Below are 142,232 nucleotides of genomic sequence, written 5' to 3'. Positions count from 1 at the left end.
TCCATATTCCTGACTTTTGAAAAAAAAATCAGAACTGGCAGCAGCATCCCCACATTTCCACGCGGCAATATTTGGCTTTATGTTAGTGGCCAGTGTCTCCCATGGACGGGCTGTGAAAACTGCAGTTCTGCACAGACTCCCCCTCCTCCCCAGTGGATCCCCAACCCACCTGCTTTGGTCATTGACCATGCTCGCTTGGTCTCCGAAGCCATTCAGGTTTCAATGAATTTTAATTTGGATTTAAGGTGGATCTGGCACATCATAAGAGCTGAATGAAGAGTAACTATCATTAATAGTAATAACGGTAATAATACCCAGAGAGTACAGTCTCAAGGCTGGATAAAAAAGAGAGAGGCTGGAGGGGGGCCCTTTCTTGCTTAGCAGTTGGGGAGAAATATCTTTAACTCAACCAAATAATTCAAAACAACAGTCTCTCTTCTTCCTAATCAGCGCTCCTGCATGACAACATTTCTTTGCAAATTACACAAAATCCTCACTCGTAATAGAAACAGTGCCTGTTGTAGCTAGGTGATTATTATTATTTACCATCAGTACATAATTAGACATGATTTCAGTAATTGCCCAAACACAGACTACCTGAATAAATATTCCTTAGGTAAACATGAATTAATGAGAAGATCCAGGTGGGCATTGAGCTCTGGGCCCAGGTCAGGGTGGTGTGCCCAGAGGAGATCCTGGGTAGTGTGGACCAGCCAGGTCTTTGGATCTTCTTGGGGGTGGACCCAGGGCAGTGAGTTTTCTCTGGCTCCGTGTTTAACAGTGTGGTGCTGTCCATCAGCAGAGTGGAATAGGGACTTCACTATACTCTACTTTGCTGGAGAGTATCCGTCTGATCCGGCGATCAGCTTTGCCTTCCCTTCTGTAGTCTACAGTCTTTAGTAGCTGCTAGGCGCTGCGGGTGCTGTCCAAGGTGCTGACGATACAGTGGGACCTCCTGGCGGCTCATAGGGAATGAAGCTCAGTCCTGGATCTCACAGGTACTTACTAATTGATCACCTACTATCTGCCTGGCAGGGGCCCAGGGGCTGTGTCCTCTGCAGTCTTCAAGCCAGAGATGGCCTTCTGCTCTTGGCGTTCATGTTTTAGAGGGAGGAGGAGGCTGATAAGTAAATAATCAAAGCAAGAAAATTGCAGGTAGTGAGACTAAAGGGATGTGGCAGGTACTCGAGGAAACACACTTTCCACAGAGCCTGGCTTCAGGGTACGTAATAAAAGTTTGGTTCCATTTTTCCCCCTGTCCAGATGACCTCATGACCTCTCCCTGCCCCAGTGGGTTCTATTCTTCTCTTCCTTTTTGTCTCAGGTTCTGGAGTAAGAAAAACCTGACTCTGCTGCTGTTATGTGTTGGAGTAGTCTGCTTGACATTTCAGTTAAGAAAACATCTTTTTTATATCTATATTTGAGGAGTGAAGTGACGACCAAATGAAATATTGCCCACAAAGTGCTTAGACGATCGGTCCCTCAGCAAATACTTATTTTTTAAGTAGCGAATGATCTAGTGGCGAATGATCTGGATTCTCTGGTTCTTCCAAAGCCGACTCCAGCCTCCCCTCCTCCTCTGTAAAGTCTCCCCTGTTATCACCACCACACCCGGGACCTTTGTTCTTCTAGGATCAAGTCAGGCCCTAGAATTTATTGTCTGCTAATTGCACATTTTGCCAAACCTAACAGAGCTTTGTCTCTTCCTCAAGCTGCGTCCCTGTGCACCTCACACCCTACCGAGTCTCTGGCTGGCCCTTCATTCCCTCCTATTGATTGCCACCGTGTGCAGCGGTTGATGTGCTTTATCCGAATGCCGATTCATCCTCTGCAGACAAAGTGAAGGGGAGACTAAGAGTGTCACGGTGTGGGGACCCCACCCCCCCTTCTACAGTGATGCTAACACTCGCTCACGTGGGGTAGGATATCGGGACCATCATCCTCCCATTTACAGACTGAATGCGGCTGATCACCCCCTCTTTTCTTGCCTGAAGGAGGAATAAAGGATAATCGCAGGGCTTTCTGGAGCTCCGTCTGTGTGTGTGAGGAGCATTATGCTGGCGGTAATTACAGAAAAGAAAGGAAATGGAATAAGTACCCAAGGAAGAATTAGTTGTACTCGACCTAATTAAAATCCTGTAGGAAGAATTCTCCCCTGCCTTGGAAAGGGGGTCTAATCTGACCTTGAAGCCACTGTGTGAGCCACCGAGCTTTTCATTGTTTGGGTGGGGGGGGGTGAGAAATGGCAGAAGGATCATTTAGGGAAGGAAGCCCTTCACTTGCCTTTCAGAAATTGAATGACCTTGATTTCCAAACTAGTTCCTCCCAATGAAATTAAATTGCTTTGTAGCCTGTCACTTAACAAGGGGAAGCTCATCAGGCTGGAAGATTTGTTCCCTCCAGTGTCCTCTGTCAGGAGGACTTGGGGGAGATTTTGGGAGCTTTGGGGAAGGGGGAAAGAGCAGAGAAGGCACACACACACACACACACACACACACACACACTCACACACACATACACTGAAGAAATGTCTTTTTTTAAGTGTCTAATTTTTATTTGCTCTTTTTAGATATACATGATAATCGAGTACATTATATTATACACGCATGGAGTCTAATTTCTAGTTAGGATCCCCTTCTTGTGGTTGCACATGATGAGTTTTACTGGTTGTGCATTCCTATATGCACATAGGAAAAGTTCTGTCTGATTCATTCTGAAATGTATTTTTTCCCCCGAGGTATTTATGCTCCACCATGTGTCTTCGTGGTAAAGAGAGGTTTATCTAAACCCTAGCACAGTTTAGAAAATATGCAGGCAGATTATCTGCCCAGAAAAGGGCTGTTCTAGTCAGGATATAATAATCCCTACTATAATAAATATCGATCGTTCATTTCTAATCGTCAGCCTTACATACATATTATTTCCTTCAGTTTTTTTTTGAAAAAATAGTTTTAGTTGTAGTTGGACACAATAACTTTATTTTGTTTATTTATTTTTATGTGGTGCTGAGGATCGAACCCAGTGCCTCACACGTGCTAGGAAAGTGCTCTGCCACTGAGCCACAACCCCAGTCCCTATTTCCTTCAATTTCCACACCTATTTATATTAGCTGTTATTATTCTCCCCGTTTTGCATTTTGTTTGAGGTTCAGAAATGTAAAGTATCGGCTAAGGTTACACATTTTTAAAATATAACTTTATTAAAATCCACTCACTGGGGCTAGAAGCTAGGGGTGCCAGATTTAAAAACCCACCCTAGCCTGTTGTCAACCAAATTGAGTGACATGATTGCCCTAGACTTTGCTCATCAAAACTCCATGGATCTTTTGTCCCCAACTAGGCTAGGTGACTTTAGGAAGGTGTTCCCCAGGCAAGACACCAGTGGCCCTTTACCCCACCTGCCAGGAGTCCTTGGGACGCTGGTGACTGTGGTTTGGTAGCGGTGATACTTTCTGTAACTCGTACTCAGTGGGGTTCCTGAGTGTGGTTCAGCACACATTGGCAGGTGTAGGAGAGAGTCCTTAAGATCAGAGGGAATCATGTGAATCCACTTCTCATGGCTAATAACGTATCCGTCTGAAGACAGGGATTGGAGCTAACAGCTGAGGTAAGCTCGGGAGGGAAAACAGTAGAGTGGGGGCATTTTGAGTGCCGACCCTGGGGGCCGATTCCCTGAGTTTAATCCTGGATCCCCCACTTGGTGTTTCGTAAATTGGGACAAATAATATAAGCTTCCTGTGACTCTGCTATTCATCTTCCAAATGGAATCACAATACCTACCTTATAAGGCTGCTGTGAGGGTTAAATGAGAGCATTTCATAATTGGCATACAGTAAGTGCCTAATGAATGTTAGTTATGAAGAAGCAAAAGTGGTCACTGGCTATGGGAAGGGTGAACTTCTGGAAGAAGTCACACGTCACACATGGTCAGTTCCCTGGTCACCAAGAGAGACTCGCTGGGGGATGTATGGGTCTTGAGCTGAGAGGAGGGAGAGGAAATTGGAGGCAGGAAGTAGAACGATCCTCAAGATTTGCTGCCTTCTTAGTATTCATCTCAGGTAGCACCCAGGGCAGAGCTCTTAGGAAAGGAAAGGCCAGAGGGAAGGAGACGGTCAGCGAGGAGAGCCCCTCTGCCTTTCCAACTGCAGGCCACTCGACTTTCTCTTTCTCTTCGACCCTTCCTCCCCTCCATTCATCCGGCCGCCCGGTCCTTCACCCTGGACTCTCCCACCCACGCTTTTGCAATCCCATCTGCTCATTCACCCATTCCCTTCTGAACCCCGATCCTTTCATCCTCGGTACAGCTCAGTGGTTAAGAGGGGAGAACGTAGGGAGTTAAAGCCTTTGTTCAAACCTCGTTTCATTTACCCTTTGTGTGACTTTGAGCAAATTTCCTGACCTCTCCAAGCCCTAGTTTCCCTATTTATAAAACGGGACTCTCTCCTGAAGGCCAAGGGGAGTCAGAGTTTGGAGCAACGGAGGATACAATCACGTTTGGCTAAGACAGAGCGAAGGAAGGAAGATCAACAGGCGGGGGCCAGTTAGAAGGGGCTGCAAACAACCAGGGAAAGATGGTGTGAACTCGAGCCACGCCATGGGCACCATCACCGCGGGTCTGCTTGGCAGGCGCCAGGCAGAGCGCTACCCACTGTATTGGAGCCATTTCATACACTCCTCCTGATGGCACAGAGTTAGATACCGCTCTGGTATTTCCATTTTATGGATGTGCAGAACGAGGCTGAGAAAGTTGAGGGAACTTTCTAGAATCACACAACGGCGAAGTGACCACGCTTGCATTTGAACATAGATCACTTGACTCTGGGCAGCTCGGGGCCACTTGCCATGCAAGGCAATGAGAATGGCCTTGTCCAGATGGAGTCGAGGGCCAACTGGCTGGAGATGCAGCTGAGGGGGATCAACAGGACTCGACCAGCCCATGTTGGGGACACTGAGGCAGGGTGCTGCAGTCTGGCTGGGCATAATCAGGAGCCACTTGTCAAAAGAAACTAACTTTATTTTTAGAACCACACACGCCAAACAAAACAGCCTCTCAGGAAAAACCCTCAGAGCCTCAACTGCCACCACCCGCTTTCCACAAGCCTCTCTCTCCCACACAAGCTTCTCTCCACCTCCCACAATCCTCCTGCTCTTGAGGCCGATTGGCTGGGTCATGTGGGCGGAGCCAAAAAAGTCCCCCAATGAGCAGCTCCGTGGTCTGAAAGGGCAGGGAAACAGCCCAATGAGCATCACCGCAGAGGAGCCAATCAGCTAGATGTTGCTGGGGCCGCTGTGAGCCAATCATCAGCCGGCAGCTGGAAGTTTGCTGGCAGCTGGAAGTTTGCTGGGGCCCCTTGGGCTGTGGCTCTCAACATCTCCCCCTCTCTGTTTAAACAACAAGCATGTGGCTTAGGGACCGTGCCTGCCTTAGGTTGTCCAATAGTACATATGGTCCTTAGGTTGGTACCATTGCAATTGGATCTTACCCGTCACTGACTACCGGTCCAGTATACAGCCACACCTGTGGAGAGGTCTTTGTACCAGTGGGGGGGTGAGGTTCTTTGCCTCACCTCTGTTGAAAAGGGAAGGTGGAGTGCAGAATTGGGGTTGCCCCACTCATGAGGTATAAATGTTCCCCAAAGGGCCAGCTCCAAGTTACTAGTGTGGCACCACCGAATGGGAGTCAGGAGCAGGCAGGGGGGAGCCCGAGAAGAAAAGTCACAGAAACCTCGAGAGCTCTCACCACCTTGTGAGCACGGCTAGCTGCGTTAACTGCCACAGGCCTCCTGATTCTTGGATTAGATGTAGTTTAAAAAAATCCTCAAAGAACTGGAGAATCATTTCCCTAGAAAATCACTGACCATCACAAAATTCAAAAAACATTTCAAGGTTTTTACAGTTATTATCAAAGCCCCTTAAGCCACATGGAAAAATTAAACCAAACAAAAATCCCAGTGGCACCTACTCAGTCGGTGCACAGTAAGGACATGATTAATTCCTGTGTCTGTGGCCTGGCGGGGACCGGCTGATCTGGGCTGGGTCTGACTCCGTGTCTGTTGTTGTTGTCCTTTCTGCACCTGAGACTGGCAGGCTGGCCCAGCCACGGGCACACGGTGATGGTGGGAGCGCAGATGGCCCCTGGGAGCACTCTGGCTGTTAGACTCCAGGCTTAGCTGGAACCCTGCCACTTACACCTCATTCTTTGTTGGGGGCGGGGGGTACCAGGGATTGAACTCAAGGGCACATGACCCCTGAGCTATACCCCAAGCCCCATTCGTATTTTATTTAGAGACAGGGCCCCATTGAGTGCTTAGTACCTCACTTTTGCTGAGGCTGGCTTTGAACTCGAGATCCTCCTGCCTCAGCCTCCAGAGCCACTGGGATGACAGGCGTGTGCCACTGCCCAGCTCACCTCATTCTTTTATCCAAAGCAAGTTGCATGTTCAAACCCAACAGGGTTCAAACAACAGCAGGGTGGGGAAGTACTTGCTATCCTTTAAGTGGAAGGGATGGGAAGTCTGGCTGCAGAGAATGCAGATTTGGGGAGATGTCGGGTAATGGAAGCCAGAGATGCATCGGATCCCAGGAGAGGGGAGGGGACTGTGCCTGAGGGCAGTGGCCAGAGCTTCCCCACCCCCAGGCTGGGGTTTGCCTCCACCCTCAGCTTCCTCTCTGTTCTCCTTTCCCTCGTGTGGAGAGGAGGTGGAGGCCTAGGGCCTCGGGCCTCCTCCGTTCCACCTCTGTGCTCTTGTCACACAGCTTAGAGACCCGAGCATGGCGTCTTCCCTGCTGGGCCAAGGGATTTTGATGAGCCAAGTGACTGTCTCCCCTCTCAGGATTTGAAGTGAGTGAAGAAGCCCTTCAAAAGGTACCACAGATGCATCTCTCCCTAATACATCTTTAAAATTAGAGCCTTTTTCTCCCCCCAAAAGGTCTTATTTGTACCAAGTGCACACACACACACACACACACAGGACAATAATTAGGCCCACACACTGCGATCAAGCATATTGGGTTCCTTAGAATCATTAAACTTAATTACTTTCATTGTTATTCCTGGGGGCTGTGATATCAGTTAAATGCCAATGAAATCGGTGGAATGTTTGATTTAGCTGAAACAAGGATCGGATCATTTATCACCTCTCAGAGGTTTTTATCAAAGTGAGGAATACGCTGAGGGCCTCCCTTCCTGCTTTATGGGGGGGCTTCCAGAAAACACCTTCGCAGGAAGACTGGGGTGTCCCCTTCTGCGACCTGACCCCGAGCTCTGAGGGGCTCTCTCCTGTGAGGTCCCCAGCCATCTTCTGGTGGAAATGGCCACCTGTGTGCTGAGCCTGCCTGCCCCACCCTTTCTTCACAATGGCCCCATTTGTGTTCAGAGGAAGAAACTGAGGTTCGAGGGTAAGCAGTCTGCTGCAGAGAAGAGGCGGGTCCAGGATCTCCACTGACGGGGCAGGTCTCCGAGTCCAGGGTGGATGCTTTCATTTCTTCTGCAACTCCCCAGATCTTGGGGTTGGTTCCCCCTCCCCATTTTTCTTCTGTTTCTTCTTTATAAGTCTTCCAAACTCTCCCAACCTCAAGTTTTAACAAAAGACAGGATTCACGTATGCTGCCCTATGCCTGCCACGGAACTAAGAGTTTTAACACTTTATCTCAGGTAATCCTTCCAATAATCCTGAGTGCAATAGGGCAGATCTGGGATGATCTCCCAAAGGCCACGAGTTAAAAGACTAAATCCTCAGCTTGGTGCTTTGGGAGGTTGTGGATCCTTTAAGAGGTGGGGTTACTGTAGGGGGGTTAGGTCATTGGGGGTGTGTCCTTGAAGGGGAGTCTGGGTTGCCAATCTTATTTTCTGTCGTTTTCATTTATGGGTCATGAGGCATAGGGCTCATCCACTGCCACGCACTCCTCCCCTGAGGCACTGTATGGCCACAGGCAAAAAGAGTGGGGCCTTGTGGTCATGAGCCTTAACCTCCAAAACTGTGAATGAAAATAACCTTTTTATACTTATAAGCTGATTATCTTAGGCATTTTGTAATAGTAATGGAAAGCTGGCCAACATACTCTGCAGTAGACATGCTCATTATTGTTGTTGTTGTTTTCATTGTTACCATCACGCATTGATCCAGCTACTTATTCATCAGGCTAATGTCAGCATCTGTATCAGTTAGCAGTGTGTCTAGCTGCAGGTCAGAGTTGATCACTGTGATTCCACCGAATCTTTACTTATTTTATTTCTCATATAACAAAAAATTCAGAGAGAAGGCCTTGGCTGCTAGGGCTCTTCCTGACACCATTGGAAATCCAGACGCCTTCCATATTCACCGCAGTCCTCCTTAGAGATATATATTTTTTAATCCTTTAAGGTCACAAAATGGTTGCTTTACATCCAGCCATTGCATTTGTCTTCAAGAGAAGAAAAAGGAGAAGGGCCGAAATCGGAGGCAAAATCTGCCTCCTCTGTGAGCCCCACATTATTACTTGTCCTAGGTCACCTTCCCTGAGGTCTGCTTCCAATGTCTCAGTGGATGGAAGTGTTCCATGGCCACTTCCTGCTCAAGGGAGCCTGGGAAAGACCTTTTATTTTAGTGGCATGCGAGGATGACTTGCACAGAAACAGGGTTCCCCCTCACTCCCAGGATGAGGTAGGCGGGCTCTGCTGATGCAGGGCTGGCTGAGGGGTTTCCCCTGGAAAAACTTCATTCTACTTTCTATTATTTCCTTTAATCCCCTTCCTTTTGAGGAAGGTAGGCCATTTTTCTTCTCAGGTGCTCTCAAAGAACATTTTCTGGGCCTTTTTCTTTTCTCCCCTAGCTCAGAAGTGAGGAGTAGGCTCTTCCCAACCTCTAATTAAAAATAAAATAAACTTTAAAAAAAATGAGGAGCAGGAAGGGGGAGGGGCTGTCCGCCTTGGCCAGACCCTGCAAGGATCAGGTCTTCCCATCAGCAGACAGGATGGTGGGCTGGGGGAGACTTTCCGGTGGGGGACTGGGATGGAGGCTGAGGATGCTCTAATGAAGCGGTTGGTTAGCTGGGCTGGCAGTGAGAGTTCTCGCCGTGCTCCTAATTAACCGACCAGATGCTGACCTCCCCTCCTTCATGGGCTCCCAGAATGCACCGGGAGGAGGAGGGAGCAGGGAGCCTGCCTGGGCTTGGGGAATTGGGGAGTTCCCCATTAAGTGGGGGTACAGTCAATTAGCACGTGAGCCAGGGACCTCCTGAGCATGCCTCGTCCTGGTCAATTAGGGCCAGCAGATGAGGGCCGTGAGGAAGACGGAGCTTAGTTCATTGATTGGATGTGTGTGTGTGTGTGTGGCACAGGGACATTTGGGACACAGTGGCAATTTCCAGCATAGATAAATCCTGTGTTGCAAGGGGGAACAGGGCAGGAAAATGATGCTAGCAACAAAGTCCGGTCCTGAGTTCTCAATATAAATGGGCATGTAGCTTTGAGGTGTTTTTTAAGAAAGAATTTTTTGGGGTGGAGCGGGTACCAGGGATTGAAACCAGGGACACTCCACCACTGAGCCACACCCCCAGCCCTATTTTGTATTTTATTTAGAGTCAGGGTCTCCCTGAGCTGCTTAGCGCCTGGCTTTTGCTGAGGCTGGCTTTGAACTGAAGATCTTCCTGCCTCAGCCTCCCCAGCCACTGGGATGACAGGCATATGCCACCATGCCTGGCTAGCAATAATTTTTAATTATAAAAATTATGTACAATAATAGTGGACAGTGACATTTCTTGAGTGATTGTTACAAATGAGATTCTGTGCGGAATGCCTTACATTATCTCACTTAATACTTGAGAGAAAATGAACACCCCCTACCAGAGTTCTCCTGAGCACTGTGAAGCCCAGGGAGGTTCAATATATATATTCAGGTCACACAGCCAAGGAGTAGAAGGGTATGAATTTTAAGCCAGTTTCATCTGACTCCAGAGCCTGTACCTTTCAATGCTATCATCTTATGCCCAACTTCTTCTTTGCCTTCCCAGCCTCCCCACTTGTCACAAAGTGTCAGTACTATATATTTGTGCATTTATGTCACTCATTCTACTGTGAGTACTTTCAAGGCAAGAGACGTGACTCCTTCCTCTCTGTCTCACACTGAGAACGTAGTAGGTGTTCAATAAATATTCATTAGAGAAGTGAATGATCACTTGCGAGCTGGCTCAGAGTTAATGAAATGGGCAATTAGTGGTAAGGGTAACCCGGAGAGCACCTTTCTTGGAGAAATTCCCTCTTCACCCTGCATCTTCACCAGAGCATCATATTTCCACTTTATTCCAAATCTAAATCCTACCCCGTTACACCTAAATGTCGAGCCCCTCGTGGACATTAGCCTGTCCTTGAGGTTTATGCAGAGAAAAGGTCAGCTAATAGTCAAATTGGGGAGGGTTTCAATCTGAGCAACAGCAAAAGTGGCATTTTATGAGGTCACATACAGAGATGAATATGCTTCGTAAATTTAGCATGGCAAGATTCTAATAAATGAGGCCATTGGGATGTGTGGGGTTTTATATATCATGCCCTGTATTTATATTCCTGTCAACTCTCTTCACTTAAGCAATATATTTATCATAGTCCATTTCACCCTTTCTCACAAGATAGATACTGTATCGTGTTAGACAAAAATAAGTGAGGGAGAGGCAGGTCTGAAATAATGTTAAATCCCGTAGAAAATTTGTAGCAGAGGGCTCGGGGGTAGTTTATGCTTTGGAAAACTATTCTCTTCCCTCCAGTGATTGGGAACACTGTGGCCCTGGGAACTTTGCCATGTCATCCAAGGAAAGTGACCCCCACCCAAACTCACACCTTAGGACATTGAGGGGTGGGACCAACCTAATTTTATGTGTCCACTTGATTGGGTTAGGGGACACCCCATAACTGGTCGAGCATCATTTTGGGGGTTTGACTGTGAAGGTGTTTTCCAAAATGACCTGCATTTGAATCAGGAGACTGAGAAAAGAAGGTGCTTCCTCACCAACATGGATGGGCATCCCCAGAAGTCCCAGAAAGGCTAATTTGCTCTCTCTTCTGAAGCTGGAACATCCATGTTGTGCTTTTGGGCATCAGACCTTCCAGGTTTTCGGGACTTTGACCTCAGACTGCATTAAACCACCTCCTTCCCCAGTTCTCCAGCTCGCAGAGAGAGCATCATGGAACTTCCTGGCCTCCGAAATTCCCAGTTCTCATAATAAATGCCCTCACCTGTCTGCACAGCTCTTATTCTATTTCTCTAGAGAACTCCAGTACGCTCTTGCATGAACTGAGATAGTCAAGACCTCTCTGATTCCCTAGACTGCACACAGTATTTTACGCCCATCTTCAGAACCTTGCTGAAGCCTGACCGGTCCAGCTTGAATCAGATGATCTTTCTCTAAACCAATCAGATACAGACAACTGGCAAGGTCAAGTTGAAACCTAATTGCTCGGATACAGTCTCTTTAACATGGCAAAGATTGGCACGTGGGTGGAAAGGTTTATAGGGTAAGATGAAGGGGCTTTTTTTGGGAGGATAATCCTGTAGCAACAAATAGAAAATCTTTTTGACCAGTGACCTCTCTCTTTGCCCCCCCCCCCTTTTTTTGGTGGGGGAGGGCAGGGGTACTGGATATTAAATCCAGGGGCATTTAACCCCTGAGCCACATGCCCAGCCCTTTTTATTTTATATTTTGAGGCAACGTCTTGCTAAGTTGCTTAGCGCTACACTAAGTTGCTGAGGCTGGTCTCAAACCTGCAATCCTCCTGCCTCAGCCTCCCGAGCTGCTAGGATTCCAGGCATGTGCCACCCACCTGGCTCTTCTCTTAGCTTTTAAAAATGCTCTTGACCGTGATTTCCAAGCCATGCTGTGATCTGACTCCCACCTGCCAATATAGATATGCCTGCCTCTCCCCCCTGTTTTTCCCTCTTAAGTTCCAGACATTCAGGAGTATCCAGGGACTTGCTGCTGTCTCTCATGGTCCTGTTCTTTTGTATATGTAGTTCTCGAGTCAGAATTCTTCCCATCTTTACCCCCTGACCCAAAAAATTGTTAATATATTGCTTCATTCAGAAACGTTTCCCTGAGTCTCCTCCCCTATCTCTACCCTCCACCTAGCTGAGGAGCTATTAGGAGTTCCCAAAGCATCTTTCATTTTGCTCATATTTTTCCTCCTCCTCTTCCTCCTCCTCCTCCTCTTCCTCTTCTTCCTTCTCCTTCTTCCTCTCTCTCTCTCTCAACCAACCCCATCTGTCTTTCATTGCAATTATCTGTCAGCTCATCTGTCTCTCCTGTTAGACTGTGAGCTCCTTAAGGTCAAGGATTTCACCGTCTCTCTTTCTCTTCAACACCTAACCCAGTACCCAACACGCAGGGGCTCAGTAAATAACAATTCAATGAAACAAAGTCCTCCAGATCTGAGCCCCTCACAGATCACAGTGAGAGGCTTGAAATTAGAATTCAGAGCTGGCACCAAATGATGCAGGAATTATGTCCCTGTAATATTTAGTGGAAAATTTTGAACAAGAGCTTCTTTGGTGTCTAATTAGGGGAATTATGTTAATAAGCCACATTGCAAAATCCCTGATAATCATGTTCCAAACTTACCCCACTGGGTCTCATTTAGATATAAAGGATAGCAGAAACACTGTGGTAATGAAGACAATTTCTGGCCTCAATTAGCACGTGCTGCCCTTATTGCACCCTGAGGATCTCCTATCAGCTGGATACAAAGAGCCAGCTCAGCAGACCACAGCTCTGGGGCTTTTCCAAATCCTCAGTTACCTTTTCCATTGTATGTTTGCTAAGTTTCCTTACTCTCAAGTTCTCCATGTATTTAGTTCACTGTTCATTTTTATGGTACTAAGATTAATGTCAAATATTGATTCTTTGACTCTGTCTCAACAAAGTTTCATCGGTGTGTCTGGGACAACAGGAATAGAGTCACATGGAGATATCAGACATGGGCTTGCTTTGGCCTTCAAGGAGTTGACATGTGAAATATTAGCCAGAAATACATGATGATAGGTACTGATGTTCAAATTCATTTATTCATTCATTCAATCTGTCTTCCTGTCTCCTTGGTTTTAGGAGAGTATTCTTACAGGGCCCTGTCTCCCTGAGCACAGTTGCTTATTCTAAAGGAGGCTTTGGACTTTCCCAGGAATTGAGAGAGAGGGCGAGATGCTGTCCAAGTTCGGGCATTATGAGATGTATAATTCAGCAGCTGTCACACTGAGAAAATGCTGAGATGAAGATAGAGGGAACACCTTTCTCAGTTTTCCTTGTTCCTGAGGACTGCCTCTGCCCCTCATGAAGTTTGATTGTAAGCCATATTTTAGGGATGATGCAAAACTTGTTCCAGGTAGTACTGAGTTTTCTCCTAGCATACATTTTATACCTGTGGCTTTTAATTATCTATGTGGTTACCCAAAATGAAGACTGTATTTTCTTACCAAGTGCTTACAGTGGGACGATGATGTGACTAAATTTTGACCAACTCTATGTAAGCAGAGAGCTGAGTTGTATCCTTGAACCAAAAGGGGTGGATCTTCTCCTGCTCATTCCCACCTTGCCCCACCCTGCTGAGAGCAGTGTCAACATGGTGATGATCTTGCATCAAAAAGATGAGGGCAAAGCATGATAGAGTGACAAGCTCAGAAGAACCTGGGTCCCAACACCATGGGACGGCTGTGTCAGCCCAGTAATGCTTACACAGAGACCATTACATGCCAGAGGAAAATATCTCCTATTTTATGAAGACTCTGTTATTCTGAGTCTCTGGTATAGTTGCTGAAGCTATATCCTAAATAATATAACATATATAGTGAGTTATAGTCTAAATAACTTAATTCTAAATAATATATAGTGAATTGCATTCTAAATAATATAGTGAGTCATTTGCAATTCCAAAAGTCTTGTGTAATTGCATTATTCATTGAGTACCTGCTGCATGCCAAGTTCTGTGGGATGCAGTTTTAAAAAAAAAATCCTAGTCTCTGTTCTCTTGGTGATTGCAGTTTAGCAAGGGGGTCTGGAGGTCGAATATTTACTACACAACAAACTTTGTAATTACAATGGTAACAAATGTGGTGAAGGAGAGAGAACTGTGAGAACAAAATTTCAGAAGAAGTGGGCTACCTTTGGATATGAAAAGGTTAGGTGCAAGGAGAAGAGTTGGCGAAGCAGACAATGGGTGGGGAGAAGGAATATGTAAAGTCACCAAGAAGAGAAGGAACTTCTTCAAGGTTCAGGGCAGGTGAAGGAGCAAAGTTCAAGGCCTAAAGATGAGGCTGGGAAGGGAGGGAAGAAACTGACCCAAGGCAGTAGTGGGGTGGTTGGCAGGGCCAGGTCACGCAGGCAGATTTAAATTAGTGCCAATGCTGGACTTGTTCTTGAGAGCTACAGGAGCCCTGGAGAGCTGTTGGGAAGATCAGATGCACTTTTGAAAAATGTGACTCCTTATGCCATAAAAGAATGGATTGTGGAGCAGAAGAGAGGATGATGGGAAATTGAAGGCCATTGCAGTGGTCCTGTCAGTGGTGTCTTCCATCAGGGTGGCATCTCAAAGACGTCGGACCTGAAGCTGTGCCTTCCACTCTTCCATACTGAGGGCTCCGGCCTCGTCCTTACCCTTCCTGACCCCACCTTGGATCTGTTCCCCTCCTGACCCAGCCAAGAACCTCAGGAGACTGAACCCAGCCCCCAGCACAAGGAATGAATCTGATTGGCCGGTGAGTAATTGCACTCGCCAATCAGGGAATGGTTCAGAATGGGCACGTGACCCCAAGACAGCCAATAGGAGGTGATGAGAAATCTGCTTGGGATTTCCGGGAAACCTAAGCTCTTAAACGAGAATGACGGGCCCCCAGTGCTCTCTCTCCTTTGTCAGGGCACCATTCTGAGGATGAGGCCAGCCCCGAGGGTGACTGAGGGGAGACTGGAAAGAATCTGGGTCATCTGTAAGGGAAGAGTGGCCGAATCAGCCACACCTGAAACCCTGTTTCCCTGGGACAACGGGGAGGGGAGATGGCATGGTTCCCACTCACTGAAGCCAGTTCAGGTCCTGAATGCTGTTACTCACGGCTGAAATCGTGATAAGTGACATCTTCCCAAACACACGCATCAAACAAAACTACTGGGACCCCAGGACTTAACCCGCTCAGACACCTGGATTCTTTCACCCAGGACATCCATGTGGCCCATTTAGCTTCTCTGAAGTGGAGATATGAAATAGGAACAGAGGTGACAAGAGGCATGGTTTGCTAATGATGCAAGTCTCCTTCTTTTCCCCCATAGAGGTCTTGGGGAGGAAGAGATTCCCAGGGTCCCAGAAAGCTTGGAGCTGAGCTGTGCTCAAGACTGCTAGCTTTTTAAGAATCCTAGTACCTTAAGTATCAACAGGTTCTTTTTGCGGAAGCCTCATTTACTTGTTGATTTGACAACTTTTTACTGAGTATCCTTATGGGAAGTACCCATGGGTGATGTTTGTCTCATTTCCTAACCTGTGGCAGGCATCACTAGTCAAGGGTCCTCTCCTTCCCAGAGGAGAGCAGACTCAGGCCCTCCCCCATCCTCCCAGGCATTCCCTTGATCTGAGTGAGTGAGTGTGGTGGGGTCTTTCTGGCCTCCCTAGCTACCACCTGCTGAACTTTGTGCAAAAGCACTTGTTTAGTTCTTTGTTGCTTCAGCCACTTTCAACCTGGGTGACTTAAAACAATGGAAATGTATTTTCTCACAGGGTTGGAGACTAAAAGTCTATTATCCAGGTGTCAACAATGCTGCAGTCACTGTGAAGGACTCACTCTTTGCTTTTTTCTGCTTCTGGTATCTGTGGGCATTCCTCGATAGCGGGCATTCCATCACATGCCTCTCTTCTGGTTATAACCCTGTGTTCTTGTGTCTTCCTTCTAAGGATGCATGTGATTGTATTCATGGGCTGTCAGTCCAGCATAAACTTCTTCTCTCAATATTCTTAACTTAATCATGTTTGCTTATAAGGTAACGTTCACAGGCTCTGGGGATTGGGACCTGGAATATCCCTGGGGAGACTCCATTCAACCTGCTACAGCACTGGGGATAAAAACGTAAATAAGACATGGCCTGTCTGCAAGGAGTTTACAGTCTGAGGGGAGGTATGAACATGCAAACTGCAACTCAAAGATACCATAGTAAGAAAGAGGCAGATACGGTGGGGGCAGGAGGGAGACATCAGCATCAGCACTTTCCTGGCCTTGGTCGAAAGAAGTGGTCCTGGAAGCTTCTTGGAAGAGGTGGTACCTTTGTTTATTACTAAGTCACTGCTTAGTTTGTTTGCATTCTTGTAAATCTTAGTCTTCTCCAAGAACAAAAAGCGTTTGCTTCCCGTGGCTCTGATTCAAAGTCTTTTGGGTGTGTTGTCAAAGAATAACCTACACTGGATGGCTAATAAACAACAGAAATTTGTCTGGAGACTGGCGAGTCCAAGACTGAGTTGTCTGCAGATGTGGTGTCTGGTGGGGGTCAGCTGTCTTCTAACTGTAACCTCACATGGCAGAAGAGGCCAGGAGTCCTCCAAGGCCTCTCTTCTAAGGATGCTCATCTTATTCATGAAAGCTCCATTCTCATTGGCTAAACACCTCCTTCAGGCCCAACCTCCTAACACTGACTATTTGGAGTTAGGATTGCAACATATGAATTCTGGGGAGACACAAACATTCAAGCCGTAGTAGATATTAGAGCAGCACTCAACAAACACATATACTCTCCTCCCCTCCCAGAATGAGAGGAATGAACTAGAAAAGGAAAATGCACACTGTTTAAAAATGCTGACCTTCAGAGTAGGGAGCTAACCCTCTGCAGCAAACCCCCCTCACTATGTATTCCAGGTGCCTGGCTTTATTTCTGCAAAGCTGTGTGAGCATCGTTCCCTGCAGGGAGGCTGCCTGGTGCCCCCTTGGCCAAAGTACAATTGATTTTGATCTTGGCTCCTTGTTACCTGCAGAGCGTGTAGACCCAGCAGAAATAGAGGCCGAGTTTGCATACTCTCGAAGCTCATCTGAAAGTCATCTCAAAAGGATGACTCAGAAGAGCCAGAGAAAATGATTTGAAACACAAGAGGCAGGAAAAGGGGCTGAAATGATGAAAGGGAAGTGAGAAAATCGAATTGAGCTTTGATGGAAAGCTGCAAGGAGAAGTCTTGAGTGCTGGCCATCAAGTGTCACTTAGGGATGCTCACTCGAGGAGATGTATCAAGACACTCTGTTCAAATCAGCTTGAGCAAAAAGGGAGAATTTATTGGCTCTTGTAGCCGAGGCCCAAGTTCTCCCTTCGTATCTACCGGGATACAGGGCTGTGAGCAACGTGTTGTAGATACAAATCTACTCTCTTCCTCCCTCTTTGGGATGTGATTTCCTCTGTATTATTTCATTCTGGTGGGCCACAGCAGCTTCCGGTTTGACCTGCCAGTTTAGCAACCTCAGCTGAAGGAAAGCCCTTCTTGACCACTATCTCAACTGACACCTTCTGGTCTGAAACATATGGGCCCAGAACAAATTGTGTGCTGGCACCTGAAGCAATCGCCACAGCCATGGGATATAATATCACCCCCAGTCAGTCCGGTAAATGTGGATGGTGATTAGAAGTGGACCTCTTGTTTTTATAAGTACCTCCATCCACAAACCATCTGAGCATGGAGAACTATGGTTCCTCAAAGGAAAAAATAAAGTACAATGGATTACCAGGAAAGGGGAAGAGGTATTGGTCATGCCAAAACAACTAGTACGTACATAGAAAGCCATCAGAACAGTGGGTATTATTACTCTAATCTAATCCCTACCACTATATTGGACTTCACATATCGCACTGAATTCTCTCAGGAGCCCAGGAAAATAGACAGTAAGACATGCCCATTATATAGATGGGGAAATTAAGGCTAAGTGAAATAAAATTGTTTTCAAGGTCATATGGATTCAAGTCAGAATCCATCTGACTCCAGAGCCTGTGTTCCTTCTGCAGAAACACCTCCTCTTTCACCGTGACCTGCAACATGGAGATTGTCCTCACTAGGTGTTAGTGAGTGTTGAAGGGCATGTGCTCAGTCACTGTAAGCTATTACTATTAGTGGTGGCCGGGTTCCTGGCTGTGTCCTGGGAAGCTATCCAGGGAAGCCATCCTGATAAAACACCTCCAATTGTCCCTCACTCTCCCAGTTCTGTGGAGGAGCAGGGCCTGACTTTGGCAGACAAATTCCAGGTCTATGCAGAGCTTCCTTTATTAAAGAATTCTATGAAAGCAATCAGCTCTTGGGATTCTGGGAACTCTGCCCCCAGGTTGTCAACGGCCTTTTGATCAACTTGAGGTAGGGGCTATCTGGATATCAAGGAGGGACCGAGGGACTGTGAGGCCTCCAGTTGGGCTCTGCCTCCATTCCCATACTGGCACTCCTCCTCCTCGCCCACCAGGGAGGCAGCCGGCTATGCTAGAGACGGGTGTATTCTCTCTGCATCTGCCAAACTGAAGCAGCATATTGATGATCGCCTGCAAATGTGAAATAGATGGGAACTGTTTTGCACTTCAATGGAATGACAGGTGTTATTTCTCTATAGACGGGGGTGGAGGATGGAGCCGACACTTTGTCGGGATGCAGGAGAGGTGAAGGGAGTCTCCACCTCACCTGTACCCTTGGTGATTTCTGGGTACTGTGTTCCTAATGTTTGCCTACTTTTCCTATAGTATCTCATAGAATCCTCTCCACACACAAGCCCCCGAGAAAGATTTAGTTATCCCTAAATGTATTAGTCAGCTTTTCATTACCATAATGAAATACCTGAGACAGGTTCCTTCTAAAGAAAAAGAGGTTGATTTAACTCACAGTTCTGGAGGTTCAAGGGCACTGCACCTGCATCAGCTCAATTCCAATGAGGAGCTCATAAGTAATGGCGGATGTCAGACAGCACTGGTGTGGGCGTGTGTGGAATCAAGCAAGTGATTATGTCTGGAACCAACAGCAGAGAGGAAAAAAGGGGTAGGACCTGCTCATTTTGGAAGGAGGGGTCTCTTGAGAACTACCTTCCCAGGGCACGCCCCCAGTGACCTAAGGACCTCCCACTGGCCCTACCTCCCACAGGTTTTCCCACAGTAAGGCCACCCTGAGGACCAAGCTTCAAATCACAGTGGGCCCGTAGGGGACACCAGTGCACTAGGATAATAGATAAAATCTGACTATGTGACAGACAGACAATGTGTCAGAGCAGGGAACTCACTACAGATGCATCTCCCCAAGGACCTCGTGTTTTTGACCTCTTCACTTGGGCTTTGGGGAGAGATCCTGAAGGAGATGACATTTGGCTTCCCCAGACCATGGGCTTGGAGCTAAACTAGGGGTCAACAAACATTTTCATACAGAGTCAGATAGAGAAAAGTTTAGGTTCTGTGGGCCCACATCCTCCATTCCAACTATTCATCTTTGCTGTTGAAGCATGAAAGTACCATAAATAAATAAACAGGCATGGCAGGGTTCCAGCAAAAATTTATTTACAAAGTTGAGCAACTAGCTGGCATGCAGTAATTAGCTGATCCCTGAATAAATCATCTGAGTGTGACTCCTGCCTTCTCCAGTTGCCAGGCGTGACTTTATTTAGTGCCTCTGTGCTTCGGTTTCCTCATCTGTAAGATGGGAATCATAGTACCTCCTGATACTCATCGTTTAAAGGTGGAACCTTACGAGTTGATGGATGAAGAGCTCTTGGAACAGTGTTTGCCACAGAGTGAGGGCTTAGAGCCAAGGGACATTATTATTAGCATCTTCATTGTCCTCTTCCAGCATCAAAAGACCTGGAGCTGTTAAATGTGGGTGATGGTTAATTCCTACTTCACAGGGTTGTTGTGAGGATGAAGGGAGGAAAGAGATGCCAGCTGCCTATGTCAAGTTACCACAAGCAAGTGCTCAGGGACCTGGGTCCCCACAGGTGGCTTCTATCCACACTCCTGGGATACACAAGAGAGAAGAGACCAGAGCCTGGCCTCAGGCTGCCCAAGACAGTTGGGAAAAACAGAACTGTAGGAAAGGTTAAGGGAGACCGCAGTCACTAAGCAGAAATTTGGAACCTCATGGAAGAGAAGCCACAAGGCTTAAGCCCAGGGGAATCCTCCCAGAGGGACCTCTAGAAATTGGGCTTGGGGGGCTGGAAGGGGACTAACGTGACCCTTTCCAATGAAGACAGTCACCATTCACTGCCTCCACGATCACAGCAAAGGGGGAGCTCTGCCAGGCCACACCGCCAGCCCCAGGGACAGGGAGTGACCTTGCTCCTTCCTGCAAACCCTGCCCCAGTTTTCCTTAGGTGTCACGCACCCTGTGTACCGTGAGGAGCGTGAGGAATTAGTTAACGTCAGCACGGGGTAGGAATACTTCCCGCGCACCCAGTTTATGGCTTTCTATTGGCCAGTCTCCTCTGAATGCAATGGGACAAGGCAGGTCAGGGGTGAACTTGGGGTCCTCTGTGACCATGAGGGGCCAAGACGTCCATGTGGGAGTCCAAGCAGTGATGGAGGAGGAGGAGGCCGGCTGGAGCTGGGCTGGTGCTCCAGAGTCAGGGATTGGGGTTCAAGTCCTGGCCCAGCTGCTGGCCTTCAGGGTGACCTTGGGCAGCTTACCCTGGTGGGGTGAGCTGTGACATGCAGAGTCCAACATGACTCAGCGACAGAGCAGGAAGCCATTCTGCTGAGGAGAGTTTCTGGACCGAGCGCAGGGGCGAGGTGGACCTGGAGTTGAATTGCATTTGAGCTCAGCGTGCACTCAGCCCGTCGGGGCCTCCGTACGCAGTAAGATGGCTACAGCAAATGTCTAAAGTGCTTAGTTTGAAACCTGGCACACTGTAAGTGAAAATAAACAATAGTAGTATTGTTATTTTTATGGTTTTGGCCTCAAATATAACCAGAGTGGTTGGCAGGTTTGGGCAATAGGGGCAAACAAGTGAGCAGGGCTGGGTGTGGCAGTGCTGTGCTCCATGTCCTGACGTCCAGCTCAGACTTCAGGTCTGACCATGTAGTTTTAATTTGACCCTGGATTCCGGAAACTTCCTTCCCAGAAGAGCTTGGGAGTATATGGCAGCGGCTAGGCCAGCAGGCTCTTGCTGCGGTTTAGGACGCTAAGACTGGATCTCAAACATGAGAAACAGCCATGTCAGAGTTTAGCTTTCATACCACACAGACCTCACTGAGACTATTTCTTCCTGAATTTAAAAATGGCTGGGGATTGAAATTGACCAAATCATGTTATATGCCTGTGTGAATATGCCACCATTGAAGCCCAATATTCTGTATAATTATTATGCACACAAAAAAAGAGAGAATAGTGCCAATATTCATTTGGTTAAGACATCTCATAGAATGAACCATGTGCCAGAGATTGTATCAGTGCTTTAAACACAATGAGTCATAGAATTCTTAAAACAGCCCTACGAGGTAGGAAATATTATAACCCTTACATGTTCAATTCTTGTGGCTTTGTTGACCACAAACTTGGTGGCTTAAGGCAACAGAAATATATATTATCATATAGTTCTAGAAGCCAGAAGTCTGAAATCAAGGTGTTTTACAAGCCAGGTTCCAGGTGAGAATCCCTTCTCTGTCTCTGATGGCTGCTGGCATCTGTTGGCTTGTGGCCACATCCCTGGGTCTCTGCTTGCCTGGTTGTGTAACCTTCTGTTCTTCTGTGTGTCCAATCTCTCTTACAGTGGCCCTTAGGGCTGGTCCAGAAAATCTGGATGACCTCCCCATCTCAAGATTCTTAATTACATCTGCAAAATCTTTATCATATAGGATGATGTTCAGAGGTTCTGGCAATGAGGTCCTCCTACTGAGCCACCGCTAAGCCCACATTGTATTACAGATCGAATGGAAAGTAGGTGGCAGAGTGACCCGGCTCCTGTCTGGGCCCTTAACCTGGCACTATGCTGCTGTCTCTGGGCTGCCACTCACTCATGGGTGGTTTTAAGCATTTCCTGAGACAACAGATAGAAAGAACTTTGCCTGGAGAGAGGAAGGGTGGGGAGAGCCAGGGATGGGCGGGGGTGCAGGAGGAGGCTCAGAGATGCCTGTCACGCACAGTTATCTGGTAATGAAGAAACCAGTGCTTTGGAGGCTTTGCCAGAAAATCCCCGTGGTGACATCCAAACCACATCTAAGTGATTTGCACTGCCGATGTCCCTTTCTCTCTTGGAACTGTTGGAACAAATGGATTTGTGCTCAGCAGAAAGCCCCAAACAGGCCAAGTCACAAGATGTGACCCACACCTTCCCCTGACTCCTTGCCCTGCCCTGGTCTCCATGTTTGCTCCTGCGCCTTTGACGAAGAGGAAATGACTTCAGTCATAGGTGCTAATCCATGCAAATGAGGCTGGCATCTTGGCACAGGAAGTCCCTCTTGCTCTCTTAATCTGTTTCACCATATGCTCTGCAGGCTCTGGACCTGGTGTCCTTAGCAGAAAGCGATGTCCTTTTTGATGTGATTTTGTGGCAATGTCTATGATGACTAAGGGCTCCCTGAGGACATACATAAACCCAAGGGGTCCTTGGCTTCCGGACCAGATGTTTGCTTCACATTAATGCATAACATTTCAGCAGAGGGATTTTCTGTTCCTGCTCACTCCCGAGTGCTGTTGCTCTCGCCTCCCAGGCAGGATCGTGTTTTCCATAAAGTAGGGCCTTGGAATGGACTCTGGGCTGTGGAGCTCGTTGGGGCTGGTGCTTAGGAAGTTGCCATCATGACTCTTTGGAGCTCAGCAGCTCCTAGAGACAATAGGTCAGTGCACAACTGGGGTTCACTGGTGAACATAGCTGTTCTAGTAAAAGGGCTTGGCTCAACCCAGTGGACACCTGATGGCCTAAACAAGAACATGAAACACCCAGTTGTAGATTGTATGGCACAACGTTTCTGCACAAGGAAGTTTTCTCCCACTGGTGAATATGTATGCGTGTTTCTTCTCGGCTATTTCACTAGAGATGGACGGATAGAAGCATTTCATCTGCAGAATTCTTTGTGTTGGATGTTATCAGAAATTTCCTTAAATACAACATAAACTCTTGTTTATGGGACTGCTCTGAGGTCTAGGCATGCTTTTACATATTTAGTGCATCATTGGACATGACCACCGCCATCTTGAACAAGCAGGAGAGAAACCAACAGTACGGGGTGATTGAGAAAGGACATACGATGTGACATCTCTGCAAGACTGTTGACCATGCCACCTGCACTGTTATGAATATTCACTAATGGCTCACTGTTGGACTAAGGAGGCCACTGGCTAATAGCCAGTCCAAACTAGTTGATGCCAGGATGTGAATGGGCACCATCCATAGCCAATGGGGGGCAGGAGAGCCAAATGGTTACAGGTCAGGGCTTGGATCTGCAGGCTCTGGATCTTCAGATCCCAGCTCTGCCACTTCTTAGATGCCTGACCTTGAGTCAGACCGTATCTCACTTCCCTCATCTGTGGACTGGAGATAATGACTGTTCTTTTCTCACAGGCCTGTTGTTAGGTTTATATGAATTTGTGATGAAATTTCTTTTTTTCCCCTAATTTTATTTCTTTTAGTTTTCTTTAATAAAATACATTTCATTGTATATATTTAAGACATGGCAGAAAGTGAACGCTCAATTAATGGTAGATGTATGTACAGAGAACCTGCACGGACTCTTTTTTTTTTTTTAAGAGAGAGAGAGAGAGAATTTTTTAATATTTCTTTTTTTTTTTTAGTTTTTGGTGGACACAACATCTTTGTTGGTATGTGGTGCTGAGGATCGAACCCGGGCCGCACGCATGCCAGGTGAGCGTGCTACCGCTTGAGCCACATCCCCAGCCCATGGACTCTTCTTTTTATGAGTACCCCTCAAGAGCAGAAGAGAGGCTGTAGGTTCTTGGAATTGCTCAGGAACCTTTTTTTGGTAGTGGTGGGGGTACTGGGGATTGAACTCAGGGGCATTTGACCAGTGAGCCATATCCCCAGCCCTATTTTGTATTTTTTATTTAGATATAGGGTCTCACTGGGTTGCTTAGCACCTTGCTTTTGCTGAGGCTGGCTTTGAACTTGTGATCCTCCTGCCTCAGCCTCCTGAGCTGCTGGAATTACAGGCCTATGCCACCAAGGACCAGCCTGCTCAGGAATCTTAGACTGGGCATCCACCCCTGCGGGGCTGGGGATCAAACCCAGGGCCTCATGCATTTTATATAGGTGCTTCATAGAGCTGTACCCACAGTGCCAGAGCAGGTGTCTTCTCTTGCTGTTGTTCCCTACTGTGACAGCTGGTGTGTCCCAAGGTGCACTGTATGTAGAGCATGTCTTGGCCTCAGAGTAGCCCCATCTCAGATAATAAGAATCAACTTCCCAGGACCCTGGACCCATGGTAGGTGTCAGCTAGTTGGAGCTACTCTCTTTACATCTTAGACTGGGTTTAGACTTGGATGATGGTCTCAGGGACTCAGGTTGGTATCTGGGCTCCTGCAGGACTCTCACACATCACAATGAGACACAAGACAGTGTGTTCTTGGGCACAGACCTATGTTCAGACTCCTATGGGTTTGAATCCCAGTTCAGCCACCCACCACCTGGGTGATTCTGGTTTTCAGACTCTCCAGCTCACAGAGTTATCAGAGCTGGCAGGATTCTGTCTAGAGACACACATCTCACAAGCCATGTAGTTTAACTCCAGGACTGTCTGGCTCCAAAATCTAGGCTCTTCCTCCTATAACAGGCTCTTTCTGATGTTCCGTTAAAGCTCTTGATTTAAAGTGCAGCTGCATTATTAGTTGGGTGTAGTCCACACATCACGAGACGACAGCCATTGGGAAGACCGTGATCTTACCATAGTTCCCAAGAGTGTCGGGGCTCCTGGCCGTCTCTCCAGGGCCACATGAGGAAGCACCAGGTTTGGTCTGGAGACAGGAAGGGCAGGAGAGGCTGGGCAAGAGCTTTACTCTGCTTTCCACAGGAAGAGTGGAGAGGCCGGGCAGCTAATACGGGCTCAGGATTGGTTTGTTCAAAAACCCTCAGCAGATGTGGGTGCAGGCACTGTCCTGTGTGGCCTGTACCTGGCCCCAGGATGATTAGGACAGAGGAATGTCACCCTAGAACATAGGAGCCTGACAAAGGAGGCATCTGAGGCTCCAGGCTGGTTGGTTGGCATAGGAGAGGCCTGTGCGCTGGGGAGAAGTTTGGGATCTCTAGGAATCAACTCACTCTGGGAGGGCATCCTCTCTTGGGTCAGTAAGGCTCTAAGATGGCTAAGTGTCATAAAATACAGAATTTTTTTTAAAAAAGCATAATTATTGCCAGGCAGGGTGGTACATGCCTGTAATCCTAGCGGCTCAGGAGGGTAAGGCAAGAAGATCACAAGCTCAAGGCCAGCCTCAGCAAAAGCGAGGTGCTAAGCAACTCAGTGAGACCCTGTATCTAAATCAAATACAAAATAGGGCTGGGTATGGGGCTCCGTGGCTGAGTGCCCCTGGGTTCAATCCCCAATACCCCCCATAACATAATTAATAATTAATAGCATCCTTGATGGACTTTCTGAACCATATAATCATTCTTTATTTGTATTTGTTTATTTATTTTGGGGGGGGTATTGGAGATTTAACCCAGGGATGCTTTATCACTGAGCTACATCCCCAGCCCTTTTTGTCTTTTATTTTAAGACAGGTTCTCACTAAGTTACTTAGGGCCTTGCTAAGTTGCTGAGGCTGATCTTGAACTTGAAGTCCTCCTATCCCAGCCTCCCAGGCCGCTGGAATAACAGGCCTGAACCACCACACCCACTCAGCTGGCATTCTTATTTATACCGGTGGGATTTCCAGATGAGTTTGCATGATTTATGCCTATCTGTAATATAACCAAGGAACTATGCAGTACAGTAAGATGCCTTTACCAGACAAATAATCATCCTCAAAAATGATTGCAAGTGGGCTGGGGTTGTGGCTCAGTGGGACAGCACTTGTCTAGCATGTGTGAGGTGCTGGGTTCGATTCTTAGCACCACAAATAAATAAATGAATAAAATAAAGGTCCATCAACATCTAAAAAAAAAAACTTTGCAACAAGTAAAAAATAAACATCCCCCCCATTCCACAACTTCCTACAAGTTAGTAAAATTCAATAAGATAAAATCAGAATGAAACTCTGATCACCATAAGTTTATTTCTAGGTAATGTATGTTTCTAATCAGAAATGTGTAGATACTATGTGGTGTGAAATTACAAATCTTCCATCAAAGGATATAAGAGATTAGTAAGTGGAAACCGTGTTTTCAGTGTTGGGTATCTGCCAATTTACCACAAATTAAATAAATATTATACACTATTCATTAAAACAATAGTAGCTTTATTTATTAGAAGATGAGAAACTAAAATTCATCCAGAAGAATTTCTATCTGAAAATACTCCAAAGAGATTTTTCTAAAAAAGGAAAAACAATGAAAACCAGAACAAACCTATCTGAGAAAGTGTGTCTTTTGGCACAACATAAAAGGGATTTTTTTGTCATTTCAAATCAGTGAGAAGGGTGACTCAGACACTTAAAGGTCCTGTCTACCTTCACTCTCCTTATTTGAAAACACACATAGACCCCTACCTCATACTTTATACTCTAATAAATTTCCTGTTGTTTAAATGCTCAGATAATAGGGCTGAGGATTCAGCTCAGTGGTAGAGCCCTTGCCTGGCAAGGGACAGACCCTGGGTTTGATTCACTGTACCACAAAAAATAAACATGAATAAATAATACTTTATAACAAGAATACAAAATGTTGTAAAAAGATGGAGGTGTTGTTTCTGTTCTCTTGGGAGAAGGGAGAGCTTTTGGAAGTTTGACATCTGAGTCAGAAACCACCAAGCCAAAACATTGACGGGTTTTATTACACAAAATTTAAAATCTGCATAGCAGAGAAAATGGAATTAAAGGACAAAAGGGGCACCAAGAGAAGTATTTAGAGCCTTACTTCTTTAATATTTACAATGACAGCACAGCAAATTACTCCCAAGGCAAAAAATGAATAACGCTATCTAAATATGCACAATTTCAACTTAATATTAGTGAGATATACTGAAATGAGACAGCAAGGTAATAACCCTTTTTGTTTTCTGCCTGCTTTGTCAAAAATTTAAAGATTACTAATGCTCAGAACTGGTGAGGTGATAAACACCACCCGTCGCTTGTCAAATTTCTTTTTGGTAATATAAATCAAAAGTCTTTAAAAGACTCACACCTTTTTTTTTTTTTTTTTGATGTGGGGGGATAACAAGGACTGAACTCAGGGGCACTCGACCACTGAGCCACATCCCCAGCCCTATTTTGTATTTTATTTAGAGACAAGGCCTCACTGAGTTGCTTAGTTCCTCACTAAATTGCTGAGGCTGGCTTTGAACTCTAATCCTCCTGCCTCAGCCTCCTGAGCCACTGGGATTATAGGCATGCACCACTGCATCCGGTGAGACTCATGTCCTTTGACCCAGCAACTAGGCATCAAGAAATTTGTAGGAAAGAAATAGAGAAGAATATCTCTATGCAGAGGGAGTCCCCAAGTCTTTAAATCATTTAAAAAATAACAATAAATGAACAAGTAGAAATGACTTAAACATACAGAGATGGGGAATGGATTAATTATCCCTTGTACTTTTGTGAAACAGAATTTTATGCAGCCATTAGACATTATGATGTGAGTGACACCTATACATAAGTATGCTGACTGATGCTCAGGAAAGATCCCCACAGTGCAATTATTAGAAAAAGAAGCTTGCAAAAGGGTATGCATAATGCCATTCATTTTAGTAAGAAATAATGTAATCCCTTTTGGGGAGAAAAATCTAAACGATTATGCAAGAAATTGTTGATAATCGGTGTGTGGGGTGGCGCACACCTGTCATCCCAGTGGCTCAGGAGGCTGAGGCAGGAGGATTGCGAGTTCAAAGCCAGCCTCAGCAAAAGCAAGGTGCTAGCAACTCAGTGAGCCCCTGTCTCTAAATTTAAAAAATACAAAATAGAACTGGGGGTATGGCTAGTGCCACTGAGTTCAATCCCTGGTACCCATAAATTAAAAAAAAGGTTGATAATCATTATTTCTGGGTGGTGGATTAAATGTGACCTCTAGTTTCTTCTACATATATTCTGAAATTATTGCAGAGGATTTGTATTTTTTACAATCAGAAAAATACTATGAATCTATCAGGAAGTAATTTTTCAGTTGTTTTCTTCCTTAATGGGGCATTCAGGTAATTGGTAGTGGGGGAAGGGCATGGGGGATAAGGTTGGGTAAAAGGATTCTGTTTTCTGTCCTTGATTCTGCTAAAAAGGAGGGGTGAAATCTCTTTGCAAAAGCATTCATTGCTCTGACCTTCACTGTTAAATGAAATTAGAAAGCTGCTTGAAAAGAGAATGTTTTCCCTCCAAGTTTGCTATAAATATTTAAAGTGGAAAATATGGATTATGTCAAATGTGGTGGAGGAAAACCAACACAGCCTAGTTTCTGTGCAGACATAAGTGTGGGAAGGAGAGCCACTGAGCAGGGAGGTGGCCATTAGAAGGCCCAGTCGACTTGGGGTTACTTGGACAGATCGATGGTGCTGACATTGTTGGAGAAATGACAGATTGCTGGAAGCCGTCACCATCAGGATCCAAGACTGGGGCTAACGAGGGAACCGACTATTTATTCTGTTTGAAATGCAACTGGAAGGAGGACCTCCCCACCGCCCATAATTATGTTCTGGGGCCTATAAGAAGGTAATCCCTGCTCATTATGAGATACTGGCTCCCTCAGCAAGCCAGTCCTGGTGGCCATCTACCACCCAGATGTATTATCACATCCATGGGGGTTTTTGTTTCTCTTGGGTCGAGCAGGCGAAGAGATGGCAAGTAGCTCTCCATCCGTGCCAATGCACCCAGGGGTGTCTGTAGATTAAACATGGAGCCAAACATCCAGTTTAGCCAAGTCTCTGAGAGTCTGGAGGTGGCCATTTCCCCTAAAGAGAAAGAAGGTGCTGGGTGTTGGAAACAGAATCAGGAAAAGCAGCCAGATTGAAATTGCACCATTCATCCTCCAAATACTTACTAGGCAAGGACCAGGAGACAGGATTAAAACTTCAGAATTGACTGAAGAACAAACCCTGCCCTCAAGGAGTGTGCAGTCTAGTGAAGAAAATCAATCTGCAAACCATTATAAGACCATATGCCCAGCAGTGGAAAGAAATGCATACAAAATGCCATAAACATAGAGAAATAGGGGCTCAGTCTCTTTTGGAAAAGAAAGGGGGTGTCTGAAAAGCCAGTCGACAGGATCTTGATCTGGTTTTGAAATATGAATAAATTTCTGTGTGTTGAAAATACAGCTGGGTAGTGGAGGTGAGGGCCTGTAGACCAAGAAGTGCATGTGACAGTTCAATACTTTGACATCCAGCGTTCGTTCTGAACATACCAGGAACCCAGCAGATACTTGTGGAATGAATGAATGTGAGAATGAAGAAAGGACAGATGTGAGCAGGGGAAGAGGCTCATGAGGGTGAAGCACAGAGCCTCTGAGCGGGCAGGTGAAGATCTGAGGCTGGAAAGAAAGTTGGAAGCAGAGATGTGAAGGGATTTGAATGTTTTCCTGATGAATTGAACTTACCCTTGTTTCATGGCTTGGTCAACTCTTGTTCTAAACAAAACCATAAGTGGAAAATGTGTGATGTTAAAGCAACCACATTTTCAGGTTCTATCCTCGCCCAAGATCATCTGGCCAAAGTGATCTCCTCAAGGTTTCCAAATCATCTGACCAGGGAGGTTCCGGAATTGGAGGCTGTTTCAGTTAGGATGAGCTGAGTTATGCTGCAGTAACAAACAGTCCTGACTTTTAGTTCTTGAAATTACAGATTTATTTCCCATTCACATTACATGTCATACTTAGATCACTGCCCTCATTTACACTTGTAGGTAGATGGAGCCTCCACCCTCTGGGGGTGGGAAGGGCATGATGAATCAATTGTGTGCCAGTTCTTAAAAGCTGTTCACCTGGAAATGATGACACTTCACATCCACTGGCATTCCATTGGCCACAGCAATTCTGTGACCTTATGGGGGAAGAAAATGGCAATCCTACTTTGTGCCCAGGAAAAGGTGGAACAAACGTGTGGTGAATAGCCCTAGTGACCACTCCAGAAGCAGGAGAGTGTTTCCCATTTATTGGCTGTGTTATTTTAGAGAATTCACTAAATCTTTCTGAGCTTCTGTTTAACTTTTCTTTTCAGTAAGAAGTATAAAATATCCACAAGACACTAATTAAAAAAAAAACTATAAATAAATTGCAGAAAAAGCAGTAGAATGAAAGGGGGGAGGGGGGAAAGGAAGAGGGAGGGGGAACTGCCGGGAACTGAATTGGAGCAAATTATATTCCATAGTTTTTTGATTATGTCAAAATGTACCCTAATGTTCCACAGAACTAGAAAGAATCAATACAGAAAGAAGTAGGGGATATAGAGAGCTCTAGAATTCTGTTCCTCTCTCCTCCTCTCTCCCTTCTTCTCTAAATATAAGGGTGGAGAGGAACGTGAGCGGTAGGGGAAGGTCAGGCTCTTAGAGAGGCAGACATCCTGGTGAACCTGAGAGCAAGAGGACGAAACTCAACCTCTGTGTCCATAAAAAATTTACAGAATTGCAAAATGCCAAGCAAGAAAAATATATATAAAAGTCCTCTGCACTCCGGGAAATTATTGAAGCCATAAAGATCCCAGCTCTTGCAGATAAGGCAGTTGGTGAGCAGAGCAGAGCGAATCAATAATGTCATACTTCTCGCCCGGATCAAAATACTCCAGGAAATAGCTACAAAGTAAGAGAGGGACAAGGTCCATCTCAGTCGATCGTTGCTCCGGCTAATGCCACAGCAGAGTACAGCCTAATCGTCTGGCCTAGAATTTTAAAAGCCAGGAAAGCATTTAATCAAAATTTGGAGCCATTGTAGATTTCAAAAGGATAATTACTCAGCACTCTGGCCGAGGAGAGTCCTGGAGAAAGGATCTGATAGAGGGCTGTGCATATTTAAACGAGAGCTGGTTTCATAACTCTACAGAATTCTCAGGTAAGATGAGGCCAAGAATAATTCCCCCCTGGAGACTGAAGAGAAACGAGGCTTCACCAGGTGATGGTCATAAACGTTGCGCACACCTATAATCCCAGGGGTCTCAGGAGGCCGAGGCAGGAGGATCTTAAATTCAAAGCCAGCCTCAGCAAAAGTGAGGTGCTAAGCAATTCAGTGAGACCCTGTCTCTAAATAAAATGCAAAATAGGGCTGGGGATGGGGCTCAGTGGTCGAGTGCCCCTGGGTTCAATCCTGGTATCAAAAAAACAAACAAACCCAAAACATACAAGTGTCCAGGGGCCCCACTCTGTGCTTTATCCTCTGCTTTAGCATAGTGCCAAACACATGCGTCCATCCCTTCTTTCACTCATCGGCCTGACAGACGTTTATTAAACACCCACTCCATGACAGGCACGGTTTTGAGAGCTGAGGTTCAGCAATGAACTGGACAAACTAGGTCCCTGCTCTCGGGGAGCTAACCTTGTAGCAGAGAAGACAGATAACAGATAAGAAAAGGCATCTGCTTCTGTGAGATGGCGGTCATCTCTAAGACAGTCAGGTGGCATGATAAGCAGCAGGACCGGGAGGTCCTAGGGTGATGGGGCCTTTGGAGAGGAGATACTCAAATGGAGACCAGGGAGACAGAAGGCCCCAGTGGACCAGGCAGAGCACTAGAGGCAGAGGAAACAAGACCAGAGGCCCCAAGAGCGGGGCAAACTTGTTTGTAGGAGGAACTTGGAAAGGGTGTGCCCCAGGAGGCGGGGAGAGATGGCAAGAGCAGAGGGTGGGCATGTGGCAGAGACTAGATATGAAAAGCTTTTTAGGCTATGGTAAGACACGTAGTAGGTGCCAGCAGGGTTGGTTGAATGACTAGCTAACTGGATAAAGGGACTAGGTGATCTCCTTTACCTGGGCTTGTACAGACGGTTAATGGTTCTGTTGGAGCCAGAACTTGAGCTACAGCCTCAGGGGCTTGTATAAAAGCACGGCCCTCCCTGGTAGCCTGGGAGCAGTCAGGATTCGATTTTGGAGGGATAAACATGTATTTGCTGAGTCCTTGGGTTCTTACATCAGCAGCTGCACACACCTTTGACCTTCCCACGTCTCTGTGCCTGACTGTCATTATCTTTTTAAAAATATTTTAATTGACAAGTAAAAATGATTTATATTTATGGAATGCAACATGTCGTTTCAGTTTGTGTATACACGACAGAATGACTAGGTCGAGTTATTTAACATAGCCTTTACTGCACACGGTTATCATTTATGCAGTAAGAATACTTGAAATAGACTCTCTTGGCAATTTTCAAGAATATAATATAACTGCTGTTGCCGTGACAGATTCTTTTTTTATAGATGAGGAAACTGAGACTCAGAATTTGAGCCACTGACTTCAGGGATCACTAAGTGCCAACGTTTCGATAAGTGTCCCCCAGGGTCCACATGCTAAAGGCTTGGTCCCCAGACTGGCTGGGAGGTGGTGGAACTTTTAGAAGGTGGAAGCTAGTAGGGGGTCCTTAGGTCCCTGGGGGCATGCTCTCAGAGGAGATTGTAGGACCCTGTATCTTCTTCCTCTTTCTCATTTGTTTCTGGCCATGAGGTGAGTAGTTTGCTCTGACAAGCACTTCCTGCTGTTGCCATCTGGCACACCTACCAAAGGGCCAAAGCAATGGGTCTGCCCAACTGTGAACTGGATATTCCAAAACCCTTTAAAGTCCAAATAAACCTTTTATCTTTATAAGTTATTTATCTCAGGTAGTTCATTACAGTTGTGCAGAGCTTCCTATGCACCAACAGAGAATGGGCTATGGACTGGCGATCCCCTGATAAACAGTATTTATTTTGTCTATTATCATATCCTCAGCTCTTTGCATAGTACCTGATAAACAGCAACCACTCAATATATTTTGCTGAACAAACACATAAATCTGTGTTTTCACAGAAATAAAATTGCATTATACAATTTGCTTCTGAATCTGTTTTTTTTTTCCCTCACTGTGAACGTTTTTTGTCATCAGTGAGTCTACGTTGCCATTTTTAATGATGACACTGTACAGATATACCCCCATTTATTCTGTCAATCTCCTATTGGTGGATAATTGATTGTTTCAGTTTTTCAAGACTTAAAAAAAATTTCTACCAATAAAATCTTTGATCCGACATCTTTGCACAACTGGTTGATTATGCTCTTGAGATAAACCCTCTCCAGTGGAAACACTTGGTATAAGAGATGTTCATTTTTTTTTTTTTTACAAACCCAAACTGCCCTTTTCAGAGACGGGGCCCATTTCAGCATGTTTCATTTGTGATGCTTCCCTCGAGGGTCATGAATAAACTCCTGTGTGTTTGGAGCACAGGATCCACGAGCACACTTGTTCCTGAGTAACGGGAGGGAAGAAGGTCCACTTAGGCTGGGAGAGAGGCGGCTCAGGGGAGCCCCAAGAGCAGTCTTCAAAGATTTGGTAACTGGAGAGCGTAGCTGAAATCAAACTTCATGAAATGAAGCCAGTGTCAAGTTTAAATAGCCAGATAACGGGCGGGAGAAGCCAGCCAGGGAGGCACGCAGGCAGAGGGACAGTCCTCAGGGAGCCACGAGCAGCCAGATGGGAGCATGGCAGCCACCTGACTTCTGAGGGTTCTGTTTGTTTGTCTGAGAGGCAAACTGGGTGTATCAAGGAGGATAGTCTTTGGAGTGTACGGTCCTGAGTTTGAATAGAGGCCACTTACTCATTGGGTGACCTCGGGCAGTTTCCAAACACTTCTGACCTCAGTCCCCACCTCTTAACTGGGGATACACATGCCTGCCCAGGGTGGGTGCTTAGGGAATTCCACAAGAGCGCTCCCCTGTGTAGAATCCAGATGTTGAGACTATAAGAAGCCAGCAGGCCAGCCCCTTCCCTCCCTGACATGGCTCCTAGGTGGCCCTTTTTAACCATCTGTGCTTCTGTTTTTTTTTCTCATCATACCTCTCAGTGCAACCTTCTTGCCCATATCTCTGGTGGCCAGGGATGTCCTCTGCTGATGACCCTTGTGTTGTGACTCCAGCCTCGGGCGCGGATCTCATTCATTCACTCACCACATATTGATTGAGCACCTGCTAGGTGCCAGGTACTGTCCTAGGTGCTGGACATTCAGGAATGAGAAAAATTGGACACAGTTCCTGTTTTTAGGGTACTTATAGCCTAGCAGGAGAGCAAGATACTGATCAAATATTTCCATAAATATATATGTGATTACAAAACATAAAACAGTAAGTAGAGAGTTTCCATGGTTTGAATGTGGTTTGTCTCCCCAAATTCCAAGTATTGGCAGCTTGGTCCTCAGTATGTTGGTGGGACTCTTAAGAGGCAGAGCCTAGAGGGAGGCCCTTAGGTCACTGTGGGATCCCAGCCTCTGAGGCTTCTTGTTTCAAGATGTGGTCTCTCCTCCCACACTTGCCACCTACCGTGAGATGATGCAACCACAGGGAGCCCTCTCCAGAGCCAGCCCCATGCTGTGTGGACCTTCAGCATCCAAAACTGTAAGCTAAACAGACTTCTTTTCTTTATAAAGTGAGCCTTACATTGGGTATTTTGCTATAGTAACAATAATAGACTAATAGAGGGTTTAGGAAAGAGTATCAGAAAGAACCTACTTGAGTGAGGATTTGAGGAGTCTAGGAATGTTTTCCTGAGAAAATGACGTTCTAGGCCATATGTGGGGTGGGAAGGAGTATATAGTAAAAAGTGGGGCCAAGAAGCATTTCAGGTAGAGAGGAGGCGTGTGCAAGCCTCAGAGGCAGCAGGGAACGTGGCACGTTTAAGGAATTAAAAGAAGGCCGTACTGTCGTGTCGACTTCATTCCAAGTGTGGGGCAGACACTCTGCCTTGACTCGCCACATGAGAATAGAGAACGAGTTTATACTGGTGATGTGGTACTAGTTTAGAAGATGCAAAGCAGAATAACTTACAATGGCTGAACAGGCACGACCTTGAGTCCTCTTAACTGCTTAGCTTTATAGATCTCTCTCTCTCTCTCTCTCTCTCTCTCTCTCTCTCTGCCTGCTTCCCCGTGGCTGGGCCTGAATTTCCCTCTTCTCTCACGGAAACGGCCCAGGACGCTCTACACTGTGAAGCTCAGGCCAAACTGACGACTAGTTACGAGACGAGGGGATTTCCCATAATTCCCACTGGAGGTCCATCTTCAGCGTCCTCACCTCCTGTCCAGCACTGCCCACCCTCCAGGAGGAAACCCACCTCTACCCACAAGGCCATCGTGTGTCCCTGCCATGCAGGGAGAAGAAACTGGGGTGATTTCGTTTTAAGTGAGGTCCCCAAATCTCCAGGGTCTGGTCTCTCTCAGGACCATTTGTGGGGCACATATTGCTCATGCTACCTCCGATCTCCATTATCCTCTTTTCTTAGTGGTGGAGCCTCTGGTTCCCACCTGGGTCCAGGCCACCTGGATTAGAGTCTGCACCTCCCAGCCTCCCCTGGCGCTTGTGCATTGGTGAGGCTCAACTCCAGCTAGGGGGAAACGGGCAGCTGCACCGTCCATGGCTTCGTAGCTCTAAGGGAGACGAGCATTCATTTTCTTCACTTCTTTCACAACTGGCTGGAATGTAGAAGTGCACCTTTTTGGACATTTAAAGATGGCAGTGCAGCATCACAGAAGGGCCTCTGGGGCCTCACTCCAGCCTTGGGCTGCTCACTCATAGCCTGTTGAACGAGAGAAAGAAAATTCCTTCCACCACTGTTATTTGGGGGTCTGTGTTTCAGCAACCAACTTGCACCCTAAATCTTAGAGTCTATCATCGTGTATCGTAGATGGCACATGGTAGGTGCTCGCTACATTGTAGCTCTTTAGTTTTACAGTTTCCCAGCTAAGAGTGGAAATGGAATTTCAGGCACTTAAGGAGGGTTCTTGATGGGACAAAATTCAAAGGAGGTGCCTTAATGGAGACGGAGCAATATTACATTAAGATAGATTTTTTTTACAGAAAAAAAAATAAGTGCAAAAGTCATTAATACATTTGGTAAGTCAGTGTGCATGCATGAGGCGTATTTTATGATGTAATGGGTATTTAATTGTGAATTTCAGCTCCAGCAAAAAGAAAACATTGATTCTCTTGAAAGGAATGGGGACTGGGAGACAGGAAATTGTGAGCTCTCTGGAGGCTTTTTAACTTGAAGGTGACCGGAACCCTTTGTGCTCTGTCTGATGTCATAGCCGGAGCCTTGCCCTATTTTTCCCAACAGTCAGAAGCTATGAAGTGACATTTTTGTTGACATTGACTTCTGTTGGTCAATATAGATGGGAGTTTAGGTTTTCCTTAGAGGCCCCTTGGGATTCTCACTTTTTTTCTCCAAGGCGTCTCCAAAATGGCTGCTGCATGACCCCAGACCAAAGTCTTCCACCCTGCAGGTCTAGTGTGGGGACAGAATCCAAAACCTCCACTCAAGCCTTTGTCCCCTAGGCAAAGCTTCTTAACTAACACTCAGGATCCCCTCTCAGAAGATCAGAGCCTAAGTTTTGGATTCAAGAAGACCCAAGTTCCAATCTGGACTATACAACTTTCCCGCCAGGTCGGAAACACAGACAAGTCAATTCAGTTGTTTTGAGACTAACGTTCTTCATTTGTGATGTAGGATTATTGTCTTCTTCTTATTACCGTGGTAAGTGCTGGTTATGGATCCCCCTCTGGGTTGGGAGTAATGGAGTCTCGAGGTGGATTGACCAGCACATTGAAAATAAATATGCAAACTGAAGAGAGGATGTGGAGTTCCAGCACCCAGCAGAATCCGGCATTGATCTGCCCTGTAAGTGGGAAAGGAGCCCTTGATGGAGCGGAGAAAATGGTTCCCCGCCCTGGTGCTCCTGCTGCCTGGAGAGTGCATGTTAACTGTGCCCTCTCATCCTCAGCGAGTCCAGAAAACGTCAGGCGTGACTTGGCCATGCCCGCTGTGAATCATCAAGGGCAAAGCACACCTGAATCCTGATAGGGAGCTTCCTCGGGGCTTTAAAAACACCCTACAAACACCAACTTAGTACCCCTTCCATTTGGGGTACAACAAAAGTGCTGTGGGTACAGAGACGGAGAAACAGGGTTCTTGCCCTGGAAGACCTTACATGTTAGTTTAATAAGACAGCTACAAATAAGGGCACTGGGAAAATGACCCATAAACTTCCCCTGGTCATCATTCCACAGCGAAGAGAAGCCCTGAGAGCCCCCATTCAGGTCTGTGGTCCCCAGTGTTGCAATCTTGACTCCCTCCTCCCTCCTGTAGCTCTGCTCTCTATCCACCCCTGGGCCTTTGCACATGCTGCCTCCATCCATAGGACCCTTGTCATCCTAATCTGCTACATTGGCTCATCCTAGTTATCTTTTAGGACTGAGTTCTGATATCCCTACCTCCAGGAAACTTTTCTTGATTCCCCAAAGCTGGTTGGGGACTGAGCCCAGAGCCTTAGCACACTATTCATGTAACCCTTACTGAAAAGAGCTGTGGTTTCCTGGTTCCTTATCTGTCCCCGTCTCTTTACTGAAACTTCTTGGAGAGCAGGGGTATCCACTCCTGGGACATTCTTAGAGCTCATTCAAGTTGTGTGTGTGTGCTGAATGAGGAGTTGGGTCTTGAAGAACGGCAGGAGATAAAACAGGAAGGTGATAAAGGGAGAGGTACCCCTGGGCTTGGGATGTACGCCTTGGGACCATGGGTGACAGGGAATGAGCAGGGTGGGGGACAAAGCTGTCAGTCATGGAGCAAACCCTCTAGCCCTCTCCCCTCTTTGATCTTAAGAGATTTCTGATTCTCCATGAGGAAGCTCAGCTGCACCAGGCAGAAGCCCCCGCCAAGATCCCTCCGGTACCCACCTTTAGTGGCCGCTGTTTGTGTCCAATCTTGGGAGTTTCATCCTTGAGGATGGGGGATGGCCAGGTCATTAAACTTTTCTGCAGAGGGTAACTATTTTCAGTTTCGCGGGCCATGCAGTTTCGGAAGTGACTTCACATCCTGTTGTTGCAATGGGAGCTCAGCTATAAACAATACAGACATAAATGGGTGTGGTTGTGTTCCAATAAAACTTTATTTAAAAAAGCAGGCAGCAGGCCCTTTCCCACCAAACCTGAGTCTATAGTAACGAGGTGACTTGGGTCTGCAGAGTGGAAATTTGAATGATGAGGAGTTATCCAGGGCAAGGGCAGGAGGAAAAGGGTTTTTGGAAGATCTGCAAAGTCACCAAAGTTGGAAAAAAAACAGGCAGGTTCTAGGAACTGATGGGAGACTTCTGTGGGTAGCGTGAGCTTGTGGAGATGTTTGTGTTTGGCTGAACAAGAGGGTCATTCACTCTGTTGGCAGGATCCTGTGCCCTTTAATTAAAAAGCATTATTAGTGTAGCTGGTCGTTTTTCCTTTGGTTTGCATGAGAATATAATGATTGCTCATGTTTTATGGACATTACGCCATGTCAAGTGCTTTAGGCTATTGATCTGTTTAAAGCTCACCAAAACGTTATGAGATAGGAATTGCTGTCTTTATGCTCATTTTGCTGTTAAAGAAACTGAGACACAAAGAAACTTAACTTGCCCCAAACTCAGGAAGTGGCCGAGCTGGGATTTGAACCCAAGGAGTGTGGATATTATGCTCTCCGCTGCTAAGCTATCTCGGCAGCTTTGACTATGTTGACAGCAGCCTCTTCTTGCAGTAGCTCATATGTCCCCAGCCCCGGAAGCTGAGAGTATAATGAGGTCATTGCCAATAGTGGCAGTTCCTATGTCACTGGCTGGTCATGGCTAGCAGAGGCACATCGTCTCTTAGTGGACGCCACCCTATCTGGGCAATAAAAGCCTGCAGGCTCTCCCTGCTCAGGGCCAAGTCTCTCCTAAAGGGTTGTTCACACAAGCTCTCCAAGGGCCTCTCCAGCCTCCAGGTCTCAGAGGCCATTTCTCATCAGCTCTTGCTGGGGCCCCCCCTTGACATCATTGATGTATGACCCAGGGATGGTGTCAGTGGGTGGTCCCCAAAGCTGGTAACCCTCAACCATAACAGCAACAGCATCAGATAACATCTAACATGTAGCAAATGCCGTCTCCATACCCACGTGAGCACTGTCCTTGTCCTAACTCATTTAATGGTAAACTTAGGAAGTGTCACTGTTAACATATCCACGTTACAGATGAGGAAACCAAAGTGTAGACAGATTCCATCACTTGTCTGAAGTCAGGCGAGCCAGGTCCTGCAGCTGGACCTACACAGCAGGGCTGCTCCCCACCATCATTCAGAGTAGAGGCTACACCCTGCGCCACATTAGAGTGAGTCCCATGTTGCCTTCTCCCTGCATGTACCCCAATTTGTCTTTGGTTTGGTTTAGGTGTGGTGTGAGTGTCCCCCAGAGGTTCTTGTGCCGGAGTCTTGGGAGTGTAATGGTGTTAAAAAGTAGAGGTTCTTTAAGGGGCGGAGACTAGTAGCAGTCGCTCAGATCAAGGCACTGCCCTGGGAAGGAATTAATGTCGTTCTTGAGAGTGAGTTGTTATAAACGGAGGCCACCCCAAGCCTTGGCACTCTGTTTCCATGGCTGATGCCGTTTCTGCTTCTCTTCGCTCTTGTGATGCAGTCAGAAGGACTCACCAGATGCCGAACAGATGGGGCTGTTTGATGTTGGACTCGCAGCCTCCAATGCTGTGAGCTAAACCACCTCCCCGTCACACATTACCCAGCGTCAGGGATTCTGTGGACGCAATGCAAAATGGACCAAGACGGCCCCTGAGCCCTGAGTTAGAACGCCAGGGCCCTTTCTTCTCACAGACACCGCTCCTCCCTCTCCTTGAGGATCAGACCCCAGCCAGAGGCCCCTCTTTCTTCCATTCCCAGTCCTCGCCAGTCCACCCACACTGGATCACCCAGGCCCTGCGGACCCCCAGCCCTTCAGAGCTTCACGACAGCTTCGATTCCCCTTTTCTCAGCTAGAACTTTGGCTCCAGCCAACAAAAACTCCTTAAATAACTGCCCACTGACTGACGATTTTCTCAGTGTCTTTTTTGCTTTGCACGGAGGCTGGAACCCATCAGAGAGAATATTTATTTACCCAAAATCTCTAAGAAGCTCTTGTACTCGGTCTCCTTTATTTATTTATTTTTTCCAATGGGCATTGTTCAGTTGGGAACATCAGGGATTGACTTCTGAAGCCAAATTATATCCCAGGACCAATACCGATATTTTATGCTACCAAAGGTCTCTAAGGACAGCTGCAGGAAGCATTCCATTTTCTCATGAGGGAGACTGAGGGTGGGTGGGGCTGAGAGGTCCACCCGAGGCTTCACCTGGAGGTCAGCTCCTCATGGGGTGAAGTCTTTGAAACCAAAGTGGACCAGCTCCTGCCGGCAGGAGTTAAATGCTGGAAGCTTTCTGTAACTGCTCCCTCCGGCCCAATCCGCTCAGTCCCCTGATGGTTCTCATCATAACAAAGTTGAAAACCTGAAGCAAGGACCTTCCTATGGTGGAATCTGAGATCGTGGGTGCCAGGGCCCAGGTGTTAAGGCCTCTCCTATTGGGGATGGTGGGAGGGGTGGAAGACCCTTGGTGGGCCTGGTCCAGCCGAGGCCTCACAGGGAGCCAGGAAGTCTCCCCATGGCTGAGTTCATCTGCTGTGGGTTCCTGACCTCCTCTGTGTGCCTCTGAGCTGGTATAGAATGAGTCCCTCCTTCTCACATCATTTTGCCACAATCGATTTCATCAACCGTTCCTCTCTCGACCCTTTGCCAAGAAGAAACTTCTTTAGAATCACTGGGTGAAAAATTAGGTTCAGTTGTTAGTCTGAAGGCTGGCAAATGTCACCGTCTCCCTGCAGACAATATATCAAACAGCTACAAATGGACTTCAGCCACAGGCCTGAAGAATTGCCCACACGCTTCAGACTTGGAGTGGAGCTTGCAGCTCCTGCTGAGTTTGATGTGCATTTTCCTCTGCCATATTTAAAGGGCTGCCTAGAGACTCCAGATGTAATCAGTGTCTTAGGAGGACAAAGTCCTCGGACACTTATGGTAGGACCCAGCAATTCCGCCCGTAGGTCTACCCCAGAGATCTGAGCACATAGGCTCACACCAAAACTTGTGCATGAAGATCATGACAACATTCTTCCTAATAACCCCAAAGTGGAGACAAAATAAACACCCGTCAACTTGCAGATGGATAAGCAAAATGTGACACGTTCATACAAAAGGAACGCTACCCAATAGCACTGAGGAAAGAGGCCCATGCATGTGAGATCAGGCAAGGCGACCGACCAAAAGGAGGCAGATTTAAGAAGGCTGCCGAAGGAGGCTTTATGGAGATTTCACTCCCAGCGGAACGGAACCCTCAGACCCACAGAGCGGGTAAGAAGAGGGTCTGACGAGAAGCATGCGCAGCTCCATCTCCATCGGACTGGAATTTTTATTGCGGTTAGGGCATGCAGGGAGGGCTTGGGACAGGAAAAGGGGTTGTTAGAGTCCCTTGTCCTACTGGGGTTGGTCGGGGGGTGGTAGCTGGCTAAGATCCAGGATTGGCCAGGAGACCCCGCTGATGGACAGGTGGTTCCATGGTGCCTGATTGGTGGTTCTTGGGCTTGCCTGCATGCCGGTGGGTAGCTTGGTGCTTTGTTCCTAAGTCACCTTCATCGACCTGACAGTGCAGGGCTGATGTGATTTGAACCCAGGTCCCTGAGTGAGTGAGCCTGGAAACCAGGATGACACACGGTGGGGAAAAGCAGAAAAGAGGAGGACGTGGGGCAGATCATGAGGGCATCGAAGGCTACTGCAAGGACTTTGTGTCTTAGGATGTTGGGAAAGAACTTGGGAGGTTAGGGGGCAGAGAGCTGGGAAGATGTTGGCCAAGGACGTGTGATTACAGTTAGATAGGAGGGGAGAATGGTCCAAAATAGAAAATATAGAGACAGAAAGTAAATAAGTGACTTCCTGGGACAGACAGCAGGTGGAGGGAGGGAGGAAATCGGGAGTGACACCTAACGGTTATGGAGTCTCTTTCTTGGTGAGGACAGTTCTGAAATTGATGAAGATGGAGGTTGTACGGGGTGAGCATACTAAAAATCACTGGGCCGCGCACTTTAAATGCAAATTGGGTGACATGTGGATTCTATCTCAATAAAGCTGTTTAAAAAGAAAGAATGATGGGAAACGCTTGGAGGTGCAGAATGAACCGAGGCCAGGCTGACTCCTCCTTCGAAGAATCCCTGTGCTGAGGGCACAGACGGAATGGAATTGGGAAGGGGACGTGGTGCTCTTAGGGTACTGATGTCCAGGTGGGAGAAGACGATGGTTTGTGCGAGGCTGGCGTTAGTGGATGAGGCGAGATGTGCTCAGAAAGAAGCTGTGTTTTGGAATTCACCTGGAAGGATTTTCAAATAAAGAGTTAAGAAGCTTAAAAGCACTAATACCACATGGAAAAAGTGGATCTGAAAAGTCAAGGCTGTAAGGAGTTTTTATTGAGCATGTGCCCTATGCCGGGCACTGTGCTAGACACGTTTTAATTCTTAGTAACTACAAGGTAGATGTCAGGGTTCTTGATCATTTCACAGATGGGAAAATTGAGTTCCCAAGAGATTAAGCAACTTGCCCAAGATGAAGCAGCTAGGAAGTAGTGGACTGGGACTTGAACCCAGGTCCCTGGGTTCCAGATACTGCCCTTAGCCACTTGGCCACACTAGCTTTATGTGCTGATTGCCAGGGCAGAAGCCTGCATGGGGTGTTCAAGGTGCCCTCTGGATGGTAAAGGCGGACGGGCTTCCTGGAGGGCAGAGCTGTAGATGTGACTTAAGGGGGAAGGGAGCTGTCCAAGGTCGAAAGCGCACATGCTCTTGCAGGAGAGTAGCCCGCAAAGTCACTGGGGCAGGATCAAACTTGGCGTAAACCTGAGACAGCATATAACAGGGCTACATATAGGGCCTCTGCAAAATGAGCTTGGAGAGGGGGGTAGAGGGAAGACCCCGAAGTACACCTGTCTAGGGAGTTTAGAACCTATCCAGGAGGACAGTGTTTCCTTAAAAAGTGGCTGCATGGTACAGGAGCTAAGCAAAATGATGATACGTGGTATGTAGGGGTAGGCACCATCATTTAGGTAGTTATGGAGTATTTATTTATTTATTTATTTATTGGTGTCAGGGATTGAACCCAGGGGCACGTAACCCCTGAGCTGCATCCCTAGCCGTTTTTAATTTTTATTTAGAGACAGGGTCTCATGAAGTTGCACAGAGCCTCACTAAATTGCTGAGGCTGATTTTGAACTTTCAATCCTCCTGCCTCAGCCTCCCGAGCCACTGGGATTATAGGAATGTGCTACAGCAACCAGCTTTGTCTATCTTCATATGAATTAGAAAAGCACGTAATTAGCCCATTGAACCTGTGATTTCCAGGTGAGAGAATTTTTTTTTTCAACGTAGTTGACAGACATATGACAATTGGAAGTTTATTTGTGTGGCATTATTTGTAATATCAAACTATTGGGAACCATCTCAATGTCCATCAATTGGGAACTAGATGAAGAACTGGCAGGTGAGTACGGAGCAGCCTTTAAAAATAAGAAGGCTTTGAGCATTCTGCCCCAGAGCAAGTTCCAAGGTGTGTTGTTAACTTGTAAAAGCAATTAGCCAAATATCACATCTAATAAACTCCCGAGTGTGTGTGTGTGTGTGTGTGTGTGTGTGAGTGTGCGCACGCGCATAGCCTTTCTCTGGAAGGACACACAAAACATCCATAGTAGGTGTGGAAGGTGAGCTGATTGACAGGGTGGATGGAGAGTTCTTGCTTTACTCACGCTGGGGTTGGGTCATGACAAATCCACTGTAATTTGAAAATATTGTAAGTTGAATTGCACTTAATGCACCTAACAGACCAGACACCCCAGCTTAACAGCACAGCATGCCACCGTGTCTCAGTTGTTTGCTCCGTGACTGTGTGATTGACCGGGAGCTGTGACTCGCTGCTGCTGCTGCCCCCTGTCAGCAGACAGCAAGATAATGCATGTCACCAGCCTGGGGACAAGAACGAAATCCAAGATTTGAAGAATAATTTCTAGGGAACGTGAACTGTTCTGATGCCATTGTAAAGGCAAAATGTCATAAGTTGAGCCACCCTAAGTGCAGAGAGTGTCTGTATACCCTTTTGTAGCTTTTGCATTTTTCAACAATGTAAATGCATTAAAAATAAAGTCCAGGGCTGGGGCTGGGGCTCAGTGGTAGAGCCCTTGCCTAGCATGAGGGAGGCACTGGGTTAGATCCTCAGCACCACGTATAAGTAAGTAAATAAATTAAAGGTTCATTGACAACTAAAAAGTATCTTTTTTTAAAAAAAAATAATAAAATCCGATTCTTTATTACTAACAGGAATACAGTCAATATATATGGTGGACTGCGTCACGGCAATCCACGTAAACTGGGTGTCTGAGAGCCACGTGGAGCCAGCAGAGCTGCGTAATAGACTCGCTGGGCTGGTGGGTGGTCCACGGGGCTTGGCATCCTCTCTTTCTTCCTTTTTTTACATCTGTGTCTTCAGTTTCTTTTCAGAAGAATCCTCTGGGGTGCGCGTCCTCTGCAAAAGTGAGCACCATTCATCAGAATAAACCATTCAGCTCTGAATGTCCCCTGGTGTCCCAACGGCCTGTTAGCTGGTCACGGTGACCATGAGCTCTTGGCCATGAGCACTTCAGTGCCAGACCTGGGCTCTAGGCTCCACCAGCCTCTTCCTTCCTGGACTGGCCTCACCACCTCTTTCTTTCCTGTCGGACCCTCCGTTTCTTCTTCTGTAGAACTGAAATGCTACCTCTGTCCCCGGGGTTGTGGTGGGAAAGATTCAAAGAACTAACACAGGTGAAGCCCGGTTCACAGAAGAGGTTACGGACTCAACAGATTGCAGCCCTCAGGGGCCATGGCAGGTCAAAAATCCTTCCTCTTGAAAAAGAAATGTTTGAACACCTGCTGCAGGTGCTGTGGAGTAGGGGAGATGCTGTGTGCCACTGTGGGACTTCAAGTCTCTCCCTTTTTTTGTTGATGTTGTTCCTTGTTTGGTCCAGGGCATTGAACCCAGGGGTGCTCTACCGCTGAGCCACCTCCCCAGACCTTTTTCTTTTTTATTTTGAGACATGGTCTTGCTAAGTTATTGAGGCTGCCCTCAAACTTGATCCTTGAGCCTCAGCCTCCTGAGTCACTGGAATTACAGGCGTCCGCCACCAGACCTGGCATTTAAAGTCATTTCCAAGCTAGGTGGACAAGTAGCCAATCACAAAGTAGGAACATTTTCCCCTTTTGTATTTCCTTCCACCTTTCTGAGCTGTCATGATGATAATGTCCCTTGGGGCTTAGGCCCTTTGTCCCCTCTGATTCTGGCTGGTCTCCTTTATAGCAAAGGCAGAGGCACTCATTTTAATATTTACCTTTTATTTATGACATGTTTATGGCATTATTTATTTTTGGCTTTACCTACAAAGATGCTGAATAAAACTTTCCTTTAAAATATATATTTTTTTCTAATTAAAATGGAAGGACCTAATTAAGGCCACTCTGGTGTAGGTGCTACCTGGTAATGAAAAGCATCACACAGGAGGAACCCAAATGCCAGAAACCAGGCGCTGGCTATACCAGTAGGTGCTGGGAGATGAGCCTTGGAAATTCAAAGGATGGAGAAGCCCAGGGTCCCGGATTCCTGGAGGGGACTGGATTGATGTGGACCCTTGGGAAGGGCCAGGGTTACACTGATTCTGGAGAAGGGGACATCCACTCTGGCTGAGAAGCGCAGGTACAGCAGGCACAGGTCGGGTGCTTCTCACCTGTGTATCCAGGTCAGAGTTCAAAGGGCACGTTCTCGGGTAGCCTTGCCTGCCCTCAGTGCAGGTCTGGTCCCTGCCCCCCGCTCCCAGATCTCTCTTCACCTTATTTTATTTTATTTCTTGTTGATCAGAACACTGTCACAGCTTGCCATGATCCATCCATTTGTGTGAAGACTGGATTGATGTCTGATCTGCCTTCCCCGCCCCCCACCTCGTTCCCATCCCCCTCACCCCCACATTACACCATAAGTTTTTTTCAGGGCAGAAACTCTGCCTGTTTCTGTTCCTGGCAAATCCTTGATGTCTGGCCTAGTGTTTGGCACAAGGACTCGACTCCACCATTTGTTCATGCAATCAGCCAATTGATGACTCCATCCATTAATTTATCCTTTGTGGTTCCCATATCCCACCAAGGTCAGCCACAGGGTAGGAAGGGGAACTGGCCACCCTGGGCTCTGTAGCTCCAGCCTCAACCTCCCAGCTGTAGGTATGAGAGGACTCTGAGGCTTTTCTTTATCCAGAAGCCCGTGAGCAGGTGCTATTCCTGTCACAGTAGATCCCTGCGCTTTAATCTGTCATGTTTTCTATTACTCATTGGTGAAATAATTCAACTTTTTTTCTCCCTAAAACATCTTCTGGTAAATCGACTTTCCAGGAAGATGCACCACCCTCGTTCTGTGCTCCCACCCCTCCCGCCACACGCCCCATTTTGAGAAGCATGTCCTTGGAGATCTTTTTGTTTTTTTTAGACCTTATACATTTTTGAGATTTCATGAACTGCAGTGTCAACATGCCCAGGGAGAGTCTGAGGCCGGCTCTTCATTCTTGGAGCCTCTCCCCCCAGCCCCCACTCCGTTTTCCCAATGTCCCCAGTGGTCCCTCTTGCCCTTATATAATCTCCTCATCTTCCTCCTCTGATGCACATGACTAGGACCTTAGGACTGAATCCAGTAGCCCAGGGTCCCTCGAACTTGAGTGCACATCAGATTTAGGGGGGCTTATTAAAAACAGATTTCTTGGTCCAACCCCACAATTTCTGATTCTGGAGGTTGACAGGGGCGAGGCTGCTGCTGCTGCTGCAGGGGCCACACTTGGAGAAACACTGCTGTCCATCTCAAATCTGGTTATATATTTCGTGCCCCTGAGGGGCTGGAGAGAGCTCAGGTGGGCGGGCCTCCTGCCAGACCAACTGATCCAGTCTCCAGGAGGGAAGCTGAGTCACACAGATGGTTAAAGATCCCCTGGGAATTCTAATGCTCTAAAGCTCAGAGAGGCTGTGACTTGCCCAGGGTCACACAGCCAGGTGAGGCAGGGGCAAGACCAGGACTTCCGGGACCTCAGCTCTCAGGAGATCATGTTCCCAACACATCCTCCTGAACCTGACATTGCTAACATGACAGATTATCTAGATGGCAGCTTATCTAATCCTTACTTTACAGAGAAGGAAACTGAGTCTCAGAGAGGTGAAGTCCTTGCCTAAGTTAGTAATGGTGGAACCAGCACCCAGGGCTGCCTGCCCTCAGTGGCTTCCCTCTGGGGGCTGAATCTGGAAGGCAGGGTTTGGAAAGCAGACACATCTGCACTTGCGTCCTGCTCCCGCCACTTGGTGGCACCTGGTGATCAGATGAACTTAGGTCACAACTTTTCTCCGAGCCTCAGTACCTTCATCTGTAGAATGGGACTGATGTCACCTTGACCTGTGGGAAGGACATCCTCTGCCCTCACAGGACACCGTGTCCACCTCCCTCACCTTGCCCAGCCTCTCCCAACCTCAGTGACGGTGGCCTCCTTGGGGGCCTCAGGCCCCCCCCCCCCCCCCCCGCTCTGAGGTCACTAAGGTTCCAGGAGAGCCCACGAAAGCCCTTTCACATGTCACAGTTGTAGGACAGAAGTCATTTTATGTTACCATTCACATGTCATCTTGTTTAATCCCTGCCACCACGCTCCAGGGAAGATGTCCCCTCTGCCTGTTTTTCAGAGGGAGACACTGATCCGGGAGGTTGAACAGCTCTCAAGGGGGCGGGACCAGCAGCAGATCCAAGGAGCGCCCTAAAGTGCAAGATCCCCCGTGCGCAGGCGCATTGATCCACTTTCAGAGTTTGAGCAAAACTCCCTGCTTTGGAAGACGGCAGGGCGGGCGGCAGAAGGAGGCACCCTGCCTTCTCCTCGATGCCAGCCTCTTCCCCAGGCCGGTCTCCTTCCCTGTAGGGCCAGCTCCCACCCACAGCCTCCTACACGCTGCGTTGCTCCGGGGTGGAGGCTCCTGAGGTGAGGCCAGGCCTTTGGCAGCTTTGAGTCTCTGGAAGCCTCCTGGGTGCTCTGGGGGCACCTGTGCGTCCTTCTGCACAGCTCTTCCCTTTCAAACGGAGGAGTGCTCCCTCCTCCCTGCTGCAGAAGTCCTGGTCTCTATGTCAACCTCTTGCTTTGCTCTGAGATGCTGCCCTCCTGCCTCCCCTCTGCGCCCCGGTGCAAACTTTGGAAAAGTCCTGGGGCCCGGGATGTCTGGCTCACCATTCCTCCCTTCCCTTCCTTCCTTAGCCAAAATCCATGCCAAACTGCTGCCATCTATCCACACCCCAGCCCCACGCACCCGTCCCCTTGAACTTGGGCTCACTCAGAAATTCTTCTGGTACTTCCCTGGGGAGATGGGGAAAAGGATCTTCAGTCTCTCACCCACCCACCTGCTGCCCGCTTCCTCCAGGGCAGATGCTCTGGTCTTCATGCCAGGGTGCCCAGCCCCACACCCAGCCCTCCTGACTTCGGGAAGCTGCTTACTTCAGTGAGGACTTCAGAGGCAAGAGACCTGAGTTCAAATTCCAACCAGGTTCCTGGTGTTCAGGACGCCCTAACGAGAAGAGTACTTCACCTGGCCAAGATTTAGTTTCTCCATCTGAAAAATGGGGGTGATATGAGGAGCCCACAATAGATGATGCTGGTAGAGAGTCCACAAACTCCAGAGCTCACAAACTCCTTCCCTGCCAGGGCTAATGTCAGCTCCCTCGGGTGTGACCCATCGCTTTCCATAATGACTTCTGCTTTTAAATAGATTTTTTATTTTTTATAACCTCATTTAATGGCCTCACTACTCCAGTGTATTAAAATTCTTCCAGACCCTGCTTTTCAGAGGAGGAAACAAAGGCTCAGAGAAGTCCCACAACTTGCCAGGATTAACGATATACTCAATGGAGGACCCACATTGGACCTCAGGTCTGTGGCCTCCAGAAGCTTGGGCCTGCCACTTGGTAAGGTGTCAACACATGGCCTGCCATCGGGGAGTTGAGTTTTTACAGGAAGTTCAACGAAAGGACCCCTGAGTGGAATTTTGGACCCTCTGACTGGCTTGTGGGGAGACATATTGAGGCAGGCGGGTACTCTCTGGCCCCTGGGGTCAGGCCCAAGAGTGGCCTGGCCCTCTAAGGATCAGAAGTGGGAATGACCGCCTTCTGGCTGGGAGGGCCTCAGAGGAAATCTCTTACCTCAGCGGGTTCCACAGAGAGGAGGCCTTGACCGGAATCTGACCTGGGCCTCGCGATCCCCTTTGGGGCTGTCTTTGCCTGACGGAGGGAGGGAGGTGACACTGGGTTCCTGCACCCTTGAACCTTAGGGACAACAGCCAGGGGGTCCCCAGCTTTCAGGGGATCCTGCCCTCCCTCATCTCATCTCTCCTAAGCTGAAGGCCCTGGAGGAGCAAGAGGAGCCGATTTTCTCCCCACCAGGGCCCACTCTTGGGCAGGATGGGGGACACTGCAGCCTGGGACACTCCAGGGGATAGTCCAGGGCCTCTGGGGAGCCAGGGGTGATCTCCACCCTCCCCCACAATCACTCTCACCCTCCCCCTTCAAGGGAGGGGAGGGGCCCGGTTGGCAGTGACTGAGCCTCTGTCCACGCCAAGCATCGATCTGGCTCTGCGTTGTCATGGCAACCGCTCTTCCACTTGGGGAGAGATCAGGCCATCTTTAGCCCCTGGTCCCCTGCCCCCCACGGTCCTAGACACCTTTCCTCCGTTCCTGGCCTTCATCCTTGGTTGTCACCACCCCCTCTCCTGCCTCCTGTCTCCCACCTGGGCCCCTCCTCTTCGTGTCCCCTCTCCTTCCCTGTGCGTGACCAGTTCTTCCTGCACTCTGTGGTCGTCATCCCTCCGAGCCCTGGAGTCTCAAGCCTGTGTGGCAGCAGCCAGCCCCATCTCTCCCGGGGACCAGGGAGCCACAGGGGACTGGAGAGGGTGGACTCAGCCCGGACGCCTGAGGCGGCCTCTTCCTTCCAGCAAGTGCGTCTATTCCCTGCTCCTCAGGCCAGAGCCGCCCCTGGTGGAGGGGAAGGGTCCCTGAACCCCTCTGTCTGATCGAGAGACCTGGAGAGGCAGGAGCTCTGACCCTGGGGCCAGACGGACCCGACTTGGGTCTCCTCTCTGGAGCTGAGGAGCCGTGTGTCTTCTGACAAGTGGCCACCTCTGAGACTCGGTTCCTCTGCGGAGACAGGGAGCGACAGCACAGCACAGTCTCCACGACCCCTGGGCTACTGTGAGGTCGGCACGAGGTGCTGCCAGCAGCCCACATGAAGTAAGCCCTTGCTGTGTACCAGGCACAGAGTGGGTGTCTTATGTGTGTAACTCAGTCCTGTAACATGGCCACGTCTTGTCCCCATTGACAGTGAAGAGAAGTTCCGTGACTTGCCAGAGGTCGCCAGTGTGGGGGTCCTGGGGGCGATCTGTGACCCCACGGCAGGGTTCTCAGGTCAGTGGTCTACTTTCTTGCCCCAGTATCCAGAGAGTGGTGAGCAGATGGCCTGGCACAAGCTCGGTGGTGTCTGCGTATCACACTCCATCTTCATAGCGGATTAATTAAGTCATTATCCTGTATCTAATATGTCCCAGGTGTTAGAAATACAATGATAAATTATGTGCAGTCTTTGCTCTTGAAAATCATAATGTGCTACAGAAGGAGACGAGACAGGCAGGCAGAGGGTGAGGACAGTGTGGGACAGTGGGAAGGATGCGGGCTCTGGAGGAATTAAATCTGGGTGCAAATATCACTTCCCAATATTCCACCTGGGTGATCTTAGGCATGTCACTGATTTTTTTTTTTTTGGTACCAGAAATTGACCCCATGGGCATTTAACCACTGAGCCATATCTCCAGCTCTTTATACTTTTTATTTCAAAACCAAATCTTGCTAAGTTGCTTAGGGCCTTGCTAATTTGCTGAGGGTGTCCTACCAGCTTGCAATCCTCCTGCCTCAGCCTCCCTGGGATTACAGGCGTGCGCCACAACAGACTGGCTGCCATTGCACCTTTATGAACCCTATGTCCTCAATGCATCCAACCTTGTGGTACAATAAATAAATAAATAAATAAATAACTGAAAATATCTACACAACCCAGCATGCTGCTCGGGATAGGTTAGATAATCCGTCAGAGGGTAAAGTCATTATTTTCATTATCAGCTTAATTATACTGGAGCCCAGCGGAGGAAGCAGTCCATTCTGTTTGGAGGGATCAGGAAGGATTTCGTGAAGGTGGCAGCCCTTTGCGGAATCCTGGAGGAGGAGCTGTTTGTCAGGCCATCAGGGAGGGCAGGTCATTTAAGGCGAAGGATAGAACTGGGCAGAGGCCGGCTGGTGCATGCGCGGAAGGGCACACAGCGTGCATAGCAATACCCAGCCCTGGCCGAGCGTTCGCTGGGCGCCCGCCACGGCTCCAGGTCTGCAGCTCCGTCGTGGCTGCTAGGTAGGAAGAGCCACAGAGGTTCTTGTTTTGCTCTGCATCCCTGGGGATTGTCGTTTCATTGGCCTGGGGGTGGCCCAGTCATTGGTACTTTTGATAAACTCCTCGGGTGCTGCCTATAAGGATCCCCCACTGGGAAGCCCGGGGCTGGGTGTTTGAGGGGCGTTAACGCCTTTCGTCTCCATGACAACACCATGAAGCCAGTGCCAAGGCTCAGACTCAAAGATCACACACACAGCAGGAAGTGGTAAGGTTGGACCCAAGCAGAGCTACCCCAGGACCCTCTCTGGTAACCACTAAGATGGAGACGAGGAGATCAGATGGAGCAAGACAGATGGTGGGAGGATTGACAGCCAACAGGTGCCACGTGGCAGCTCCTCCGTCAGCTTCGTATCCTCGTTTCCTTCCGGTGCATTTTCTCCCCGAGCACCTCAGACGGGTGCTCTCAGGGAATGGCACCTATACCACCCTGTCCCTGTGCACAGTCTCCATTGGGGTTTCGAAGTTTAATACAGGTGTGAACCACCTGGGGATCGTATCGAATGCCAATTCCGAGTAGGTCTGAGGGGGAGACCTGAAATTCTGCATTTTCTACAAACTCCAGGGTGAAGCCAATGCTGCTGATCTGTAGCCCATACTCTGATCGCTTGCAAATAAAAATGCAACCACAACGTGTCTGTTTTGCTGGTGGGGATGCATGTATTCTTGAACTAAAGGAAGCCCCCTTCTTCCTTCCTGCCCCGGAGGAGACTTCTGTCCCCTCTGCAGACCACAGAAGCCTCAGCCAGCTGCAGAAATCATCTGCTTTGTTTGTGCATCCCTTAACCTGACGGTATCACCATAGTAGTTCTCATACTTTAGTGTGCAATAGAATCATCTGGAAAGCTTGTGAGAATACAGATGGCTGGGTCCCAATCTGCAGTTTCTGGTCCAGTGGGTCTTCAAGGAACTGGGGGATGTGCAAATCTAACTGATTCCCAGGTGCTGCTGTTCTTCTGGAGAGAATAGCTGTATGCCAGGACCGTCTCCAGGGTGGCCCTTCTTAACCAAGCCCACTGTGACTTATGCATTAGCTTACTCCTGGCACAATGAAAAGGGCATTCAGTTTGAGTCCCTGGCTTTAAGTCCTGGATATGCCACTAATTTGTTTGTGGCCATATCTGTTATGGATAGAGTTGACTGTGTCAAAGGGAAAATCCAAACAAAAATGGCTTGTTGAAAATAAGGGTTTATTTTTGTTTTGTGTGATATAAAAGGCAGAAGTAGGTGATCCAGGGCTAGTGTGTAGGTCAGCAATGTTCCAAACCCCTAACTTGATGTTCTGCTCTCTTTAACATGTGGCTTCTATCACTAAGACTCCCTCATGGGCACAGAATGGCCACCTCCGCTCTAGCCTTCATGCTTGTATTCCAGATAAAGAAAGTGTGTTTGGGGGTGAATGGGGAATGTTAAGGACATGCCTGTCAAAACAGACCCTCCTTGAAGAAGAGTTTCTGGAAGCTGCACTAAACCACTCCCACCTACAGCTCATTGGCCAGAACTTAACCACAGGACATTCCCTTCTCTGAAAGGGAGGCTGGCAAAGATAGATTTTTTGTTTTTCCTTTTTCTTGAAAACCTCGGCACATCACCACCAGTAACAAAATCCGGGTTCTGCTCAAAAGGACAAAGAAGAAAATGTCCTTTGTTCAGTCTCTACTACAATGAGCCTGTACAAGGGTCATCTACTCTCAGGCTCCCTCTCTCCAAAAGTGAAATAAAGCTGGACTTAATGATCAAGAGGTCCCGTCAGCTCCTGGTAGTCAGGTTCCATGATTCTGAACCTAAACTTAATTGTCAGTCAAGCTTGGTGAAAGGGTGAGCCTGCTGATTGACCTCGTACAAGCTCCGCCTGATGAAATGTCAGAACACACCCAGGGCCTGTTTATCCCGTCACCCAACCTCCTGTTAAGACTATTTTTGAGTATTGACTGTTTGCTCAGTCCTGAGGATTTAGCAAGGAGTAAAGCAGCCGGCCCCTGCTCTCCCTGCCCTGGTAGAGCTCGCAGATGAGACGGGGAGACAGACTTGAACTCACGGTGCTGCTGGTGTTCACCAGAGGGTGCGTGAAGATGCGTAGAGCACATAAGCTCCATAAAGCACGTGTGGAGGCTGTGGGCCCAGGTGGGGTGGTAGAGATTTCCCTAAGAATTTTTTCTGAAGTTTAAGACCCTGAAGGAGGGAGGAGGTAGCTCAGCTTGGCAAAGAGTTGGAGGAATTGGGCTTCAGGCAGAGAGAACAGCAAGTGCAGACACAGGCCCCCGAGGCAGGAAGGAGCTGGGCTCATTCTAGAACATGAAAGATGGCCCGAGTGCCCAGACATCATTAGCGAGCAGGAGGCTGACATCAGTGAGCCTGGAGCACTGGGCAGGTACCACAGCTTGGGGGCCATGGAAGCCCTGGGGAGGCGTTAGTCTGTATTCTGACGCCAGTAGGAAGCCATTGGCATGTTTTATGTAGAGGGGACAAGGCTGCCACGATGAGATGTGCTTTACAGAGATCTTCCTAGGAGTTGCATGAATAACAGATTTTAGCAGGAGCCACAGTGGAGATGAGGAGCCCTTTGGAAGAATTCTACATCTTTCTGAAGAGGAGGTGAAGAGGAGATTGGGATTGGGATGGTGGTAAGAAATAGTGGTACTGAGAGTCATCTGGGCTATCCACTCACCGTCCATTCATCTACCTGTCTATCCTTCTCTTATCCATTTACTTATCCATGAATCCATCCATGCACCCATCCATCCATCCACCTACCCATCTATCCACCCATTGACCTATCCATCCATCCATCTACTTACCCATCCATCCACCCATTGATCTATCCATCCATCCATCCACCCATCCACCCATTGACCTATCCATTCATCCATCCATCCATCTCATTAACCTATCCATCCACTCACCCATCCACTCATCAACCTATCCATCCATCTATCCACCCATTGACCCATCCATCCATCCATCCACTTACCCATTTATCTACCCATTGATCTATCCATCCATCCATCCTCCTACCCATCCATCCACCCATTGACCTATCTATCCATCCATCCATCCACCCATCAACCTATCCATTCATCCATCCATCCATCTCATCCATCTCATCGACCTACCCATCCACCCATCTCATCCACCCACCCATCCACCCATCCACCCATACATCAACCTATCCATTCATCCATCCACTCACCCATCCACTCATCAACCTATCCATCCATCCATCCACCCATTGACCTATCCATCCATACATCCACTTACCCATCCATCCACCCATTGATCTATCCATCCATACATCCATCCACCCATTAACAAACATTTATATAGTACCCAAAGTGCCCCTTTTACACTAGCCGTGTTAGGTGAATAAGATAGTTCATTCTCTCTAGGACTTTACAACTTAGAGGAGTAGAGAGAGACACATAACCACAACAGCAGCGAGTTCCAAGAGGTGTGGGAAGAAACTCTTAGCACTGGTCATCTGTTGGCCCAGTGCTGATGGGAGGTGAAAAGCCGCCATGCCATTCATCACTCCAGCTGCCAAGGGTGAGGACTTTTCTGTGCCAAAGGGACATAAACATATTTGAAGGCAACAGGAAGAAGAGGGGAAGTGACAGCCTTGAATTTAGCTTGGGGACAGAAAGAAATCCCAGGAGGTGTTAGGAAGTAGACACATAGACACATCCAAATGGATGGAGTCATCCAGTGAATGTATCCTACGGGGTCCTGCAGCATGAATTTGAAGGCTCCTTGGCAGCACCTTGGTAATTTCCTGGCTGGAGTCCAGTGGCTGTCGGTGAGACTGCTCCTGGCACAAACCAGAGTGAAACAAACTTGGACTTTGGGAGTCAGACTTGTTTCGGACTCTGCTCAGCTGTGCTCAAATCATGTGACCTCTCTGAGCCTCCGCTGCTTTGATGCGAAAGTGGTAAATTGAAAAATCCTTGAAGAATGTAGTTGAAGCCCAAGTACAATGTCCTTTGTTAGTGGACCAGAGAACCTCAGGGGACAGAGGTAACCAGAGTCAAAAAGACATATGACATAATGACTAACGGGGTGGACTCCGGAACTGACCTCCTGCCTTCAGATCTTCCCACTCGCTCTTCTTTTCCATTCCATTTGCATCTGATAATGGCTGGGGCCATTATCAATGTCTTCACCTTTGGCCACCGGCTCAAGGCCTTTGCAGCATTTTATTCTGTGCAGCGCTGGGGCTGGAACCCCAGACCTTGAGCAGGCTAAGCACACACTCTACCACTGAACCACATTCCCAGCCCTCTCCAGAGCTTCGCGCCAGGTTATTCTCTCCAACCGATGAAGGGTTATCTCCTGCCTTCAGTCTGGCAGCCAGAGTCCAAAGGAACCAGGAGCTTTGGCCAAGCATTTTACAAAGGGAAGGATGGCCCTAGGGAATTTCAGTGACTAATGCCAGGCCACAGTGTTAACAAACTGGCAAACTGGCAAACCTGGCATTTGCACCTAGGCCCATCTGACTCTGGAATCTTTTTTTTTTCATGGAGTGTGGAGTTTACTGTGGGGGAAAGAAGGAGTTGAAGCAGGCAACGAATAAGTAGAGGAGGAAATAAGCAAAATGATTATTAAAATAATTCTAAGAGCTGGGTGACGTCACAGACAAGAAGTGGGAGAAGAGAGATCTCCTTCAATGGGGAGAATAGGAAAAATAAGTCCCCCAGAAGAAAGGTCATAACTGAACCCCCCAACCATATACTACTGCGCACAGCACAATATTTGGCACTTAGTTCAATAACTGGTAGCTGTCATTATGACCATGGTAGAAACGGCATGTGCATGGTCCTACTCCCAATGTCTGGAGCCTTTCTCATGGAATAGGAAGCAGGAAGGGAAACCCCCAGGACCATGGGGCTCGCGAACAGGGGCCTCGCAGGCTCAAGGCTGCAGCCCAGGGCCACTGGCTCATCCAGCGCTGGCGCCTCCTCCGCACCCGACGCCCAGGGCCCAAGAGTCACCTCCGCTCGCCACGCAGTAGCTGGTGACCGTGGGCAAGTCACGTCTCCTGCCTGGGTATCTGTTTGCTCATCTGTAAAATGCAGGTTTGGGTCTAGATGGGTTTTAAAGTCCCTTCTGGCGCTGACTCAGTCACAGGAGCGCGGACCAGTCCTTCCACGCGTTCCCACAGTGCCCCCTATTGGCCAATCGGTAGACGACAGGGACAACATAGACCTCTAGCGGCAGCCTCTCTCGCTTGAGGGTGCAGAACCCTTAGGGCATATCCGCATCAGCACAGAGGGGACAAGAGTCGGGAAATATGACTTCCCAAGATCACAGAATTTCACAAAGTGAGACTCGAGATGACTGCAATGTCCGGGAGCGGTGGCGCACACCTGTAATTCCACGACTCCAGAGGCTCAAGTGCAAGGTCACCCTCCGCAATTTAGGGAGGCCCTGTCTCAAAAAAACAAAAAAGGACTGGAGATGTAGCTCCGCGGTAAAGTACATCTCGGTTCAATTCCCAGTAAAAAAAAAAGTGATTGCAAGAACAACAATATTATTTAGCTGACATTATTTTGGGGCAAACCGTTTACAGAGAATGAACTAAATGTCTAGGTGAATCCTAAAGGATGAAGACTCGGCCGTGGGAAGATCCTTTGGAAAGAATACCACAGCAAAGACAGCAGCCTGAGCTGTCCCTCTCTGGGGGAGAGAGAGACCTTGATGTGTCAGGGAATGGGAAGCTCATGAATCTCAGAATGTTGCATCCATTACATCCAAGGGTACAACCATCTTGGAAAATTGCTTGGCAGTTTCCCTAAAGCTGAATATGCACACCCCGACAGAAATGGGTACACATGCTCCCCAAAAGACAGACAAGAAGGCAACACGTGGCCATCTAACTGAAAACTGGAAGCAGCCCTCATGCCTCTCAGTAGTAGAACAGATCCATAAATATCCATAAACTAGGTTCTGTTCTTTCAGTAGAAAAACGTCAGCCATTAGAACGACCATAGTTTAATGAAGCACAAAGGTGTGAAACAAGCTTCTGAGGGTAACACTAAGCATAAGAAAAGATACCTATTGTATGAGTCCTTTTATATAAAGTTCAAAAATAGACAAAAACTAATGTACAGGGCTAGACGCTGAGAAGTGGTCATCCTGGAGACGTGTAGGGACTGGCAGGGCAAGAGGGGCTCTTGGGAGTGGCCATCATTCTATTTCTTGAGGTGGGTGCTGGTTCCATGCAGGTGTTCATTATACGAGAATTTACCAAGCGGCACACATGAGGTGTGCCCAGGAATTCTGTGTTATATGCTAATAAAATACTGCAAAAGCATTTTGTAGCTACACAATCAATAACATCACAAAAACACTTGCTGTCACCACCAGCCAAGCAATACAGACATAGCTATCTTGAGGACAAGACCCTAAGTGATACTTGTCTCCCTGGGGAGCCCCAATTGGAAGAGAATCACCTTGACAAGACAGAGTTCTCTGAGCCCCTGCAGAGTGAGGGATGCCCCGCCAGGGCGCTGGTTCACCACCTCTTCAGTAAGAGCCCATTGGAACGTAGCAAGGGAGAGCTTTCTTTCCAGGGTTCTGATTTGCAATGCAGTCCGCCTCCCTGTCTGCCCGGAGGGGTACTCTTCCAGGTTCTGGCCCAATCTGAGGGCTCTGGGGCCAAGTTTACCAGTAGGAATTTGTCTTGCAACAGCCCCAGGCTCAATAAAAGAGGGCTGCGCTGAGGCTGGAGGGTTTGACAGGGATGGCTTGTCAATAGCAGAGTCACAGATCATCAAGTGTGGCAGAGGGGGTGTCCTTATCTTAATTTACAGATGACTCAAGTGAAGTTAAGTAGCATTCTTGAACTCTCACATCGGCAGAAGTCAGACTGCAATATGAATTTCTTGACTGCTGGCCCATTGCACCCTGGGTGCCGGTTTCCTTAGGGACAGAAAGAGGGGGATGGATGAGATCATCTGTACTGCTCCTCCGGAACTCCTGGGTCCAATGATTCCTCTGAGTTCCTGCTGAGGGTGAAGAGATCTTAATGATGTCTCAGGAAGAGTGGTTTTAATATCCTTCAGTCTTGCCAGAACTGACTTGTGGTTGCTGCCCCCACAAACACAACATGCACATACACTCACACACATATAAGCACACGGGAACACACACACACACACACATGCAATGTGTACACTTGCACAACTTGACACAGCTCCAAGGAGGGTTTTATGGGTTACTGCAGAGCATCATGGGTCATGCAGGGGGGCAGTGTGGCAGACACAAAGTTTGCATATATTGCATTTAAAGTAAATCTGATTTCCATCCTTGGATCCTATCACTTCCTAACCATGCAGCCAGTGACCTGAGGTCCCTGAATCTCCCTTAGTCACCTAGAAGATGTGAAATGAGAAGTGCTGACTCATCCACAGGCAATAGATAGATGGCAGGTATTAACTATAGGCAGTAAATAAAGGCAACAGCACTGGGGATGTCCCTGCCCCTCTCTCTACCTCAGTGTCTTCCTCTGTGAAATGGAATCACAGCCTCCATCTCAAAGGAGCTGTGTAGATTAAATTGGAGACTACAGAGAAAACGTCCGGCAGGCTGGCTTGGACATACAGGTGTTCATAAAAGATTCCATGTGCTGACGGAGAGGGAACCTACTTCGCGTGTTTCTGGCAAACACAACGATTTTTTAAGGGTGGCCTCCTTTTGGTCACAGGGCAAAGTGAAGAGATGTGAAAAGCAGCTTAAGCCATAAAAACTGGGAACAACAAGCAACAGCGATCCTGGTGATGGTGACAATGACAACCCAGTGGTCATCTGCAGGGTACTTTCCACTTGCAAAGTGACTTCATAGCGTTTCCCTACTTTATTTCTCTGGTGGCCCTTGGAGTTATTAGAGTGGTTACTCCGTTTCTACCTCTCAGGAGGGGGGAACACGTGCATGCGCGGCCTGGGGACCAAGAGTCCAAGGTTTCTACCCTTTAAAACTGTAGTTCTTCTCCATGAATTTGGAACTGGATCTAGACATTGAAAGAAAATATGTGCAACCAGTCCCCGACCCTCCCTGCCAACCCAGTAAACCTGCGAGATAGTCTATGAAACAAAGTTAATGCTACCCGTGACAGGGGTTCCCAGAATCTGGTGTTTTGGGTGGCCTCCAAACATATGCTTTTGTGTGTGTGTGTGTGTGTGTGTGTGTGTGTGCATGGTGCTGGGGTGCACCCAGGGCCTTGCACACTCTAGGCAAGTGCTCTGCCACTGAGCAACAGCCCCAGCCCTTAAATGCTTTTTCTGATACGTATAGGTTCAAAAGCTCCTCTCTGTGACTTTCTAAGATTTGGCTGCTAATTGGCTACAGAATGCACTAAGTTCTAGACTTAGCTTAGTTTCTCAGCTCTTTATAGGGTGGGCTTTATTTTTTCCCCTCCCCTCTTGCCATTAATCAAAGCTTCTCTCAATTTACCATCTGCCACTATGCACTACATGGATCCCACCACAGTCATCCTCCGTGAAAGAACAACACTCAAAATCCAAACCCACCTCCCCTGAAGCCCCAGAGGAAGGGAATGAGGTGAAAAGAAATGGATCATCCCCTAAAGTAGGCTGAAAACCATGTGGCAGTGGATGTCTGGGGCAGAGCTCAGAATTCCTATTTCCAATGCTGATTTGGCCTTTTTACCATAATTGTCCAAGTGAGAAAGTTTCCTTTATTTCTGATGTGAAAAGTCATTTCTTCCCCTTCCAGAAGATTACAGCATGATTACTCAGGAGGTCAAGGAACAAGGGAGAAAGCAAGCAGCCTGCCTTTTCATTTATTCATTCAATAATGTTTGAACATGGCAAAGTCTCTGCCCTCAAAGAACTAACAGTCTGGGGTGGAGGGGGGGGGCGCGGAGGACAGATGTCAAAATAGATCATCCGAGATGCAGAGGATTCAGGCTGCACTATGGTCTGTGGAGAAGTGCTCACAAAGCAGGGTGGACCAACTCGGGGCTGGACAGGGGAGTCAGGAAGGCTTGACCCCTAAGGGGAGACCTCAGGTTGGTACCCGCAGTGAGGGGAGGGCCTTCTGGGTGGCAAGAACAGCACATGCTAATGGAGATTGGGGTGCAAGAGAACAGCTCGGGGACCTGGGAGCAATTCCATGAAGCCGAGAAGGAAATAGAGCTGCAGAGTCAGGCAAGGGCTCCGAGGTGGAGGCTTGGTCGCCCACTGAGCAGGCAGAACTCACCCCAGGGAAGGTAAGGAGCAGACGGAGGCAGTGAGCGAATTTTGCTTTAAATGCTCAGGAGCTACACAGTAGACGGTGCACTGGGCGGGGGGGGGGGGGGTGAGTCTGGAGAAGACCAGTTAGGATTTACCTAGTGGCCTGGGTAATAGCTTTAGAGATCAGAGTCCAGAGGGCTGCAGAAAGTGGATGGATTTAATAGAGCTTTAGAAAGCCCAATCGAATATGAGGAGGAAGGAGAATAAGAGGGTGACCTGCAGCACTTCCCAGGAGAAAGAGGTTGGAGGAGCCCCAGGGGTGAGGGGAGATTATGGAATGGTTGGATTGGGCTCCCATTCCCAATATCCTCCAGGTGATCAGCTCCACCTTTCTCCCTGCCTCTCTCTCGTGCTCACCTGACCACAACTCCTCTTTTAAGGGGTTAAGAGCGGAGGGGCCACTTCTCTTTGCTGGACCTCAGTTTCAATCTGTAAAACGGGAAGAACTAAATCCAATGGGATCCAGGCCTTCCCTCCTCTCCCAGGCGGAATCTCGCAACAGCGTCTGGCTCAGCCTCTGGCACTACTTAGCTTTTGCTGCCCGGAGTCTGCATGCCCTGCAGCTCCTGGAGGGCAGCACTGTCCCAAGCCTCCCTGCGTTCTCCAACAGTTCCTGGTAGAGGCTCCCTCAGGACTGAGAGGCCAGTCTCCCTGAATGGGCGTCGGGTTTCTCTGTCATTCTTCTGCTCCAGAACTTTCAGAGGCTGGGTTTAGAGCCCATTTTTACTGTGCCCTGGGGTGAACCTCTTCTTTCCCAGGGGCCATCTGGGTCACACTGGAGATGGAGGGAGAAGAAACCTAACAGGAGAGGGCGCCTGGTCACAGTCCTGCCTGGCTCATTGGAGGGTGGGTCCAGGCCGTCTGTGTGTGGGGACGTAGATGCAGGTTTGTGTATATATGTATGTATCCATGTGCAAGCATCAGATGTGAGTGTTCCTGTGTTTATTTCTATATTAAGTTGCAGTAAGGACCTATGCGTTTAAACAACCATGCATGAGTCCACGTACACATTAGCATCATCACGTCCATGAATGCCAATACCTGTGTATGTGTGAGGGCCTCTGTTGGCAAATCTGTATGCCTGCACGTGTTCTCATGTATCTGCAGATGGGTACACAGAAGAATGATCATGCATCTGCGTATATAGTGGTGCTGCTGCATGGTGTAGTAGTTTTAAATGGAGGCAGAATGCAGTGTTTACTTGAGAGCATATGCCCTCAAATCAGGATACTTAGGTTCGAGCCCTAAATTCCTGAATTCAGCCTTTGAAAGCCGTAGACCCTTGAGAGAGTCATTATTTGTAAGTCTTGGTGCACTCGTCTCTAAATTGAAAATAATAACAGTGCTTAGGTTCAACGTCTAATGTCATGGCTGAACGATGCAACGTCCACAACACACTTAAAATAAAACCCGATAAGTAAGGTTTGTTTAAAAATGTTGGATGTTGCCGTTATTCATGCCATAAGTACAGAGGTGACTGGACTTGAGGGTCCGAGTGTGGCTCTCTGCATGGGTAACTGTGACTTGGAGCACACGAGCTTGGTACATGTGTCTCTCAGAATCTGTGTCTTGGTGTGGAGGGAACACGGACGGAGGTACACAGGGCCCGAGCCTGAGGATCAGTGGGGGTGTGCGTTTGAGTGTGGTCTTCCTGTGAGCTCCTCTTGAGTGGGTTCTGCCAGGACCGTATCCCTTCTCAGAGGAGGGATTGGCTCATTTATTATCGTGGAGTTGCTCAGCAAATCTGTGTTGACCAAATGAATGTAGACAGTCTGTTTCAGAGACTGATAGATAAGAGGCCCCATGTAGGAATCAAAAAGAAAGTGCAACTAGCTAGTTAGTCAGGTGACTGACAGATGATAGACAGACAATAGTCAGAGATGGACAGATGATAGATTAGATATATAATAGGAAGGAAGGAAGGAAAGAGAGAGAGAGAGAGATGATAGATAGAGTTGGCTCTGGATAGGTGGATTCCACTTTATTCTGGAAGAGATAGTCAAGTGTTCTGTCCTGGGGGGGTTCCAAAACCTTGCTGACAATAGCCCTGGGGGTCATCATGGAGCTGTGTTGAGGGCCTGAGCATGAGGAGTCACAGAATGGAGGAGCTAAGCCCCTGTCTGCCAGCAGCGAGAGTTCACGCCTTCGTTCTCCTTGTACAGGACACCTATGTAGAATTATATTTAAGGAAAGGGTTACCCTATTATAAATGTTTGAGGGCCTGGTTCTAGCTCAATCCCTTTTATTCTACAGAAGGGGCAAGTTGACGACCTCCTGACGGCTCTCAGACCTCCTCCTACCCTCCATCTCCCGTGGAATGTAGAAGGTATGAATCCTCCAACTCACTGGGAAATAGGAACCGTTCCTCCCAGTAACTTTTAGAAGCCACCATCCTCAGGGCCTTGGTGGATGTCTGTCCAAGAAACAGCCCCACTCGTCTGAGGCCTGCCCTAGCAGGCTGGCTCCAGTGGCTGGATTTGGGCTGGCTGGTGCTCCTCACCCCACCTCCAGGGAGCAGACCTGGGAAGCACTCTGAGCCAAGCAGATCCCCGGATGCAGTGTGGATGTGGGAGAGCAAGGTGCTAGCCAGTCTCTGTTGGCCCGTGGATTAGGAAGTGATGTGCAGCTGGAATGTGCATGTTTAATCAAGTGATGAATGATCAGGTGAAGCCGGGAGGGGAAATGCAGGAGACTCGCGCAGGTGAGCAGCTGCAGCAGGCTACGGGGTTCCAGGAGGAGTGACAGGCAGAAAGACAGACAAACCCTGGTTGCTCATATTTGCTCAAACCTGACTCCCGGAGCGTGTGTGGCCAGGCTGCAGCCCTTGCCCTTGGTCTTTGTGCTTCTTTGTCCTTATAATTAACTGCCCTGTGTCTGAGTGAGTGGAAATGGTTTCTGTTCCTCACAGGCACATCCTCTGTGAAGGAGGCAGAGCACTGCAAACTTTCATGCCAGCAAATAGACAGGCTCAACTTCCAGGGGCCTGACCCTGGCTCCTGACCCAGTCCCCACGGCCGGCTTGGAGGCACTAAGGTGTAGCTGGGGCAAGAGGAAGAATTCTCAGTGGGTGGCATCCTTGTGGAGTGCTTTGTGAGGGCCCATTAAAGCTCTCCAGGAAGGGATGCCCCCCATCTCTCTGGCTTCGCTGCCACCTTCCCGGGGCAGGATGGGTCTCTCATTTTTTTCCAGGACTTCCTGTTTACCCTTCAGAGAAGGTGCGCCATCATTGGAAGAGTGAGGCGTGTTCTCTGGGATGATGGCATCTCTGCACCAAAATCAAGCAATTTCTTCAGCATCCAGGTCCCTGGGGTAGGAGTTTCTTAGTGGCTCTAAGAAAGTCAATGAGGTGGAGTTGGGGGGACAAGGGAACAATGGGACCTCTCCTCCCTTGGAGAATCTCCAAAAGTGGCCTTGCTACATGTTCCCATGGCGTCCGTTGAGAGCAGGATGAAACACATGAGAGGAGGCGGGGAGAACCCAAGAGTCAGACTGTCCAGTTCATCAGCCGTCAGGTCAGGAAATGCCCCCCACCCCGCCCCCCACAGCAACCAACATGTGCTACACTCCCAGAAAAGCCTGGAGCCACAGTCTTTACTCCAGGAAGTTTGCTTTCAGGGTTCCAAGAGTAAAGGAGAAAACGAGAAAGCCAGCCCAGGACAGGCCGACAGGGTCCCCACTAGGAGACAAAGGGGACACACAGGTATGACAGTGTCAGAGTCCAGGAAAGCTCTTCTACTTCCCAAGCCAGGCCTGGCCTTGAGTCTGTTAACGCCAAAACTTCTGCGTGAAGTGCAAGGGACCCACTCAGGAAGGGTGAATGGGAGCCACTGCCGGAGGGAACAGCATGGACTCTATGGCCAGATGTCCAGCCGGGCTATCAGAACAGCCAGGCCAGGAGGACAGGCAGGAGGAGCGTGGGCCAGGCCACCAGGAACCCTGGAACACAGAGACATGAAAGTCAAGTACTGGGCTTGGGAATTCAGCAGCCGATGTGCCCTGGCCTCCTTGCCATGTGCCACATGGGATGGGGAAGGCAGAATGTCCTCCATGTCTGGTGTGGGTCACGGCCCCTGGGACCCCTGTGGTGGAGGCACAGCTATCTAACCACCAACCACTCTCCCCATTTTCTTCTGGGAACACAAGAAGGCAAATTTTTCCCAGGTTCTTTTGCAGGTAGGTAGCACGAAGTGACTAAATCTGGCCGATGACATGTGTCTGGAAGTCATTTATGCCATCTATATAGGCCAGGTTCTGAAAATCTCCAACATGATCCTGCATGCTCTCTCATCCACCATGCTAGGGATCAGTTGTGGAAGATGAAGGATAGAATCATAGGAAATGATGGAGCTGCCAGAAGTTACCAGAAGGAACCAGAGTTCCTAATGACCACACAGAATAGGACTGCACCCCACTTCAGCAATTTAGTGGGAAATTGTACTGTTGTGTAAAGGCACAGAGGATTTGGGATTGTTTGTTATAGCAGCCATCATGACTTATACTGACTAATACTGAAGAGTCAGAAAGGCACAAAGCAATGCCTCTGAGACCTGACTACTTAGTTTAGAATCTTTAGCTGGGCAGTCCTAGGCAAGGTAGGCAACCTCTCTGTGCCTGAGTTTTCCTGTATGCAAAGCAGATATATTGGTAGCACCTACCACCTTGCCAGAGTTTTGTAAGACTTAAATGAGTAAATTCATATCTGGCACTTAGAATACTGTATGGCACACGGTAAATACCACATAAGTGCTGGTTTTAAAAATTAGAGTCTTAAGACCTGAAGAGCTGGGATCAAATCTTTTTTGCACATTGATTACACTCAGTGTTAAGGAAGGTCATGGATCCTGGATGATAGCTGCCTTTTTCTGAAAGCCTAAGGGCGCATGTGCACCCTCTTCCACAACACTATCAAATTACAACATTTCCCCACCCCCCAAAATTCAAAGTAACCTGCTGATGACGTCCTAGAAGAAGGGAGAGGGCTACCATGATCTCCAGCCAGTTTATAACGATGACACATGAAATGGATGGACTGTTAATTCTAAAATATCAGGAAATGACTGTGGGAGAGAGAAAACTATGAAAACCACAGTGCCCTCTTGTGGTGGTCTGCTGCCTTGACATCAGATTGATCTCTTTCTGAAGGCTCCCAACAGTCCACCCTAGAAATCAGACAATTCAGCCGACTCTCCTGGGAAGCCACACTGTTCCAGGCCCTGTGCTGACCTGAAGGACAGGCAGAGCGGAAGGAGACTCAAGGTCCCTGAGAGAGCTCTATCCACTCTCTCCCATGGACAGTTCTTTTCTTAGTATTGTCTGAATGTTGGCATTAAGCATGAAGAGGCCATCTTGGACTTCCCGAGAAAATTTTTAGACAGCGGCCTAGTTGAGGACTTGAGGATGAAGGGAACTTTTTCAGGACTGTGTTTGACAAGGTAGGTCATTTTGAGGAGTAGCAAAATCCTAATACACGTGCTTCCCATTTTGTCCAAAATAAACCTCTTTGATTTGTCTGCTTGTTGAACTCCAAGTCATTCATCAAAACCCCATAAAATTCTTCCATGACCTTTCCCAGTACAGTGAATTAGTCTCCCTGTGCTCCTTCTGCACTCTCTACGAGCTTGCCATTAACTTCCTTATGTGCCAGCCTCATTGATGCAATGAACTGATGTCCCTTCTGCTTGTGGATTCCATTCTCCCCAGATCTGCCCACTCTCCATTTCTCATTCCACTGAATATCACTTTCTCCGATTGTGCTTCTGACCATTTATCCATTCCGACATTCACTCTTCCTTCCTACTTTGGTAATAAAACCATTGATCATTGGTTGGGTACATGGTCACCAGGCCCCCTGGGGCCATGTGGCTAAGCCCTGGTCAGTGAATACAAATAAAGTTATATGGGGCCAGCTTCCAGGAATGTGCCTCAACACTCATTAACTTCTTCTATGTTCTCTCCATCTGGATTTCTAGACGGGAGGGTGGGAGTTCCGGCTGCCATCTTGGACCATGGAGCTGATAGTCACATCTTCAAGATGCTGGAGCAGTGAGCTAGAAAGAGCCGATCTCCTTGCCTTGAACTGCTTGCCTCCCGATTTCACTTATGTATGACAGCAATACGCTTCGATCTGATTTAAACATCATTCGGCATCTAGTGACTTTCTGTCCCATCATCTTTTTTTTATTTCTAAATAAACGTTTGCTTACTTTTCATTGTCTGTTTCTCACGTAATGAGTTCTACGAGGGCACGCACCAGTCTGTCTCACTTACCACCATAATTTCAGTGTCTAGAACAATGCCTGGCACACAGTAGGCACTTGAATATTTGTCATCCAATGACTGTCTCCTCTGCTAGACTGAGGAGCCAGTCTCAGCTCTGGCCCATTGTGGCAGGCAGAGTCCCTAGCACAGGAAATGGCATGTAGAAGGGACTAGATTGAAGAGGGGAAGGAGAGGGAGTTGGGAAGGCCACCGGAGAGACACGAGGACATGATGTACCTGTAGTGCCAGGGGTTCCATTCATGACACCAAGAGACTGGGCACCTGTGAACGGGAACAGAGGGCAAGAACCTCTCAGTCATGCTCTGGGTGACTGCAGTACTGTGACCACAGCTGTTCCAAATCCTGACCTGGTCCCCACAACCGCAGACATCCAGTGGGCACCTTTCTAAATGCATCTCATGCACGATAAACTTAACCCTCCTGACAGATTCTGTGAGGAAAATGTCCTCGTCTCCTCTTGACAGATGAGAAGACTGAGACTCAGCAATGTGAAGGGACTTGCAGAGTTGACCTTGCCCATCAGTAGCAGATCTGGGATTGGAACCCCAGGATGTCTGACTCCAGTGTGGAAGTTCCTCTCTCAGTTATCCTGGGCACCACAGAAGGCACCAGACAGAGGGCTCAGGAAAGGGGCAGAGTGTCCTTCATGAGACAGATTCTGCTTACCCATGTGGAAAGTGGATGTGGCAACAGTGCTTACTTGAGCATTCAGAGTGTCGTTTTATAAAGGTATTTGGCATGGTGCCAGGAACAAATATGTATCATTATCATTATTAAAATTATTAATGTTACTACATCTTAATTTCTTTAGGGCAAAAAAAAAATGATTCCATTACTTTTGCATTTCTTGACACCTCCATTATGGTGGTTAAAAAGAAAACCATGACAGTACTGTGAGCCCATGTGTAGGATGGATAAAATTTGGGGAGCAGTTGAAAAGGTTCCCCTAATATCCTTCTCAAGAGTACTGTAACCAAATGTTGGAAAACAGCCAGAATACAGAGTTTCATCTAAGCAGGAACCTTAGACTTCACCCCAAAGGGACCGAGTTATGGGGATCTGGAGCAGGTGGAGTAAGACCAAGGCCACATGCTCTGAGATCAGACTGAGCTGGGCTCAGGTCTCATTTCCACCATCTAGGAGCAGGTTGCTCTTAGGTGAGTTCCTGATTCTCTCTGAACCTTGGCCTCTCACCTGTAAAATGCACACAGTTACGGGAGGATTAAGTAAATCGTTGAAAGCCAAGAGCTTAGCCAGGACTCTCGCACACAGGAGAACCATCACAATTGACAACGTCATTCTGTATCACGGAAAGACAGATCCACCAGTGGGGGCCCGACCAAGAAGGCAGAAAAGCCCTGGGTAGTTGGGTGGGTGACCCTAGGCACTATCAGCACCTGGCCTGCTGGCCTCGTTATCAGGACTAGGCCGCTTACCTCTCCGAGAGATGGGTCCCAAATCTAGAACCCGGGCTAGGTCAATGGCCGGTACTTCACTGCGGAGTTGATTTCTTGAACAAGACTGTGAGGATAGAGAGCTCTCATTAGATCCAAATTTAATTTGATGCCTGGTTCCTGTCCAGACTCCCTGCCATGGGTGGCTCTGGCCCAGAAGCTGGCCCCCACCCACCCTTTGACCCTAATTCTAAAGCTCTGCTTTTTTCAAACCAGAGAATTCTCACTGTCCTACCAAATAAATCCAGGTTTGAATCTCACCTCTGCTCTCTTTTAGTTGTATAATTTGGGGACAAATGACTTCTCTTTGGGATGATTAAATAGGACATATCTGGTTTGAAAGATTGAAATGAAAAAAAAAACTTATCTCTGCCAACAGGTAGACACAGTCAGTGCTACTCACAGACAGTGGCCAATGTGGGTAAGGGCAGGGGCCCTAGAGCCACAGCTCAGCTGGGGTCCATTCCAGCTCCGATACCCTCTAGCCATGTGTGGCTCTTGGTAAAGGATTCCTCTGAGCCTTTTTATCTATACAATGAGGTCAATTTAAAGCTCTCCTTACCAAAGAGCCGTTGTGCTAAATTTGATAAGGTGTGCAATAGCTGTAGCATGAAGCTCAACACAGAGGAAGCACTGAAAAATCCAAAATGCTTGGGTCCAGAGGGGTTTTTTTTTGTTGTTTTTTTTTCCAATTTTGGCATTCTTTAGACTTGGGAATATTTGCACACACTTTACCGGTCCATCATCCATCATCTGAAAATATGAAACCCTGCATGTTCCAAAATCCCAAAATTCTGATCATCATGTCGACCCTCAAAAAGTCTTGCATTTCAGAGCATTTTGGACTTCAGATTTTCAGAGCAGGGATGCTTCACCTGCATTATCACCATCATTCAAATTAGGTCTTATGCCAAAGAAAACAGCTCCACCTCCGGGGAACACAGTAAGTGCTTATGAATGAGCTTTCAGAAGTGCCCAGAGTCCATCTGTACATCCTCCTCTCTGCCTCCCTCCCTCACATGCACCCAGCCACCCATCTGTCCTTCCGTCTCTTCAGGCATCCATCCAGCCCACCTTCATTCCCTCATCCATCTGCCCATTCATCCACCCTTCCATTCATCCCTCCCTCCATAGATCTAAAAAGTAGGTATGGAGAGCCTGTCGGGTGCCAGCCCCATCCAAAGAGAACACTCACAGGCTGGCACTGCTCATTAAGGGAATCACAGAGGTGGACCTCACAATGCAGGAAAACGAGGTCATAGTTCCCGGCAAACATGAACATCTGCACCGAGAACCGACTTTCCGCGGATGCCCCGTTCTCAGCCACGTGGATGGTGGCGTCACGTTCATTTGGGCAGCTGGAGGGGCAGAAGGAAAAAGGTGTGATTTCATTGGAGAAAACTAAAGCGCACCCTCACACAGACACACACACACACACACACACACACACACAGTGACTGCCATCATGGTAGCCTGGACTCTTTCAATTCCTCTGTGGTTTAGATTATTTGGGGCCCAATCTCTGGAGTGAAAGAGAATAGTTTTAAATTCCAGCCTTCCCCAGTTTCCTGCTAAATGGTCCCGGGCAGATTTCTTAACCTGACTGCAAAATGGAGACAGTCATATTCATAGAGGGGATGGGAGTGCTTAATGAGACTACCAGGTACACTGCTGCGCACGGGGCCTGGCACGTAGCTAAGCTCGATGAAAAACATTATCTAGTGATGATACTATGACTCATGACCTGCAGATATTTATATTTATATTTCTTTGTTTTTGTCAGTTCGAATGAGACTTTCTCTCAGTACTTCTCAGATCATTTTTCATGTTGATCAGTGCTAACATCTGTATGAGACTGTTTTTGAACAAGGAGCCTATTGTCAAAATCTTCAAACATACTGAAATGGAAAACCATTGGCATTTCTTTACCCTGCCCTCCTATTACGTATTAATACTTTAGGCTAAACTATCAGGAGTGAGATTCTTGGCTCAGCGGGTATTGTACAATATGTAATGCCAAATTTTTCCCAAGGAGTTAGACCAACTTACACAACTGCCAAGCAGGAATGAGATTAATATTTCCCCCTAAACTTTGTTAAAGCCAAAAGATAATCCCAGACTGAGTTGCCCAGTACCTGTTTCTGATGATGAAGTACTTCACGGGGTCTTCCTTGTCACTTGAGGGTGTGGCATAGCAGTTCCTCAACAACAGGTTGAACCGGGAAGTGTCTCCTCTCTCCAAGATGGCGCCCACATAGAGTATGGACTCCACCGACAGCACAGCCATATCCCCTTCGTAAGGATTCATGTAGTTCTGGTCTTGGAAGAGGGCCATCCTGACGGTGAACTCTCCCTCCCCATCCACACTGATGTTCAGGGAACTGAGAGAAGGAAAACCACAGGAGTGGAAACATCAGGTTTTGACCAGAGAGAACAACATAGACCAACCCCCATACTTGTGTAAGATTATGGAGGCAAAGGTTTATCTTGTATCTCTAAAGGAACTATTCAATCTTTCATTTAAACTGAGCATTTACTAGCTTCTAGGCACTAAAAATGATGAAGACAGAACTCCGACTCTGGGATTTCCACTGATTGCCCTGGTAGGTTGCGTGACTCTTGCTCACAGAAGAAGGGTCAGCACACAGTGCCATCTTACCACCTGGAGAATGGGGCTGAGGACCAGTTCTGTTCACTCACGATTTCTAGCCTCAGACCTCTTCCCTCCACCCACAACCTTCCGTTGAACATCATTGTAACATGATAAGTGTCTTTCATTTTGATTCTCTGTGACCCATGTGCCCCCACATAATATAAATGAAAACCACTGAACTCAGAATTTTTCCACTCCTTCAGATCCTGCCCCTCTGTGAGCCCAGGAGTTTAATAAGGGAATGGGACAGGCACTCTGGATTTCTAGACAGCTCCGAAAATCCCCTGGTAAGCTTAGGAATGCTAAGGACCTGATGGGACAGGCCCTATTCCAGGCACACGGGTGCAGACAGTGGCTTGGCCTGTATTGAATCTCAGGCAGCTTGCTCTTTGGTTCTACTTCTGGTGGGACAAGGATGCTGTTTATCCAGTCAAAGGTAGTCTCAGTTTAAATCCCAAGTCTACAGTAAAGCCTTCCCTGCCCCCCATCCCTATCCCGCCAAGATGAGGTTCAGGACCCCCGTTTCCTGCTCCGGGAGCATCCTGTGCTCTTCCTACATTTCATTTATCTCACTTGTAAATAACTGTTGACATAGTTGTTTAATGACCTTCTTCAAGGTGAAGGGACCTGTCCTCTCATTTTGTTCCTAAGCGTGTTTAAAAGCAGTTTCGTAGCCGGACATTGCTTCATAATAAATAATCTCTAATATCCAGGAAATACCTATCCAATGTGTGCCCTGTTCATGATGAGGATTCCCCAATGTCCAATCAACACATTTTGTGAAATGAATGAGTAGGAGCTCCCCAAAGGGGTTAGTGGCATTGTGTGGACATCATGAACTGTGCTAGAAGGGAGAGGGACCAAAGTCAGGGTTATGGGTCAAAGGGCAAGGGTCATGCCATACCTCACAATGGGCCGAAGTGCAGTCTGGAGGCTGACCTTCATGTCCAGTGGGTAAGCACACTGGAAGTTGATGTTGACGAGGACGTCCCTGATGATGAAGTCGGTGGCCAAGGAGAGAGTGTTTTTGTAGAGGGCATGGGTTCCATTACGCTTTGGTATAAAAACAAAAACCACATATATGTTTCCACGGATGTGTGTAAGAGAAGGTCAAATTCAGATCTGAGACCAGAGGGAGGGTTCTCAGCCAGGAAGCCACCCTGTCTTCTGGCCTCCAGGAGGTAAAGGGGCCTCCTCCTCCAGAGGCTCAAAAACTTTATGGGAAGAGGAATGAGGAGGCCAGATTAAGAACAGAACCGTCAATAAATAACTGGCCCTAGGGAAGAGTCGGGGCCTGGTGGGCTTGGTGCCTTGTACCTCCCTCCCTCAGGAACCCTAATGAAAATCATCCTGACCATAGCTCACATCTATGAACCTCAGGCTCTAGTGGACCAGCGTGTTTAATCTCACGCATGACTCTGGGGGCCCAGGATCTCTCAGCACTACGACGGGTCCCCTCGGCCTGCATCCCACCATCTGGCAGCCAGGGCATGAACACCACTTACCTCCAGAATGTTCCCACAGGCACTGGCCTGAGCGGGACTGGTCACAGACACCCAGTTCCCATCCTCCGTTTGTAGGATGCTGCTGCAGCTCCGGTCCTTGAGGTAGGCGATGATCTTCTCCCCGAAACCCAGGCCTCCCAACAAGCACTTGTCTACCTTCACCTTGATCTCGCTGGCCCCACAGTCCAGCTGAGGCTGCAAACTCTGAATATCTGCAAAGCCACGAGGAGGTAGGTAAGGTGGACCGAGGTCTAGAAGCAGTGGGCAGGGAGCGTGTGCAAAGCCACCCTGCCCACCAAATGCTTCTTGAGCATCTACTATCTGCTTCCTGTCCCAGGAGTCTACCCACCACGTTCCCAGCATGAAGACTGTTGATATCTGAAGGCAGCATGTAGCTCCCGTCTTTGCAGATTTTTTATTTTTTGGTAATTCTTGGAGATTGAACTAAGGGCCTCACACATGCTGGGCAAACCCTCTACCACTGAGCCATATCCCCAGAATGTAGAGCTCTTGTGCAGTAACTTTGTCCCTCGAGGGTCAAGCCTGGCCATGGTCCAGCAGCTGACATGGAATATGTCCCAGCCCTCCCCCTCCCATCTTTGCAAATGGACAGAATCTCCCCAATCTCAGTCCATGCCCCCCGACTTTGGTCCACACCTCGTCATGACCTCCAAAGTCCCCTGCTCCTGCCCCATCCACTCAGGACAGCAGTCACCGTTTCCAGTGAGCGCCTCACCAGAGCCATTGAGGTCCTGTCTGCAGACGCAGACCCAGGTGCCATTTTGAGGGAGGCACTCCTCCTCCGGGCGGCAGGCCTGCTCACACCTGTCTTCCACAGTGGAGGGGTCTAGGAGATGGGGCCAGGAAGGAAGAGGATCAGGAGGCCATGCAGGGTGGGTCTGAGGTCCCCCAAGTCCAGCCCTCTCATCCCACCGGGGCCCAGGAGTTTGGCCAAGGGCGTGAGGTATTAGTGGAAGGGTCAACCTCAGGCTCAGATCTCCTGATTCCTCATCCAGCAGAGTAGGCGCCAGCCCTACAGCTCTATCAGAAGGCTCACTCCAGGCCACCGCACTCTTCTAAATACTTTCTCAGGTAACCATGGGAGTCAGAGCACCCTGAAGGTCAAGTCCTGGATGCCAGGGCTACAGTGCCTGGTTCAAATCCCAGCTCTTCTACATTCCAGATTTGTGATGTCAAGAGAGTTGCTTGACCTCTCTGTGCCCTCATCCAGGTAACTACATAGCACCTATTTGGTGGGACGATTTAACAAGTTAATACTGAGGATGGTGGGAAGCGCATTGTGAGCACCATAGGTTTGCTGATATTTTTGCTATTATCCATTTTTTTTTCTAATCAGACCAGGAAACTGAGGTTCTAAGAGGTAACTTAAACCACCCAAATGGAACCCAGATAGGGAAGAGCCTGAGTTCTTGACATTTTGCTCATATGCATTTCTAAATCAGGAGATCCCACCCTCCACATGGAAGTTCTAGTTTATGGAAATGTTGAACTGTCTGGCAACCTGAAGGCGCTCTCCTACGGGTGCAAGGGTGACATGGGGACTCGCATCCTGCAAGGGCTGGTGGGAGCTCTGCACAGCCTCCTCCCGACCAGCTCCCCTCATTCTGCTGGGGCCTGAGCATCTCACGGGCCACCCCACCCACAGCTGCCACTCACCTGTGCAGAATCTCAGATTGCAGTTGGGGCTGCCTTCCAAATGGTACACGTGGTACCCGCCCGGGCAGGCCTTCACCTGCACTTCAGTCGACCAGAGGCAACAGTTGTCACTCCAGTGGGCACAGGAAGTGTGGGTGACGATGCCCTCCCCAAGGTCAGGGTGGGTCCCGTTCAGCCACATGGGAGCGGCTGTCTGGCATCGGAACATTGGGACACAGGTCTCGGGCATCCTCACTCCTCCCTCGCCCACAAAGCGATACCAGCCTCTCAAATTGAGGTCGCATTTCTGGAGTTCATCTGTGTTCAGTGTGCTCCGGGAGGGGTCATTCAGGACCGTGTGATTCTCACAGGGGTCAAAACAGACCTCGGCCTCTGGGGTGCCAGGGGCCCCACAGGCCAAATCCAGCCCATAGGAACTGGCTTCTCGGGGGTCTCTGTAACCTGAGAAAGGGACAAAGTGCTTGGGTGGACCGAGCAACTCCACAGTCCACGGGGTCTCTGTCCCCAGCCCTACACTCTAAGAACTCCAAGGAGTCCGACAGGCACAGGAGCCATCAATTAAACATCAAAGTCCATCACCTGGAAATCAGAACACTCAGTGAGGCCTTGGGTGACGTTTAACAGTCATTCAGGACATTATGGGCCACTGCCCTGAGTCAGCCGCCACGCCCCACCCAGAGTTCCCAAGAGCTTCCCAGCGGGGCCCAAGGTGGCAGTCCTGCCTGAGCTCTCTTTATGTGGGAAAAATAACCCCAAACATCATTAAAATGAATAAAGGAGAAGTGAATGTTGTCACCATGCTGGCTTCCGAGGCACGTGGACTAAAAGGGAAGCCGTCCTAAGCCCACCCTGTTCCCAGAGGTAATCATACATGCATTTGTCTATACCCTTCACTCTCTTCCCATGCACAGGTGTGTGTGTGTGTGTGTGTGTGTGTGTAATATTATTTTCTAAAACAAAAATGAGCTCGGTGCCATTCACCTCTTTTTAACATGTACTTTTCTCTTCCCACAGTGCAGACTTTCCTCCCCATCAGTCGACACAGTCTAATGAGATTTCCCACATTGGCACCCTGGGCGTGTTGCTTGGGTCTTCGCCCTGAAGGCTGCCCTCACAGTAAAATCGTAGACTGTTTAAGAGAGCCCCCGGTCTCCCCCCACTGGGTGTTTCCCCTTCCCCTCCAGGGGACATTCTACTGTGGCTCTTGGGCACACTGGGACTCGATTCCCTTTTCTCTCGGCGCCGTCTCCCTGACTTGGAGCTCGGAGTCTTTGCTCCGGACCTGCCTGTTCCTCTTGCTGACCTCAACTACCTTTCCTGCACATCTCTAATCACACCCCAGGTCATTCTGGGCGCCAGATAAGCGGAGCACTCACCTTGCTGCGCTGTAGAGGCCAGAGTCAGGATGCAGGAGGCCAAGGCCAGCCACAGGGGGTCAGAGCCAGCCATCCTTCAGCAGGGCGAGGCGCGTGACTCACTCCACAGAGTGCAGGCTCCCCATGCAGCTCTGGGGAAGGAAAGGTCCGCAGGATCAGAGCCACAGAGGGGCTCCCTTTGAGGTGCCGGGGTAAGATGGGGACTCGCATCAGTTTAGCTCCGACCGTGGGACAGCACCTGGACTAAGCCCCTCACGTTCTTGATCTCATTTCCAGCTGAGGGCATTAAATCCACGCCCGGGCTGCAAGTTCAGTAGCTCGCTTATGCGATGCTCTCAGAAGCAGAACTGCAGGTGGAACTCGCAGAAGCGGGTGAGACAACGGGAGTAGGGGACTCCCCGAGGGGGTGAAGTGGACAGCAAGCAAAGCAAGGGCAAGTTTCGGGTCTGTGGGTGCTGCAGCACTTCCTAGAAGGGTGTCAGGTGGTCCCCGTCCAGGTGGAGGGGAATTCTCTCTGAGAGCGGAGGGAGGGAGCGGATTCTAGTGTTGCAATGTCTGCAGGAAAAGTCAGGGTGGCCTGCCTCAGAGTCAGGCATGGGGTCCTGCTGAGAGTCCCCTGAAGCGTCCTCAGCACAATTTCCATGATGGTGGGACCTTGTCAGACTGAGCCCCATGTTCCCTGCTCCTAGCACAGAATCTGGCCCTCAAGGATGCCCAGGAAAGATTTAACGGAAGAATGAATAAATACACAGGAGGGGCGAGGTAGTATGGGAGCCTACAGCACCCAAGGACGTTCACTCCTCTGGAAACTCTTTCCCTGGAAGGTCAATCTCTGGACAACGTCTCACGACCCCTGGAGGACTTCAGAAGAAGACAGAAATCTGTTTCTGGGAGCCCTGTTATGAATACACCATGAGACAGCAGGGACAGGGAACTACCCAGGACCGTGACTCTCAGAGAGGCAATCCCGGTGGAAACCCATCTTCCTGGTGGAGGTGTCTGGGGCAGCGGTGGCTTCTGCAGGCTCGGAGCAGCCAGTAGATGACTGAACCACGGTTGAGCTGGACACAGAGTGAGCCTGGAGCTCTGGACAGTGGCTAAGTTGGTCCAAACTCCTTGCTGGATTCTAGAAGCTTCCAGAAACAAAGGACCCTGACAAGTCTAAGAGGTTGAAAGTGGGAGAGCCCCTGGATTAGGAGAAAAACTTGCCGGGACTCACCTTGGGCTGAGAACCGGGAGCCTTGGCCCTTGTCTGGCCCACCGTGAGAACGCAGCCCGCTGGGGCGGTCTTTAATAGGGTTTCCCACCCATGTGGCTGTCCACGATTGGTGCTCAGGTAGGGCAGCAGTTAATTCCCAGGTGTGCCCTGGGCTCATGAGCATGGGAAAGATAAGCAACTCAGCACAAAGGTTGGCAAGAAAAAGTTCCTTGGCCCTCTCTGCCCTGTAATCCCTCCCAGCGATTGTTTTTTTCCTTCACACAAATTGCTTCTCTGCAAACAATCGCGATGTGTACTGAGTGCAAAACACACGGGGCGCTGTCAAGGTTTTCAGCACCATGACATCTCCCGTTAATCCTCACAATGGACACCCAAAACTGGGGCGGTATTTATTTCCAGAAAACAAACACCAAAGAAAAGGAAGTTGGATACCCAAAGGAAAGAGAAAAAGAAATGAGACAGACACTTGTTCTCACAGTAGAGTGCCAACGTACCCTGCGCCCCCAGCTAATCACCTTGGGGCACTTGGACGGCAGTCAGCTTGGAGGTGGTGTGGGCTACCCTTGAGACTGGAGGGTACAAAACTGAGTAGGGAATCTGGGATTTTTTTTTTATTTTTGGTACCAGGGATTGAACTCAGGGGCGCTCAACCTCTGAGCCCCATCCCCAGCCCTATTTTGTATTTTATTTAGAGACAGGGTCTCCCTGAGTTGCTTAGGGCCTCGCTTTGTCTGAGGCTGGCTTTGAACTCGCGATCCTCCTGCCTCAGCCTCCCGAGCCGCTGGGACGACAGGTGTGCACCACTGTGCCCAGTCGAGGATCTGGGACTTTTCAAACCCCCACTTGGACCTGGCTGCCAGGCCATGGTGGACATCATGGGGCAGATAAAAAAAGAGTCCAGGCTTTTGGAGAGCAAATGGCCAGTACCTCTTCTCCATGTCTTTGGGACTCTGGAAGGAATCAAAGCTGTCGGGAGGGAGAAGTTCAGGGATCTTGACCCCAGCAACAACCCTCCAGCAAAGTCTCAATCTGGATACAAGCCAGCTTCTCTACTCCTGGTACAAATGGGGAACTGTCTCCCAAATGGGGAACTTCAGAGAGCCGGGCCACGGCATATCCCTCGACCCCACTGGGACTGGCCAGGTGCCCCCTCCGCCTCCCCAGTGGTCCGTGTGAACCTTCTCCAGCCTCTAAAGTGGCATCTGGGACAATCACCACCCCACACCCCACTATTCTTAACAGGTGTTCTGCGTCCTGCGTCAAGAAAACCAGGGCCACAACTTGTGACCTTGGCCCTTCCCCATTAACATAAAAATATTTGCCTTCTACTCCTCCCTGCCCAAGGCCACCAGCCACCCTCGGCTTCTCTTTTATTTATTTATTTTTTTTAAGATTTGTTGTTTTTGTTGGTTCAAGTTGATGATAACTGTGCACGTTTCTGTCAGGCTCCACATGAGGTTGTGAAGCAGATACCTCCCTGCGGTGGTTAAATTTAGCTCCGTAACAAATGCATTACCTCACGCGGTTCTCATTTTCTGTAGTGAGATCCCATAAACGTCTGCTGTCACTTTTCAAGAACACGATATATTGTCATTGACTGCAGTCACCATGCTGGGCAACAGATCTCGGGAAATTTATGTCTCCCATCTAACCAGCATTATCTACCCTTTGGCCAACCACCAGAATTTACCTCCTCCACCTTATAATGACTATTATCAGAGAGACAAGAGAAAATGGATGTTGGTGGGAATACGAATTGGTACAATCACTATGGAAAATAGTATGGAGGCTCCTCAAAAATATTAAACCACCAAAGTGACCCAGAGATCGCACTACTGGGTGCCCATCCAAAGGGAATAAAATCAATATGTTGAGGAGAGCTGTGCTCTCCAGCTCACACCAGCACTAGTCACTGTAGCCAAGATATGGGATCAATCTAAGTGTCCATCAATGGATGATGGATAAAGAAAAACGTGGTATGTACATACAACGGAATAGTATTTGGCTGTAAAAAATAATGAAGTCTGGGTGCAGTGGCGCACACCTGTCATCCCAGCAGCTCGGGAGGCTGAGGCAGGAGGATCACGAGTTCAAAGCCAGCCTCAGCAAAAGAGGGGCGCTAAGCAGCTCAGTGAGACCCTGTCTCTAAATAAAATACAAAATAGGGCTGGGGGTGGGGCTCAGTGGTCCAGTGCCCCTGAGTTCCGTGCCCGGTACCCGCTCCTCCTCATCGTTTGCAACAGCAGGTATGAACCTGCAGGGACTCATGCGTGAACCCCCGTGAGATCAGCCAGGCACAGAAGGATAATCACACCTTCTGCCAGGGATCTGAACACGCTGATCTCACAGAAGTGAGCGCAGGAGGGTGGCTCCCCGAGGCTGGGTGGCCCGGGGGAGGAGGACGGGGGATGTTGGTTAGGACAGCCTCCTGAGCGACACCAGCCTCTCCATCCCCTTCAGACCTCTCCCATGTGAAGGGTGTGGCTAAAACTTCCCTCTCGAGGTTGCTCATGGGAGAGTCCAGGGGTCATTTTCTTCGCTGCTGGACCCGCATCCTCTGGTTACCCTGATTTCCTTGACCCCCCCAGGAGCAGAGTCTTTTTATCGTCCTATTTGGATACCCCACTGTTAATCTAGGACCCTCTTCCCCCAGCTGTCCCTGAAAACCCCGGGGAGGTCCCACCTTTCCCGTCACTCCAGATGCTCTCCCTGGGAGGTGCCCAGTGACCTCGCGGTTGCCAGTGCCATCCGCTGGCTGGTGAGATGCAAATCTGTGCCCAGCTCAGGCTGAAGCTCAGGTGCACCCACCCAGTTGGCGTGGCGCCTCTCCACTCGGCTGAGATGTTAAGGGACCTCAGACTCCACAGCTCCAATCAGCTCCCGCCGATTCCCCTCCCCCTCCTCCTGCTCCTTGGTCAAGGGCACCAGCGCCCTCCGAGCTGGCCTCCGTCCTGGCCTCCGTCCTGGCCTCCGTCCTCTCCCACCTCCTCCTCCTCCCCCCTCAGCCTCCATTCCCCACAGTCACCAGGCCCCGCCTTTCCATGTCCCAGATGTTTCTGGACTCTCTCCCTCCTGCTCCATCTCCACCTCAGCTATCCCAGTGCAGGCCGCCATCTGTTCAGAGGGTGACTTTTGTGGCTGTTTAATGGGTCCCTCTGCCTTTGTTCTCACCCCCTTTTGCTTCTGCACCCTCTCAGTACCCCGGCCTCAGGACCGTCTCTGGCTGTTATCCTCCACTCCCTACACTATATGCTCCCTGGGATCTGACCCCGGCCCAGGGTTTCTGCCTCACCTACTATGTCTCCACTGCACACTCTCTGCTCTAGTCTATCTGGGTTTCTCTGGGCTCTGGGTCACCTCCAAACCTTTCCATATGCTCTTCCTTCTGCCTGGGTCACTCTGGCCCCGGCTGCTTCTTACCGACCACCCCCTCTAGGAAGGCTTCCCTGGCCCCACAGGCTGGCCTGTGCTCCCTTCCTGTGCTCCCAGTCCGGCTCCATGACCTGATGACTTATCTGGCTCCCTTTGAAGGCTGTGGGATCTTTGCGGACAGGGATTCTGGCTAACCAGCGCCTAGTCAAACGGACAACATCTCAGTGGCCTGCTGCAGACTCTCTCTGGGAAGTAACACCTCGGCCCTGGGGCTGCCCAAGTGCCCGGCCAGGACACCAGACCCTGCCTCTTGGAAAGAAGAGGGAAGAAGAACTCATTCTGTGGTCCTCTCTCTCCCCTCTGGTTTGGGGCCTTGTTTTGATTTTTCTTGGCCCAGACCTTTCCTGTATTTTCTCTCGCAGCGAGTCACACTGTGGACGAACCTGCCTGTGGTCAGCGGGGCCGGGGCTGGATCCGCGGCCGCCTTCCTGTGTAAGTTCTGAGATAAGAGGGACTTCGGCGTCAGCCGTGGCTCACAGACACACACGTGTGGCCTTCCCGGGACCAGCCAGGCCTTGGCCTCTCTGGAAAGCCCCAGCTGGGGTCAGGGAAGCAGCTGGGCCAGGACACACGGTTCCCAGTGGCCTCAGGGTTCTCTGGTCCCCTTGGCACAGAAGTCCAGAGGCCCTGGGGACAGCTGCCTCTCCGGGTCCCAGCAATCTCTTGGCTTCTGCCTGGGCCTCCTGAAGGGTCCCCTGCCAATCGGGGAATGGGGCTGCGTGCGCATCCACGGCTCATGTGGCCCTGGAAATTGGTCTGTGACTTCTGGGTTGGGAGGGACCTGAGTCCAGGGAACGGAGGGGGCCCCATGGCTGTGACGGGCAGCTCCTGTGGTCCCTCGTCACCCTGAGGAGGGGGGGGGCTCCTGGAGGCGGGGCCTGTGTCTGTCTATCCACAGGGGCTTTCCAGCTCCTGGCCCAGAGGACAGGCTTCAAAGTCTGCCCCTTGCAAACCAAACAAACCCCTCCACGCCTGGTCACCCCCAGCCACGCAGGGGCAGCCGCTGCCCGTTCAAGCCTCCAAGTCTGGAAGGCCTGACCTCCTCGGAATTCCCTGTTCACGCTCTCTCTCTCCCACCAGAGGCTGCAGGAGGCAGGGCTGTGTCTGACTTGCTCACCGCCTGGTGTCTCCCCTGGAGCCCCAGCATCTGAGCATGGTGCCTGGCACATAGTAGCAGCTCAGAAAACGCTTCTTGAATCAATGAACGGATGGATGAAATGCAGGGCATCGTGAGCCTCCTCTAAGGTCACACAGCAGAACCCCGTTGAACCCAGTTTCTCTGAGCGAGCTGTGAACTCCATAAGGACAGGGACTGATCTGCTTCTCCTCCTCACAGGATCCTCCGTACCCCCAGACAGCACCTACGTGTAGTAGGTGCTCAGCAAATACTTGTTGAGTGAATGAATGACTTCAAAGGCGGATCTTTCAGAAGGATTATTTGCCACTCTCTTGAAGGAAACAGGGGCCTCGTGTACAAACACGTCACAAGCCCCATTTAGACCGCAAGCAGCATTCAAAGACCCAGGCGAGGATTAAAGGGCAGAAAATGCGAGCAGGCTCACACCAGCGTGGGCTCCCTTTTCCAGGGCTGGAGCAGGAAGTGAGCTGGGAGCCACAGAGCTCCTCAGTCCATCAGTGAAATGTCAGGGTCAAGGCCACCGAGACCAGCGGAGGCAGCCAGACCTTCAGGAGCTCTGAAACAAAAGCAATTACAAATTCACACCAGAGGCCTCTGATAGACTGACCCATGAGAAGAGGACACCGAGGATCGGTTAGAAACAGGGAGTTTTTTTCCTATCTGCTCAGAAGACTCGTGAGAAAAAAAAGGCACCCATTTGGGGTAGGAAAATAGGAAGATGTGTCTTCCCAGGTGGGCTGACTTGAAAAAGGCAGGCCATCCTCCGGCTGCAGGCTTGGTACCCCCTCCACAGGGCACTCTTATGCAGTGCCCAACCTGCTCAACCATCCTTAGAGACCCTGGAGGCTATTTACAGAGGGCAGATCTCTCTAGAACACCCTGCCCCCCCAACTCCAAGTTCACTAATACTGGGTTGGACTAGAGCTCAGGTTAAACAGGCTGGTGTGGCAACCCCGTGCATTCTAGTGCCAGGAGCCAAGAAAGGCAGTGGGTGCATAGAGTCTCTCTCCATGTAGATTTGCAGACAATTCAGGAACCTTGAAAATGAAGGGCCTCAAGACCTTTTCTTTGTGGTCAGAAAGCTGAAAAACGAGTTTTTGTGTGTGTGTGCGGGGGGTGGGGTGTGCTCACTGCAGCACTAATCATGGTTCTTGGCACATAATGGATCTCAACAAATATTTGTCACCTGTCAGGTGAATCCCGTAAAAGGTGTTAGAGGTGAACCCAAGAGGAAGTGCCCAGGGGCAGGTCTGGAGTGTGCATACGGGTGCAGGTGTGTGTGTGTGGAGTGGGTAACAGGCGTGTGTGTGAACGTGCAAACGTATGTGCATGCAACTGAAGGTGCCTATGCTTCTGAGTGTGAAAATGTGGGTGTGTGCGTAACCTCAGGGGTGTGTGCAGCCACATTGCGACCGGTGGCTGAGCGCGCCTGGGTCCCCGGGCACTGTCGTGAGGCAGCAGGAGTGAGACGGCCCTCCTTCTCTTCCAGGCTCAGCCGGGTAGGCCAGGCTCTGTGGCTCTCCTGGGGCTCAGGCAGAAGCCCCAGAGGACGTTCTGGAGCAGGTCTCTGTGCAGGAAGGACCCGACTTACCCAAGCTCCTGGAAGCAGCCCTGGAGACTGTGGCCTGGACACCTTTGTGGGGGAAACAGAAGGCAGAGCCGTGAACAGAGAAGGCACGAGGCCGCAGGTCTGGCGGGAAACCAGCCCCTTCAATCTGCTCTGCTCCTGGCAGCCAGAGCCATCTTTCTGAAACCCAGGCCTAGTCACATCCCCGCCCTGCTCTGGGCTCTCCAGTGCTTTCAGAAGAAAGGCCTGACATCTCAGCGTGAGCTAAGAGGCCTTGCGTGGCCTGGCTCCCCCACATCAGCTCCTTCCACAGGGTTCCCAGCATGCCCGGGCCTCTCTCAGAGGCTGCAGGAGGCTGGGCTCCCTCCTGCCACAGGCCCTTTGCTCATGCTGTACCCACTTCCTGGACTTCCCTCCCTCCTTCCCTGCCCCTCTTAGTGGATGCCACTTCCCTTTCCTAATCTTAGCCTTATTTCTCCCCAGTCCACTAGACGGGTTCCCTTGTCCCTAGAGCTTGGGCTCCTTTTGCATTTTCTTGGCTGCAGAGAGGACGGTTGCAGGCGGACATGTCTACGTGGGGTTACGGGAACAAGGCTCCCTGTCCGCAGGATTGGAGCTTCTGCCCCTCACAGACCCCAAGCACCAGCCCAGGGCCTGGCGCACGGCGGGTACCAAGACATAGTTGTGCAATGAACGAATGGGAACTGCTCCTGGTCCCTCTGTTCCCAGGGACATCCTCAGGAGCCGGACTCTGTCACCTGTCCTCTCCCAGAGAAAGTCCCAGCCAGGAGCCCCGAGGAGGGAGCGGCCGTCTCACCTTTCCGAGTGATGGGACCCAGGTTCAGGACACGGGATGAGTCTATGAAGCCCCCACTTCGGAATCGGGCCCTGGAACAGCTCTACAGGGACAGAGTGACAGAGGGAGCCTTCCGTGAGGGAGGCTGTTGGGACCCCAGCATCGGAGGGGGCTGTAGGATCCCGGGGCACCCTCCTGCCTGGGCGGGGGCTGAGGAGGCAGAGGCAGGTGTGAGATCGGGTCTAACGTCTGTCAGGGTCTCGGGCAAGTCACCTAAGTTCTCTGGTCCCCCTGTCCCCCTTAGCAAACGGGGCTGGTGACACGTCCCTTACACCGTCTGTGCCCATTGGAACCTTACAACAGGTAAGGTGCCCAGTGCTTTGGGCCGGCAGGTGGATTAGCCGTCCCCCGGCCGGGTGCAGGTCACTGAAAGCAGCGATTTCCCAGCATCTTGGGTTTCCTGCTTGGCCTTGGCCACCCCGTCACCCTGTCCCTGCTGACCTGGTGCTAAAACAGGGAAGCAGCCAGTATGTTTGCTTTCTCTGGGACCTCTGGCCAGATGCCTCGGGTCATGGGACAGGGGCGCTGGCAGGCTGGCTGGCTGGCTGGGGGCCGGGGGTGACTCACGGGCTTGCACTTCTCGTTGGCGGTGTCACACAGATACACTTCGCAGTGCAGGTAGACCAGGTCGTAGTTACCAGCGAAACGGAACATCTGGACGGCGAACCGGCCCTGCGGGGACTCTCCATTCTCCACCACCTGGATGGTGGGGTCCGCAGTGTGTGGACACCTGATGGTGGGCGAACGGGAGGGTCATGTCATACGAGGGGTTTGGTTAAGCAATGACTCTGGAGCCCAGACTTCCTGGGTTCAAAGATGGCACCACCACCGGTCACCACCTGTTAGCTGTGCAGCCTTGGGAAACGGACTTCATGTCTCTGAGCTTCAAAGTCCCCATCTGTATACAGCAGGGGATAATAACTGCAGCCCAGGTGGAAAGATCATTGTGGGGATTAAATTAGTTTATTTTTCCAAGTGCTTCAAACAGGATGTGGCCCTCTGTGGATGTCATCTATGTTTGATCTGAATGCCTTCTAAAAGCCAGCACTTTCTGATTTGGAAAATGCCATTCGAGGCTCATCAGCTGCTCTGTGCGGTCTACAGTGCATCTGTCGCAACAATGCAAACGTCAGAGGTGCTGAGTGTCACTGACCAAGCTGAAGTGTGTGCACCTGTCTGTAGGCGTACACAAGGACACCGAATCACACTTACAACCCCCAAATGGCACACGCAGAGACTCTCACCCGTCGGGAGGTGTGGACAAACTGGGGCAGGCAAACTGGGTGACCCTCTGCTATTTCCCCACGTTTTTCTCAAAGTTTGATTTAGAAGACAGGGAGAACGTGACATTGAGAACTGAGAAAGGGACTTGTGGGGGTGGCAGTCTCTGCCCTGTGTGCCCCAGAAGTCAGATCTGATCCTAAAACCACAAACTGCTCTTGATAAAATGAAAGCAGCCTCACCTCCCAAAAAGCAGAGAGAGGTGTCCCCCATGGCCAGTGACCGCCCAAGGACACCCCCTCCCAAGCAAGGCACCCAAGTGTCCTCTCCAGCAACCCTGGGTGTGTCCGACTTGTAATCCACTTACATATTTTGATGAAATATATTCACTCCCTAGAATCTTTAGATCAGGACCACAACTGTCAATCACCTTCCGCCACTAATAGAACAGGATCAAACAAATGAAAAGGTCAACAAGAGAGCGCTAGACACTTTAATCAGACACTGTTCATCGCACAAAGAGCTAAAACAGAGTTAGGCGCTCTTTTTTATTGCAAAGGGATATTCCTAGTAACAGAGAACATCTAATTAGCACCTGACTGAGAATCTCCCCTTTGAAACCGAATAGGTCAGACATGACCTCTTAGGATGCTTTCCCTGACTGTGCTATTAAAATGGCAAACGCGGCGCGGTGGCGCACACCTGTAATCCCAGTGGCTCGGGAGGCTGAGGCAGGAGGATCATGAGTTCAAAGCCAGCCTCAGAAAAGTGAGGTGCTGAGCAACTCAGTGAGACCCTGTCTCTAAATCAAATACAAAGTGGGGCTTGGGATGTGGCTCAGTGGCCAAGTGCCCCTGAGTTTAATCCCCAGTACCCCCCACCCCCAAATGGCAGACACCCTTCATTTTCCACGGCCTTTCTCCACTAACATACTATAGATTTCACTTTCATTTACTTATTGATCTCCCCTTCAGAATATAAGCCACGCAAGAGCAGAGCTTTTAGTCTCTTTTACTCACTGCAGAATGAGAGCCTGGCACACAGGGAGCCTCCATGGTATCTGTTCTACTTGTGGATGAAATGCTCTTACTCATGGACAGGGTCACAGTTTTCTAAAGCCTCTTGAATAAAGGCAGCACACTTGTGTCTTCCCGTTTCAACTGGTCCTTGGCTAACAGTGCCTGCTCCTCCTGGCTCCGGGCCAGGTGCCAGGCTGCCCGTGGCTCTGGTCCTACCTTTCCATCAGGAAAGGAGCCCTTTGGTGCTCTGGGGAAACTCCTGCAACCTGCCTCAAATGTAATGTTTTAAAAAGCATGCAATAAAATATTTTAAAGATTATATGGGAAACTAAATGGTAGCACATTTCTTTTTTTTCCTTCACATTTCTTAAAATATTACAAATTTTGATATATACTTTACATATTTGCATAGATATTATATATAAATGTATTTGCACATATATATTTGATAGTGCATTAAATGGTAAAGTGCAGTGGAAATTCTAGTACTATAGTCACTAAAAAGTATTGATGAGTAGGACTGCAAATTGGTGCAACCACTCTGGAAAGCAGAATGGAGATTCCTCAGAAACTCTGGAATGCAACCACCATTTGACCCAGTTATCATCCTCCTACTCCCCAAAGGACTAAAAATCAGCATACTACAGCGACGCAGCCACACCAATGTCTGTAGCAGCTCAATGCACAATCGATAAACTATGGAACTAACCTTGGTGTCCTTCAACAGATGAATGGATAAAGAAATTGTGATATAAATACACAATGGGCTATTACTCAGCCTTGAGGAAGAATGAAATTATGGCATTTGCCTGTAAATGGATAGAGATGGAGACTATCATACTAAGCAAAATAAACCAATCCCCCCAAACCAAAAAACTGTTTTCTCTGATATGTGGATGCTAATTCACAACAAGGTGTGTGTGTAGGGGGGAGCTAGGGAAGAATAGAGGTACTTTAGGTAGAGGGGAGTGAAGGGAGGAGAGGGGTTGTGGGGTAGGAAGGATACCCCAAAAGGAATTGTACATTATCACCCTATGGACATGTATGAGTCTACATTATACAACCAGAAGGAGGAGAAATCATACTCCATCTATTATGCTGTATCTGAGTGCATGGTACGGTCGTGTGGAATTAGATCACATAAAATGCATCGAGGAACACTGCAGTCTCTTCTAGGTGACTCTTCTTTGCTTTTTTTCTTTTCCTGGTCTATATTCCCAATGGAATGCCACATTTTAGCTCGAGGATAATGAATATAAAGATGCACTTTTCACCCACCCAGGCCCACAGACCTCCCCAAGCCCCACCCATGGGCGGCCCCGCCTGGGAGCCCTTGCCTACCTGTCCTGGATGATGAAGTATTTCAGGGGGTCTGTGGCATTGCCACTGGGAGTGGCATAGCAGTTGGTCATCAGCAGGGCAAACCGGGACACGTCCCCTCCATCCAGCATGGTGCCCACGTACAGAAAAGCCTCGGTGGACAGAGCCACGGAGGGGCCCTGGTAGGGCTGCGTGTAGGTCGAGCTCTGGAAGAGCGCCATGCGCACGGTGAACTCGCCCGTGCCACCCACGCTGATGTTCAGGGCGCTGCGGGCAAGAGCGGCTGGTCAGGGGACCCAGCAGGGTGGCCACAGAGGGCGGCCCTGCCTGCTCAGCACTCCTGGAAAGTCCCTGACAGTTCTCTGCATCTTTGTCCAGCAGCTGGACCGGAAGCCACTCACCATGACTTTGCAAACTGCGACAAGCAAGCAGGGGTCACCTTGGGGTCTGGTTACAATGCAGGTTCTGATTGGGTGGGTTCAGGGTGGAGCTCAAGGTTCTGCGTGTCTACCAAGTTCCCAAGTGGTGTGACTCGGCAGATCTGTAGACGGTATCTCAAGGGACATACCCGGTCCCTCTCTCGGTGGCCTGTGCTACAACCCCTGGGACCTTTCAAGATGGATCAAGCAACTTCTGGAGGAAACCGCCTGGCTTCCTTCTTTAGTCTGGAACAGCAGGTGAGCCGTGAGGAGCTCACAGGAGCTCGCAGACCCGGGTCTCAGCTCCTGGTGAAGTTCTAACCTATGTCAGATGACGGGGGTTTTACAAATGGTTTATTTTGTGACCTCATTGAAAACAGTCACACTAATGTGAACTTCACTGGGTGATCCTTCAAAGGACACTGTCACATGAAATAAAGTACATGAGAATACCCAGGGAAGTTGGAGCTCAATCACAGGTGAGATTTCTAGCTCAAACCCAAACAAGGTCTGATCACAAGAGGTGTCGCCCTGGCACCTCCCAGGCCTAGGACGGGACCAGGTTGCTGCAGGACACTCCTTGTCCACGTGGTGCTCCTGTCAACAACCTGCTGTGAGCGATCTTCTTCCTCCAAGTCAGCCACACACCCTCAACTGAGCCCAGAACCCTTCCCTGAGTCTGGCTGGCCCAGAGAACACGTAACCCCAGGCAAGCTTCAAAGTACAGGTCACCATCTGGCAGGGGTGCTCGACCTGATGTTTGAATCCCAGCTCTGCCACCTACTAGATTTTACAACTTTGGGTAAATGACTCAAACTTGTCTGAGCCACAATGTCCACATCAGTAGAAAAGAGGAGGAGGAAGGGGAGGAGGGGGAGGAGGAGGGGGAGGAGGAGGGGGAGGGGGAGGAATATCTACATTCTTAGGGCTACTATAAGATTTTAATGAGATGGTCTGTGTATAGCACTTTGCCTGACATATAGTAAGCACTCAATAAATGCTAATTATGAATACGGCTGTCCTTTTTCCCAATGTTGGCATCCTTGGGGCCTGTGATTCATTCTATTTGAAGGCTTTCCATTTTATTTAGCGACAGGATGGTCTCTTTAAAAATAGTAAAACCTAGCCAGGAGTGGTGGGTCAAGCCTGTAATCCCAGCAGCTCGGGAGGCTGAGGCAGGAGGATCACGAGTTTGAAAGAAGCCTCAGCAAAAGCGAGGCGCTAAGCCACTCAGTGAGACCCTGTCTCTAAATAAAATTCAAAATAGGGCTGGGGATGGGGCTCAGTGGTCAAGTGCCCCTGAGTTCAATCTCTGGTACCAATTAAAAATAAAAAGGCAGTTAAACCTCATGCGGTGCCCATCCTGGGGGGGATTCTCTGGCTCACCTCTATAAGCAACCCCCACCCCACCAAGGCACCTCCAAAGAGCATAATTCGTAAATGCTCTGTAGTCAGACATCTTCAATTTACAGAGAAGGGAAACTGAGGTCAAAATTTGGGCTATGATTTGCCCAAAGTCCCATCGCAGGGCTGGACTGAGACCCCCTCTTCTTCCCTCCTTTACAAAAAGCCAGAGATTCTAATATTTGATTCACATCTGCAGGACACTGCTGTCCTCCTAAGAAAAGTAGTACAAGTACTGTCCAATCCCTGGCTGACATCCAGAGGGGCTGGATGACACACCGGGTCCTTCTTCTTCTTCCTCAGGGGGCTGACACCCAGACCTGCCCCAGGGGGACCCGGGCTGTGGACTCCCCAGAGCAAACTGGTCAAAATACACCAGAGGCCGGATTTGGATTTGGGCTCCAGGGTTCCTCACTGGGGCCCTTCCACTAAGCAAACCTGACTCCCAGTCCCCAAACCCAGCTCCTTGGGGGTGGCAGCTGCCAGGGCAGAAGAGTTGGGTGAGGAAGGGGTTGTGGGTGGGGCTGCCCAGGCGTAACTGGAGGCCCTGCCGGCCGCACCTGACCATGGGCTGCAGGGAGGTCTTCAGGCTGACAAGCATGTCCAGCGGGTAGGAGCACGCGAAGTTGATTTTGATGTTGACGTCGCGGATGATGATCTCATTTGCCAGGTAGAGGGTGTTGCTGTAGGTGGCATGGGTTTCATTCCTCTGTGTGGGAGGGCGAGGAGCGGGAGAGAACCAAGAGAATCTTAGACTTTGATGCTGAAACAGGTTGTCTCCAGCCACCTGCCAGCTGCTGCCTTCCCAGTCTCTGTGATTAAGAGTTACGACAGCAGTGAGCCTTCGTGAGCACATGTCACGTGCCAGACCCTGAGCTACATGCTCTTCCACGTTACTGAATTAGTCCCCTGATGAGCCTAGGAGGCAAGCCCTGCTTGGTGAAAGAGGAGACAGAGGTTCCGAGTGACTGAGGCACGCAGCACGGGGGAGCTAGGAAGCCGGCCTCTTTCCAGTAGCCCATGCTTCATAGCAAGTCGTCACAGTGGAATTTCACCTCGCGACCTTGGCAAATGACAATTATTTACTTTCTTCTTTTCTTTTGCTTTCAGGGGATTAGAGAAGCAGAAAGAAGCAAATGCTCCTCACTCAAACCTTTTTACCTCTGCATCCCATCGGAGGAGGCCTCTGTGGGCAAGGTCCTGGGTCTCCAAGTACCCTGCCTCCCAGGGCCACTGGAAACCAGCAGACCTGGCTTCTGATCCCAACGCTGACCCCTACTGGCCGGGAGTAATCACTGCCACCGACCCTACTTTTCCCATCTGTAAAATGGGCAACGATCACCTGGATCTCCTCTGTATTTGAAGGTAAGTAACATTTATTCAGCGCTTACTAAGTGCCAGCCACTTCAGACGCATTGACGGGTGACTCACTGAGTCCTCTCAACAATCTGGTGAGCTCCGATTTAGTCCCTCAGCCAGGCCACAAAACTCGCCCATGCTCACACACCTGCTAAGTGGTAGACCTGGGGCGTGACCAGGCAGTGTCCGACCCTGCCCCAGGGGGACCCGGGCCTACCGTTAACACCGTCCCGCAGGGGCCCTCCTGGGCGGGGGTCACCACGGACATCCAGTCCCGCTCGCCCTTCTCCCTGAAGCCGGAGCAGTGGCTGTCCCGCAGGTACATGAAGACCTTGTCGAAGCCCAGGCTCTTCAGCTGGCACTTGCCCAGGGACACCTTGATGTCATTGGCCCCACATTCCAGCCTGCGCTCCAGGTTGGAGATGTCTGCAAAGTCAGGAAGGACAAGATTTGGGGCCTGTGTCTGTAGTTCAGGTGCCCAGCAGTCCCCAAGGGTCAGGCCAGGGTGGCTGGATTGGGCACCAGCTGGGATGCTCCACCTTGGAGCATCTCTTGGAGAGATGGGGACACAAGACTGCATCTGAGTACCCCTGCATGGGTCCAAGGGTCAACCATGCAGCCCACATTCCCCGAAGGGGGGGTTGTACACAAAATAAGGGATGGTTTGGGGGAGATCTTTGGTGGTCCAGCATTAAATAGTATTGAATCCAATTTTTAAAAAGAAAAGTAAAAGTTAAGTGTAGTTTCTTTCCAGTCTCTCTACCTGGAGGGGACAGTTCTCACTTACTGCTAATGTCTTTATTACTATGTACTTGTGACTTTTCCCCTTAAGCAGGGAGCAGGCCTTGGGCTCAGCAGTGACAGCCAGCTAGAATTTTCATTGGCTAAAGTACATCTTAATTTTTCAGTGTTTTTAGAAAATTGCTTTACTGCAATCATTGCAATAACTTTCTTTTCTGTTGATTTGTTTTGACAGTTAACTTTCTCAAGTCAGTGTTATTAAGCAGCCAACACGGAGGTGACCACCAACATCCCAAATGAATTTGGAGATGAGATGCAGTCCATTTGAAGAAAAATGGGTTTAATAATGAAATCCATCGGCTGAAGGGCACCTAGGTTGGTTCCAAAGTTTATAATATGTCAAAATACATTCTACTGCCATGGATCACTACCATGTCTAATAGGAACAAATAAAAAATATAAAAAATAATAATAAAATTCACAGCATAGGTGGTACTTGGAGAAAGCAGAATTGGGAAATTGGCACTGGGTTGTGACAGAAATCATGACAAGCCTGGAGACACTAGCCATCTCCAATAATTGTCATATGAAGAAACTGAGGCTCGGAGATGGCCAGTGCCCTGCCCAGGATCCCAAGCTGGTCAATAGATACTGGAGCCTGAACTGCAATGCCACAGGTGGCTTGGGTGGCCTCTGGCTACATGGTGGCAGCAACTTGTATGTCCACTGCAGGGTGGGGGACCTCAGAAAGGAGGATGAGTGTGAGGTCCCTTAATCCCTGGGAGCTTTGGGACCAACTAAAATGGCACAGGGAGCCAGTTTTAATGAGTGTCAGGGGAATTTTCCTTTTCAGATTGGGTTATATCCAATCTGAATATGTCCCCTGGGTTATATCCACAGCCCCCCCACCCCACCCCGGAATGTGCCCCTCCCCCAGTCTCTGACACTTTCTCAACAAACCACCTCCGCTCCGCTGTCCTTACCGGTGACGTTGAAGTCCTGTCTGCACTGGCAGCGCCACCTGCCGTTATCCGATATGCAGTCCTCGTCCCCACTGCACTCCTCGCACGTGCCCTCCACGGAGCTGGGATCTGCAGGACCACAGGGGACAGACAGAGCGTCAACAAAGGCACACTCCATTCCCCTGTCTAGGAGCCGGCGAGGAGGGGCGCGGCTCACCTGTGCAGTAGGCCAGGTGGCACTCGGGGGCCGCTGTCAGGTTGTAGACGTAGTAGCCACCGGCACAGGCCTTCACCTGGACCGGCGTGTCCCACAGGCAGCAATGACCGCTCCAGTGCGCACAGGCTGTGCGGTTCACGATGCCCTCGTCGCTGGACGGGTGCGTGCCGTTGAGCCACATGGGCGCAGCCGTGTTGCAGTGCAGGATCGGCACGCAGGTCTCGGCCAGGCGCATGCCACCCGGGCCCACAAAGCGGTACCAGCCGCTCAGGTCCGTGTCGCAGGTGTACCCAGCCCCGTACTCGGTGCTGCGCCAATATTCGTCCAGGATGCGGTGCGCCTGGCACGGATCGGCGCACACCATTTGGTCCCCCTCGGGCACGCAGTCCAGCCCTGGGCCGCAGGAGCCCGGGGAGCACTCGCAGTGCCATCCGTCGCCCCCGTAGCCCTCGGGGCACATGCACAGGTAGCTGCCCTCCACGTTGACACAGGTGGCCAGAGCGTGGCAGCGGCTGAGCTCCGGCTCGGCGCACTCGTCCACGTCCACGCAGCCCTGCCCTGGCGACAGGCGGAAGCCATCTGCGCAGACGCACGCGTAGGAGCCCAACGTGTTCACGCAGCTGCTGTTGGCGGAGCAGTTGTGCGACCCTGGGATGGTGCATTCGTCGAGGTCCGCGCACACGAGGCCGTCACCGGTGAAGCCCTCCTGGCAGGAGCACGTCGTGACGACCCCGTTCTCCGTGCAGGTGGCATTGCTGTGACACTCAGAGCACCTCCCTGCATCCAGAAAAGACCAGCCTCAGAGCGCGAGCAGCTGGGCTAATGGTCAACCAAAGATCCCCACCCTGCGCCCAAGGGAACCGATGTTCGCTCCAAAACAGACCTGTCACCTCCCCTGGCGATGTTAAGCTCATTGTCTACCTTAAGCATCACCTTCAAGTTGTGTCTTCCTGACACACCGCCCCACATCCAAAGGAAAAAGCACAGGATCCCCCATACTTTTCTAGAACCTGCTGCCCCTTGGTGGATTTTGCCCATTTTATGCCTTCTGTCCAAGGCCCCTTTCCTGCTGGATGAGCTTTTATCAAGAAACTGCTCAGTGTTGCCTGCTTTCTGAAGACCTCCCCAAGTCCACCTGGCAGGGCTGTTGTACTTTGCTCCTCCACCACAAAAATAATAGTTTAAAAAAAAAAGCTGTTGTTTAGTGAGCATTTACTACATGCTAAGTAACAGGATATACACTTTTCACTCATTGTCTTCATGAATCCTTCCCAGCGGCTCCTTGGAATCTGTTTTTATTTATCTTTATCTTAAAGACGAGGGAACTGAGGTTCAGAAAGATTAAGTCATTTGCTCAGATGGGAACAGCAGAGCCATGACATGTGTGCAGATGGCAGGGCCAGAGCGTGGGCTCTTTACTACGGCCCAACAATCGTATTTGCTGTGCTCCAAAGAGAGGCTGAAAGTGGGGTGAGGGCGGTGAGCAACCCAGGGAACCACCTCTGAAGGTTGAAAGGGGAGGTGTTTGGGGGTCGCCCTGGTGTCTGCAAATCCCCCGTTTGGTGGAGTGTGCTCCTGACTCTAGTCAAGTGTTGGAAAGTCCTCGTGATGCTCTAGCCCCGTGCTTCTCGGTGTGAGGTCCAAGGACCACAGTGTCAGCATCACCTGGGAGTTTGGTAGACATTCAGAGTGCCAGGCCCGGCTGCAGACCTATGGAAGCCAATTGCATTTTAGCAGATTTTCCAGGGGAGTCCCGTGCACTTTACAGCCTAAGAAATGGACTTAGAATAAAGACTATGGAAATCCCAGGCAAGAGAGGGGAGGGAGAAGGAGTGCTTCCTCAAAGGGCGCATTGCAGCACAACTCACGCATGCGCACATGCGCGCACACGCCCCACTTACTTGCTTCCGAGTCTGTGGCTACACCTCTGATGAACCAAGCGGTTGCCACTGTGACCATCAGCCACCAGGTCAGAGAGAACAGATGGCCCATCCTTTCTGCTCTTCCCGGCTGCTTCTGGTCCTGGGAACAACTGCCCGAGGGCAAGGACGGGTTGGCCCCTTGGGATTTCTGCCCTGATGCTGAAAGTCCTGTGATCATAGATCAAAAATGGGACAAATGCAGGACCTGACTCCCTTGTCTGTACTTGGGAGGAAAGCCTTGGTTGTACGCTGTGCGACTCCCTGATGAGCCATTTATGTGGACTACAAATATGTGCCATGTGACAGCCCCTAGCTTTGGTGGGGTTTCCTCTCTGCTGTGGCACCCTCATTCCCACCCACAACCCACCCTTGATTCCCAAGTCTCAGCGCATTGCACATTTTGAACACTAAATCTCTCACTAGGAGCACCAAGTGGCAAGAAGGGGTAGTGCTCTAGACTCACCACCCACCTTACCAGAGGCAGCTCTGGATCTTAACAGCCAGCGCCGATGCCCTGCCTGGAAACTTTGAACTGACTCAGAGCCATTCAGCAAACACTAACTGAGTAGCTACTATGTACCAAACAGGGAGCTAGGTGCCAAGGAGAACAATGAATAATGATAAGTCCATGTCTCCATTGCTACTCAAGTATGGTAGAGAAATGTCCTGAGATAAGCCAAGGTTGATGAGAGATGATCAACCTTCACAACACAGCACCATGTTTCTAGAGTGGTCACTTATTATGTCACCCAGTGGGTGAAGTAATCCTTGGTGGATGGGAGTTTCCAATTCTTACTGAGCCTACAAACGTGTTTCAAGTCCCTGTACTGGCAGTCACTACCAGTGTGACCTTGGGCAAGGTACGTCAGTCTGCTAAGACTGGATTTTCTCATTTTTGAAGAAGGGAACACTGCTTCCAGAAATTGTGCCAAGTTCAGTTATGAGAAGTCCCTGCCCTCAAAGAACTCACATTCTAGAGCCATGTTTTCTAGACCTTTGTGACTAACGTATGCCATAAGGAAAAGATGTTATGTCCTGATTCAGGGCAGTTGCTCCTATGTGTGCATGCAGACACACACACACACACACACACACACACACACAAAATCAATCCAAGTTTTGTCAAACTATTCTTATCCTTACTGTGCACTGCTTGCTGACATCTTGCTTAATTAAAAGGAATTTCATGTTTGCTCATTACCATATTCCCAGTGCCTGGTACATAGTAGGTGCTTAGCTAATACTCATCAAATGAATGAAAAAATAATAACTCTGCCCCCCCCCTCCCAGGGTCCAAACACTTGACTTTCTCACCTACCTCCCTCAAATAGAATGGAAGCCAGCAGAAATGGGGAGATGCTGGGCCAGGAGAAGAGAGCCACAGGGTGCCTTACCTGAAGCAGAAGGGAAAGGCTGGTCCAGGCACAAGTGTGTGCCTCCTATTTATACACACATTGGCCCCTGGTGGGCACTCTCTCCTCCAATTAGTCTCTGGTTCTGTTCCTTGAGATCTTTTCCTTGGGGGTGGGGGGAAGTCTGCTTTTTACCTTTGGCAACATGTTGGCCTGTTCCAAACTGTGAGGTGGTTGTTTGTCCCCTAATAACTGGAGACACCAAGTGACTGACCTTGGGGTCCCCCTGTGCCTGGAAATACAAGGTCTCTGTTCTGCACCTTTTGACATCCAGAGATTCCTGGGTTAGACATTAACTGGGCAGGCAGGGCCTGGACTTTTTCTTGGTCACTGACAAGGACGAGGTGGACCCAGAGAGTCAGGCAGATGCCAGTCCCTGAAGCCAGCCTGCATTAGGGTAAAAGGGCTGCTGGCTTCCCCTGCTGGATGGGTCCCCATCCTGGGAGGGCTCCTTCCTGCTCTCCATCCTCACCAGATCAGCCTCCTCCTCCAGGGTCCACACATGGGCAAGAGAGGGGCCGAGAAGGGTAGGAAGTCAGACCAGGATATCCTGGACCCGGCCCACTCTGAAACATGGAGATCTGAATTCCCATGTGCAGAGGGGGCCCCTGGGCCGTGGAATGACTTTATGATTTAAATAGACTGACTTTGGAGTCAGCCAGTCTGAATCCTAGGTCTGCCCTTATCATGTTTGCTCATTACCAGATCCCCAGTGCCTGGTCCATAGTAGGTGCTTAACTAATATTCATCAAATGCATGAAAAAATAATGACTCTGACCCCCGTGGACCCATTTCTTTCTTTTTTGTGGGGTGGGGAGTACCAGGGATTGAACTCAGGGGCACTCGACCACTGAGCCACATCCCCAGCCCTATTTTGTATTTTATTTAGAGACAGGGTCTCACTGAGCTGCTTAGTGCCTCGATGTTGCTGAGGCTGGCTTTGAACTTGCGATCCTCCTGCCTCAGCCTCCCGAGCTGCTGGGATTCCAGGCATGCACCACCCAGCCCGGCTCATTTCTTAATCTTCCTGAACTTGTTCTCCTTGTCCACAACAGGTGACCGCCCATCTCCCTGAGAGACAGTGGTAGTTAATGGAGATGGCGCAAGTGAAGGCGCATAGGGACGATTTCATTCATGGAAATTCTACAAATGCTGCTTTGCCCATGGACAGTCACAGAGGCAAAAAATGGCCTGAGTAGTTGGGAGCCATGTCTCCTGACCCTGTCCCCTGTGGGTGGCAACCCAAAAATCAGTGTCACAGAGGATGTCATCATGATGAGAAAAAATGCCTATGAACTTGGGCTGAACAGGAAATAGAACCATGGCCTCCTCACTGACTTTTGGGGGATTTCCTTCATCTGTCCCATGTACTAGTCCTTGGCACTGGGACAAACACCTTAGGACAATTTCACAGGAGTGAATTTTCTGAGTCAAAAAAGTTGGCACAGCATGAAGATTACGGGTACCTCTTCCCAAATAGCAGCCCGCAGAGGTGTTCAAAAAGTAATTGCCAGTCCCCACCACAGGACTCACCAGCTCTGAGCCTGGCTTCCATTTATTTTGGCCAAAAAGATAAGAGGTATCTCATCATGGCTCACTTTCGAAGCTCTTGGGCGAAGAGGGATGTTATCATCTCTTTGTTTGTTGAATTCCCATTTACTCTTCTTTCTAGAACCAGCCATTGGTAGCCCGTGCCTTTCTGAGGAGGTCCATGGGCACCTAGGCTGGGTATCTTGAGGGGTTCAAAGCTGGCGACTCTAGGGGTTTCTGGAGATGCTGAGGTGTGACAAAGGGGCGCTGGGGCTGGAATCTGTTCCCAAGTGTCACAGTGCTTTCTAGTTTCTGTGTTTGATCTGTCACCCCTTGGTGCCTTCCTGACTGTGATAATCCCCGCTGGGGACAGCTAATTTCCAGAGACAGCCAACAACTTGCTTGCCAGGGGACCTTCCCAGGCTAGCCCACCGCTCCAGAGCCCGCGTCTGCCTGCCTCATGATAGGGCCTTCGCCTTAGGGGCACGTTTCCCACTCTGTTCACCCCAGGAGACACCCAGGAACCAGAAAGCTGGGCATGACCCCTGTGCCTCAGGCCCCCCTGGAACCATGAATACTGGCCAGTCCCTAACCTCTTACTGGCCTCTCCCATTTTTTGCTGTAGACACCCCAATAAAGGCTCTTGCTGCCTGACCCCCAGGTGCTTCGCCGTATGCCTCCCCCGTCCCCAGTCCCCTCCCCTCCGAGGCCTGGCATGTCCCCACCTCTTGGGATCTGTGAGCATAAGAAGCCATCTTTATATATAATAATATAACCTACCTTTTGAAACGGTAGACATTGTCCTCGATTGACCCAGCTGGGTCACCCTAGTGTCTCCAGATGGTCACTCGCCCACCCTCCTCAGGTCTCTCTCCTCAGCCACACACTTGAGGACAACATGGTGGACTTCACTGGAGCCCCTGCGCTGTGGCCTCTCATCCAACCCATTTACCTACGTCTCTCTTGTGATGAAGGCCCCCTCCTCCTTCCTCTGAAAGATCCTCTCATGACCTTTCCTTCCCTGGATCCCTTGCTCCTGTATCTCTGCTCTCACCCCCTGGTGTGTTCACCTCTGCCACCCACTTCTGCAAAAACAGTCCTTGGATCCCACATGCATCCCACCAATTTCTGCCCTTTCTGTGGTTTTCATCACCAAATGTCTTGAATGATTTATGTGCACATCTCTAGGTCACAGCTGTATAGCCCTTGAGCAGCCAGCTCCTTTGACATTGCTCACCGAGACCATCCAAGACCTCCCTGTTCAAATACAACCAATATGTTTAATCTTATTTTCAGGTCAAGGTTCACTAAATGCTTTTGAATGAACCTCGCTTGATCTCTTGAAATACTCTTAACTTTCAAACAGGGACAAGAGACTTAATTTTAATAATCGCCACAGCTCTGGCATACAGAGTACTCCTCAGATGTCACGTGTTGTGTTTTTACATCAGTCACGGGAAACAGTGAATCGCAGCAATCCATGTTACAACCCATGGCAGGTGGGAGGTGGAGGGGGCCACAGGCCCAAAGTTCAGAGAGGCTGGGGACCTTTGCCAAGGTGACTCAGTTGATCAATGCTAACTCCAGACTCAAACCTAAACCTCACTCAGATTTAGCTCTCTGATGGACTGTGTCCCTAGAGGGTAAAGAACATTCCATGTTCAGCCATAGAAGGTCCTTAGGAGAATTTTAGGTCTTTTCCGGAAGAGTGCAGCTAAGAAATGGAGTGTTGGAAAACTGGTCAGACAGAATACAAGAGATTAGTAGCAGAGGTTAGCAGGTATTGGGAAGGGGCAGAATATGAGCTAAGGGAGAAGACCTTCCTCATTGAGGGATGTCACCTGCCCCATGCACCTATACCGCGTCCCCCATCTGAGTCCCACTCTGAGGCCACAGTCACACCTGCGGGACTTGCAAGTGGCACACCTGTTCTCTGGCTGGTGGCTGGTCAGGAGCCCTGTTCCACGTGATTATCAGCAGCCCCTGTGAACCCACTCTCAGCCGACAGCCACCTGGCCTTAAGGTGGAAGCAGGTGAGCCTTGTCCCGTGTCCTGAATACTAACACCTGCCCGTGTCAGGGTGCCTGGCACAGGTGAGTTCCAGAGCCCCAGGCTGTCCCCTGCTTCGTCTGGATGCAGACAGGCCAGGCTGGGGGCGCAGTGGTATGGAAATGGGCTCTGGAGGCCTGAACAAAAGCACAAACAGATCCTGCCTAGGTGACAGGTGGGAAGTGGAGGGGGCTGGATGATTTACAGATACCACAGTCCCTAAAATAATACCCTTCTCCTCAACAGAAGTCTTATTAATGGGCTGAAATAAATGACACAGATCAGCAATATACGTAGTAGGCTGAATAATAACCCCCCTCCATATGTCTACACCCTAAACCCTGGAACCTGTGACTATTGTCTTATGGGACAAAAGGGACTGGGCAGGAGTGATTAAAGGTCTTGAGATGCAGACGTTACCCAGGCAGGCTGGATTCAACCCCATGGTGCTTACAGAAGAGATTCTGGGGCAGAATCATAGGAAGCAGGAGATGGGAGGATGAAACAAACAGAGTGACTCCAGGCTAGAACCACAAGCCAAGGAATGCAGGTGGCACCCATGAGTTAGAAAAGGCAAGGAGAGGGATTTTTCCAGAAGGAAGCAACCGTGATGACGTAGCCCAGGGAAATGTGTTTCTGGCCTCCAGAACTCTCTGACAATCAATTTGTGGTTTGTTGAGCCATGAAGTCTGTGTTAATTTGTCAAAGAATACAGGCTCTAATTTGGATCTGAAGACCCTGGCCTCATCTCTTCCTTTTGGGGTGACCATGAAATCATGTGTCTCAGAGAGAGGGTACTGCCTGATATAGTTACTTGGTCCGTAGACGTTTATGAAGCATCTACTGAGCACCAAGCAGAATCCTAGGCACTGGGAACACAGTAAGAAAGAAAACAGATGTGTCCTCCTTCATGGTGCTGACGTGCTGGGGCGGGAAGACGGGAACAGGTGGCACACAATTGCACCGTGAGGTAATTCAAATATTAGTGTAAATATTTAAATATCTGTATCCAGGGGGGCTTCTTTGAAGTGGTGACACTGGAACTGAGATTTGAATAATGAGCACAGTTACATGAAGAGCCAGGTGGGGGCAGGGAGTGTTTCCTGAGGGGAGAGCATGTTAGGCAAAGGGGATAGCTGCAAGGACAGAGAGAATGTGGTTTGTTCGAAGAATGGACAAGAAGTGGAACTGGAGCCTAGAAAGTGAGAGGGAGGGAGGGAGGGAGAAGAGATCGGCTGGGCAGACCTTCAGGACCTTGCACATAGGTGAGACGACTGGATTTTATCCTAAAAGCAATACAGATGTCGCTCTGGGGTTGAAGTAGGGCAGAGTTGTAAGAACTCACAGCTGTGACTTTTAAAACATCAGCCCAGCATTTGTATGAAATTTGGGTGCTGGGAGAAGAGAGGTATAGAGTGGCAGGAACGATGAATTACCAGGCTTCTGCAGCTGAGAAACACAGTGACTGGTAGAGGAGACGGAGTGAAGTGCATAGAGCCACGAGGAAGGAAGTGGGAAGGGCTATGTGGAAGGCAGTGGGAGGGGCTATATGGAAGGAAGGAAGTGAAGTCACATGGAAGGAAGTGGGCGTGGCTACATGGAAGGAAGTAAAATCACATGGAAGGCAGTGGGAGGGGCTACATGGAAGGAAGGAAGTGAAGTCACATGGAAGGAAGTGGGCGTGGCTACACGGAAGGAAGTAAAATCACATGGAAGGAAGTGGGAGGGGCTACATGGAAGGAAGTGGGTGGGGCCACATGGAAGGAAGTGGGTGGAATCATGTGGGTTGGTAAATAACTTTTATGGTAGTGAAAGGAAAGGACCCCATGGAGGATGCTCCCAGCACAATTGCTTGAGTGAGCAGGTCACGTGTGAAAATCTAGGGATAGTCTTTTAGAGTTGAATCTATTCCTTGCTGTGCCAAAATGCAAATCAGTTGACCACATATGGAAGGTTCAGTCAAACTCCTGGAGCTCCACCCTGGCAGGAGGTGGTAGGCACAAGGTTCAGTGCAGTGTCTGCGGTGAGATTCTGGGGGCTCTAACCCAGCAGCTTTCTGCGTGATCCTGATTGCCTAACCTCTCTGTGCCTCAGTTTTCTTATAAGACTCTCAGCCTCCAGTGATGCTCTAGAATTAGATGAATGAGTGTGTAAACACTTATTATATGTTGCTCTGTGGCTTCTCTCACATCTGTGTGTAGCTCTCCAAAGGCAGTATCAACCAGGAAAAAAAAAGAGGTAATGAGTAAAACAGGGCCAACGTCATTAGGGGTTTTATTCTCCAGCACCCACCCACCCTGCCATAATGATATATTCTTGGAGTATTCTGATCCACTCAGAAATGACACCAGACCCGAAACATGGGCCCCTTCCTCCTGGCTTTGGAGAACCTAAAGTTCCTCCTTGAGTGTTAGTTTCTTCTCTGGTGTCAGAGATCCTTTTGGCTTCGTGACCACCTCCTCTTTCTTAGCTGTCATCTTCTGCCCCACTGGCTCTTCCAGTGTGGTCGCATTCTCCTGCTCCGGCACCGGCTGATCGGGGACCGGCTGCTCGGGCACCGGCTTCTCGGGCACCTGCGGCTCAGGTGACTCTTTCTCCATAAAAGGTACTTCTTTTTCCTCGGCTACTCCCTCCTCCTCTATCACTTCATTTGGTTCAATAGACAATAGCTATCAAAGAAAAGGTGGAGAGAAGAGAGGGAAGGGGAAATACATGTGATGACTGACACTGTAATTGTCAAGGTTCTCTTTTTGGACGTGCCTGGAGAGTCCATCTTGGAAGCTGCAGTTGCCTTTGGTGGTAAAGTGCCCAACTGTGGTTTTGTCCTGGGAAGAGGAGCTTTGGGGAGCTACCTTGTCCTACTCTAAGCCCACCGTTGTGACTGCCTAACCTCTACCTCAGGTGTGGCCCAGGACCTAGGCTTAGCTAGTGAGATCCCAGTCTGGAACATTTACTGGGGCTTCTAAGAAGTAGTTAGTTTGGAGCTCTAGGATCATCTCTGATCTTCTGTGGGGAGGTAACTACTTGAGAAGGAAGCCATCACAGAAGAAACCAGAGATGGCAAGACCAAAAGCAAATTTGAGTTTTTGGATGCACCAGATGGATGTTCTACCAGTTATAAGGGTTAGTTCTGTTGACGTTTGCAACAAATCGAGTCCTAACTAATCCACATGACACCTTCTAGAAGATGGCCTCACTGAGGTATGGTTAGGGGAAAAGACAGTAGTGCCAGAGGGAAAAAAATCTCATGGAGACATCCAGTGGCCGTCTCAGGAGAGTGGACAAAGGAGGCTACCTTAGTTTCTATGTGTGACTTCAGAACCTTGGCCTTTTCTGGTGTTTCTGAAGTCTGTCCTTTCTACTTCCTCATAACAAATACCCTTGGGATACCCTTGAAAGCGTAACTAAGAAAGTCACCCCAAATGGGTGATTGTGCATCCATCCTCAGCCATCTCCAGGCCACAGAAGTTTGGGGAATGCTTGGTACACTTTTTCTTTTCTAGTCCACCAAGTTCCTGATCCTTGTGTGCAGGAGAGAATCATCCAGCATGTGGCTCAGGCCCCTTACCTCATTCTCATCCTCAATCCTAATCTTGATTTGGCTTTCCAGAAAGTCGGAGAAGCCCTTCACGGTATGCTCTCCCTTATACAGCACAGCCTAGGAAGAAGACAGAACAGGGTTAGGTGGGAGCCTCTTCCTGTGAGCTATTCATGGATTGTTATAAATTTCTAATAACCTGGGTTCCTCAACTTCTCTGAGTCTCCATTACTATGGCTACAAAATAAGGATAATAAATAATTTTTTCATAGGATCATAATATAGCAGATCCAGCGTGGAATATAAAGCCACCTCTCTAGGGCTTAGCCGCTGGCTGCAGGACTTAGTGCTGGGATCCACTTGCTAAACCTCTCTGCCTCAGTTCCCCATCTTTAATATGGATTCAATACTAGTAACTCCTTCACAATGTTGTTGTAAGTATTAAATGAGTTAATATATGAAAAATGCTTAGAACAGTGATTGGCTCATAGTATTTGCCATTGTTGTTATTACTACTACATGCTCAGTCCCACAATAGTTGTTATTTTACAAGGTTGCTGGCACGTGGACAGTGATGTCATCATTAGCTAGTTCCCTGTCCCCTTCAGTCTTTAGGAAAGTTAAGAAGAGGCTTGCTGACCCCTGATTGCTTAAATTCCTTTTCAGATAACTCAAGATGTGGGACTTAGGCTCATTCCCTCAGCCCATCCTTTCTTTAAAAAAAATATTTATTTTTAGTTGTCCTGTCTGTAGTTCCCCACCCCTCCTCTAGTCCGATTGAAATCCCCACCATTCTCCAGAGTTCCACGGCTTCATGCAGACTTCTGCCATATCTGCCCTCCAGAATCTGTCCCTCTCCTGCATTCCAGTCACATGTACAGATGGAACCACGCCGTGACGACTTCTCTCTCCTGCACAGCCACACTCTCTCAGGAGCAGGGACCTTGGCTCACATTTCTTTAATTGACATTGTCCCCCCACATTGCCAACTGTCATGGAGGTGTGCTCCGTCAACACGGGGGATGATTGGTGGATAGCTAGTCCCACGGTGTAAAAGGCACTGATCAATTGTCTCTACCACACATTCTCCCTTCATCTGCCCCTGCTCTATCCCCATGTTCCCACGGAGATCCCCCCACTTTTTTCCCCCACCTTTTCCCATACAGTCTCAGGAGAGATCAGTCTCTAGAGGAAGCCATAGATTCCTGACCCATCCAAACATCCACAGCAGCTTGGCCCCTGTGGTCAGGCATGAACAAATGACCTAAGCTGCATGCAAGTATAGTGAGTCTTAGGACTTCAGTGGAAGCTACTGGACGATATCCTTTGAACTCGAACATGAGAGAAGAATAGGGCAGGAACAGAGAGGGAAGCTGGTTTGGCAGAATGCAGAGCTGGAGAGAGGGAGAAACTTGATAATATTACAAAAATTTCAGTTATGTAGATCCAAAGAGCCGCCCGACCTGTTGAGAGTCGGTGGGGAAGAGTCTGAAGAATGGGTACCGCTCCAGGTGGGTCAGCTGGATGTCATTTGCCATGATGTTGATCTTGGCGATGGTGACCGTGGAGTGGTTTTGATACTTTCTTCCCAGCTCCTCCAGCACGGGGAAGAGGGCTTGGCACTTCTCAGACCATGGTGCATCTGCAAGAGAGGGTCCAGGTCAGGCTCTGGGAGATGACGCCGCCCAGGCCTGCCGCACTCATGGTGTGGCTGCTTTTTGAACTGCTTTTGAATCTTATTTATGTTGTAGGCTGTTTTCACATTTCTCTCACAGTACCTGATCCTTAATTTAATGATGATTAAATTAAATGAGAAAAAAGTCACCCCCGTCCCCTTTAACCCAAACACTAACCCTTTGGGCACATTAGCATTTTTTCCTATAATTTATTTTTCTTTTTTATTCCTTCCCTTTCCAAGAAAAATATTTATGCTAGGTGATTCCTCATGGTCTACTAAAAATCACATGAGAGAGGTGTGTGTGGTGGGGGTGGATTTTTAGCCCAGGGGTTTTCAATTAGAGGTTAAGCTGCTGGCCCAAGGTCATTCAGTAATTAAGCAGAGGAAACAGGATTTGAAGACAGGCCGCTTGGATTTGAAGCCTTGGTACTACAAACAGAACATGACAAAACACCGTGTAATATAAATATGCCCTTCAGTCCCTTGGAGGAGAACATGCCCAAGAAGTGAATGGGTGTGCCCCAAAAGTATGACAGTGTGACTTCCCCTGGAAGGGGACAGCAGACTTTGTCCCAGATGGTTCTTTGAGCTTTGAGTGTGGCCCAGGTGCGCTCTGGAGGGACTGAGACAAGCAGCATCAGGAAGGCCCAACCTCACCTGCTGTCTTTCCTCAAAGCTCAGAGCTCTGTTTCTGTCCTGGGAGAGGAGTGGCCTTGAAGGCCCCTGACATGTCACCTTTGCATGATCATCTTCCATTTACGAATATGCACCTCTGTGGCCGCCCACCCACTGCCTGCCATCAGCACCCCAGTGTGCCCCTGGAAACCAGCAGGCCCTGGGTCAGAACAGGAGGGTGCCTAATGGCTGCAGCCCCAGGGGGCCAATCCGACAGTCCTGCTTCCAAGAAAATGAGGTTACTTTTGCCTTTTATCAGAACTAAATGAGTGTTCTTAGAACTCTGGGCATCTGGTGAATGCAGAGAAGCCACCCCCACCTCTCCTGTGCAGGCAGAAGATTGCAGTGATTCAGCCGCAGACCTGAAATACCTCACTCTGTGAACAAGAGATGAATTCAGAGAGACTGTCAAAGTCCTGTATGATGCAATTAACCCAGGAATGGCACAAAGCTAGCTCGGAACTTTTGGACTTACTGTGTGACCTGGGGTAAGGTAATGACCCTCTCTGAGGCTGGGCTCCTGACCTGTATCATAGAGAAAACCACCATCCCTTCACCACAGGCTCATTGTTACACACCTTAACACGAAATTCATGCTGGTTCATTGTAAGTGCTCATTAAGTGGTAACTCTGCCTGTAAAGGAGATGCCTAAAGTAACTTCAGAGTCAAGATCCCCAGTGTCTCATGGTGGAAGAGAAGGCCTCTAGCTTTGGATCTCCCATGCAAACCAGAAACCATGGGAAATGACAATAATCCTAACTCAGAAGAGTGTTGGAAACAATAATAGGAATAATAACAACAACAACAAAAATAGCTGTTGTTTACTGTGCTTCTACCAGACACTCTGCCAAGTCCTTTACATGAAGAATTTGGGTTTCCACCTCAAATGGATCATCGGATAAGTCCCATAAAGCCAAAAGCAGAGGAACTCTGTATAGCACTGGAGGTTCTGTCAAAAACCTACCTAAGAGTGAGAGAGGGGTATGTGTGGGTGGATGAAGGCGTTGGGGTCATTATCCATAAAAATGTGGATAATGGTAGCTACTTTCAGAAGGATGTTGTAAGGATTAAGTGGGTAAGGTATGCGATGATTCAGCAAATGAGGCATTCAATCAAACCCTGTGAGACATCTGCATTATTATTATTACAAATAGCCACAGGCCTGGATTATGTGGAAGGCATGTCATACATTCCAAGAATTAGATTTGGGGGGCCAGGGTTGCATTGTAGCCAAAAGCATCTTGATCCAGTCTCTTTGGGTGTCTGCAGACCATCATTGGTAGGGTGCATCCTTAGGCTTTGGAGATTGCGGAGCTCAAAGATTCAGAAACAACACTTGAAAAACAATGTTGCACCCCTGACTCAGCCTCTGTTGGAGATACTTACAGAACATCACAAATACATCCCTTTCCTTGTCAAAGACGACCACATTGAAGTTCTTCCCCACGAGCTGCTTAACTGGACCCTGGTCCCAATAATTTGGAATCTCTTCACTGGACTGATGTTCCTAAAAAGCAAATTTGAGAGGTCTCACTGTGTCCAGAAGGGATGGAACGTTCTAAAAGATTCTTCTTCTCAGGGCTGGGGTTGTGGCTCGGTGGTAGAGTGCTTGCCTAGCACATGTGAGGCTTCAGTTTGATCCTCAGCACCACATTAAATAAATAAATAGATAAATAAATAAATGTGTTGTGTTCATCTACAATTAAAAAATATATATTAAAAAAAGAGATTCTTGTCATTGAGTAACCACTGCCTGGCACATAGTAGGACCTCAATAAATGTTTTGCAAATGAATGAAAGAATGAACTCAGCCTTGCATCTGTTCCAAGGAAGTGTTCAAAATCCTAGACCATGTTTTTCTCTACAAATTTTGACTCATGAATGTCCCTTGTATCTACATCCTTGTCTTCATCTGTTCCATTACCACCCTAGCCCAAGTAGCCTACGTCTGTCACCTGCATTACTGTAATAGACATCTGATGTTCTGCCTGGGTTTCCTCCAATTCTTTCTCGCTGCCTGTATTTTCTATAAGTCGGTCTCTTTCTGGCTTCTCATTGCTCTTAAGATCACGAATCTTTAGAGTGCTATGAGGCTTTGCTCTCTGGCCTCTGCTCAATTCACTGGCTCTTTCTCCCACCATGTCCTGCCTACCCCCCACCCCAGCCCTGGAAGGAATTTAAAGATTCCTTCAGTGGGAGTGTAAAGCAGGTGTGGCCTGGGCATGGGAGATGGGCAGTGGTGAAAATGATGGCATACTAGGAATGGGCTACATTAGGCACATCATGTGAAGGGGCACAGGAGGACATGTTGGCCTTTGAGGGGGAAAGCGGTATCTCCCCAGATGTAACTGGGAGAGAGAGAGAGGATGGACCAAGGTGTGTAGATAGGGTGACAGGAAATGGGAGGCCTAAGTATGAAGACTTCTCTTTTTCTTAGTGAGGTATGGGAGGAGCTCTCAGCTAACAGTGAAAGTAGAAATGGGGTAGAAGGTGAAATAGACTCAAAGATCAAAAGAATAGACACACTAAGAGAAAACTGTACGGGGTGCTAGGATGTTTTGGAGCCTAGGAAAGGCTCGATTGGTGGTTCCTTGTCGCCATCCAGCTCCATGGTGATCTTTTTCTCTAGTATCAGCCTGGAAGCACTTAGGGAAGCTAAGTGGGATCAACTAGAGTTGGAATTTTCCCTGGTGAGGACTACAGGATATAAAGGTGGTAGAAGATGGAGGAGAAGAAGGAGTTGACTGAGCAACAAACAATGGAATCCAAGTTCATGGAAGATGGTACTCAAGAAACTGTGAAGTGGGATCAGAAGACTGGAGGCCACGGGAAGTGTGAGGAATTGTAGCAAAACAGGTCCTGGAGGAGGAAACTAAGAAGATGGAAACTTTGAAATCAGGCATTTGGAGGGGCTGCTGCTCTTTCTGACTGTGGCCATGAGGATGAGGGCTGGGACGGCATGGACACACCCATTATTGGAAAAGTGAGAGCAGGGTATCAGATATTGAGATCCCTGGAAATGATAGCAGAACAGGTGTTGGGGGGCAAGATGGCTGTCAGGATCTTATCTCCTCAGAGAGGGAAGGGGACATGGTCACAGGACAGCAACCAGAAGAGGGAATAAATGGTCTAAAGTTCAAAAGCATGGGATCCAAAAAATATAGGGGTTTTGAAGGTGAAAGGAGTGGAAATACATTGGAGGTAACAGTAAGCACACCAGCCTTTCCACTTGGCCCCATGATGATGTTATGCGTGAAAGAAGAACAACTTCTCCTTGAGGAGGCTACAGGGATGCAGCAGTCCTAGGGGAATGGATAGAAAGTATGGAAGCACGTGAAGTAGGTGACTATAGATGTTGGGTTGTCTGGAGTATCTCCATTTATGAAATGATTAGCTGATGAGAGGTATAACCTAATCAGTAGACTAATCCACTGATGGATTAACTGGTGGTAACTGTAGGCAGGTGGGGTGTGGCTAAAGGAGGTGGGTCACTAGGGGTGTTCCTTTGGGGTTTAAATTTTGTCCCTGGTGAGCAGAGCTCTCTGTGCTTCCTGGTTGCCACGTCTTAAACTGCTTCCCTCCCACCACGCCCTTCCGCCATGATGTTCTACCTCACCTCAGGCCCAGAGCTATGGAGTCGACTGACTGTGGACTGAACCTCTGAAAGTGTGAGCTAAGAAAGTTTTTTTTTTTTATCTTCTAAGTTGTTCTTGTTAGGTCTTTTGGTCCCAGCGAGGCAAAGATGACTAAAACAGCTACCTTTCTGAGTCACTCCTTAACACAGATCCCCTCCCACCCCCACCCAGCCAGAAGGTCCCTAAAATCTTTTGAGGCTAAAATCCTGATTGCTATAACTGTTCTAGTTCTTTCTCTCTCCCGAAGGAAGCATCTACCCTTGGGCCAAGTAGATCTCTCAGATTAGAGGCTAAAATCCTCCTTTCTAGTTAGCCCTCCATGGGACCTGCCATTTGTATTGGAAACTTACTTTACAACTCAAGAATGAATGGTGGGATTGTAGGTTCAGGAGAGCCAAAAGTTGGATAGATTTCAGGTGGGGAAATGGTGATATTTCCCCACGCTGAGCCAAAAGGTTGCCCTTTATTCTGTCTCTTCCTTCAGACAACCAAAGCCAGCAATATTACAAAAAAGGAATGATTTCCTTTAGTGAGCTATGGGTAGTTCTGCATAAGACTTACCTCAGAGCAACCTTACCTTGGCACTTTTACTGAGGAAGCTGCGGCCGAATCTCCTGAGGTTTTCATAGTTTATCTCATCTGAAGGCATTTTGTACCTGGCATCGGAGCTTAAGTTTAGGATTTGGACAGATGGTAAAGTGACCTCCGTGATCCGGAAGTAATCCAAGACACGTTTGTTTTTGGGTTGGTCTGCGTCCACAAGGATGAAAAGGATCTGCCAAATTGAACAAAACCCTTGTCTCTCTGGACCTTTTTACTAAGGGAGAGAAACTGCTGTAAAGCTGTGGACTAATGGAAGGGGAATAGTGGGGTCCTGGAGCACCTCCAAAAGACAGTAAAGTCAGCCCTGCACCCAAATGCAAGACTGGTAGCCGTTGACAGCCTGGTTTCAGCATCCCATGCTGTGACCCTCCACACAACTTTAGGAATAGTCAAGAAGTCCTGAGGTCTTGTCTTCATCTGTGCCTCAGTTTTCCTTATCTGTAAAATGGTGAGGCAAAGAGTACCTGCCCCAGGGGGTCACTGTGAGAATCAAACAGGAAAACTATGAAAGGGCTGAGTTCAGTGATTGGCAGGTAGAAAGTGCTCAGAGCATGCCAACTCTTATTAGTATCCAAAATTATAAAAGAAACCCACAGCTCGACTCACTTGTTCATGCAACAGAGATGTGTCGAGTACCTACTATGTGCTGGGAATTTTACTGGGCACTGGGGATACAGTGCTGTCGGAAGCAGACAAAATGCCTGTCTGCCACGGAGCTTGTGTTCCCATGGAGATGACAGATGACAGCTGAGTAAACAAACTGATAACCTCAGAGAGCAATGAGTGACAGACAACAGATCAGGGGCATGGGACAGAGTGACTGCACAGAGGAGGCAGTGAGGTCAGTAAGAGTCAAGGTGGTCAGGAGAAGCATCTGAGGAGGTGACGCTTTGTCTGGGACCTGGGTGGTGAGTACCCAGCCCAGGAACCATGCATGATCCACGTGGTGGAAACTGTCAACCCCAAGGCCTGGTGGCAAGGCAAACGCAGAGCTCAGAGTTGTTTAGGAACAAGGGAGCCACTGTGGCTTCAACACCATGGGGGACAGTGTCATGGGAGACCGTGTCAAGGGAGACCAGGTTAGAGGCTGTCAAAGTCGAGGTTGGGGGTCCAGGAGAGAGCTTGGGATTGGTTGGATGTAATGGAGATTCATGGAAGAGTCTGAGAATGACATGATGGTAATGTTTAAATGGTCACTCTAGTGGCAGAGCAAAGTAAGAGAGTAGGCAAGGGGACAAGGAGAGGCCCTTGCAGACACCTGGTGTTTCAGGTCATTATTCATCCATGGGAAGATGAAGGCCTCCAAAGTGTGCCCCTCTTCTAGGTCCCAGGGAGACTGAAAGAACAGTCCTGTTGAGGTCACCTCGTATACTTTCAACAAGTACCAGCCACCTTGGACACGCTGGGGCTGGGGTACAGAGGCGATGAGGTGGACCTGGGGGTATGACCTTTGGAGCAATATTAGTCTGTTTATCTTTGGCTCAATAAATGGCATTTGGGAAGATCAGTAATTAGGGAAAAGAGAATCATCTCTCCATCTGTGCCTAAAATAAATTCCAGCTGGTTCAAAGAGTTAAAAAAAAATAACCTGGAAGATGGTGGTTTGGCTAAGAATGAACTGCTATCCAATCCCATGGTGATAAAAGAGTAAAATTGAAAAAAAAATCTTAGTGTAAAATTGAAAAAACCAGGCAATATATTTGTAAGAAGGATTTCTGGGGTAGGAAGCATCCTTCCGGTAACTAACGTGGCAGGATGTGGTATGAACATGAACTCTGCCCAGGCCTGCGGTTATGGTGTGGCCAGGAGGTGTCTCCCCAAAGCTCCTGGGTGGATGTTAAGAATATTCAGAAGGTGAAACGCGTGGACTATGAGAGCTGTCCATCAGTCCATCCCAGTTTGAAGGGACTGATAAATGGTAACTGTAGCCAGGTGGGGCGTGGCCGGAGGAGGTAGTCACTGGGGCTGTGACCCCTGCAGCCCCTTCCCTCTGTCTGCCTCCTGGCCACCATGAACAGAGCAGAGCTTCTCCACAACACACTTCTGCCATGATTCTCTGCCTCATCTTGGGGCTCAAAGGACTCAGCCCACCATGGACTGAACCTCTAAAACCATGAGCCCAAGTAAACTTGTCCTCCTCTAAGTTGCTTGTACTAGGTATTTTGATCACATTGACAAGAAGGTGACTAACTCACGTGGCTTTATTCTGTGTTTAACTTAGGTTTAAAAGTTTTTAACTAAAAAAAATTTCAGAATAATTTTCATTACATGAAAAAAAAAACTTGCCATTATCATACTTCTTCTAAAAATTAAGAAAATAGTTGGGTAGAGAGCCCCCAGAGTCTAGGTGGTGGTAAGAACATGATGTGTAGGTTTAGGGTTCAGGCTGGTTTGTCTCTCATGATGATATGGTGACAATAATCACAAGCAACACAGGTGCTTCTATTTTTTTGGGGGCGGGTACTGGGGATTGAACTCAGGGGCACTTGACCTCTGAGCCATATCCTCAGCCCTATTTTGTATTTTATTTAGAGACAGAGTCTCACTGAGTTGCTTAGCACTTCGCTTTTGCTGAGGCTGGCTTTGAACTCACAATCCTCCTGCCTCAGCCTCCCTAGCCACTGGGATTACAGGTGTGCGCCACTGTACCCAGCCAGGTGCTTCTAATTCAATTCTTATTACAAGTCTTCATTTCCCATAGGAGGGTCCTGAGGTTGAGAGTTAAGAAACTCGCTTAAGACAACAAAGCTTAGAAGAAGGAGAGAATTTGAATTGGGGTCTGTTAAAGTCCAGAATCTCAGCAATGATTTACCAGCCATGCTGCTTCATGCCTGCAGGTTTTTCATATACCTCGACTTCAGGCAGGAGTGGTCTTCCTTCCCCCCCTCAACTCCAAGTTAAATGCTACCATATTGCATTCACCCATGATTAGTCCAGGTGCTCCATCAAAACAGAACCAACCATCATGTTCCCAGAGGAGCCTTATTAAAAAGATGCGTGAAGGAGCAGAAGCTTAGCCAAAATGGCAGAGAGGCTGGGCAAGAGTAATAAAGGAGGCTGATTTAAAAATTAAATAGTAAATAATGCATAGTATTGATACAGGCAAATAAGGAAATCAATACACAAACTATTCCCGGCTTCATTTATAAGAAGCAGGACAGGCCAATGGCCTCACAGTCTGCATGACGGGTGATCCCACCCAAGAGCCCCAAGGAGCAACGGCCCATTCTACAAACCTTGTTCTGGAACTCCTTCGATGCCATTTTATAATGCTGGATGATGACACCGTACGGCTCCGAGGTTTTGGAGATGAAGAGCAGCATGTGACTAAAGACGCGCATTTCATAAATCAGATCCTTGTTCTGAAATTCCAAGGAAAACCTGTCATCGCAAGCACACACCGTCACTCACCCCCAGCTGTCCGTCTCCCGGGGACCCTCTGCTTACTGACCTCCGTGTTGAATTCAATCACAAAATCTGTAAGGTGCTGTTTTATGACTTGATGGAGGTCCTGTTTGTTGGTATTCTCATTAATGAGCTCTTGACGATTGACAATTTTTCCCTTGAGCAAAAGAAGAAAATCATTGGAGGGCAGTAGCTTCCTTGCTATGGGCACTTAATACATTCAAACGGTGCCATCTTTCCCTGGGATAAGAGAATGGTGAGGGGTGGTGGCAGGTGAGAATACTGCATCCAGGTATCTAATAAATATGAACGACTGAGCCGATTAGCCTGGAGGTAGGGTCCAGGCAGGTGGCAGCCCGTGAACACCTCAGATCTGTAACAACAGGAAGTGTGATTGACGGATACTGCCTCTGGGCTCTGGACTCTATCAAAATATCTGTGCTGAGGCTGGACAGTGTGCGACCCAGTGACTAAGGGCATCCGTTCCCCAGTGGGAAACTCTGACAAACCCTCTTAGAACGCGACTGGGTCAAAGTGTCTCCCTTTCTCCCCTCCCTCCCTCCCTCCCTCCCTCCTTCCTTCCTTCCTAAGAGTCAGATCTTTACCATGGTCTAATGTCACTCAGAGTCTCCCCCGCCTCTTTGATGTCCTTCTTTTCCCTAATAAATATTCTGCATTTCCCACCCTGCTTGGTAACTGCTTCTCAGAAGGATCTGGACTAACAGAGAACAATTCGATTCTTTGTAGCCCAGGACTGAAGTCTCTGAGAGAAAGAGAAGCAGCAGATTATGTGAATTTCTATTCCATCTCCTTCTCTCCATCTCCACCACCCACCTTGGTCCAGACCTGTCACCTGGACTCCCTGCAGCTGCCTCCCACTGACCTTCCCTCTTCTCTTCTTGCTTGACTCCAATCCATTCCCCACATTTCCGCCACAGCCATGTTGTTAGGACACAAAACTGATCATACATCATTTTCTCACTCAAACACCTAATAGCACCAAATTATCGTTTGGATAAAGTCTCAGCTCCTTACTGGTCAAAATCATAGTTTAATGACACTAGAGAGCTCACATTCTGCCACCCACAGTTCTAACCACGTTATATAACCATCTTATTTAATCCTCCTGGCATCTCATGGAACTGGGTGCTGTTATCTCTCCTACTTTGCACTTCAGCAAATTTGAGGCACAGAGAAGTGAAGTAACTTATCCAAGGCTGCTCAGCTAGTAAGAAGTGAAGCCAGGGTTGATGGATGGGTCTGGGGACTGAACCCAGGGCCTTGCCGATGCTACGCTTGTGCTCATTGCTGACCTGCACCCCCAGCCCCAGAGCCAGGACTTAAAATGAGAGTGACTAACTGACTAACTTTTTAACTGAGCTAGGCTTACCAAGTGTAGAGTTAAAGGTGTAAAACATGAAACAATTTTTTATGGATAATAATATATATGGCAAATCTTCCAATGATATTAAAGAATGTATAATAAAAAGTTAATCTCTTTATCGGACAAATCCCCAAATCTCCCAATTCACTTCCCTCCAAGTAAATACTCTTAATTAATCTTATGCATTTATGCTTAGATACATAAACATATATAAGTTTATATGTTACATGTATGCATATACATATATATTTAAGAACAAAATACAAAGGGTAGAACAATATTTGTTTTCTACATTTTCCCTTTTATTTTACTTAACTATTTTTTATATTCTTTTTTTATTTATATATGATAGCAGAATGCATTACAATTCTTATTACATATGTAGAGCACAATTTTTCATATCTCTTGTTGTATATTCATACCAATTCGTGTCTTCATACCTGTACTTTGGATAATAATGATCAAAAACACATTCCACCATCATTAATTACCCGTGTCCCCTCCTGTTCCCTCCCACCCCCCTGCCCTGTCTAGAGTTCATCTATTCCTCCCATGTTCCCCCCCTCCATACCCTACTTTTAATCAGCCTCCTTATATCAAAGAAAACATTCAGCATTTGGTTTTTTGGGGATTGGCTAACTTCACCAACCTAGATGCCCTTCAATAGATGAATGGATTTTTAAAATGTGGCATATACACACAATGGAATATTACTCAGCAATAAAAGAGAATAAAACCATGGCATGTGCAGGTAAATGGATGGAGTTAGAGAAGATAATGCTAAGTGAATCAGATTATTGTATCCACCAACTTAAAACCTCTCCATGGCTTTCCCAGGCCCAAGAGGAGACTGAAGGCTCACCGCCCTCCCAGTAGGTCAAGCAGATCTGGGTACCACTCCTCAGTGGCCTTGGATAAGTGACTATCCTCACTGGACAAGATCTGTAAGTAACATGGCAATTGGAAAGATTTGGCTTCCCGTGGGAAGGAACTGAGGGATCTTCCAGAAACAGATCACAGTGTCCAAAACTTCCAACAGGTGGAAATGCTCTGTAAATCTGATCTCTGGGATATAATAACCACCAGCCTCATATGGCTGTGGAGTATTTGCAATGTGGTCAGTTTTATTGGAGAACTAAAATTTTAATTCAATTAATGTTAATGGTAATAGTCGTAAATGACTAGTTGTTGCTTTATGGGCAGCTCAGGTCTAAATCCTGGAAAGGGACCGAGGAAGGTCCCTTGGAAGGTCTTACAGTCCTCATTAAGGATTTCAGTCTATATGCTAATTGTTGAAAGCCATTTAAGGGCTTTCAGAGAGGAGAGAGGTGATCCCCAGTCTTGAATTTGGGGAAGAACGCTGTTGAGAGCACCTGACCTGTTCTGATCAGGCCAAAGATTACTGCCATAGGCTACAGGAGATGCTGATCACTCCATTTAGAATAGTTGCAGAAGAGACAGGGAGAGATGCCTAGATTCAGGGGTGTTTGAGATATAAGATCTATAGGGCTGGGGTGATGGACTGGTCCTGAAGGGTGGGCAGAGACAGAGGTTTGAGTGATGCCTAGGTTTTCATGGTCAGAGATCTGACCAGGCACCCTCTACCAAGGGAATGAAAACATGCAGAAGACCGGAAGGGCAGACCATGACCTTGAGCTTAGCCGTGTTGAGCCCTCTGGTGCTGCTTGTCAGGGTCTGGAGACTGGATAAGTCTGGCCCAAGACAGATATTCATAAGTCACGGGTGTATAGATGGTAATGGGTGATGGAGGGAGGATGGGGAAGCGTGGGCCAGAAGAAAAACAAACGTGTGAGATTGGACCTTGATGGACAAGATGGTATTTACTGGTTAAGGAAGGAGGAGCAGCATCCAATGGAGAATGACCATAAAATCCAGAGAAACACCAGGTAACTGAGATGTCACCGAGTTTGGACCAGAAGCCCACACAGGTTCCACTACTTTGAACTAGAGACCCCTCACTAAAAATAGGATCCAAGTCCTACCTTCTTGAACACAAGGACACTGTCCAGGATGACGCTGAAACGTCCACGGGTGTTTTTGATGGCCATCACTGCAAATGTCAGCTCTGGGAAGTCTTTGATCGTATCATAGAATAATTCTGCAACCTCTTCTTCTAAGTCCTGTTGGGGAAAGCATGCTCCATAAAGGTCCGATAGAAAGCAAAAAAATATCTGGCTTATTTAAGGGGAAGGTGGAAATGGTGGCCAATGTGTCTTAACTTTTCAAGTTCTGGTGTTTTGCTGGGTCATCTGAATCCCCTTTAGGGGAAGTGTCATAGCCAGAATGCTTCTCAGGCCAGGTCTAAAACTCAGTTAGGCAAACTCTCAGAGGTCAGTGGAGAGAACTGATTATCTCCACCTTTTTCCAATTACTAAAATAAAGGTTGTCAAAACCCAGGGATGGGGAAGTATTCTGAATTACTTTCAGAAGCAGCAATTGATTTGACCACGTGTGATACCAGATATGAACTTGGTAACAAGATGCGGCAAACACTCAGGCCTTCGTGTTTTAGCTTGAAAGAAACCTGGGGCCAGAGACACGAAGAAGGGGAAGGAGAAGAGGCACACTCTCCCTGTGTGTGGATAGGACGTCCAAGTTGTGACTTGGCTGGGAGTAGGGGGAGCCATCAATTTAGAGTAATTGAGTCAGATCCATGAGAAACTCATTTTCTAAAAGCAAAAATAAGTGGCAAATTATTTATATATACAAATAATAAGATCAATAGAAAGCTATGATGAGATAGCTCATTATCAGTTTTAATTTATTTATGTCTCTTTCAAACATCTTCCCTTCTTATACTTGTGATAAGGGTTGATGCATTTTCAAATGGGTGCATATTTTAGAAGTGTTAATGGTTTTCGTTTAGAGGGATGCTTGGACAGAACATGGGGTAGAGACCAACACACCCCAAACACAGCTGGTGCTACCAGAATCGTAGAAATCAACAGCTCTCAAAGCAGAAAGTAGACACCCCTTTACTCTGTGACATTCTAAATGGAATCCCCCAAAAGACTGGTTGTATGACGAAAACCAGTTAGATAAATATGTCAATCTCCTCTTCTTTCTCTCCATTCCTATCCATCTTGCTAACACTGCCTCTAACATTTCAGCTGCCATTTTTTTCTCCTTTTGTTTGAACACTGGAGCTGTCCCCAGAAAGCCAGCTCATGGGATGGGGCACTTGGGCCTGAAACAACCCAAGTGGAAGAGCCTCCTTACTTCAACTGCTCCCAAGCCCACCAGTGGAAAAGCCACCTCCCATCTATTGACCCCAGTACCTGGAAAAATCCAACGATGACCAAGGGTCTGATGGTCACAAAATCTGCCAGATCACTGCTGGTGTTGAACAAAAACGCTTTCTGGCTAATTTGTCTTCTCAACCAAACTACCAAGGCTGTCGATTCCACCACTCCTGGAAAAGGATACCACGGAAGTAGCCTCCTGAGTTGGAGGAGGCCTAGCTTCCTCATGTGTCAGGTAGAAGTACCTTGTCTTGGGTTCCCACTCTTGAAGGTCAAGGTCAGCTTCCTCATTCCCTTTCTCCCCCAGGATTCAAGATATGAACATTAACAACAGCAGGTAAATGTTACTGAGCTCTTTCCAAGGGCAAGACCCTTTGCTGAATGTTTTGCTTGAACAAACTCTTTACAACAATCCTACGGGGATAGATCCTCTTAGTCTCCTTATTTGCAGATGAGGAAATCAAGGATCCACTTACTAATAGCCAGTCAACTAACTAGGCTGGTACCAAACTTAGGAGGAAGCCTTCAAATCTTTTCTCACAAACTCTCCAAGGTGACAGAAAAATGAATTTATTTTCTTAACATGTAAATAAAAAGACCAGATAGCTCTGTGATTTGGGGGATATCCTGTTATCCCTCTGTGAATCCAGTTCCCCAGCTGAGATCCAAATGTCCTCTAAGGTCATAGGATCCTGACTTCAATTCCCAGCTAGTATATGGGAGGTACCAAGCACTTAAAGACGCATATGCCACATCTGGAGAGACCCACGGTGTGCCAGAATGGACAAAGGCCATGTACAGATGCATATGTGTTTCCTAGAAATATCAGTTTCACATGATGGTGAGCAATGTAAGTTATTACTTTCTCAGTGTCTTCTGTAGAATAGACTAGAACATTGTACATGAGTTGGTAAGAGGAAGAAGTTGTTGTGAATAGCTTTGAAATAAATCCATGGACCTTTATTTATTCACTCACTTATTCATTTCTTCACTTATTCATGTGACAAATGTGTATGGGGTGCCTGCTATGGTCTCAAGTGCCATGCTTAGTCCTGGGGACATGAAGGTGACAGAAACAAACACATCCCCATGGCTCTGCAGCTCTCATTCTGTCGAGGAAGACATTCAACAAATAATCACATAAGCACATGTGCAGTTTTTACAAACCTATAGCAAAGTTTTATAAACCTATTGCAAAGATACTTGACCTAGACAATAAAGTTCCGAAAGCTGTACTGGAAGGAATCACACACAAGCTGGAAACAGAAAGATGCATAGGAGTTAACCAGGAGGCAGGAAGGGGAGAGAAAGGCTTCCAGGGAGAGCAGGGGACCTGTGCAAAGACCCTGTGGCAGGACAGATTACTGCATGGGGCTTAATGAATGCACCCAGAATTGCTAAGTCCACTGCCAAGGGATCTAACTTCAGTTTCTTTGCTTATGCATTCCAAAAGCGTCATGCCTTAAAAAAAAAAACAAACACCTTAGAATGAAGTATATTTACATGCAGAATTGTGCAAAAATCATAACATAGTTTGATGGATTTTCACAAAACGAGCGTAGCCATGTAACTATCACTCTGATCAAGGACTAGAATGTTACCAGACTCCCAAAAGTCCCTGCTGTGCTGCCACCCCACCCTACCCACCCAGGGGTGACCACTATCCTAACTCCTAGCAGCAGGCATCCGTCTGCCTGTTCCTGAACTTTGGGTGAATGGAATTACATGGTGTGTGCTCTTGAGTCTGGCTTTGTGACATTTATGAGATTCATTCCTGTTGTTCATGCACTTGAAGATCCATTCCCGCTGCTGTGTGGTATCCTACTGTGTGTTTCACAGTTCAGCCGGCCTCTGCGAATGTTTCCAGCCGAGGGCCATTTTGAATGGATTCCTGTGCATGACTCTTGGGCATACTGAATGGACTTCTCTAGGGCATTTGGGCCAGGAGTTCGGGAGAAGATAAAAATGGACACAGAAGAATTAACCTGCTTCTCTTGTAGATATTTGTCCAGCCAAATGTTGTTTAAGTGCCAGGAAAATAACTGGCTTAGAAATTCTGAAAATATATATATTTTAAAAACAAGTGTACAGAAACCCTTCAGGTGGGTTTAGATTTCAGGCCATCGGACCTGGGGCTCTGATCCGCCCTGGGCCACTCTCTCCCTGTCAACACTCCGTGGTCCTCCAGGCCACCAGGCTTGGGTTCCTAACTCTCTGAGGGGAACTTCTTCTGCTTCTTCAGGTCCCAGTTCCATCTTCTCCACTCCCCGACTCTCCAGTCCCTCTCTGTCTTATGCCACATTCTGCTTTTCCACAGAGTCTGTCACTCTCTGAAATTGCTGTGATGACGGTTGTCTGTTAACTTGTTCAGTGGGAGCCACTCCAGCAGCTGGAGGAGTGTCTGGCACATCCTAGGTGCTCAAGAAATCATTCCCAGTTACAGTGAACGAACATCAGGTGAGCCAGCTTAGGGGACTTGATCTGGGACCGGCTTCTCTGGGTTGGATGGGTCCCCTTTTCCCCTCCAGTTCCCATGAGACTGAAATAGCTGTGAACTTGGCCAATAACGTACTCCTGGGCGCCTGCATTTGAGGCACTGCCCTTGTTGGGCACCATGCCTCTCCCCTGGCGCTTGGCCATGAGCCAGAGGACATGGTGACAAATGAGGTGTGAACACTTTGTCAATGATTGACAGGGGCTGGCACAGCTGCCTGTTCCCAGGCAGGCTATAAATATGTCATTAGCTGAGGCCCTGGAGGCAGTGTGAGTCCGCTGCCCTCCAGGAGAAAGCCAAGGCCTTTCCCATCATCCATCCTGGAGATTCGAGGAGGATGGGACTGGGGCCTTGACCTCAGTCAAGGGCTACATCCCACTAGCCTCTGGAAGACAGGTTTTCCTAAAAGTCACACTGCAGGAGTATGCAAAGTACTGTCAAGTAGGCAGAAGAGGCATCAGTCAATAAGTCAACAACATGAGCAACTGCAAAGCCCAGGTCTGCAAACTTATTCAAGTTCCCATAGCTAGAGCTTGTCCTAAAATTCAGGCATCCTGCATCCCAGCCCGGGCTCCATCCCGACATCCTGTTGCCCTCTTTCTCTAGTTGGGAATAATATGACAATGGTGTGGTGTGGGGGGAGGGGTAAACAAATCCACAGAAACGTGGGCTGGCCCCTCACCCCTCACCCCTACAGTGGGCCCTTGTGATTCCATTCCATTCAGACTCAAAAATCTATTAAGAACCTAATTGCTTCGAGGAAACTAATAGTTTAAACTAATAAACTAATAATAATAAACACGCCCACCATTTATTACAGCACAGTGCAGAACAGGGCTCAACAAACTACAGCCGTGGCGGGGGCAAACTCTGGCCCACTGTTTGGTTTTTATGAATAAAGTTTTATTGGAACACAGTTATGCCAAGTTCATTGACATATGACTGCTTTCACCCTGCATCAGTAGAGTAGGGAGTTGTGACAGAGATTTTTAGGGCTCATGTGGCCTAAAGTATTTACTATCTGACCCTTTGCAGGAAACTTTTGTTGACCCTGTTGCATATTAGTGCGTGTGCTTTGAAAAAGTCACTATGTATTTTTGTCCCTTAGTTTTTTAATCCCTAAGACACCTCCTACACTGGGTTGCTATGACACATGAGAAGGCCTAGGCAGTGCCTGGAGTCCAGTAAATGCTGCAGGTAGGTGTCAGGCCCTGTGCCTTGCAAGCATTGGTTCATTTTCCCAGAAACCCTGGGAGGTAGATATTTTTCGCCACCCCCATTTTGCAGATGAGGAAACTTGACCTTTGACAAGAGGAAGTGATTATTCCTTGGGTGAGAGTGGTGCTGCTGATACAGGAAGCCTCTTCACAGGACACAGAGTGGAAGTCAGATCGGCCCCTGCCCTCCTGGCGCTCTCAGCAGACAGAGAGGCAGCTCCAACCCTGTGGGGCCAGGGCTCTGACGGTGGAGGACACGAGTGTTGAGGACCACAGGAGTGGAGCATCCTGACCCGGGTGTCAGGGCAGGCTTTCTGGGGAGGTGAGGATGAGGCTTGGTGCATGGCAGAGAAGGCCCCAGGCACTGGCTCCCACCACAGAGGGGCCAGAAGGCCTTGGGATCGTCTCTGACCCCCTCACACACAGCCTGGAAGTTGTCCATGGCCACCTGATGGCCTCCCATGGAGTTAGCTCACCCTTACCAGGAGGGAGGATATGCCAGAACCTGAGCCACTCTGGGAGCAGACGTGGACCTGGGCAAAGTAACGGGGGCTCCTCGTGTCTCTACAGCCAACCCCAAAACCAACTCACCACCGAGGGCTGCTTACTGGAGTCACAGGTCCCCATATCGAGGGTCCTTACCCAGTGTCTTAGGAAACAGCCCTCTTTGTCACTTCTCACGCTGCTGGCAGGGACAGAAAAGTGACAGAGACTCCTCATCTCTCCTCACCCCATACAAGCACCACCCTCCTGCACACCCGCTGGAGCGGCCCATCAGGAGCCGTTATGTAACAGCTCTGAGGTTCTCTTTGGGCAGCACCTTCCTCCATGAGAGTGTCCTGTGTCCCTCATGCCCCCTTGTGTCCATCCAGAGAACTGCAAAGCACCCTCCAGCCCCTGCAGGAAGCTGGCCCTCCCCAACCCCCCCACCCCATTCTTGCAACAATTCTATCAGGTTTATTGGAAGCTGCCTGCTCAGTTTCCTAAGTGTCAGTCATTCAACAGTAGAGGCTGTGCTGGGCTCTCCGTGTTCGTTGCTTTTGTAGCATTTATCCACCCATTCCTTTTACAGATGTTTATGCATCCATACATATAAATTAGGATCTACCATGTACCACCCCAAGACTCATAATTCTCCAGAAATCCTCACCGCCAAGGTCAGGCTTGACACATGGAAGGCTGTCAATAAATGCACGTTGAATAAATGAATGAGTTTAAGTTAAAGTATTCAGTAGAATTCCATCCCAAACCTGTCTTGCTGTCATTATCTCTCAGTCTCCCTTTCGGCTGGCTACTGAGTGCTTTCCTGGCCTGGGACCTTTTCAAAATCATTCCAAAGTCAAAGACAGGGGACAAGAAGTATAAGTAGGAGTTTGATCTCTGGCCTGGTGTTTATTAGTCCCATACCCACCCTCCACCTCTTGGGGCTTCCGGGGCCCATCAGCTGAGGTGTAGGCTGTGGTAGAGACAACTGTATGTCCTTTAGGGGCTAAACCACATTTCTCAGACTTTCTTGTAGTTGCTGGGGGCCATGGAACAGAATTCTGGTCAAGGGACTGTGAAGAGAAGGGATGTTTGCCAATTCCAGGCCTTGATCCTCACCCATGGCTCCTCACCAAGCTGCTGGCTGGATCTTGGGGGGAAACAGGTGGTGCCAAGATCCTAAAGGAAGGGGGAGTCAGACCCTAGGTGTAAGAATGGCCTTCGACCTTAGCCTAAGCAACTCCATTTTAAAACTCCAGTTTGAACCTGCAGTCCCACCAGGCACGCCTACGGAGTCCTCCAACAGGGTCATCAGGCATGGCCTGACATAAACAGGTCACTTCTCACAACCCTGGCCAACTCTGAGTGAAGTCTCTGTCATGTTGCCCTCACCCTGATACAGGCAAGAGGTGGGAAAATCAGGTGGGGACCACCAGAGCAGATGCTTTAACCTCAGGACCAATGACGTTATTGAGAAATCTGGTAGCAGCTGCTAGGGATTGAAAGGGGCGGTCAGAAACCCCAAAATTTAGTATAAATGATGGAGAAAAGGAACAGACATTCAGCCAGCCGACACTGATGCCCACAGGCCGGGGAGCCTGATGAGGACCCTGGACTGACATCCCAACTCTTCTCCTCCTTTGCCTGATCCTCTGTATGATCCTCACGGCTCTCAAACTCTATAGTTGCATCTTGACCCTGGTGAGATCTGCAACTTCTCCCTAGGACCCTCTGCTCAACCGGCCGTCAGCTCCACCCCAGGAGAAGCCTACCTCAATCCCTGACCTGATGGCCTCAGTCCCTGACCTGATGGCCTCAGTCCCTGACCTGATCACTGCGGTCTGAGTGTGTGTCTGCTGGACTTAGAGCCCAAGGCTTGAGACTTTAGACTGCCACTGGAGCTTAGCATGCAGGGGGATGTCTGTCATGAGCCTGTCATGATTAAGTGTGTTGCAGTAAATTGATTATGTCTATCACAATGCCCACCATTAAGGATTGTCATGATTAAGAACCTACAGAGTTGTATTGAGTGAATAAAGCATTAAAAAGGGCAGAATCACGTGAACATTCTTTATTTCTCCCCCTCGACTGCTTAAGTCGCACCTTTGCCCACCGCCACACTGGGTCCCTGAGAGACCACGTGGATCAGCACCTCCCACCCACAGCCTCGGTTGCCAAGTAGGCTTTTTGTGAGAGCACACAGTCGACTTGACCCTTGAACACGTTACCTTTGCAGCTGATGGGCTCGGACCTATTGCCCTCAAAGAATAGCTTTAACTCCGGGGCCTTCTTCACGCCAAACTCCTGTTGAAGCTCCTTCTCCACCGTGATGTCTACTTTGCCAAAGCCAAGACCATTCTTGCCCTTGCCTATGATCTCCACAGCTTCTCCCAGCTCCTCAGCCAGGTTCCTGGATTGCTTTGAGGATGGGTTGTCTGAAACAGCCAACAGGAAGACAGAGCTAGTGAGAACCTCCGTGCCCACCCCATCTCCCAAGGCTCCTGGGGCTCACTGCTGAGGAGTAAGTTTCCAAAATGTGACAGAATGTGGACACGATGGGTTATGAAATGGGACTCCTTGGGAGGGGTACCTCAGGGTTCTTTGGGTCCAGTAACACGAGAAATACAACTTCGGGCAGCTTACTCTAAGTTCCGCCTTAGTGTAAGATGGGAAAAATAATAGGGGCTATCTCATGGCCTTGTGAGAGTCCAGTGAGATTTAACAAGCAACCTGTGGGGTAGTGCTTATTATAGGCTAGAACTTCACATGTTTTAAGTCATTTATTCCTCCCAATAAACCTGTGTGGTCCTTATTATTATTATTATTAATATCATCATCCTCGTCATGACCCCATGACCCCACTGGTCTAGTGGCAGAGTTCCTGTTCTCTGACCTCCACTACACAGGTGAACTTACCTGGCCCAAGGTAAGTTCACAGCGCATTATTACTACGGTTATTACAGTTGTAAAATTCCTGTGGTCAGAAATTTGGAGGCAGAAAGGAGGAGAGAGAGAAAAGGGAGACCTCGTGAGCGCCCCCTGGTGGAATGTTCTAGAGGTAGCAGTGAATCCCTCCCATGCCCTGGAGCCTCATGTAATGAGGCAGGAAAACCTCAATTAGAGACAGCCCCGGGGGATAGGGTGTGTTGGGGTGCAGGTGAAGGTGGGGTGTATCGTGCTCTGGATTCCTTGGCGGCTCACAGTGCTGGGCAGTGCTGGGAGCCCTTTTCTGAAAACAGACTCTCAGAGTGGCATGTGACCTTGACCTTGGGAGAAGCCTCTCTGGCCTACATGGGAGGGCACTAAGTGGCACCCCAGTCTGCCTTTCTTCCTCATGATGGCATAGTGACAGTCCCTCACCTCCCCAGGTCTGAGTAAGGCAGGTGGGCCAGGCCAGGGCAGAGGGCCACTGATTCCCTTCCAAGCCAGAACACTCTTCCCAGCCCTCTGTCCATCTAGAGCACTTGGAGAAAGTGCAGGTCATCTCTCTGCTGGGGAAAGCCCAAGTCCAACAGGGAGGTCTTTCGTAAAGCACAATCAGAAGCTGGGCCCGGGGACAGCTGGCACTCACCCCATTTCCAATAGTACATTTGCTCCTGTAGTGGAGCCGGAAATGAACCCTCACTTTCATTAAACCCCCAATCAATGGCCAGGGGCAGAGGGGGTTTGCCTCTCTTGTAGATGGATGCTGGCCTCTGCCAGCTTTATCACCACCGTGGCCTGGACACCCCATCCATCGCCCCCACGGGGCCTGCCTGTGGCCTCTGGGCTCTGTGGGTCCCTCCTGGTTTCCTTGTGGATTTGGCCATGCTGGGGTTCGAGTTGCTGATTGACATCACATGGAAATCTCAATTCTAAGCACGGACACTTAGGGCAAGAGAAAGACTCGATTGTCCAAATGGTGAAGCTTTTAGAGAGTCCACTCACAGTCCAGTGAAGCTAAGAGAAACTGTTACAACTGGAACTCCACCATCTAAGAGCTAACAGGATGGGACCTAACAGTAATGCTCACGGGATTCATTCCACCCATTCATTCAGCCAGTCATTCATTCAACAAGTTCTTTTTAGGAAATGCCATGTGTCAGGTGCCATTATAGGAATTGAAGAAGGTAGAAAATAAATAAAATATGTGCTGTATGAGATGATAAATATGATGGAGAACTAAGAAGCAAATTTGGAGATTGGGAGTGTGAGAGAAATTATGAGTTTAAGTAGAAAGATTGAAGAAGGATGGCTGAGAAGCAATATTTTGATAAAGACCAAAGATGATGAGAGAACAAGCCACATGGATATCTGGAAGAAGAGTACCTTGGGCAAAGGCACGGGGGCATCGTGTATGGCATGTGTGAGGAATGACAAGGGGTCCACAGGGTCTGGAACAGAGTGAGCCAGGGGAAGGGGTGGATAGGAATGATGCTTTGACCTTTCCTCTAAGGAATATGGAATGATTCCAGGGTTGGCAGCAGAGTTAGATGTGACCTGAGTTATTTTTTAACTGAGGTCTCACAATGTCAGGCAAAAAATTAGACCAAAAAGTGGGGGAAAAAGTAGATCCAGAGAAACCACTTAGATGCCACTATACTCATCTGGGTGAGAGATGGCAATAGCTTGGTTTAGGGGAGGGTGAAAGTGATCTAAGTGTAGAGAGATTTTGGAGATATTGTATGGATTTGTTACTTGATTGGATGTGGAGTGTGAGCAAAAGAGGAATCAAGGATGACTCTCATTTATTGATCTGAGCAACTGAAAAATGGGATGCTGATCATAGTGGTAATGGTGATGGTGGTGGTGGTGATGATGATGGTGAGTGGTGGGGTGATGGTGATGATGGTGATAATGATGGTGATGGTGGTGATGGTGATGGTAGTGGTGATAATGATAGTGGTGGTGATGGTGGTGGTGGTACATGGTGGTGTGGTGGTACATGGTGGTGGTGGTTGTGATGGTGGTGGTTGTGGTGATGGTAATGGTGGTGGTGGTGGTGATGGTGGTAATGGTGATGGTGGTGGTGGTACATGGTGGTGGCGATGATGGTGGTGATGGTACATGGTGGTGGCGATGGTGGTGGTGGTGATGGTGATGGTGATGGTGATGGTGGTGACGGTAGTGGTGGTGGTGGTAATGGTGACAATGGTGATGGTGGTGGTGGTGGTGGTGGGTGATGATGATGATAACAAAATAATAAGAACAATAACATTCATTGGTCATTAATATGGCAAGCACTTTGCTAAGCGTTCCATGCACTTATTGTCTTAGTTTATCTGCAGACAACCCTGAGAGTGATCATCTATCATCACAGGCAAGGAAATGGAAGGGCCGAGATCTTGCAGCTAGTAAGTGGTTAGGCTGACGCACTCCTAGAGCCATGCTCCAACTACCAAATCAGGCACTTTGTCCAAAAAATGTCCATTTTCCTAGAACAGAACGATGGGGTGCAGCTCCCAGGTACCCTGCTCCAGGAGGGCCCACGGGAGCGGAGAGATCCTGCAGCGACAAGCCCGTTCTATGATTTGTGGTCCTGCTTCCTAGAGTCCCTCTTTTTAGAGTTTGCTGCTGGTTTCACCTCTGGGGCTCTGGAATCTTGAATTCCAGATTCTTAAAGGTGAAACGGATGCCATCCCTCAGGTGTCTCTGCCTACTTCCTGCCCCGGCCCCCTGGAAGTGCCAGTTGGTCAGGGTGGGGAGACAGTTCAGGGAGTCTCTGGGGCACAGCAGTGACGCAGGCCCCAGTGACGCAGGCTGAGCTCCCCACAGAGCCACCTCCCTCAGGTCCTGGGGATCCTAACGGACCCTGCATCTGCTTTAGGGGCAAAGCTTTGGTGCCAATCTGGCCCCAGAATGCTCAATAAGCATCAGCCGTTGTGATGACAGAGGTGGAGAGCCTTTGGCCTTGCTCCGAGCAGGTGCTCTCTGGGAAGGGAGGGTCCCTTGGAGACCGTATCTCCAGTAAGTGGTGAGGCTCCTGGAGAGAAACAAAACCAGGCCAAACCTCCCATCTAATGACGTGGCTCTCATGCAGTTTCAGAATAAGCAAATGGTCCTGGGATGCTCTTAGACTGGGCAGCGGCTCCCTGACGGCGTGCCTGGGACGTGGGTGTGCTGGGGCTGAGGGGCCTGGGATTTCAGTAGATGGTCCCGGGTTCCCTTTTCTGAGCAGCTGGTGTGATGCAGGGAGCAGCTAATGGGCAGGTTTGAGGGTGGCCGATGGAGATGAGGTCCCAGCACAGGGTGCTGGAGCCTGCCTTGTGTTAGCCTGGTGGTCCTCAATGGAGGACATTGGTGACATCTGAAGATGCTTTTGGTGGTCCCAGTTGGAGAAGGGATGCCCTGGCCTTCTGGTGAGCAGAGGCCAGAAATGCTGCTCAACCTTCAACAATGTACAGAGCCATCCCCCAAACAAAGACTCATCTAGCTAAAATATCAATAGGACTGAGGATGAGAAACCCGGCTTTTGATTAAACTTCAGATCAAATAATGGAAAAACATTCAGAGCATCACCCTCACCACACTCTAGGGCTACTAGTCAGCAGAGCTCACCGTCTATCTGGACTTCATCACGGTCATCCGAACCTTGCAGTTCTTCCGGACCCAGCCAACAAATTGTTCTGACCATCCCCATGGCCTATAAGGTCCCCGAGGATGTGACTTCATCCATCTGACCTCATTTTCTCCTACTCTGGTTTTCAGCATACAGCTTTAGCCATACTGGTACGCTCACCACCCCAGGGCCTTTGCATATGTTGTTCCCTCTGCCTGAAATCTCAGATGTCTTCATGGGTTGCTTCCTCACAGGAAAGCCTTCCTTGGCTGCTCTGTTTAAAATTACAGCCTCCATCTACCCTTTGTGCTATCCACGGTTTTCTTCATAGTATTTTTAACCATATGATACACCTTATATTTTGCCTATTTGTCTCCCCTCTCCAGGGTGATGAATTCCAGGAGGGCCATGATATTCACCCGGTTCATTCACCTTTATATCCTCACTGCCTAGAACATATCTGGGACCTAATGAGTAGTAAACCGATGTGTGATGAATGAGTAAATAAGTACTGAGTGTTGGCAGGCTCAGCACCGTGCTGCGGGACGGGCGGCCATCTGCCACTTGTAGGACTTTGGGTAAATAATTGGTCTGACCTTGGTGAGACTTCTTTGCCTCGTGTGTAAGATGGGGACTATGGTGCCAAGTGCAGTGCCCGAGCACAGGTGCTTGATAAAGAGATACCACTGTCATCCCTACACGTCCGTCGTTATCGTCATTGTCACCGCCATGACTATCAGCATTACCGAACCGTCACCACCGTCTTCACATTCGTCATCCTGACCACCGTCACCATCCCGTGCGTTCCCAGAACAGACTCTTGCCCCTTCTGTCACAGGGGCAAGGAGTGAACGACCCCCAGTGACCCAGTGTCCACTCCTAAGGCTTCTCTGAGCCACTCCCAGTGCAGTGGGCCTTTCCTTTTCTCCTGAACTCATTCAAGGGAACTTTCATGGAGGAAAACATCTGGGCCAAAGGATATATCATCTTATGCATCCAATCATTCATTTATTTATTCACTCCACACCTGTGGAGACCTGCCATGTCCCAAGCACAGGGCCGGGTGCTAGCTCTCCAGATACAAGTCAGTGGGGGCTCCCGGGGAGCGCCAAGTTGAAAAGCAGCTTTGATCCTGCACAGCGTGTGCCAAGAGGAGGAGGCGCAGGGCAAGTCACTTGCGTGATGGAGTGGGGCGACCTCCTCCCATCTACAAGGGAGCAGATGTGAAAATAGCCTCTTGTCCAGGAGCTGGGTCTCACAGTCCCGGTGAGGAGGTTCAGAAAGGAGGCTAGAGGCGGGGAGGACTGTGAACACAGAGGCCAGGGGCCTGGCCAGGGCGAACATTCTGCTGACCACAGGTGGGACTGGGGCAGGTGGAGGGGTGGGGAGAACTGGAGACGGTGGGGGACACCACAGGGCACAGGGCATGTTGGTGGGTTGGATGGGAGAATAGAGGGGAATCAAGAGCAACCTTGAGGATTTTGACTCTGACAACGGTTGTATTGCCGTCCTGTTGGGGGGACGCAGGATGTGGGAAGAGACAGGTGGCTGGGATCAGATCCAAGGCGCTGAGGTCTCCCACACTCCTGGGGACTGGTCCTCAGAGATGAGAAGAGAGAAGGACTTCAGTTAAGGATGTGAGAGATGTTAGGAAAGTCCCCGAGGCCGATGTCTAAAACACACTCTTTATAAAGAGCCGGTTTAACCATGGGGGGAAAAGGCTTTTAGAATGCTTTCCCCTGAGTGATTAATTTTTCCAAAGGTCACTTTAGAAGGCCAGCCAGTTTTGGAGAACTCATTTTGAACTAAATTGAGTATTGGCAGGAATCAAGGATTCAGATGTGATGAGGGTAATTGAGTGTCTCTTGGATAACCAGACCTCTGCTGGTGTGGAGCCTTGCTAAGAAATGCCCTCTGAGGGGAAGTATTGAAAATATTCAAATTGGTTGTGATCCAGTGCAGTTAAAGAACGCAAAATTGACTGGCTGCTCTGTAGCCCCAGATTCACTGTCAGTCCCTGAGTTAAAAGACCCAAAGAACCAAGAACAGGACATATTGCCCCGATTAAAATAGAAGCGGCACTGGACAGAGAGAGCTGTGCATTCTCCTGGGGACAGAACAGGTTCCCCAAGCCTGACCACCTGCGGCTCCATTTTTCAAAGGGTAAATGTGTGTCGAGGTGCATGCTGGGCTGGCTCTACACCTGTCTACACTCACGTTGAGGGTTCAGAACTCAGAGATTAGGGCCCCAGCCAAAAGGAGAAGATGGTTTGGATATTTGAGCTGTGCAAACAAATTACAATTCCACAGCATGCATATTGGAGCTGCAGGGTTCTTGACTCTTCTCAGAAGCAACAAGAGCTATGGCCCAAGTCCTGGTGTGGATGAGGGATGGGCAGAACTGGATGGAGGAGCCATCCGGCAAAGTGGAAGTACCTGCCCTCCTGTCTAAAGGCAGAGGCCCAGACTGAACCTCTCCTTCCAGGTTTTGCTCAGTAGGTTTGAAGTAAGATCAGGCATGCATCTTGCTCTTAAGTTGAAGACAACCACTAACAGCTTGAGGTGGAGGGATGTCCAAGGCTTAGAACTATTTAAAGGGATTGATACAAAGCGCATGCTCCCTATTGGGTGGAGGCAAACATGAGTCCATCAAACATTCCTTCCGGGAACTGTTAGTCTTAAGAACACAAAGAGAACAGGACTCATGTTGCCTTGAAGTGGCTGCTGGGGAAGACCTGGGACTCAAGAAACTGAGCTATTGCTACTGTCACGTCCCCCTACTCCTCCTAGGAGTGACATCGCTCAGAGACAATGCATCAAATAAGAGACAAGGAAAGAGGAAGGAGCTTTGGAAGACCAGAATTTCTAACCGGGATCATAAACTCAAGTGCTGTGTGGGTGACCGTGTGAGGCCTGCTGCCCTGTTCCCACCAAAGACTGTCCCGGGGCCTCACTGGGAAGCCAAACAGGATTTCTCTCACGTCAAAGCAAACCCCAAGTTTCAAGATGCCTTTGCTTTAGCTCAGGAATCCTCTGCACAACAGGGAGCAGGATCCAAGCCAGAGAAGGCTGCTCAGCTGCTGAGGCTGGGAGGTCACCTGACCACAAGCCTAACCAGTGCTTCTCCACCCTGGGGCACCAAAGGGTACCGTTTGGACTAGTTAATGACGTGCATTAAAAAGTCTGTGCCCTGCAACATTCCTGGCTTAAATAGGAAAGTCCTTGACAGCAGAAACCAAGAGCTTTTATCTCTGGGGCCCTTGCAAAGACCAGCCGTAGAGCCTGGCACTGAGCAGGCCTGAGTGTCAGGGTGAAGAACAGCACAATCAATCACTGCACCTGCTTTGAGTGCCACTTGGGGCGAGTGACGGCAGACTCACCCACTTTGGCACCACAGCTACCTGCAGAGGAGGAGTGGCTAACCTTGTCCAGATGGGGAAACTACAGTGGTCGTGACAACAGAAGCCAGCATCTCAAGCTCCCTCCCCCTGGGCCAGCACACTCTCTCAACCCAGCCTCAGGAAACCCGGGAGTCAGAGGTTGTTAGGTTGTTGGTTGTGTCGCAGCCAAGTCCTGCTCATCCAGGGAGCCTGGGTGCTGGTCAGGCCTGGCAAGCCCTGGGAGCACACCCTGAGGGCTGACACAGAGCCAGCCATTTCCAGAAGCAGCTCTGAAGGCAGGACAGAGGCTGACTCCATGTTCACACCTCCTTTCTGTATTCTCCAGATCCTTCCATGCGGAAAATGGTATACCATGGATTCTACAGTCCCCATTTGAACTGTGTGACCTTGGGTAAATCACTTGGACTCTCTGAGCATCTGTGTCCTCAGCTATTAAAAAAAATTAGGTGAATCCTATAGGCATCTTGATGTTCAGTGGCACATCCACTTCAATGTTTATAGTAGGACCATTCACAATTGCTAAACTATGGAAGCAACTTAGATGCCCTTCAATAGATGAGTGGATCAAGAAACTGTTGTGTATATACACAATGGAATATCACTCAACAGTAAAAGAGAATAAAATCATGGCATTTGCAGGTAAATGGATGGAGTTGGAGAACATCATGATAAGCAAAATAAGCCAATCCTCCCAAAAAAACATGTTTTCTCTGATAAGTGGATGCTAATCCCTAATGGGAGGGGCATGGGATGAGTGGAGGAACTTTGGATGGGGCAAAGGAGAGGGGAGAAGAGGGGGGCCTGGGGATAGGAAAGATGGTGGAATGAGACGGCGGACATCATTAGATGTACGATTGCGTGAACAACCAGGGAAGCGAAAATTCTGCTCCATTTGTGTAGGATGAATCGAAGAGCTCTCTACTGTCCTGGATAACTGATTAGAACCAATAAAAAATATTTTTATTAAAAAAGTGGGGGATAGCACCCCTGACCCTGGACCGCAAGCATCAAATGACTTCACATTTCATGAGGGGCTTAGGACACGGCTGCATGCAGTGACCCCTCACGCTGTGAAAACTGTTATGAAAATCCCTCACACTCTGTCCCCAGGTGCAGCCCGGTGCCCATTCTGTCCCCTGAAATGTCTGTGAGGGGAAGAAAACAGTCCAAAGAGCAGAGACGTGTGTGCCCAGCTCGGACGGCAGAGGTGAAGGCCGGGGAACCCTTTCTCGAGAGCCTGGGCACAACTACAGTGGTTGGTTCTCTCTGGATGGGTTCTGGAATTTAACCCTTCTGATTCACTCTTCCCAGTCATCCAGCGAGGTCATGACATTCATGCCAACTTCACAGAGGAGGAAACTGAGGCTCAGGAGACAGTAAAGGCATCTGCAAGCGAAACCTGGCTCCTTGCCTTGGGTGGGACACGGGAGTCCCATATAAACTCCGACTGAAGTGTCAGCATGGTATCTGGTGATTTGCTTAATCCGCCTGGACCTCAGTGTCCACATCTGGAAATTGGGCATGATGCACCCAGGTAACTTTTGGAAGACATAGATTGTGTGTCCGTAGGCATTTTGTGGTATATAAAACTCTGCCCCCTTGCCCACGCCCAGAAGCAGGCAGGCAGGCACCACCCTCTCATCTCCCATCACCCTGGGGGCGGGGGGGACTCACGGAAGAGCACCAAGAGGAAGCGGGTCTGGTTCAGCATCACGGGCAGGCTGACGGTGCTGAGGACCAGCAGGTTGTGCTCCTCTGGGATGCGCAGGGGTGGGGAGAAGTTGAACCTGGAGACGCTGGTGTACTCCTCTGACAGGCTGTGGCCGGGGGATGCACAAGAGGCCAGCAGCAGCAGGTAGAGGAGCCCCAAGGCCGTCCTGCAGGGAGAGAGGGAGAGAGCCCTTGTCCACACAGGAGGCCGGCCCCGCACCAGTCCCCACTCCTGCCCCCGCTCCGCCCAGGGGAAATGGGCCCTGAGCAGGCGCCTGCCTTCCAGCAACGCCACAGCTTGGCAGCAGCCCTGGACAAAGGCCAGGTATTAGGATAACTCCAGTCCCGGGGTGGGGGACAGCTCAGAGCCGCTGGGCGCCAGTCAGAGCAGCCACTGGAACCCACAAGCCTCCCGGCCACCAGGTGAAAACTCTGCAGAGATGGTGCCCATTCCAGAGCCCCAGGACCTCAGAGATGACTGGCTCAATCCCCAAACCGCCTCCCAGCATCCCCTCTGCCAACCACGCCCCACGCATCCTGCTCCTCCGGCTCCTGCTTGAATGCCCCTGTGACGGTTTACCTTGCAGGAAACCTCCATTTGGTTTTTGAAATATTCTCAAGTGTAAGTATTTTGTTTTCAAAGTTCACACTTGTAAATGTTCCAAACAACACAATAATATGTCAAGTGGAAAATAAAAATCTCTTCCACGTCAGGCGCAGGGGTGCACACCTGTCATCCCAGCAGCTCGGGAGGCTGAGGCAGGAGGATCATGAGTTCAAAGCCAGCCTCAGTGAAAGTGAGGTGCTAAGCAACTCAGTGAGACCCTGTCTCTAAATAAAATGCAAAATAGGGCTGGGGATGTGGTGTAGTGGTCGAGTGCCCCTGAGTACAATCCCTGGGACAACCCCCCCAAAAAAATATCTCTTTCATAATTCCACCACTGGGAAAGCTGTCTGGCTGGGCACACAATCACGAGCCACCACACAGCTTGTAGATTCAAACAGCAACTCTTTATTCCCGAACTCACACCAGCTGTCTACAATCACGTTCTGGGGAAATCCACGTTCTCTGCCCAAATCCACTCCCACTGGGCTTCTATCTCCAAAATATACTGTCTGAGTCCCGTGAGAACTCAAGGGGAACTCAGGCAGCAGGATACGCCCTATTCCCAGCAGGAATAATCTTAAACCTTAAACCTGGAACCTAAACTGGGAACGCCCTAAACAAGATTATCTTAAAACCGGGAACACCCTAATCTGCCTTGGTCCTTGAGCAAGGTCACGTACATTCAATGTCACTGCAACATGGGGTACGCTGGCAAGGAAATTGTCATACCTACTTGGCTAATGGCTCCCAGCATCTCCCCCCTTCTGATTAATTAAACAACACGCAATGTGGCTTAAGGACCGTGCCTGGTAGGTTGTCCAATTCAACATATGGTTCTTACCCGTCATCGGAAAACTGACCTTTAGGCGTCAGCCTCCTGTCTTAGGTTGATACCACTGCAATTGAATCATACCTGTCACTGACTACCGGTCCAGCATACAGCCATACTTGTGGATAGGTCTATGCACCAGTGGGGGGGTGAGGTTCTTTGCCTCACCTCTGTTGGCCCCCAAATTTGGCCTTGGTGCCAGTGGGGGAGTGAGGTTAATGTGGCTTATGGACCGTGCCTGGTAGGTTGTCCAATTCAACATATGGTTCTTACCCCTCATCGGAAAACTGACCTTTAGGCGTCAGCCTCCTGTCTTAGGTTGATACCACTGCAATTGGATCATACCCGTCACTGACTACCGGTCCAGCATAAGCCATTGGCCCCCAAATTTTAGACCATCACTAGCAGAAGGGAGGAGGATACAGAAATGCCACGACACCAAGCCAATTGACGGCTCCTTGGGAAAAATTGCATCACTGGTGACACCATCAGCAAAGATATGCCAGCATTACCACAATTCGCTGCACCAAACGATAGTTACATAGTCCAGGCAAGTTCTGCAAGCAGTTCAAAGCAGAGGAATCTATCAATATGTCCATTTCCTCCCAAAATCCGTTTCCTCCCAAAGTAAGTTAACTCCTTGATTGAGCATTACTTGTTGAGTTCTTCACCGGCACTGGGATGGAGATAGGAATTCTGGCAATGATGCTAAAGAGACATTATCCTGGGTGAAATCTCCATTGCAATGTTTAAAAACTCCACAGTCAAAAAATAAAACTGATCAGAAAAACATTAACCTAGGTTTGTATGAGCTCAAAAAATAAAAATACAACCTTATGATGTGGAAAAATGCAATAATAAAATAGCTATTGAAAAAAGCATCCTGGTTAATCACTGTCGCAGATGTAAGAATGGCCAAGCTGGAGCTCTGGATATCAGCTGTTATGGATTTGAGTCAAATCATCTTTTTTTCGATCTGTAGAAACTGTTTTAGTTAATCTCTCTGGAATCCAAATGGGCTGCTGTTTTCCCTGTGGAAAAACACAAACAGACCCCGACTCCAGACAATCACTGGGTCAGGACCTTTCCATTGTCGTGTTAGAATATCTTTCCAAAGTACCTTAGGCTTATGTACATTTTTTGGATACATGTGTCTTTCCGCAGCACTAAGTCCTGATGAATCCAAATTTAAAAATTTTAGAGTAAAAAGCGTTATTTTAAGTTTATCTTTGGGGGATATATACCCCCTTCCAATTCCCTCTTTTTGCTTTAATAAGTATATGTCTGTATCTAATAGTTGTCTTAGCTTTTTGCATTTTCTATCTGTGTAATACCTTACTTGACATTTTCAACCATTTTCTATCTTATTTCTATCTTCTAGTTTTTTTTTTCCTAAGGTTTGTATTTTTACCCTTAGTTGCTTATTTTCCTCCTATTTTTTTTTTCCTATTTTGTGGGTTTAAAATTCTTGTCTTCCTACATCTTTTTTATATTTCTACATCCTCTTTATCTTTTTTCTTTTTAACTTTCTATACTTCTGTCTTTAAAGTTTTTCACTTTAAATTTTTAATCTTCTTTATCTAAATATCTTTTATCCTATTATCTTCCCATTTTTTTAAAGTAATGCCTTTAAGATTAAGCTTCTTTCCTCCATCGTGAAGGCATTTTAACCACCTTCAATTTAACCTTTTAAAGCCTTTTAATTATCTATACTGTACTTTTAAATGTACTTTTTCACCACCTACAGCTTCACTCTTTTGAATGAGGCTTAGATTTTGTTTAAATCACTTCAATGTTAATTTACATGGCTGCCCTTCAACCAAAGGCTTTTTTTTAAAAACTCCATTGAGAAGCTTTGTCTCAATCTGCCATGTACAAATACCTTTTTCTTCTTTATTCCTTTCTCAAGCTTTTAAAGTAAGTCTAGTTTCCTCAAAATTTTTTTAAATGGCATTTTACAACTTTTACTTTACCACACAGAGATTATCTCATCTAGAAACATTTCTTTTTCCTTTAACCTTTTATATTAAAATATATTTCCACATCTTGAATCTTTTTCTATCTCTTTTTTAACCATTAACCCTTTTTATAAATTCACATTTTGAAACAACTCTTATAAAATTTCTGATTTAGACAAATTACTCCACTTTAATAAAATGAAAGACTTTCATGTTTTTTATGATACTATAATACTATAATTGAAACCCAACTGAAAATTTTTCTACTCTTTGTATATAAATTACACGATAGAATCTTAACTCTTAGTAACCTTGTTTCAGCAAAGACACAGACCAAAGCAATATTAAACTTTTTTCCATTTACCAATTTATGAAAACACACATAATGTTTAAATATATTACCTTATGGAACTTAATAAGTAAAGAGTACTTGATCTTATATTTAGTGGTTGATATTTTAACACTTTAGCTTTGTAAATTAATCAGATGTCTGTAAAAACCAAGATCTTAGACAAATGTAGTAAACAGAATTAGCCATCTCTTGTTGAAGAAAAATCCTTCTACAGGATACCATGATGGTCCCATTGGTATACTTAATAACTCGTCTTTAAAAGGCCATGTGCTACATTTTTGTATTGTATCAACATATGCCCTAACTGTTGTTGGTCTTACTGGGGTGCCTCCTTCCTCTAACAATTTCTCTTCCTCGGAGGCGAACAACTTCAAATCTTGAGTCAACCATTTTCCCCAGTTTGCCTGAGAAAGTTCTAAGAACAGGCAGCTCAAAACAAAAACAAAATAAATCAAAACAATAACACATTGTTTTTTGAATTGGTCACCCATTCTTTCGCTCTTCCTCAGGGGCGAGCAATTTCACTTACCTCTAAGCTTCAGAAGTTCCCCGTACGAGCCGCCAAATGCCGCAGTCTGGCTGGGCACAAATGCCGCAGTCTGGCTGGGCACACAATCACGAGCCACCACACAGCTTGTAGATTCAAACAGCAACTCTTTATTCCCGAACTCACACCAGCTGTCTACAATCACGTTCTGGGGAAATCCACGTTCTCTGCCCAAATCCACTCCCACTGGGCTTCTATCTCCAAAATATACTGTCTGAGTCCCGTGAGAACTCAAGGGGAACTCAGGCAGCAGGATACGCCCTATTCCCAGCAGGAATAATCTTAAACCTTAAACCTGGAACCTAAACTGGGAACGCCCTAAACACGATTATCTTAAAACCGGGAACACCCTAATCTGCCTTGGTCCTTGAGCAAGGTCACGTACATTCAATGTCACTGCAACATGGGGTACGCTGGCAAGGAAATTGTCATACCTACTTGGCTAATGGCTCCCAGCACTTGACAGACATTGAAAATACCTATTTGGACACACTTTGAATGCACATTTTTTAAGCATAAATGGAATCAGACTACACGTATTTGGGGTGCTTAGTTCTCGTTTTTTAACTCTGGTAATATATTAAAATCCCCTGGGGGATTTTAGCTGCTTCATCTCACCCAAGATCAACTGCATTCAGAATTGCTCAGGGTAAGACCTCAAATACCTAGACATTTCAAAGTTTCCCAAGATGATTCTGTGTTTGCCATTTTGTTTCAGTTTTTACTTGGGAGATTTGGAACCCACACAAAAATAGAGAGAATGGTACGCTCTGTCCCCAAGGTACCCACCCTTCAACTTCAGCTACTGCCTCAATCCATCATATCAATCATAGCCCCGTCAACACTCTGCCCTAGATTATTTGGAAGCCAGTCTCAGGCACTGTACATTTCACCCATAAATATTTCACTAAGAATCCCTACATGATAAGGGTTTTTTTTTTTTTAAAGATCACATGACCAGGATACCATGATCGGACTTCACAAAATATCACATCTTCATATCATCAACTATCCCATCAGTATGCAAATTACCCTGATCGCTTTATAAAACTTTGTTTGAATTTGGATCCAAATGAGATCCATGTACTGTCACCGATGATCACATCTCTAAAGCCTCTTCTGGGTAATTCTGTGGCACCGTGCTTTAGTTTGCCAGCCACAGGATCCAAGGAAATCAACCAAGACAGAGAGCCGAGGTGAGGGAGAAGGGCAGGTGGGCAGCCTGGTTTTCTGGAATACTGAGTGGTGCCCAGGATTCAAGTCCCATGTCTCAGCCAAAAGGCTCAGTACTGCTGACCAGGTCGGAGGGTCACCCGTGATCTGCAATGCCCCAGGACCCACCAGGCGGCACGCCACTTATGAGCCCTGGCAGGTCTTTGGTTTTTAGAACTAATTTACTTCCTGGCTTGTTTGTTCATTGAGCCTGTCGCTTTCTGGAGAAGTGCCCTCCCCCCGTCTTTGCCTACACGGAGGCAGGAGCCCACCGAGGCACTAGAGTGTCGGCGTTCATCTTCCATTCTGCAGAAAATGGATAGAATGATGCTTCCTTAGTTGAGTAAACCACCTAGAAGTTTCCCAGGCCTGACACTGACCATCTCCCTCCTTATTCCTTGGAACCCAGAAGCCTGGCCCGGCTGGAGGGGGCCATTTGGAAAAGTGCCAAGGGGTTGTGACAGCCTCTCTGAGGGGTCTGAAGGACACTCTCTGGAGGAAAGAGGAGCTTGAGTTGGTGACCTGAGGGTGGCTGCAGAGCCAGCTCAGCTCAGGGGGTAGCTGAGCATCTGAGCAGGAGTAGGGGACAGGGGTGGGGGGGGCTCACCCTCACACTCTCCCCTCAAGGGTTGCTGACAGTTCCCTGGGGATTCTGCCCCTTCCCGGGGAAGGTGCCAGGTTTCCTGCTACCTTGGGCACCTCCCTCTGCCTCACGTACTCATTATTTGTTTGTTGCTTCACCAAATGTTTTGGAGATCGTGACGCCTGTCTAGGGGACAGGGGACACCACAGTGAGCCAAACAGACCTTCTAGCCCTGGTCCGCGGCACAGGAGATGAACGGGTAGAGAGACGGTGTATCGGACCCTGGTAAGGGCGGAGGGGGTGTAGATAAGGGGCTGTGTTAAGCTGTGGGGAAAGGGGACCCCGACATTTTCAACGTGGGGACCATGGAAAGCGTCGTGCACAAGGTGTCCTCTGGCTGAAGCAAAGACGTGACCTATTTGCATTCCCAGGAGTGGGACAGGGGACTCCTTCACTTCCTCTCTCCTCGCCCCTCTTGCTCTCCCTCTCGAGACCCTCCCAAGCCCAGGCTTGGCTCCGTATCATCTCAGAGGTCCCCTCACACCCTGGACCCTATTCCGGCTTGGTCCTCCAGTGTGCCCTCTGTCACCTCTGTGCCTGCCCCTTTGTTCTCAGGGCTGTGGACCCTATTATCCTGCACCTGCTCCTGAGCCTGGCATCCCTGTGACCCCTCTGTGACCCCCTGGTCCCTAGGCACTGCCTAGCTGTACAAACCCCAAGCTCGGCTCCAATGTCACCTCCCAATAAGGGAAATGGCATGAGGGGAAACTATTTTGGGGGGCAGGCTACCAGGGATTGAACTCAGGGGCTCTCGACCACTGAGCCACATCCCCAGCCCTATTTTACATTTTATTTAGCGACAGGGTCTCACTGAGTTGCTTAGGGCCTCACTGTTGCTGAGGCTGGCTTTAAACTCACGATCCTCCTGCCTCAGCCTCCCCAGCCACTGGGATGACAGGCGCGCGCCACTCTTAATGAGAATAGCTCATTAAGTGGCCAGTTGCCAGGCAGACAGAGTGCAGAGCCCAAACTCCATCCTGTCCCTGGGCATTCCACAGAGACCCCCGTGTCCCCGGCCACCATCATGTCTTGTCCTGTCTGGATGGTGCAGCTGTCCCCCTGCTGGTCTCTCCACGTTGACTCTCCGTCTTCCCCTTACCCTCCCCCTGCGCAGCCATTAGAGATTCCCACTTTAAACGGATTAGATCAGTTCTGTGCTCACTAACAGGCTGCAGGCCTTGCCAGCACACACTGCCCAAGCCCTGTCTTGCAGCCTGTCAGTCCCACGGGGCTCTGGACTGTCCCCAGGTGACCTCATGTGGCTCAGCACTGTCCCCTCACTGGCTGTGGCACCGGGTCTCCTCCCCTCCCTGCCCCTAGACCTTCGCCTCTGTCACAACATCCTCATTCCACATCTTTAGCCTTTCCTGGTCCTTCAGGTCCCAGCTGAAATACCAGCTCAGCGGAGGGGTCCTCCCGGCCACTGGGTCTCACCCACCCCTGCTTCTAGCATGTTCTGCTGTATCACAAGTGATCGCTTCCTGTTTTGTGTTATTGACTGAGTTCACCTTATTTTTTTTTTAAATTTAACTTAAATGCAATTATTCATAGCTGCTCCTGCATCTCCTAGCTGAGTTCCTGAAGCCGATTTGAAAGCTCAATGGACGTTTGTTGAATGAATGAATGAGTGAATCACCTAATTTAATTCTTGCAACACACCCCATGACCCATTTCCTTGGTTCTCACCTAGGACTGCACCTTAGAATCTCTTGGGGAGTTTTACCCCAAACCAGCAGCTTCTAGTTTAACAGGTCTGGGGTGGGGTTTGTCTGGGTGTCTTTTTTTTTTAAGCCTCCTAATTGACCCAACTGTGTAGCCATCTTGAATCGATGACCTTGGCAGAGGGGAGGCTGCCGTGGGAGGCCCTGCCTCCGTTTGCCATTTTCACCACCGTGGCTCATACCTGACGGAAGCTGTGATTCTCTCAGGGCTGCTGGGGCCAAGCTGAGCCGGGGCTGCAAACCCCATGGTCCTCTGGGAGGTGGTGGCCTTCAGAGCCGGCTCCTGGCTTCCCCTCGAGTTTGGAGCAGGAAATCCAGGGGCAGAAACGCAGGCCTCCCTGAGCACACTGGGGCCAGGGCAGCCTCGGCAGCTGGTTCTAAGCTCTGGGGTTCTAGAGGCCCAGGGTAACCCTGGAGAAGAACGGCCCATTGTTGAGTCACAGGGACCCCCTACCCCGCAGTCCCTGCTGAGAGGCCTTGCCCACGGACCCCCGGGGTCAGAGTCCACGTGGGCGCCAGAAACAAAACTTGCATTGGCTGCTGGGGGTGGCTTAGACGGGCCCTGAATTTAGTGGGGACAGTGTAGCGTTTAGTCCCAGTCATTGTTGTGGTCACAATTTGCAGGCTTTGGCCTCTGCTGTGCTCCTGCCATCGAGTGTCGGTGGACAGTGGTGACACTGAGATCCGATTGCTTGAAGAACAGCCAATCCATCCATCCACTCCAGAGCGGAGACTGTAAATCTAGATATGGCT

At 48.8% G+C, this 142,232-nt stretch overlaps 3 protein-coding genes and 1 long non-coding RNA gene across 7 annotated transcripts; all 4 read right to left on the bottom strand.

Annotated features, from left to right (window-relative positions):
- Positions 1 to 64,428: 64,428 nt before the first annotated feature.
- On the bottom strand, positions 64,429 to 77,151 carry Gp2 (glycoprotein 2). The gene is made up of 11 exons (XM_046434178.2): positions 77,018 to 77,151; positions 75,799 to 75,929; positions 74,423 to 74,863; positions 73,482 to 73,592; positions 72,746 to 72,957; positions 72,145 to 72,293; positions 70,723 to 70,968; positions 69,783 to 69,945; positions 68,570 to 68,654; positions 67,350 to 67,394; positions 64,429 to 64,790 (listed from the first exon to the last, which is right to left on the bottom strand). Exons 2-11 carry the CDS (start codon positions 75,869 to 75,871, stop codon positions 64,732 to 64,734), a joined length of 1,584 nt encoding a protein of 527 aa, XP_046290134.1. The 5' UTR covers positions 75,872 to 75,929; positions 77,018 to 77,151; the 3' UTR covers positions 64,429 to 64,731.
- A 4,717-nt stretch (positions 77,152 to 81,868) lies between these two features.
- Positions 81,869 to 96,137, bottom strand: Umod (uromodulin). 4 transcript variants are annotated; one of them, XM_046433992.2, is made up of 11 exons: positions 95,989 to 96,137; positions 94,574 to 94,762; positions 92,673 to 93,449; positions 92,477 to 92,584; positions 90,970 to 91,178; positions 89,954 to 90,102; positions 87,592 to 87,837; positions 84,578 to 84,740; positions 83,972 to 84,053; positions 83,179 to 83,220; positions 81,869 to 82,143 (listed from the first exon to the last, which is right to left on the bottom strand). In XM_046433992.2, exons 2-11 carry the CDS (start codon positions 94,662 to 94,664, stop codon positions 82,082 to 82,084), a joined length of 1,929 nt encoding a protein of 642 aa, XP_046289948.1. In that variant the 5' UTR covers positions 94,665 to 94,762; positions 95,989 to 96,137; the 3' UTR covers positions 81,869 to 82,081. The 4 variants fall into 4 exon arrangements, with proteins under 4 accessions (XP_046289948.1, XP_046290039.1, XP_046289987.1 ...); XM_046434083.2 differs by having other exon boundaries at positions 94,574 to 94,704; positions 95,989 to 96,128; XM_046434031.2 differs by having other exon boundaries at positions 94,574 to 94,704; positions 95,913 to 96,043.
- LOC131423768 (uncharacterized) lies at positions 85,711 to 87,585 on the bottom strand. The gene is made up of 2 exons (XR_009225801.1): positions 87,336 to 87,585; positions 85,711 to 87,059 (listed from the first exon to the last, which is right to left on the bottom strand). It is a non-coding gene; the product is annotated as an uncharacterized LOC131423768 (long non-coding RNA).
- A 5,705-nt stretch (positions 96,138 to 101,842) lies between the features above and the next one.
- Pdilt (protein disulfide isomerase like, testis expressed) lies at positions 101,843 to 141,726 on the bottom strand. Its single transcript, XM_058580011.1, has 12 exons — positions 141,662 to 141,726; positions 133,575 to 133,777; positions 124,190 to 124,396; positions 117,804 to 117,937; positions 116,508 to 116,645; positions 113,167 to 113,277; positions 112,952 to 113,077; positions 109,690 to 109,887; positions 106,864 to 106,984; positions 104,587 to 104,765; positions 103,154 to 103,243; positions 101,843 to 102,254 (listed from the first exon to the last, which is right to left on the bottom strand). Exons 1-12 carry the CDS (start codon positions 141,724 to 141,726, stop codon positions 101,976 to 101,978), a joined length of 1,851 nt encoding a protein of 616 aa, XP_058435994.1. The 3' UTR covers positions 101,843 to 101,975.
- Between the last annotated feature and the right edge of the window lie 506 nt (positions 141,727 to 142,232).

Source organism: Marmota monax, unplaced genomic scaffold (genome assembly GCF_021218885.2).
Source record: "Marmota monax isolate L192 unplaced genomic scaffold, Marmota_monax_Labrador192_F-V1.1 WCK01_AAM20220418_F8-fsc00035, whole genome shotgun sequence".
Lineage (NCBI taxonomy): Eukaryota > Metazoa > Chordata > Mammalia > Rodentia > Sciuridae > Marmota > Marmota monax.
Note: the sequence above shows the minus strand (reverse complement) of the source record. Positions and strands in the feature narration are given on the sequence as shown.

What these genes read in the sequence shown, in the direction of transcription:
- Gp2 (XM_046434178.2), bottom strand. Translation starts at nt 75,871, where the DNA reads ATGGCTGGCTCTGACCCCCTGTGGCTGGCCTTGGCCTCCTGCATCCTG. An exon ending in CCTGTGGGAACATTCTGGAG is followed by an intron (nt 72,294 to 72,745) that starts GTAAGTGGTGTT and finishes TTTATACCAAAG; the next exon opens with CGTAATGGAACCCATGCCCT. An exon ending in TACTTCATCATCAGAAACAG is followed by an intron (nt 69,946 to 70,722) that starts GTACTGGGCAAC and finishes CTGCCCCTCCAG; the next exon opens with CTGCCCAAATGAACGTGACG.
- Umod (XM_046433992.2), bottom strand. Translation starts at nt 94,664, where the DNA reads ATGGGCCATCTGTTCTCTCTGACCTGGTGGCTGATGGTCACAGTGGCA. An exon ending in TCCCTGCAGCCCATGGTCAG is followed by an intron (nt 87,838 to 89,953) that starts GTGCGGCCGGCA and finishes TCTTGCCCGCAG; the next exon opens with CGCCCTGAACATCAGCGTGG. An exon ending in GGGTCCCATCACTCGGAAAG is followed by an intron (nt 83,221 to 83,971) that starts GTGAGACGGCCG and finishes TCCCCCACAAAG; the next exon opens with GTGTCCAGGCCACAGTCTCC.
- Pdilt (XM_058580011.1), bottom strand. Translation starts at nt 141,726, where the DNA reads ATGGGGTTTGCAGCCCCGGCTCAGCTTGGCCCCAGCAGCCCTGAGAGA. An exon ending in CTTCCTCTTGGTGCTCTTCC is followed by an intron (nt 124,397 to 133,574) that starts GTGAGTCCCCCC and finishes TGGCTGTTTCAG; the next exon opens with ACAACCCATCCTCAAAGCAA. An exon ending in CGAGCCCATCAGCTGCAAAG is followed by an intron (nt 117,938 to 124,189) that starts GTAACGTGTTCA and finishes ATCCTTTTCCAG; the next exon opens with GAGTGGTGGAATCGACAGCC.